The following is a 144,179-nucleotide window of genomic DNA, read 5'->3' on the forward strand; positions in this document are numbered from 1 at the left end:
CATCTTCAGCTTAGCAAGTTGCATGATCTCGAAGTACGGTAGAGTTTTGAAGTGACTTGGACGTGCCATATAATCTACTCCTCCTTCCCTCTTGATCGCAAAACAGTTGATCTCCTTGAAATAGCCCCAACTCAAAATTTTACCCTTGGAGTACTTCTTAGTTCTTTTACCTTTCTCATAGAAGCTAACAAACTTCGGCTCGAGCACTGGCTTATCTACTTGATCAGGGTTAACAACGTTCTGTCTCCACCAACTCTGACGATCTTCGTCTTCCTTAACGTTTCTATTCACTTTAACCCTATCACGTTTGAACCATTTATTAATCTCATTCCATGTCTCGGCTTTAGCTTGTTCGGCTCGGAGTTTCTTATCTTTCAATTCAGTTTCTTTTCTTTCTTTCTCAACGAGCAGTTTCTCATGTCGGATCTTCTTGTTCCTTTCTAACATAACATCCACTTCTTTCACTTGTTGTTTGTATACGTTCCTCGCCTTTTCTAACTCAATTAAGTTCTTTCTTTTCTCCTCACAACTCAGATTGAAGAAGTCACTTAAGGTGTTGAGTGACGGATGAGAGTATGGCTCAAGTGAAGGCATAACAATCTCAACTTCTTCTTCTTCTTCTTCTTCTTCTTCTTCTTCTTCTTCTTCTTCTTCTTCTTCTTCTTCTTCTTCTTCTTCTTCTTCTTCTTCTTCTTCTTCTTCTTCTTCTTCTTCTTCTTCTTCTTCTTCTTCTTCTTCTTCTTCTTCTTCATCATCATCAAATTCTATCACAAGTTCGTCCTTGGACTCAATAATCACATCCTCTTTCAAACTATCTTTACCAACAGAATCTTCACTCTTCTCATCAGCAAACAAATTATCGAAATCACTTAAGTTGATATTTTGGATTGATTCGGGAGGGATACTTGACAATGACTCTTCTTGTGGAGCCTTGTTTTCAGCTTCAACTGACTCTGCATTCTCCGTATCATTTTTGCTGTCATATGCTAGAGCAGCAAGCTGTTCCATCAGAAACTCACTTGGTGGAACGTCCCCCTTTTCTGCATCATTAAAAACATTTGAATAATTCATATAATATTCAGCAGTAAATACCTCACCATATTCATTAAAGCTTCGAATAGGTATTACTAACGATATATCAAAAGAGGGTCCTCCAGTTCCAGCATCTTCTTCATCATCTTTTTCATCACCTTCTCCCAAATCAGAAAAATACTCTTCTTCTCTCTCCTTAATCAACTTTATTTTACCAGAGGTAATCTGTTCAATCTTTTCATTCAACTTCTTCATCTTCTCCCTGTTCGCACTCTTAATCGCCAAAAACTTCTTCTTCAACTTATCTGTTCTTTCTTTCTGACGGTCCAACTTATCAGATAACCTCTTGTTCTCTTCAACCAATGATTCAATCTTATCATTACTAATCTTCTTCTCCTCAGTAGCTTGATTCTCAAGATTGGTTATTTTCGTGACCAAAGACATCAATAGATTTTACTGAGTCTTATATTCATCTGACGTGACCTGAGGTGTTATTGTGGCAGGTTTTGGTGAGGTAACAGCAGCCCTTGCATCCTTCGTGAAACTGGATGGCTTTCTCTGAGCTTGTTGCCTTGAACCTCCCTGTGATGATTTCTGAGGTTACTCATAAGAATACTTCGTTCTTTTCTCCTTCTTCTTGAGTTGTTCTGCGGTCATAGGATCCTTTCCTTTCCTTTTTCTTTGAATTAAGCTGGCATCCTCCTCTGCCGCTTCATCATCACCCTCGATAATCTCATCATCAACATTACCTCCTCCTTGAACATTACCAGTAGCTTTCTGATTATCACCCTCACCTTCCTCATCTGTAACTTCATAGTTAGAGTCTGAATCCTCATTCCTCCAAGCATTACCTGCTGGACATCGATAGTTCTCCTTGATAAGATGACAAATGAGCTTTCTATTAAAGTCAGGCTTTAAATCCTCATTCCTTGTCTCTTCCATTCTACGGAAAGTAATCGGATTCATCGGCTTCAGGTGGATAATATCCTCTTCAAGCTTAGGTAAATCAGGTGCAGCATCATTAATGATTAATTGAAGAAAATGGGCATAGATCAGGTATCTCTGGGAAGAACTGAAGTGGTTTGCCTTGAAATAGTAGAAAAAAAAACCCGAAAAATCGTAAGGAGCCTTGAGAACAAGTGCCACAAACATACTCTGCACTTTCTCGTTCAGCTTGTCAAAACCAGATTTGCATCCACTTAAACAATGCATGATTAATTGAGCAAGATATCTAAACTGTGGTGGCAGACATGTCTTCACCAGCTCAGATTTGCCAACAAGGTAACCAGAATAAGCACATCTTCTGAAACAACCATGGATTCGTTCTCTACTGATAGTCATATGGGAGCAGTTCTCGTCATTGAAACTCAAAATCCTTCCGATCACATCCTTAGAAACGGTAATATCATGACCTTGAATCTTACTAACAAGCTTATCTTCATCAACATCCAACACAACATTTCTCCAGAACTCTCTCTGATGACTGTAGTATGCAGTGCATTCAGTAGAAATAGCAGTGTGTATCCTTGATCTCTTAAGAAATTCGATAATCTCCTTAAAGTGAGAACCTCTCTCTAAAGTAGTGTCATAGAGAGCGACTTGATTGTTCAGTTCACCCTTTTCTAGAGGAATCTCTTGCTGAGCAGGTGGGATGACTGGATTCACTTGAGGATTAGCTTGTGGATTAACTTGTTGCTCCCCCTGCCCTTCAATGTTATCAATCGGAATGTTTACTTGTTGTTCTGCCATCTGATGATATCTAAACAGAAACTCAGACATTAACAGAGATGTTAGATATATAAATCAATCAACATAAAGCATTAAAGCATTTGCATCAAAGTGTCATAAATATGTTAAGCAGGATGAAACGTACAAGTGACAGTGTCACACGTGTGGCTGAGAGATCAACCGTGCGAGTGATATAGTCACTTGTGTCACTGTTGACACGTTTGAGCAGTAATATGGTTTCAGACAGGGTACACGGCTGATGCAAAAATTTTAAACGAGTGAGTCAACCGTGTGGTGACTCGTACGGTTAATCACACGTGTCAGCTCTTGCAGACGAGTGATCAATAAAATCAAGACAAATGAGTGAGTTCAAAGGTCCACACGGTTGATCATCAACCGTGCACTGACTCGTGCGAGTCATGTCTCACGCGTGCGAGTGACGTCACTCGTGCATGTCTGATGAAACCGAATATTAAATGCCTTTTTCAAATCAACAAAATCACATAATTGTGCATTTTATGGACCGATTTACATCACGATAGCATAATAAGGTATCGTTAAACACAAAACAATTACAGATACACATCAAAACAACCTTCAATTTCATGAAATTCGAGTTGTACACACTTAGGGTTTTGACTCATTAAAACAACAAATTAAAGTACTAAAACTCGATGAAATCATACCTAATAGGTGGCGCTGGATTCGTCTAAGTATGCTTAACATTCGTTGCAAAGGAATGCTTGATCGGTGTTGATCGAATTTAGAGAGAGAAAAAGTGTTAGGTGCACAAGTGTGAGCTGCTGAGCTCATCACCCCTATTTATACTCTCGTGATCAACTGTCAGGTTGATCACACGATCCACCATCAAATGCGCATCTCACCTAGATCACACGTGCGTGTGACCCAATTGTCTTAGGACAAGTTTGATCAGGGTCATCCGTACGGTTAACCTCAAACATGTGGTCAGTCGTACGGTTCACACATCAAGCGTGCGAGTGAGCACTTAGGCAGTTTCAAAACTTCAAAGTTTTACAACCTTAGGATTTTGACTCGTTCGGCAATCTTAGATCTAACAAGCACTTTAAACTTGAGTCGAAAATTACTAAACCTTCAAGAAATGACCATTAATACTTAGGCAGATAAAATCCTAACCTAAACAAGGTTATTACTCTAATCATTCCGTGATCCAAGAGTAAATCCTACAGTGTAATGTCAACTTAAGTTCATTAGCAATCTAAATCATCAATGTCCTTCAAACAGTCACAAACTCTATGAAATTCTATCTCATGTATTTGGTGGCCTAATATCTTGATCTCAACAAAGTTCTTTCAGATGTCGTTATGCACTCAGAGGATAATCAGAAAAACAAGGAAAAGATAAAATCTTTATGAATTTTCTGATGTAAGAAGTCATGTAACTAAAATTATGCAAATGAAAGGCATTCTATCATGAAATGCAATAACATGCAAACCAAAATCTTTTTTGTTGTTATATAGTTTTCAATGCAAACAAAATAACAGTACAGATATATAAGACATACAAATCCACATTCTTTTTGTTTGCAAGATGATTAACTAATTTAAAAATGGATCAGAACTGGCATATTGAATCAATTTCTGCCGTTCATTCCTAATTATCCAGTCTATGTCTATTATCATGCAATTACTGATATAAATCCTCATTAAACATGAACATATTCATTCCGGACACTTCGACAATTATGTTGGCATTAATTACTTGAACACTATAAAGCAGTGATTTTTGAGATCACGCTAAGTTCATTAATCCTTGATTCTTCCATCACTTATGATTGTGCATTTTTATTAGGTTGTCAATTCATTACAAGTAACTTTCTGTTATCTCTTTCCATGTACTTCATTCAAATTGAATAGGATGGTTCTCACGGCATTTTGAATAACCCTGCCAGCCTTTGGCTTCTACCAATGTGTTGACAATATTCAATCTAGTTGGCTCGGCTGATCTCAGAGTATATTAGATTATCCGAATAGGCGCACTATTTACCGCGGGGATTGGTCTACATTTAAAGCAGACTTTCCTGATGATCAGTCGTCACACGAAATAAATCTTGAGGCCCTTAACTTCTTTATGTTCAAGTTGTCATAGAAAACGGAATCGAAAGTTAAACTTTCATATATATATTTAATTAGAGTATATCTAGGTAAGTATCTTTCCAGCTTACAGTCTTAATGGATATAACTCTATATTGTAGACGACAAGAATCTTGATAGTTCAGTGTGAACGTCGTGATTAAACAATTCAAGCTGCGCGGGGGTGTCACACTAAGAATGATCTGAGTTCTTTATGAGCACATCATGAATCAGCATTCTTCATACTTTTCAGAACTTTGCCATCTTGATACGCCAATTTTATTGACATTGATTTTCTTATAATATTTTATTTTTCAGCATATCACTGTCTTTTGATATATTGATTTTGAACGCCATCATGAATGGATTTTCCATTTTTATGCATGAACTCGTGTTTCTTTGTTGTGTGCTCAGATCACTCGAAGGTGTTCTCCCTTAAATGCTTGAACGGTCCGCAATAAGGAATTATACTTTTCGACCTTAAGCGAGAAGGGACACTTACTTTCGACATAAACTAATTTTCTCTGTATTTTCAGGGTTTAGTTTCGATTATTAAGTCTCAGGCCTGTGACAACGTGGTATGCACCAGCCAAACAGATAATCCTCAACCCCTTAAATGAACTATTGAATGTCCCATTCATAGATGTGAAGCAGAATTGATAGAGCAGCGTAGACTATTGCTTGGGGACATCCAACACCAACTTTCTCTAACGATTATCAATTATGATAGGGGATACCCTCAACCGACTGTTGAGTTCCTCAACAACTATCATTTCATACAGTTTCGGAGATAATTAGGTGATTACCTTCAAACGCTACAGATCGTCCATGACTTCTGAATCTTAGATGGTCGTTATTCTTATTATGATTTTCTAATGCCAAGAATTCATAAGTCACATCTATCAGTACATCACACAACAGATAGACATAAACGTTCAAATCAGTCCTTACTAATCAAATATATATCAATTCTCAGTACAGTAATTTCTTCATCTCCACATATTAATCAAAACAAGCTCATTTTCGGATTTTTCAACTTTTTAAGATTTTCTGGTGAGGCATTTTTCACTTTTTAGGTATTTTCTGCTGATAACATATTCACTTTTTAGGTATTTTCTGCTGATAACATATACTCCCCCTAAAATGCTGAAATATAAAATCTTTTTGTGTTTTAGCATTTTAACCAAACAGAAAATAACTACAGACTAGCATGCAAACATAAAATAAATCATGCAAAGGAATGCAGACAGAAAGTAAAAATATGCAATACAGATAATTAACAACCAAAAATCTACATGTCATGCATTCTACATGCAAGGTCTAAAAGCTTGACTAACCCTCACATACAACATCCGAAATTACTTTGTCTCGATCAACAATGCCATTCATCTCTAGTAGGAGTAAGAACCTAGGTTTATCAAAAGCCTTAGTGAATAGGTCAGCCCTTTGGTCTTTAGTACCTATTCTCTTAACCTCAATAATCTTTTTCTCATGGCAATCCCTAAGAAAATGATATTTAACACCTATGTATTTAGTCTTAGAATGTTGCACAATATTCTTAGTAATTACTATAGCAGCAGTATTATCAATATAAAGAGGAGAGAAAGAGATTCATAGCCCGTAATCGCGAAGTTATTGTTGGATCCAAACAACTTGCGAACAACAACTAGCAGCAGCTATATATTCAGCTTCACACGTGAAAAGAGCAACTGCAGTTTGTTTCTTGCATTGCCAGGTCACCAGCCTTTCACCTAGAAATTGACATCCTCCTGATGTAGACTTGTTGTTGATTTTTCAACCAGCATAATCTGAATCGCTATAAGCTACAAGATCAAACTTCTCATCGTTCGAATACCAGATGCCGAGATTTGGCGAATGCAACAGATAACGTAGAATTCTTTTGGCAGCTGTAAGATGAACTGTATTCAGATTAACTTGATAACGAGCACACAGACATGTTGCGAACATAATATCTGGTCTAGACGCAGTGAGATACATAAGCGATCCGATGATTGCTCGATAGTATGTAGGATCAACAGGTTCTCCTTCACACTCTAGTGAAATACCATGATTCACAGCTAACGGAGTTGACACATGACATTCTTGAGTCATACCAAATCGTTCGAGTATATCATTTACATACTTTGTTTGATGAAGAAAAATACCATTACTAGTCTGTTCGACTTGTAAACCAAGAAAGTAGTGTAAGAGACCCAATTTACTCATTTCGAACTCGTCCTTCATCACCTATTCGAACTCATCAACGAGTTCCTGCTTAGTAGCACCGAAGATAATATCGTCAACATAAATCTGGACTAAAATAATGTCGTCATATTGAACTTTTGTGAACAGAGTACAGTCTACCGTGCCCATTTGATATCCTTTTTCAATCAGATAACTCGATAACCGTTTTACCAAGCTCTAGGAGCTTGATGTAAACCATAAAGGGCTCGACGTATTCGGTAAACTTTGTCAGGATGAAGATGATCTTCAAAACCTGGAGGTTGACTGACATATACTCTCTCATTTAGCTTGCCATAAAGAAATGCACTCTTAACATCCATTTGATAAACTTTAAACTTCATAAAAGACGAGAAAGTCAAGAAAATTCGAATCGCTTTCAATCTGGCAACAGGAGCGAAAACTTCATCGTAATCAAATTCAGGATCTTGCTGATAACCTTTAGCAACTAATCTTGCTTTGTTACGGGTAACATTGCCATCTTCGTAGAATTTGCACTTCCAAACCCATTTGAGGTCGATTACTTTCGCACCATGCGGCTTAGTAACTAAATTCCAAATATCTAGACGATGGAATTGCTGAATCTCTTCTTGCATAACCATCACCCAATTAACATACTTCAAAGCTTCTTTTGTTGTCTTTGGCTCTATTCTAGAAATATGACATGAGTACTCGTAATATGCAGCAGCGACTGTCATATGAGAATCAACTTGACCATCAAACTGAAATTGTCTTCTTGTCCTAACGCATGCATTAGGATCTCCAATTATATTTTCTCGAGGATGAGCAGCTGTAGTTCTAGGAACTGGGTATGCGGGAACAGGTATTTCTCGATGTAGATTCGTGGTATCTCCATCTTCAGGATTATCAGAATTGTCACTAGAAATATTAGATCCGTAGGTATCGTACACTGGATCAACATCTTGATCTGAATCTTGTGCTGGTTCAACGACAGTAGGTAATGGAGTTGGAGTAGGTGCAGACACTTCTGGCTCGTTCTGTAAATCAAACAGCATTTGTAACTCTACTTCATTCTCCATCTGATCTGGAGCAAGATTAAATGAATCAATCAGCTCATCATAGTTGTAGATCCAAGGATGACTTTTGGTAGCAGTCTTTGTGTAATTTCGTTGGACGTCAACTTCAGACCATTCTTCAACACATCTCATCTCATTGTTGAAAACTCTCTTGTTAGGAGAACTGTAATCGAGAAACACTCCAGTAACCACTTTTGAATCAAACTTACTTCCTGGTTTTCTCTTCAAAATGGTACACGGGGCACCAAATGGTTCTAGATGCTTCAGTGATGGTTTTCTCCCATGCAATAACTCATAGCATGTTTTACCCAATCGTTTAACAGTTAATACTCGATTCATAGTGTAACAAGCATTTGCAACAGCTTCACCCCAAAAATGAACAGGTAAAGATGAATCAGGTAGCATAGTTCTAGTCATCTCAATCAAAACCCTATTATTTCTTTCAGCAACACCATTCATCTGTGGAGCATATGCAGAACTGAACTGCATATTGATACCTTTTTCAATACAGAAACCTGCAAGAAACTGATTCTTGAATTCAGTACCGTTGTCGCAACGAATCTTTCTAACTTTCAAATTAAAACCTGTCTCTAATCGATTTATTAGCACTTTCAAGTTCTCGAACGTATCAGACTTCTCTTTCAAGAACATTACCCATGAGAACCTTGAATAATCATCAGTTACCACCAGACAATACTTACTTCCATCAATGCTTTCAAAGCGGATTAGACCAAAAAGATCCATATGTAACAATTCAAGTGGAGCAGAGATAGGATTGTACTTCACCAACTTATGAGCTTTCTTGCTCTGCTTACCCTTTACACGGAACACATGTTCCTGGAATCTTAAAAGATCGAAGATCAACACCTTCTACAAGATTGTTGTGAACCAAATGGTTCATCTTCCGAATACTTAAATGACCCATGCGTTTGTGCCATGTAATAGAATCTTATTCAGTCGCTTTAGAAACAAAAGCTTGATGATGTTCAGCTGTTGAAGTAGCAACATTCATATCTAGCATGTATAAATCAGCTTGTCTAGGAGCCTTCACCAAAATCATTTCTGGAGGAATCACAAACTCTGGTTTCAAAATGTAGCAAAATTCGTCATCAAATGCAACTTTGAAGGATTTTTCACAGATTTGTGAAACCGACAATAAATTGTTTGCAAGCTCTTGATAGTAGTTTACTTTGTCGAAACTAACTTTATCATTCTTCAATAAACCTTGAGCTGAAATGTGACCTCCTTTATCTCCAGCAAATGCAACATAACCTCCCTTAATTGGGTGTACATCTGAGAGAAGAGATAGATGTCCAGTCATATGTCCCGAAACACCGCTATCCACTATCCAGGTGTTGTTTGTAGGTAGCCTGGTTCCCTGCATATCACATTAAAAGAATTAATTGATAATGGGAACCCACGCCCGGACGGCAGTAGGTTGTCCATTAACACCCATAGCTTGAACTTCCATCCATTTCCCATTTAAGTCAGGTGGAATCTCATCGTCTAAAACCATAAACTTAGACAGTTTAGAAGAAGCAACATTTCTCTTCTGGTTTTTCACATTTTGCTCATCTTCAGAGCGATTCACTCGTGGTCTGGTACGGGAAAAGTATTTCCTACGACTAGCTTTTTGCGAAGGTGATCGTGCCTTCAATTCATATGCTTTACCTCGATCACTTGATTCGGCAACTCTTGCCTCGGTATCCTTCTTAGGAACCTTAATCTTCACAGGTGAAATTGACCTATTGAAGTTCTTTCTCTTATAGTCTCCATAGACAACATTTGTCGTATGTCTTCTAGTGCGAACTTCATCACGAACAGGTGAACCTGTTCTGTGAGCATGTAGTGATCGGTGATCATCATATGTGAGGTCAATATTACGTCTTGGTGTTCTATACCTTGTAGGACAGTTAGCAGCAATGTGTCCAAACATACCACAACTAAAACATTGTCGAAATTCTCTATATCCTCTAGATTGATATTGATTATTAGAGTTAGAGGAAGAGGGATCTTGTGTTTTTGCAGACACAGGAGAAATGTTCGACCTCTTTTTAGGAACAGATTTAGATACAGGTTTAGGTGTAACCGGTGGAACCACTCTATTAGCGAACTTTGGATTTTTCATAATCCGAATTGGCTCATCAGGTGTTATCACCTTCCTTTTCTCCGACTTATCTCCTAGGCCAGTTTTATTATCTTCCTCATGATCTAAAGATCCTTCAGTGGTATCATCAGAAGGTGCATTCTCAGTTGAGCTACACTTTTTGTTCTTCTCAACATAGTCCTCATAACTAGGTGGAATACAGTCTTCTGGTCGTCCATCAACAACATTTGCATTAACAAATTTGTTCTGAAACGGTGGAGCTGCTACCTTTAAACCAATACCCTTTCCCTTGGTGCCATTCAATTCTACCATTAATGCATTCCATTGTGACGCACTTGCCCAACATTTCATCTTAATTGACATAGCTTCTAAATCAGCTTTAACACATTCATTTTCTTTCTTTAATTCATTTATTGTGTCAACACGTTTAACTAAAGCTTGATTTATATCAAAGTTATAACATTTCAGATCGTGAAGTTGTTTTTTATAAACTTTGATTTGCTCTTTCAACTCATTTTCAACCTTAGTGGTCACATGGTCAGCATGCCATTTTTCTTTCATTTCCTCATATGCCTTAGTTAAATTATCTATTGTCACCTTAGATTCAGCACATTTAACACATTCAATAATAGTAGATGGATCGGAAGATACCTGTTGAGCATTATTTGATGAGGAAGTCTCAGCCATAAATGCAAAGAAATCTATCTTTTTCCATCATTGAGCTCATCTTCTGATTCTGACGAGTCTGTAAGAAACTCTGAAGTATCAGCATCTTTACCTAAATGAATCTGCTCAAGTTTATCCCATATATTCTTAGCTCTTGTCAAACCGGAAACCTTTTCAAGATCACTAGCTGATAAGCACATCTTCAATAAGTCAACTGCTTGATTGTTCAATGCTTCAAAATCAGTTTTATCTACTCCAGTATGATCAACTTTATCTTCAACCTCTGATTCTGACGTCTTGTCCGAATCATCATCATCTGAACTTACACTCTCGAGATCTGAACCTTCACCCAAAAGAACTAACATCTCCAATTCAACAGCAATCATTCTACCGCATTCGGCTAATTCCTTATCAGCATCAACAAATGTTTCTTCACTATGATCTGCTTCTAGGCTGTCTTCAAACACTAAGGTATCACCATACTTATCCTTCCAACTGTTGAAGTAGTATTCCTCTGATGATGTCGGTGAAACACTTCCAGATTCAGGTGTACGAGGAACTGAATCACGTACCCTTTTGAATTTGCTCATAACTTGCTTCTGAACCTTCTCTCTTCGAATGGTTCTTGACAATTCTTCAGCTCTTTCAGTACGAGCAGTCAGCTTCTCAATTATGTTTTAAATAGTGACGCAGTCTTCTTCTACTTCGGTGATCTTTGCCATGTTGGCTTTAGGTTGCTGGTCAGCCACATTTAACTTCATAGACCAATCATCATCGTCTCCATGAATAACAACCAAAGATTTGTTTGGACTTTCAGTTGCATTAGCTTCATTTACTTTATCAGTAATGTAAATCTCATGTTTAGTTGAATGACTCTGAGAACTGTAGTTCTGATTCTTGAACGGATTACAATTACCCTGCTTCTTCTGTCTTGTGCACTGTCTTGAAAAATGACCTAATTCTCCACAGTTGTAACAAGTAACAGAATTCATGTCAAAACCCAGTTTTGTATCTTTGGTCAGACTGATCGGTTTCCCAGTTCGCTCTTCATAATCTCCAGCACGTCTCACAAGATTTGCCATACCCCACATAATATCCATCTTCTCAGCTTCGTTCTTATCAAGTTGATGATAATCTTCAGTTGTTAGATGAATATTACCTACGCAACCATCAAGATAACTATCATAAGAATTAACAAGGCTTGACAGCAAAGCTATATCTTCACTAATCTTTTCTTTCCCGGCTTTCCTCATGTTTTCGATCTTAAGTGCAGAAAGAACATCTGATGCAGTCGGCGTAGATGACTCAGTAGTATTCGAGGTAGGCTGTGATTGATTATTGAGTGAACATGGTGAAACTTGTGGTGGATACGAAGTTTGTTGAATAGGTGCACTGCTAACATTCAAACCATACATATTCTGATTGTTCGTAGCAAAAGCTGTTTGAAATGGTGCATGAGCCGACTTAGGCGGTGTGTAACCATTTGGACAGTACATTTTGGTGTCTTGAACTTGTTTAGACCTCTTGATTTTGTTTAACAACTCTTGTTCTTCTTCCTGAAGTCTTGTAATAAACGAGTTCACTGTAGCAGTAGCTAATTCTCCACTAGTTTTCATAGTTAATACAAAACCATTCCATTCTAATGGTAATGCTCCAGCTAGACATGTCACTTTGTCTTTCTCTTCAATAGTTACATCATGCTTATGTATTTCAGCTAGCAAATGACGATATATTTCAACCAATTCTGTAATAGACTCTCCAACTTGCCAGTGAAAACGATCAAACTCAGCTTTCAGCTCTAAACCTTTTCTCGTTATGTAAGATGAATTTCCTTCATTGAAAGTACGAAGTGCTTCCCATATCTTGAATGAATTATCATGACACAGAAATTGATGGAAAATCGAACCATCAAGAGCACTTGTCAAATTACAGTACATCTTTTTCTCCAAGTTATACTCCTCACGTTCTTCAGAAGGCATGTTGTGTAATGTATACAACTCATTCGTAACTGGTGAACGTGGCCATTGAAATTCGGTTTCAATGTACTTCCAAAGCTTCGTGTCCTGACCATCAGACCAAATCTTAAACCTCGACTTCCAAGTAGAATAATTATCCATATTCAGTAACCTCGGACATTTCGTACCACTTCCTGATTCACTCTCAACAAGGAGTAATCGTTGAGTCATATTCGTAATGCTCTGAACTAACGGTGCGGCCAACGCGTAATCATTTGTATTAAACATCTTGAAAACTTTACCAAAGGGTAAACCGTGCGGTTCAGGTTATCAATCGTACGTGTGATAGTATCAACCGTACGTGTGAAAGTATCAACCGTACGTGTCACAGAATCAAGCGTACGTGTTACTACTTAACCAACAAACCAAACACTAAGTATCAACCGTGCGAGTGACAATCACCCGTGTGATTACTCGTACGTGTCACAATCAACCGTTTGATCACCCGTGTGATCAGACTGTAGTCACTTAACCTCAAAAGGTTATGCTAACCCCTGCGTGTGAGTTCACGAGTGACGATCAACCGTGTGGTCAACCGTGCATGTGATCAAAAAATTTGACCCACTCGTGTGAACTTATGTTCAGCTCAAATCACCTAAAAACCCTAAAAATTGATGTTAAACCTCAATTTCTTCGTCCAAAAGCTGGATTAGCACTAAACAAACATAAACACACTCTCTAATTACAATTACACACGTAAAAATGATTCCTTTTTAATTAAAATCACTTTTATCTCAAAAACCCAAATAATAAACCCTATTAATCACCAAAAATCACTTGATGATGTTGAAATCACAACCAACCCTCTGATATCAATGATGAAACATGACTAGGAACTTCGAGATCAACAGGTTTAATTCACACAAAGGCGGAATTAGTGAATCAAACCAATCAAAGTGAATATGGGTAGCTTTTTGGGATTAAATTAGTCAAACCACAACAAGGATTGTGATTAAATTAATGCCTAGAGCTATTATTCACTACCAGGAGTGATTTGGGTTGAGAGAGAATTGGATCTGGTGAACCAGATCTGAGTGATTGTGTGTGAGAGAGGTTTAACCTAAAATGAAGAACATAAGACTTTATATACCCCTGCTGTTGACTCACCCGTACGAGTCATCCATCACATGTACGAGTTGGCTTCATCAGCCATACGGGTGATCACTCACTCGTGTCTTCTCATTCAGGTTATAATTATGACTTAGCTCAGCATCAACCGTGCGTATGAGCCTGTCAGCCGTACGAGTGATGCTTCACTCGTACGTCTGACTAAGTCTAACATAGTCAAACATTCATATCGCGTTCCTGCAGTACCTGTAACCACATACAAACACAGATAGGATAATAACGAGCGATCATGGTATCCCATAAACTGAAGTACTAATCACAAACGTAGGCAAGATGTCTAGGGACTTACAGAACATGCATCAACATTAAGATATTGATACACTATGTTTAATCATGATAAATGAAAAGTAAACATGTCATTAAGTGTATTAACAATGAACTACATATGTAAAAACAAGACTACTAACTTAATGATTTCGAAACGAGACATATATGTAACGATTATCGTTGTAACAACATTTAACTGTATATATATCATACTAAGATATATTAATATATCATAATATCATGATAATGTAATAATTTAACATTTCTTTAGATATAATAAACAATGGGTTAACAACATTTAACAAGATCGTTAACCTAAAGTTTCAAAACAACATTTACATGTAACGACTAACGATGACTTAACGACTCAGTTAAAATGTATATACATGTAGTGTTTTAATATGTATTCATACACTTTTGAAAGACTTCAAGACACTTATCAAAATACTTCTACTTAACAAAAATGCTTACCATTACATCCTCGTTCAGTTTCATCAACAATTCTACTCGTATGCACCCGTATTCGTACTAGTACAATACACAGCTTTTAGACGTATGTACTATTGGTATATACACTCCAATGATCAGATCTTAACAGCCCATGTGAGTCACCTAACACATTTGGGAATCATCATTTGGCAACTAGCATGAAATATCTCATAAAATTACAAAAATATTAGTAATCATTCATGACTTATTTACATGTAAACAAAATTACACATCATTTATATCTAATCCATATACCAACGACCAAAAACACCTACAAACACTTTCATTCTTTAATTTTCTTCATCTAATTGATCTCTCTCAAGTTCTATCTTCAAGTTCTAAGTGTTCTTCATAAATTCTATAAGTTCTAGTTTCATAAAATCAAGAATACTTCCAAGTTTGCTAGCTTATTTCCAATCTTGTAAAGTGATCATCCAACCTCAAGAAATCTTTCTTATTTACAGTAATATATCTTTCTAATACAAGTTAATACTCATATTTAAACTTTGATTCAATTTCTATAACTATAACAATCTTATTTCGAGTGAAAATCTTACTTGAACTTGTTTTCGTGTCATGATTCTGCTTCAAGAACTTTCAAGCCATCCAAGGATCCTTTGAAGCTAGATCTATTTCTCTCATTTCCAGTAGGTTTATCCACAAAACCTGAGGTAGTAATGATGTTCATAACATCATTCGATTCATATATATAAAACTACCTTATTCGAAGGTTTAAACTTGAAATCACTAGAACATAGTTTAGTTAATTCTAAACTTGTTCGCAAACAAAAGTTAATCCTTCTAACTTGACTTTTAAAATCAACTAAACACATGTTCTATATCTATATTATATGCTAACTTAATGATTTAAAACCTGGAAACACGAAAAACACCGTAAAACCGAACATACGCCGTCGTAGTAACACCGCGGGCTGTTTTGGGTTTGATAATTAAAAACTATGATAAACTTTGATTTAAAAGTTGTTCTTCTGGTAAAATGATTTTTCTTATGAACATGAAACTATATCCAAAAATCATGCTTATACTCAAAGTGGAAGTATGTTTTTCAAAATGGTCATCAAGACGTCGTTCTTTCGACTGAAATGACTACCTCTTACAAAAATGACTTGTAACTTATATTTCCGACTATAAACCTATACTTTTTCTGTTTAGATTCATAAAATAGAGTTCAATATGAAACCATAGCAATTTGATTCACTCAAAACGGATTTAAAACGAAGAAGTTATGGGTAAAACAAGATTGGATATTTTTTGATTGTTGTAGCTACGGGAAATATTGTAACAATTCTATACAAATCATATCCTAGCTAACTTATATTGTATTATACATGTATTCTAATATATTATGTAATCTTGGGATACCATAGACACGTATGCAAATGTTTTGACATATCATATCGACCCATGTATATATAATATTTGGAACAACCATAGACACTCTATATGCAGTAATGTTTGAGTTAGCTATACAGGGTTGAGGTTGATTCCAAAAATATATATATTTTGAGTTGTGATCTAGCCTGAGACGTGTATACACTGGGTCGTGGATTGATTCAAGATAATATATATCAATTTATTTCTGTACATCTAACTATGGACAGCTAGTGGTAGGTTACTAATGAGGACAGCTGACTTAATAAACTTAAAACATCAAAATGTATTAAAAATGTTGTAAATATATTTTGAACATACTTTGATATATATATATATGTATATATTTGTTATAGGTTCGTGAATCGACCAGTGGCCAAGTCTTACTCCCGACGAAGTAAAAATCTGTGAAAGTGAGTTATAGTCCCACTTTTAAAATCTAATATTTTGGGATGAGAATACATGCAGTTTTATAAATGTTTTACGAAATAGACACAAGTAAATGAAACTACATTATATGGGTGAATGATCGAAGCCGAATATGCCCCTTTTGCTTGGTAGCCTAAGAATTAGTAAACCGATCTACTAATTGGCGCGAATCCTAAAGATAGATCTATTGGGCCTAACGAACCCCATCCAAAGTATCGGATGCTTTAGTACTTCGAATTCGTTTTTATCATGTTCGGAGGATTTCCCTGAATGATAGGGGATATTCTTATATGCATCTTATTAATGTTGGTTACCAGGTGTTCACCATATGAATGATTTTTATCTCTATGTATGGGATGTATATTGAAATATGAAATCTTGTGGTCTATTATTATGATTTGATAATATATAGGTTAAACCTATAACTCACCAGCATTTATGTTGACGTTTTAAGCATGTTTATTCTCAGGTGATTATTAAGAGCTTCTGCTGTTGCATACTAAAATAAGGACAAGATTTGGAGTCCATGCTTGTATGATATTATGTAAAAACTGCATTCAAGAAACTTATTTTTGATGTAATATATTCTTATTGTAAACCATTATGTAATGGTCGTGTGTAAACGGTATATTTTAGATTATCATTATTTGATAATCTACGTAATGCTTTTTAAACCTTTATAGATAAAATAAAGGTTATGGTTGTTTTAAAAATGAATGCAGTCTTTGAAAAACGTCTCATATAGAGGTCAAAACCTCGCGGCGAAATCAATTAATATGGAACGTTTATAATCAATATGAACGGGACATTTCAAACACGCCCTTAGCCTTGTAGCGTTGTGCCACCCTCGCCCCAACACCAGTAGTAAGAGATGCAATAGGTTGGTCATCCTGAGTATCAACATCGATGGGAGCTTCAACTTGCTTCGTTATCTCCTTAGTTTTTGCCTTGGATGAACTCACTTCACCATGATCAGCCTTCGGTTTGCTAGATATCTCCATAAAACCAGAACACATATGACAACCAAGATCCTTCACAATGTTTGACCTAGCTTGAACAGCAACAGTATACTCTTTCAACCCTTGAGCCTTGACAACATTCCTCAAAGACATCTCTGCAAAAAATACAACAAATAAATGTAAGAAGTTAGAAAAACAAACACCCATAACAACAAAACCCAATACAATGCAACATACCCTGTTCCCCACACAAGAACACAGGATTAGCAGTACCCTCCTCCCATCTAAGTGCCATCCCTAACTTAAAAAGTATAGCATCGGGGTACGTAGAAGGAATGATGGGATGTTTACAAATTCGCTTAAATAAAGCATCTTCATCAGAAATGAAAGGAACAAGATTTTTATACTCCTTGGGGACAAATGCCCTTGTGGGATCAGAGACAAAAGGGTGCTCCTTTGGAAACAAGAAAGACTTTTTCAAAAAGATAAAGGAGCATTTCCAGTTTCGAATATCAGGAAATTGAGGAGCAAAACAGTAAACAAGAGGAGGAGCCCCTTTTTGGCTCTTTCGTTTCTGAACAGTAACTCAATCACCGGTATCGCCGGTGCGAAAGAAGCGGCGAAACAACTCAACAGTAGGCTCTCCACCGTAGGCCCTACACATTACTTCAAAAGACATAACCTTCTTCGAGGCCAAGGGATGAAAAACAGAGATATTCACCTTAAAATAATCTAGGACACTAAGGAAAAAAGAAGAAATAGGAACCCTAACGTTACACTCCGTAAACAGCTGGTATACATACCAACATAACCCTTAGGATGTTTTAAGATATGCTTGTTACTAACAGGAATAAGCATATCACCAGGTTTTAAACAAAGTATCTCAAGCAGATATGATAGCAAAGGAGGCTTAACCTCGCTAAAAGAAGCCTCAATGCCACGTTTTGACATGATAAAAATAAACAAAAAGACGAAGAAAGAAAAGCGTGAGAGAAATCTGTAAGTACCTTAGTATGCGAAGATGGAAGAATTCCGGAAAAATGGAGTTTTTGAAAAGAGATGAAGAAAAAATAGAGGGAGAGAATGCAGTGTTTTACCCTTAAGAAAGGTGAAGGTGTAGCCGTCAAATCAAACTGCAGGAAACCCTTGGTAACCGTAATCTAATGGACGATCGTACCCCTGGCAGCAAAGCATAAAAGATTCCTTCATTAAGGGTATAATAGTAATATCGGGGACAAGGACTTTAACCAGTGCAGTTAAACGTCAAATCACAGCAGCAGAAATGATTACTACTAAGTTTAACTTTATGGCTTATATATCGGTAGTAACGCTTCGTAAAATTAAACTGGGGGCTTGATAATGTACCCCACCTCCTGTTCGTTTACCAGCTTTGCAGTTTACTTCGGAGGATTTTGCTACAACGCATAGTACGAAGAAAACATCAGCTACAATTAACGAGGTTCAGAAATCAGAGCAAGAATAGTGATCTTGGAGCCCATAAACCTCGGTCAATTACAAAGACAAGCTAGCCAAACTATTTCTAGCTCGGCTGCACGCTCGTACAACAAAGGAAAGGGACAAGGTTGCTTTCCTTTGCAGGCTTACGAAAAGGGAAAGGTCAACTAATATTTCAAAACCATTGGGAACTAGCGAGCTGGAATAGGAAGCCACTCCAATCCACTTATAAATAGAATAGAATGCATGATACATTCCACATTCAACATACACACTCATATTAACACCATATGTCATACTACTTACTTCGGTGGCGTAAAACAATTACCTGATTGTTACCTTCGGGGAATCGCCAGCAAATGAAGCTAACCCATAATCACCCAATCTCATATTTCAATGACTAGGATATCCCCATATCAATACTAGACCGCCGGTTATTGTACAAACAACCCCTTTTCTAACTATGAAGAGGAAGATATTACTTCAAGTCTGTAAGATCTAAACCAACTATTTTTTTATCACATTAACTTAAGACAAAAAGAATCCAGCATCATTGACAATGGCAATCCAAAACATTTTAAGAAAGCCTTTGCACCAATCAACTTAGCTTTGTGAATTGTGATTAAGGATTTTAGGAAAGCTTTTACACAATTTAAATCACTATTGCATCTCGCCAACGCAAGTAGGATATGCAATCAACTTTAGAGCACTTGATATGTTAGGTTATCTATAAATCATATGTAACTAATTAACACGATTTATTGTTCTATTGTTCTATTGTTCTATTTCATTTTGAGATTTCCCAAATTAATTGTCTACTTCTATGAATGAATAAGAATAATGTGATAAAAATCTTTTGTGTCCCTACTTTATTCATATAGGACAAAAAGATAGGTAAAAAGTAAGGGTAAGACTGAAAAGTTGACAAAAATATACATGTGACATGTACTTTTTCTTAAATTATATGTTTTGTCTGTAACAATAGATTTGAGACGAAAAAGTAATGCATGTAGGTTGATTATTAACGGAATACATACTACTTTCAATGAACGCATGCACTAACTGATAGGGATACCCTAGTCCATTACAAGAGGAGCATGTTGGGTAATCTTGAAGCTCAAAGCCTGGTCTGTTATCGAAAATAGAATTCTATTATTGGGCCACTAAGATAGTAAGAAGTCCAATTAGTAAATATGGCAGATGGATAAACATCGCATTTGTTTAGTAGCTATTGGTATATGTTTAATTTAATTAAATGTGAGTAAGGTCATGTTGACCGAGTTCCATGTTGCACGTCATGTTAAATTAGGAGTATGCGATTTTATTTAAGAGTCATGGGTAGTAGTAGCAAGAAAATAGGAATTAGTTGTTTTGTACTATGGCTATTTAATAGTCTTGATCAAGTAAATATAAATAGGCACGAGAGGTTGGGGTTCGACATGTTGGGGTTTCTGAGTTAACTGCTTTCAGGGGTTTACTTGGTGGGCCAATCATCGGGGGTTTGTCTATGGGTTTCTGGTTGATGCGGTCTCGAGGCGAATGATCTGGGTTTACCTGATGAACGATTTGGTACCGTTTCTGAGTTCAGGGGCGATGCATTTGGCGTGGGACTTGTGGATTGAGGTTTGTAGTTGTTTTCTTCGATTCGAGATCCGTGGGATGCATGGATTGTTGGTTGCAGTTGCTATCTTCAGTTCAGGTGAGGTCTTTTTTCAGGGTTCGGTGATCTAGGCGGCGGTTACTTCAAAGAAGCAGCACCTTCGTGTTCTATTTCTTGTTTGTGTAGGGGTTCTCCCGAGTTTGTTTGTGTTTCGATTTCGTTGTATTCAATTCTAGTGTAGGAGGTCTAGCATTTTCAATTAAGCCATTTATCAATTCATGTAACGCCCTAGATCATCGGATCTATTTTTTCTTTATTCATAGTATATCGTTTTTTCGCCAAAAAATAAAATAAAATAGGCACAAGAGATTTTAAAAATTTATTCTATGATGCATTTTGTTCTTCATTGTTATTTTGCATAGTAAATTTATTTAATAATAGAGGCAGTGAATACACAATATATATATATGTGTATATTATGAGCATGTTTCAATAATTGGTATCCAGCGCATGTAGTAGATCCTAGTTCGCAAGAAGGTCGACAGAAGGCAATAGCAGAAAAGTGTAGCAGAAAGCAGTTGAAGTAGCAGGGATGATCACAAATGATTTGATCACCGAAAAAGCAATAGAAAATTAAGTAGCAATCTGATCGAAGCAGGAAGATCAGATGAAGTAGCAGTAATAGTAGTGGATACAAAGGAAGCAGTTTAGCAGAGCAGATCAGCAGATAATGGTACCAGCAGTTAACGCATCGATGCAGCATGTGATCACAATAAGTGATCATAAGCAGTCAACAGAATAGCAGAAAATCATCACCAGTAGAAAGATGCAGCAGGTGATCACAATCGGTGATTAAAAGCAAGTAGCATGTAGCTTGCGGCAGTAATGATCATAATTGTTTTGATCTGAAAAAATAAGCAGTAGTAGTAAGCATGTCAACAGTAGAATGACAGTCGCAGCAAATAGAAAGCAAACGCAGGTTTCAGCAGCAGGAAATTTCTCGTAGCATGTAGCGAGAAACTAGTCAGCAAGATGTAGCAAGTCGAAAGAGGCTTGGTTCAAGATTATAGGGGTGAATATTTGGTAATCTTGAAGCTCAAGGTCTGATCCGTTATTGAAAATAGAATTCTTAATATTATTGGGCCACTAGCATAGTAAGAAGTCCAATTAGTAAATATGGAAGATAGATAAACATCGCATTTGCTTGGTAATTATTGGTATATGTTTAATTTAATTAAATGTCAGTAGGTCATGTTGACTTAGGAGTAGGTGATTTTACTTAGGAGTCATGGGTAGTAGTAGCAGCTAGAAAATAGGAATTAGTTGTTTTGTACTATGACTATTTAAAAGTCTTGATCAAGTAAATAAAAAGAGGCATGGTAAATATTAAAATGTAGTCTTTTGGTGCATTTTGTTCTTCATTTTATTTTGCATAGTAAATTCATTTAATAATAGAGGCAGTGAATACCCAATATATATGTGTATATTACGAGCATGTTCCAACAGAGCCCACTAACAAGGTTAGGCCCAAGAGACAAATAATAAGCCAAGTGGAAATCAAATGCAACATGCAAAGTAAGAAATGCAAAGTAACAAGTCAGTTAGTGTTAAGTTGTTAGGACTGTTATAGTTGTTAGGGCAAACAATTATAATATATAGAGGGCTCAGTTGCTGTAATTCATATCGAATACATCTGAATTGAAGTCAAATTTCTATTTTCCCTCTATTTGATTCTTGGAGACTAGACCATCTCGAATAGGTATATAAGTAATCCAAAGAAATTACATAGACATGCTCATAAGAAATCTATTTCCCTTGTATACTATTAGCCACCCAATATTTGATCTTTCCCTTCACAACTCCGTTCATTACCGGTACGCTTATTTAAAAAAAAAAAAAAAAAAAAAAAAAAATACCTTCGTCACTCCCTCTCTCCTTCTCCTTCTATTACCCCGTATTTGTTTTTACTCTGCAATTCATCTTCCTAACCTATTTCTTCTCACCCATTAATTAGTGAATCGATGATGTTGGCCCAATTTATGATATTTCTTTGATTCATTATAATCCATTGGAGATGTGGCTACAAATTAGGGTTTCGGTACACAACTTATCTATCTTCGTTTAGTGCAACTGAACAACAATTTATTTTCTATGAATCTTTATAATCGAGTGATGATGTTGGCCGATTTTAGGGTTTTTATCCGATTCATTATAATCGACTGAAGATGTAGGCAGAAATTATGGTTTCACCCTCGCCAGCACTGTTGGAGCCAACATTGCCACTGTCGTCCTTGCAAGCGTTTGGTGGTATCACTTCGGTAACATTATCTACTTCATTGCATTTTTTACAATTTGCCTTTTCTTCGTAACAAATTACGGTGTTAAGTTTTTACGAATTTATACATGCATTTTTTGGCTAGGTTTTATGCGATTTTAATGGTTAAAATAAAGTGTTTTAGTGGGTTTTCATATATATATTAAGTGTGGAAGAAGATTGCGAGAAAAGATGATAAAAGATGCTGAAAATGCTAAAAAAATCGACTCTTGCGAGCTGTTACGAAATTGGCCATAACTTGAGCATACGACCTCCGATTGAGGTGATTTAAAAACCCATATGTTCGTATTTCAGAGGACTACAACTTTGATTTTTTATGGATTGGTGTAATTTACGCCACTCTTGGCGTAAAGTACAACATTGATAGTTGGAAGATAGTGAAAAAATGTCACTTGGGGGGGCTTTTTCATCAGATTTTGAGTAGAGAGCATAAACTCTAAACACCAAAATTCATCTATTTTCAAGAATCAAAAGCAAGATCTTCACGAATCATCAACAATCCATCATGTTCTTCATCATCATTATGCTCGACTAAGTTCCTTTATTTATTCCTTCCAGTGAACTTTTAGTGTATTATTTATTCATTCAAGTATGTGTGTGGTTTATGATTTTGTAAGGATTATGTCATTTGAATTATAATTTTGTAAACTGTTCAAGTGATTGTTTAATGCAAGTTTGTTGATTTTGATTGTTGCAAGACGTAATATTGTGATTTAACAATTGTGCTTATTTCACTTAGTGTTTACTTAGATTAAGGACAAAGAAAAGTGTTTATGTTACATAATCGTTTCCAAGAGAAATGCTTTAATGACTTTAAGAATTCATGTCTATGTGATTTAGATAATAACTTGATAAGCACACATGTTTGTTGAATGAATGATACCTAATTGGGATTTGGGAGGGATAAAGGTTTTTATCCATTAATAACAATTTTTACAATTTTAATCTTTTGCTTATGCTTTTTTCTTTAAACCATTAAAGCTTAATTTTCTTGTTTAATATTCTTAATTAGTAAAGGTGCTTTAGTTTAATCAAAACAACTCCTGAAAATTGCTTGCTTTTAACCACAAGCTCCCGTGGAACGAACCTTACTTGCCCTAACTAGTTTAAGGTAATTAAGTTATTTTTGACGTGTACTTCGACACCCATAAGATCTATCTGATATATGTTTCGCGTTTTGACTTTTGAGGGGTTTGTGGGTTTGTTCGCATTGTTAAAGCACTTGTGATGTTCATGCTTGTTTATTGTTGTTTATTGTTGTTTGCGTCTTTGCTAGCATTTCTATGTTTATTGTTGTTTGCGTCTTTGCTAGCTTTTCTAGTTGACGTGCTTGTATAGATTTTATTTTGTTTGCCTAATTTTGGTAGCTAGGTTGTTGGTTGTTGTTCCGTCAAGCTAGTTATTCATTCTCGTTTAGTTTGTTGTTATTTAGTTGCGAGACATTTTATGGGGTTGGTTTTGGTGTATTTACTTTTGAAAGGTCATTCATTCTTGATGAAAGGTCCCAGTATCTATGAAAGTTTTATCGTTTTTAACCAAAAAATAGAAAATAACACAACATGTACGATCGTCGACCATATCTTTAATTTTCATCGATACACATCAAACAAATCACCTACAAACATATATTAGAATTGATGGACTAAACTTTCTCTGAATAAGACACTTGAAACTATGATTATGATTTAATGGACTACACAATTGGGCCTGTTCAGACGGAGTTTCAAAATACAATTAAACACTACTTCAAGGGAACTGGGATAACGCAAAGAGGACTCGCTTTTTGTAACGTGAGTCCAAACTTTTCTTTCAAGTCTAGAGTCTCGGTTTGAGTTTGAGAATCAAGAATCCAATCAAAATTATTGAGTAAAGATCCCAACATCACATGACTGACACGATTACCCAGTGGCAAACCGGGACATAGTCTTCGTCCAGCTCCAAATGGAATTAACTTAAAATCCATACCTCGAACATCAAGTCCAGATGTTAAGAACCTCTCTGACTTAAACTCCAATGGTTCGTCCCAAATGTTCGGGTCTCGCCCTATGTCCCAAACATTGTCAAGAACTTGTATATTCTCGTGACGACCCGGAAATTTCCGACTAAATTTAAACTTAATTTTATATGGTTTCGACATGATAAGCAAGTCTATTTAATTGAATCTAAAAATTTTGAACTGTTTTCATACAATCATTTAATTTCGACCATTTCCGACGATTCACGAACTATTACATATATATATATATATATATATATATATATATATATATATATATATATATATATATATATATATATATATATATATATATATATATATATATATATATATATATATATATATAGTGGTAGGATCAAGAGGGAAGTAACCAATCGGGGGGAAGCGAGGGGAAGCAAAAACTTTTTTTTTTCGTTTTTTGAAAAAACTTTGTTCACGAACATTATAGATGGGATGAAAATATGAACATTTAGTAGAGACACTTTGTGATAAATGTTTTTATTTTGGCGAGAAAACGCTCGAAGAAGTAATATATAACAATTATCGTATTTTTCGAGCTATGTTGAGGTTTTAGCTATTGGGGTTTAGATATTAGGGTTTATAGGGTTTAGATATTAGGGTTTAGAAATTTAGGGTTTAGGGTTTAGATTTAGGATTTAGATTGAGTTTTTAACACGAACGGTTTAGAGTTTAGGATTTAGGGTTTAGGGTTTGGTGTTTTGGGTTTATGGAATAAACCCAAAACACCAAACTCTAAACCCTAAACCCTAAACCCTAAACCCTAAACCTAAACTCTAAATCGGGCTAAAATTTACTTCACAAAACATGAAGAAAAAAAAACGTTCATATTTTTCACGAACAATATTATCTTGAATGTTATTTTTATTGATCGTTTTCCCGTCTAAATAATAACATTCATCACGAAGTGTCTCTTCTAAATGTTCATATTTTCGTGTGATCTTGATGCCGGAAAAAAAATTCCAAAAAAAACAAAAAAAATAAAAATTTGCTTTCCCTCCGCTTCCCCCCGATTGGTTACTTCTCCATTGATCCTGCCCCTATATATATATATATATATATATATATATATATATATATATATATATATATATATATATATATATATATATATATATATATATATATATATATATATATATATATATATATATATATATATATATATATATATATATATATTACTTTGAAATATAGTTTGATATAATATATGATTTAAATTATAAAATGATATAGGAGATAATAAAATTTATTATTAAAATAAATCTATATATATACATAAAAAGTATATTAAATATATATTTTGTGATTTTGAAGTTATTTAGTAAAAAACGATAACGCTCAATTGTCATATTGATTGATAATAAACGAGTTAAAAAGAAACTTATGTAATTTTAAAATAAACAGTGATCCGAAAATGAGTTCTATAAATTTTAGGCATACTAAAATTGTATTTAGGATCTAGTTATTTAATTTTAACACTTTTTATATTTTACCCATAAATGAGAGGGATAGTTGATGCAATTTTTATTTAATAAATTAATGATCGAATTTTATACCATAATGACCAAAATAAATAAAACTATTTAAATTAAAAATATGAGATTTTTCTGAACACTTTTATCCGCCACTGATTTCGCATGATACACAGTCCGTGAAAACTGTCGGTAGATGAAGTTAAAATCTTAGGATGCTTTCTATTTCAATTCACACGTTTATTAGACCACTCCCTATAGTTCATTACCCGCTTATTACCCGCTCATTACCCGTCATTACCCGTAATTAACCATAGGCACGAGCTTGTTACCCGCTTTAGTTACCTGCATCCACCATCAATTTAACAGAAGTTTTAAGTTTAGTTATAAGAATTGTGGGTCCAGTGGCTTTTTATTGTTGGACTTGATGCTTTATTGCTTGTACGTTGTATATTAAGAGGAGTATTGTTTTAGCCATTGTAGGCAGTGTTTAATTATGAGTTAGTTATAGGATATTGGTGTTGATGTGGCACTGATGTGGAAGATTAAGAGAATGAATAGTTTAGTTACGATAGGGAGTGGCCTTAAATTTATATTATTAATTATGTGCCACTTGATAAATATGATAGCTACATAGATATTATATATACTGCATATGCATATAGTATGCATAAGCAAACCACTAATCATCTATCTATCTCCTACCTAGTCTTTAATCAAATCAAAAATGAACACCAATCTAATTTCCTATTTCATTTTGGCCGTACCATTCCTTGCCACACAGTTTTCTTCCCAAAACTACAACTCATTTTTTTTTATGAATTATATCATCAAGTCTTAGCTTAAACAAAGGAAACAAGATATATTTTGTCTACCCATTAAGTCCTGCAAATGTTAAGAAGGGCAGAGGAGTTTATGTACACTTTTTTTTTTATTTCTTTCTTTATATCACTACATCAATTTGATATATTTGTATATATATAAAAGTGTGTTCTATGGATTCATGTAAAACCATTATCACTTCCATCCACCCTTAGCCGAAACAACACCACTAACCCACCTCTCTTACACACACACACTCTAACCATCATCATGAACAACCCATAACCGCCATGGGAAAACACCACCTCCGGCCACTGTTCAGGTATGATAAACCACCATAATCCACTACAAAAATTGGCACCACCCTTGTTATGTTCTCTCCTGTTTACTACTACATACTACTACTACACTATCGGTTTCTTTTGAACAATCACCTTGAAGAACCTTAACAACCACCACACCCTCACCCTTATTCTTCGTGAAAATCACCTCATCACCACCGGGAACCACCACACCACCACCACCTACGCCACCCGTTTCATTTTTCTTCTTGTTTCGTTTGCTACAAACAACCAAACCACCAACACCACGACTACTACTATGCTTTGTTTACTGTTGGTTTCGATTCATTTAATAAGAAACCACCACTACAAATACTTGAACGTTTCTTTTTACTCTTCAATCACGAAACCCATTTAAAGATGAACAGTAACAAGGGTGATGAAATTCGTTGTTACTGTTGCTGGTGCAGTATGTGGCTGTTTCTATTGCTACTAAAACAAGGATGATGCGAAGAAGATGATGAGGAGGTAGGATAAAGATGATGAAAGACGTGATGATAAACGAAATAAGATAATTATGGTAGAGCATAAAATGATGATGAGGTTGATCATGATAAAGATGATGCTATGTATGATGATGATCCACGAATGATGAACCTGTGTTGTTATCTTCTTGTTCGAACAAACCACAAACCCAAAACATCACCTATCTGCTACTACTACAGCTTGTAAACTACTTGGGCCGTTTATTTGATAAAAGGCTAACCAAGGTTATTTGGGCTTATCTTACTACTTGGGCTTTTAAGGAAACTTGGGCCACTAGCTGCTAACTCATCGATTTTTCTGTTTCTGGTTCTTATTCGATGACAAAACAAACACACACACATTATTTAAGTTATTATTATTACATAATAGCATTATTATTAAGATAGGATGATGATAATTAAATGAGGATATACGGTGTATGTATAAGATGATGATTAGGATATTATAATGATAACTAAGATAATGATGATGGTGGTAACAAAGAGAATGATTTGGATGTGATGATGATGATAAAGAACCGAATGTGATGATGATGATAAACACGTTTATAATGATGATGATTATAATGTTATAATAACAATGGTGAGATGAAAAAGAAGATAAAGAATGCTGAGGCGGTAGGTTAAAATAATCAGTGAGAACTAAATCAAGAATGTTACGATTGGTTCATGGTTAGGTGTGTTTGGTTTAAGCGAGAGGTCGTGGGTTCGAGCCCGGGCAAGGGCAGTTATTTTTTTAGGCTTGTTACATTAAGGTAGCCTTTCTACTATCTTTATTATTATTATTATTATTATTATTATTATTATTATTATTATTATTATTATTATTATTATTATTATTATTATTATTATTATTATTATTATTATTATTATTATTATTATTATTATTATTATTATTATTATTATTATTATCATAAATATTAGTATTATTATTAGTAATATTATTATCATATTAGTTATTAATATAAATATTAGTATTATTATTAGTAAAACCATTAGTTTTATAGTTATTATTATCAGTATTCATTATTATTAAAATTATCATTTTCAATAAAGTTATCATTTTTATTATTATTATTAAAAGTATTATTAAGATTATCATTATTTCTATCATTATTATTAAAAGTACCATTTTTATAAAAAATTATCATTTTTATTATTATAAATATTATTATTATTATAGGATGAAACAACTTTTTATTTATTATTATCAATATTATTTTGTCAAGTAACTATTAGTTATATAAAACCATATTTACTACATATAACTTAACTATATTAATATTTTTATAATAAATATTAATAAATGTAATTAATTAGGTTATTAATGAAACACATAATTAAAATAACAATTAATTCACTAATAATATATAAATTTATTCGATTACAATTATGTGTGTTAATATATATACAAATGATATAGGTTCATGAATCCGAGGCCAACCCTACATTTGTTCAATGACGTCAAATGTATTTTTACTACAAAATACAATATAGTGAGTTTCATTACTCCCTTTTTAAATGCTTTTGCAATATACATTTTTGGGACTGAGAATACATGCGTTTTTTTAAATGTTTTACGAAATAGACACAAGTAATCGAAACTACATTATATGGTTGAATGATCGAAGCCGAATATGTCCCTTTTTGCTTGGTAGCCTAAGAATTAGGGAACATCACTAATTTTGAGAATTAGTGCACCCCTAATTGACGCGAATCCTAAAGATAGATCTATTGGGCCTAACAAACCCCATTCAAAGTACCGGATGCTTTAGTACTTCGAGTTTTTATATCATGTCCGATGGATGTCCCGAAATGATGGGGATATTCTTATATGCATCTTGTTAATGTCGGTTACCAGGTGTTCAATCCATATGAATGATTTTTGTCTCTATGCATGGGACGTATATTTATGAGAAATTAAAATGAAAATCTTATGGTCTATTAAAATGATGGAAATGATTATTTATGTTAAACTAATGAACTCACCAACCTTTTGGTTTACACTTGAAAGCATGTTTATTCTCATGTATGAAAGAAATCTTCCGCTGTGTATTTGCTCATATTAGAGATATTACTTGGAGTCATTCATGACATATTTCAAAAGACGTTGCATTCGAGTCGTCGAGTTCATCAAGATTATTATTAAGTCAATTATAGTTGGATATATTATGAAATGGTATGCATGCCGTCAACTTTCGATGTAATGAAAGTTTGTCTTTTAAAAACGAATGCAATGTTTGTAAAATGTATCATATAGAGGTCAAGTACCTCGAGATGTAACCAAGTGTAATGTACTCGTCCTGATGGATTAGGACGGGTTATGAAAATTCTTAGGCACGGTGTAACGATTTAAGTTGACTTATTTCAATTTTTCTGGGTATCAAGAAGGGGGCTGGTGGGTGAATCCTTAGTGTTTCCTTCACAACGCAACATAGGTAGGGTAGTTTAGATATGTCACTCTCATGTATGATATTTCCTTTACCAATAACTTCTTTTAGTTCCTCTTTAACTTTTACTAGTGTGTGCGTGTTGCGTAGTACATCTGTCATTGCCCATACTACTGAGTTTGAAGTCGTATCAGTGCCAGCAACAAACAATCCTACACTAGTCGTAGAACAAAACATTACTATGATTATATTAGATGATGTAAAATAGAATTATTAGATATAGTTGTTGGATGTGAAGGATATCAAAAACGAGTCGAAGGAATCGGTTCAAAGGAGGAGGTGTGTCGCGACCTTTAATGGCGCGACGCGGCCGAACACAAGAATAGAGCATCAGATTGAAGAAAAATATGTCCGAGGTTTTGCCTTAAAGGCGTGCCGCGGCTCCCTATAGGCGCGGCGCGGCTCGTCTGACGGGAGTTTCCATATTGACGATTTTCTTATTCTCCAAGTAGTTTCTTTGTTGTTTTTTGGCCTATATAAGCATACCATTGTAACCCCTAACATGTATCACGAATTATATCAATAAAATCTCCTTTGTTGGTCCGTGGATTAAAGTAATCGACATTCGATTACATATAACCACGTTAAATCTCGCATTTTTTAATTCTTTCATTATTGTTCTTTCGTTTGTCGATTGTGAAAGAGTAATTCTCTGGAATTACTCTATTGTTTGGGTCCTATAATCCTTACAATTGGTATCAGAGCTCAAGGTTCGTGTTGGGATCGATGGAGGAATACGGTAAATTGAAGATTGAGCAGTTTGATGGCAAATACTTCGCCTTTTGGAAGATGCAAATAGAATACTACTTCTATTAAAAGAAACTTCAGCAACCTTTGTTGGAGACCAAACCCGAAGGCATGAATGATGCAGATTGGATGCTTTTGAATCGTCAAGCTTTGGGTGTAGTTCGTCTTGTACACGCCAAGAACGTTGTTGGTAATATTATGAACGAAAAGACAACGTTTAATTGTTTGAAGGCACTCTCCAACATGTATGAGAAACCTACGGCGGCGAATAAGGTTTTTCTCATGCGACAATTGTTCAATATGAAGATGAAGTAAGGTATGAGTGCAACGGATCATATCAGCAAATTCAACAATCTTGTTTCAAGATTAGAGTCGGTTGAAATCAAATTTGATGAACTAAAAGCACTAATCTTGCTTTCATCATTACTAGAAAGTTGGTCGAGTACGGTTACAGTGGTTAGTAGCTCTACCGGTACTACTAAGCTTGCGTATGAAGGAATTAGGGATTTAATTCTCGGTGAAGACACTCGTAGGAGAAGTTCGGGGGAATTGTTATCCGGTTCTTTGTTAAGTACCGACAACCGTGGTATAAAAATTGATCACGGTGTGAAGAATAGTAAAGGGAAGTTCAAGAAGAGGTATCCAACGAAAGACCGAATTGATGTTATTTTTTTGGGGTTGCAATCAAAAGGGGAATTACAAAGATATTGTAAGAATGCTCCGGTTAAAGATGTTAACTTGAACGCGGAAGATACGGAGGATGCATTATTGTGTAGTATTGAAAGTTCGGTGGAGTCTTGGGTCTTGGATTCGGGAGCTTCGTTTCACGCTACACCCACTAAGTGCGTGATGAAGAATTTTCGGTCGTATCAAGGTAAAGTTAGATTGGCAAACAACAAAGGTCTCGAGATTAAAGGTATATGAGATGTTGTATTGAAGACTACTCTTGGTTCTAATTGGACGTTGAAAAACGTGAGGTTTGTTCTTAAGTTAAAAAGGAAGCTAATCTCATTTGGTCAATTAGATGAAAAAGGTAATGAGGTTACTTTCAAGAATCGCCAATGGGAGGTGATTAAGGGTATTAGTGTCATGGCACGTGGACATAAAAGGGGAACTCTTTATATGGTTGAGGTGTTTAAAGAAGACACGATGATTGCTACAGTTGACGTTGGGGCTAGTTTTATTCTATGGCACCGAACACTCGGCCATATGGGTGAGAAGGGTATGAAGGTTCTTAGTTCGAGTGGGAGGATTCCGGATTTGAAAAAGATAGAGCTAGGGTTTTGCAAACCATGCACTTATGGGAAGCAAAAGAAGGTAACTTTTGTTAAATCGGGGAATTCACCAAAGTTAAAGAAATTGGAGCTAGTTCATACAGATGTTTTTGGGCCAACGAATGTAGAATCAAACAGAGGTTCTCGTTATTATGTCACCTTCATTAACGACTCCACTCGAAAGGTATGGGTTTACTTTCTCAAAGCTAAGTCCGAAGTTTTTCGTACTTTTGTGAAGTGGAAAGCTATGGTTGAGAATGAGACAAATTTAAAGGTCAAGTGCTTAAGGTCGGACAATGGTGGAGAATACGGTAGTCTTTTGTTTAAAGACCATTGTGCAAAGCTCGATATTAGAATGTTGAAACCGGTACCGGAAACACCGCAACACAATGGGGTCGCCGAACGTATGAATCGTACGTTGAATGAAAGGGCTAGGAGTATGAGACTACATGCCCGTTTGCCTAAGATGTTTTGAGCGGATGCGGTTAATACAGAAGCTTATTTGATTAATAGGGGACCCTCAACACCATTGGGTTTCTGAATTCCTGAACAAGAATGGCTAGGTAAAAAGGTTAGTTATGATCATCTTAGAATCTTTGGGTGTAATGTTTATGTTAAAACCAAAGATATTGATAAAGATAAACTTGAAGCTAAGTCAAAGAAGTGTACGTTCATTGGTTATGGTTCAGATGAGATGGGCTATCGTTGTTGGGATGATGAAGCTAGAAAAGTTTTTCGATCGCGTGATGTTACCTTTGATGAAGATTCGGTCTATGGCAAACCGGAAACGGGGAGTCAAAAACTGGATCAAGTTATTCTTGACGATGTTTCTCTTGACGATCTTGCGGGTTCTAGTGGGAGTTCGGGGAATAATGAATTGCCGATTAATGGTGATGGGTCGGATCTTGACAATAATGGGGATGGTTCGGATAGCGGTGATAATTCCGAACGTAGTGCGAGTTCTAGTAATGAGGAGGCTACTAATGAAACCGGTCAAACCATACCGGTTGCTCCTATACTTAGACGATCGACTAGAGTGCCGAAACCTAATCCTAGGTATTCTCCATCAACAGACTACTGCTTTATACTGAGAATGGTGAACCCGAAAACTACTTTGAAGCAAGAAAGTCCAAAGAATCTATACAATGGGAGCTTGCTATGAAAAAAGAGATGGGTCACTTGAGAAGAACAAGACTTGGTCATTAGTGAAATTACCTCATGATAAAAAGGCGTTGCAAGAAAAATGGGTGTATAGAATAAAGAATGAGGTAGATGGCAAGAAGAGGTACAATGCACGGTTAGTGATTAAAGGGTTTCAACAAAGGAAAGAGGTTGATTACCAAGAGATATTTTCACCGGTAGTGAAGATGACTACTATTCATTTGGTGCTTTCGTTGGTCACATCTGAGGACTTACATCTACAATAACTAGATGTGAAGACCGCATTCTTACACAGGGATCCTGATGAGGAGATCTATATGAGGCAACCTGAGGGCTTTGAGGTAAAGGGTAAAGAGAAGTGGGTTTGTATGTTAAAGAAAAGTTTGTATGGATTGAAGCAAGCACCTCGGCAATGGTACTTGAGATTTGATGAGTTTATGAAGAAGGTTGGTTTTGTAAAATGTGAAGCGGACCATTGTTGTTACTTGAAGAAATTCAAGTCTTCTTACATAATCTTATTGTTATATGTTGATGACATGTTGCTCGCAGGTTTCGACATGTCTGAGATCAATAAGTTGAAAGATATGCTTTCAAAAGAGTTCGAGATGAAGGATCTTGGTAGTGCTAAGCCAATACTTGGAATGAGTATTGTGCGTCGTGCTAAAGGTGTTCTATACTTTTCTCAATCCAAGTATATTGAGAAAGTAGTAGAAAAGTTTAATGTTGATAAAGCAAAGGCTCGTTCTATGCCTATGGGAAGCGCGATGAAATTATCGAAGAATCAATCACCTAAAACGGAAGAAGACAAAGCGAAGATGGAAAAGGTTCCGTATAGATCGGCCTTGGGAAGTATTATGTATGCCATGGTTTGTACGAGACCGGATATAGCTAATGCATTGGGAGTTGTAAGCCGTTATATGTCTAATCCGGGGAAAGAGCATTGGGAAGCGGTCAAATGGTTGCTTCATTATTTAAAAGGTACTTCTAGTATGGGATTGTGTTTCACTAAGGGCAATGTTGTACTTAGAGGTTATGCGGATGCAAATTTGGGTGGATTTGGTGATTTAGGTAAGAGTACTACGGGATATGTGTTCATGGTTGGTAAGACGGCGGTTAGTTGGATGTCTAGACTACAAAGGAGTGTTGCTTTGTCGACCACCGAGGCCGAGTATATGGCTATTGCGGAAGCATCTAAAGAGCTTGTTTGGTTGAAGAACTTCTTGTGTGAGTTGGGTAAAAGACAAGACAATTGCGTCTTATACTGTAACAACCAAAGTGCGATCAATCTCGCAAAGAATCCGGTGTTTCATAATCGTACAAAACACATTGATTTGAGGTATCATTTTATTCGAAAACGTATTGAGAATGGTACTTTAATATTGGAGAAAGTCCTTGGTATGAAGAATCCCGCAAATATGTTTACTAAGGTGGTGTCAATGGACAAGTTGAGGTTTTGCATAGCATCAACGGGTCATCTCATGAACTAATGAGAAGGTGGTGACCGACTAGGTAGATAGAGAGATGATGATTCGATTCTAACAAGAAGTGTTGAAGACCTTGTATCGAAAGTCTGCTTATCCGGCGTATGTGATAGGAGTGTGCGTGTCCCAAATGTAGTTTGGCGGTAAAGGGTGCTTTGGCGATCTTGGTTAGTTTGATGATATGATGGGTTGACAAAATGTGAGTCATGTTTTTGACTATCTTCAAGTGGAAGATTGTTGGATGTGAAGGATATCAAAAACGAGTCGACGGAATCGGTTCAAAGGAGGAGGCGCGCCGCGGCCTTGAATGGTGCGACGCGGCCGAACACAAGAACAGAGCATCAGATTGAAGAAAACGTCTGTTTGAGGTTTTGCCTTGGAGGCGCGGCGCGGCCCCATATAGGCGCGGCGCGGCTCGTCTAACGGGGAGTTTCCATATTGACGATTTTCTTGTTCTCCAAGTAGTTTTCTTGTTGTTTTTTTGCCTATATAAGCATTACATTGTAACCCCTAACATGTATCACGAATTATATCAATAAAATCTCCTTAGTTGGTCCGTGGATTAAAGTAATTGACATTCGATTACATATAACCACGTTAAATCTCACGTTTTTTAATTCTTTCATTATTGTTCTTTCGTTTGTCGATTGTGGAAGAGTAATTCTCTAGAATTACTCTATTGTTTGGGTCCTATAATCCTTACAATAGTGTGATTTTAGTCTCTTCAAATTATAAAATCTTTAAGGAAAAAGAAACTTATAAACATAATGTAATAAGAATAATTATTAGACATCTTAATAGATAATACAATAAATGGAAAATATAACACAGTGTCTTGTTAGATATATTCATATGACACCATCAAACCCTAAGTATTAGATGTGAAGATTAAACTAGTGAAAGAGAAACCCAGTTTTTTGTTTCTCAACAACTAATTTCTCTTTTGCTAGTTTAATCTTATCTAATAGTTTACCCCTTGAAGACTTAACTACACCTATTTTCATAATTAACCTATTCAAACAACACCCTTAAGCAACACATGGTCTATCTCATCCAACTACCGTCAAAAAACATTTGGGATGCGCTGCTCGAGCATGCCGAGTGAAAATACTTTCGATATCATAAGCTAACTAAAATTGAGACCTATCTCTGGTTATCTGCACCACAATCTTCTAATCCAAGAAGAACACATTGAAGTGTGCAAAAACTTCAACAGCAAAAGTTCTATTAAGAAATAACAATCGCTTTGAATTGTTGATTACAACCAGTCTGTTCTGCCACCGACATGTCAACGACCACGTCTATAGTGTTTCGTCTATCAGGATTTACCTTCTCATCGTAGAAAATTACGTAAATCACCATCAAGGTTTACATATATGTGAGAGCACAATCACAACCTTTGAAGATACTTCATCGCCTTTCGTTATCCCACTGGTTCACTAACTCCAAACCATGTTATGATTTCGTTTAATGCATCTTATCACTCTCAACATGCTTCTACTATAAAATTTCAAATAATAATTGTGACTCACTCGAGAGGACTCTGGGTCATAAGACATGATCGGTCGCAAATTTCTTTGTTCTTGGCAAGTAATATCCAAGTACTTGAGTGCTCGAGTGTTATCTAAAATATGTGCACTAAACCTGTAAAACTTAGACTACCACTAGACTCTCACTATCCTCGATACTTCCATTGGTTATCAAACTTTCAATAGTTCCCAACGCTCAACCTAGAGCTCATATATATAATAGTTATTAGGAATTAGGAATTGCACGCGGAAGCAACAACCAACAATTTATTTTTGCTGATCACTCGAATTCTTATCGCTATTTATTAACCAATCCTAAGCAACGCACATATAGTTTAGTTACACCCACAAACAATAAACGGATAATAATTATTAATCTAGCGATTCAATTCAAGCAAAAAAACATATAATAAAACACCAACAAAACAAGGGTTTATTAGGATTAAACCAAAGATTTTCTATTATTAATTTTATTTATTGTCTGTGGTTGTTGCCATATATTACACCTCTGTTGTGGACTTGGGTAATTACTAGCGATTAGTATTAGAGTGAGCTTGTTGATTGTTGTTTCAGCTTGTAATTTGTACGATGAAAAGGTCGCAAAAATAATTAATAAATTTGCGTTATTATAATTAAATATATAAGTAAACAATCTATAAACAATCCGTAAACCAACAGATGTGTAATATATGGCCCAAATGTTTCTGTTAGTTCACAGTAATAGAACTATGAACACCAGACTCTCACTTTATACAATAAATAAGAATTAAAGTGCAGAAGATGAGAGAACACGATGAATAGAATAAAAGATAGATAATTGATCGTGCAAAAGTACAAGTTCATAAGAAAACATACGCTCCTATTTATACAGGTAAAAACCAAATCTGGAGATTTGGTTTCCATAACTACTTACCAATAAAAGTAGAAAAGATAAACTAAAATACATCATCAAATTAACTATTAATTAGGAAGTCAACTCTGGAGATAAAATCAAATCTTCAAAACAAATCTTCTTAAATAACAAGCATATCTCCAGAATATTTTATAGCTTTTGCTTAAAGAAATCTTCATACGTTTACTCCAGTAATTTCAGAGTCTGCAACTTCAGACTCTAAATCTTCAGACTCTAAAATCTACAAAACACTTTTGACTCATCGGATTATTATTTCTATTTTTCCTAACAATCCCCCCTATCTGATGATGTCAAAACAACTTGTACTCCTAAACAAACATCTTTGCATACTCCCTTTCAATTAGCTTGCACTTGTTCTTCATATGAGAAATTTTCTTCAACATGCTCAGCTTACTATGCAAGTGTTTTAACAACTGCATCCTAAAAGGAGTTGTTTGTTGTGTTTCACATCTGGACAGTAAACTAATCAACATTTCAATGCCAGCCCCTTCAAACTGATCACACCTAATTAACATCCTTTGATTTCCAGTGGTCTTAATCATTAAGCCATCCAAATATTCAACATACACATTATCCACAAACTCCATATGCTCAGGAACAGCATACCTTTCAACATTACCCTTAAATCTTCTTTCTTTCATCTCCAGATTAAAAGCTCCACAAAATACTTCATAATCTTTAGTGCTTATAAACCCCTCTTCAAACACTAAGAGAATCAATATAAACACCCTTTTTAAAACTTCATCCAAAATAACCTGATCCCCTGCACACTCCTTAATACAAAAAGCTATGCCTCTCCATTCACAAAAACCCAAACGAACTATTTGATTTATTTTCACCCTCAATCTTCTGTCTGTCATATGAGTCATTGTTAGCAAGAGAATCATACCTTCAAACTCAGACCTTTCAACCTCAACTTTCACAATGTCACCATGATATCTTCTGAATCTGAACCTTTTGTTCATTTGAGCCCTAAGATCACCATCTGTTCTTTGTGTAGCAGCAACCAAAACACCACTAGAACTACCTTGTTTATCACCAGCACCCTTATCAGTAATATCCTCCCCCTCAATTTGAGTCTTCTTGGATTGCTCCCCCTCAATTTGAATCTTCTTAGATTGCTCCCCCTCAATACCTGCATCATTTGATCTTTTTCTTTTTTTCCCCCTTTTTGACATCATCCAAAGGAAGAGAAGATAAGAACTTCCAAATTTCAGTCTGTTCAGCTTTGAGGGAAGAAATGTCAGATGCAAACCCAGTAAAACATTCTTTTAGTTCATCAACACCAGCCATTCTTTTCTCTAGTTCTGTCAACCTTTGATTAATATCTGTTACAGACTCTGAACCACTTGGACCAGTCAACCCCTTCATATCCCCAATCAACCTCCTCACCTCCATCAACTCAACTTTAGAAACAAAATTATTATTAAAGTGAAGATTAAGATTATTAAATTTAGACTGCACAACAGAAAGCTTGTCATCAAACTCCTTAATCAACCTGGTCAAAGCCTGATGCAGGCCAACCATGGTGACTTGTGTCTCAGTTCGGGAAGTCATGCCAATGGATGTGGGTAGGGTTGGTATGTCCTCACAGCCTTCCTGTTGAAAAGAAAGGTGATCTTTGGACATAGAAGGATTTGAGGCCTGTATCACACCCTGTGACATGAGTGTGACATTGGCAGCCTGTGCAAGAATGTGTAAGGATGGAACATTTTGGGTGGGTAATGACAGACTTAAGTCTGGGGTAAAAGTAGGCTTGGTCATTTCAGCTGGTTTTTAGATTTGGTTATTGGAGTCCAGGATTGGGACTTCTTCATGTAAGTCAACTGAGTGGATTTCTTCAGTGACTGTAATGTGGGTATCCAAGTTTACTATCCTACCAAGTTTAGGTTGGGTCAAAGCACTGCTCTCACCAACCTCTAGCAGAGGTGATGGAGTAGTACTAGAAGCACCTTGCTTAGTGAATTTTAGAGGGGAATCCACATGTGCTGTATCATCTAAGGTTTCAAATATGGTGGTATTCTCTGTATGAACTGGTGAGTTCATAAGGTGGTTTGAGTAGGAAATTTGCTCAGTAGCAGTGGGTGAGGATGGGTTAGACTGAGGTGGGATTTCCTCATTCATGTCCTCAGCCTGCTCTGTAAGTGTAACATCATGGGGTGGAGAATGTGTGGGGGTAGAATCTGATTGCTCAGATTCTAAAGAGTGATTTTGACCATCGTCATTCCCTGATTGCTCAGAGTCAAAGGAGTTGTTGTGATCCTCTTCAGACTCTGATTGCTCAGAATTTGATGAAGATGCCCCTTCAGACTCTGATTGCTCAGAATCTGCAGGTTGGTTTGCACGGCCAACATTGACCCAATGCATCATAGAAGGAGCAAGAGCAACTTTTTGATCATCCACAATGTGCATGTGAAACATTCTGACACTACATTCTGGCATATATGTATACTCATACACACCAAATACTTTAAGCCCATCATACAAAACAGGAGTCATAGCTTGTTCAAACATAAGACTTAAAACTCTGATAAATGGAACATTATGGTCCCTTTGAGGTTTTTCAGTGAGCACCAATAGTTCATTGAAATATAAACGTGAAAAATTTATATTCCTCCCTGTGACCATAGCATGAAACAGATATGCCTCAAAATCGTTGACTTCAGTCAAACTTCCACACTTGAAACTCAGACTCCTAGTGATATTTGACAACAAAAAAATCCATCTTGGAGAAAACATACTGATTTTAACAGTTGAATCAGTTAAGGGTTGACCAACCAAAGGAAAACTAGATCTTGCAGCAGTTTTTGATACAGTTCAAACAAAATTATCTTGAACAGGAAGATTTAAAGCAACCCTTAAATGATTTTCAGTAAGTGTTGAGGAATTGTTACCATCTCTGTAAGTGCCAGTAATAGTCCTAGCTTCTCTATTCCCAATGCAAGTATAATAAAACTCTGCTAACATCTCTGGAAACATGATTGTAGTCTTGAAGAAAGCATCTTTCAAAGGATGATTTCTCATATACAGTATCAGATCCTCATACCCTTCATTAACGAAACTCTCAGGCACAGTACTACAAGCAACCTTATTATTAATCAAAACCTGTACATCCTTTCCTCCTCTGATTTCTTTAGCCCTAATCATGTTATCGGTGGGTTCAAGAACAAAAGGGATGAACTTCGTGTTAGCCATTAGATACACAATTTTGAATCGAGAGAATTTTCAAGAAGATGATGATTGAATGAGAGAGTTTAGCAAGATACACAATTTTGAAGATTAAAAATAGGAGAGAGAAAAACAAATAAATACTCCTGAAACAAAGATTTTCCAAAAATTTACCATTAACCCCCTTCATTGATAACAAATTTGACCCTTTTATATTAGAAAATAGAATAAATAAAAATAAAATAAACCTAAAAATGACATTTTAAAGAAAAACTTTATTTGACTAAAGAAGGAAACAATTTTATACACAAAAATACACCGTAGTAAACTTTCCCAGACTCTGAATAATATTACGTCACCCAGACTCTAAGAAAATAATTCAGACTCAAGGAATGTCATTACTGGACAATATTTCAATAGATGGATTTAACATTCCAAGTTGTTCAAGAAGATAGAAATGCCTTTCCTCAGTAAGTGCCTTAGTGAAAATATCTGCCAATTGATCCTTAGTACCAATATGCTTTAAAAAGACTTTGCCCTTTTCAACACAATCCCTTATAAAGTGGTGCATGATTTCAATATGCTCGGTTCTTGAGTGAAACACTGGATTCCCAGTAATAGCAACTGCATTCTCATTGTCACACATGATTGGAGTGTTGATCAATGTTAACCCAAAATCCAGAAGTTGATGTTGCATCCAAAGTAACTGAGCACAACAACTTCCTACAGCAACATACTCAGCTTCTGCTGTGGAAGTAGCCACAGAGTTCTGCTTTTTTACTAGATCAACTAACCAACTTTCCACCTAGTAATTGACATCCACCAGAAGTGCTTTTCCTGTCTAACTTGCACCCTGCATAGTCTGCATCTGTGTAACCAATTAGATCAAACTCCGAGTCTTTAAAATACCAAAGACCCAGGTTAGGGGTACCTTTTAAGTACCTAAAAATTCTTTTCACAGCTTTATAATGAGACTCCCTAGGATCAGATTGGTAACATGCACAAAGATATGTAGCAAACATTATATCAGGTCTACTTGCAGTTAAGTATAGCAAAGAACCAATCATACCTCTATAGGTTGATTGACAAGTAGGTTTCCCAGACTCATCTTTATTAAGATTTTCAAAAACACTCATTGGAGTTTTTAAAGAGGAATAATTTTTAAAACCATATTTAGTTAACATATCAGAAATATAGTTACTCTGGTTAATGAAAATACCCTTAAAACTCTGTTTTATTTGCAGCCCAAGAAAATAGTTTAAAGTACATAAATTACGCATTTTATACTTCTCAGACATAATGCTAGAAAACCATTTTATCAAGTGTGGATTAGTAGACCCCAAGATAATGTCATCAACATAAATTTGTACAAGTAACACATCACCTTTATCCTTTTTGATAAACAAAGTCTTGTCAATAGCTCCTCTGAAAAAATTCTTTTCTAAAAGAAATGATGACAAGGTATCATACCAGGCTCTGGGAGCTTGCTTCAGACCATACAATGCTTTCTTCAATCTGTAAACATGCTTAGGAAATTTCTTACTTTTAAAACCCGTCAAAGTACACTTGACGACAATCGTTATCTTGGTCCCACAGCTTGATCATAACTCTAAATAAATTTAATAAATAACCTTGCATTCTTTATTTAAAAATAATTTCCTATAAAGGAAACCTACCATAAAATGTAAGTTTAGAAAAACCATAAATAAATACTTAATCAAAAGTTGACCAAAACAAAGTCAACAAACACCCACATTTAATGTATCAAAATAGAATGCAAGTTAATGTTTAACAAAAGCTGCCATCATAGATATGCAGACTCTCTAAGCACAGCGGAAGCAATCAATCATGAACCTGAGAATAAAACATGCGAGTGATGTTAAAGCGAAAGGGTACAAAATAGTTATATTTTTACAAGGAAATACTATTAAATACGATACAATTTTACACAAGTTATTTATTTATTTATAGAGTGGATATATCTAAACCTTGCTACAACACTTATAGGCAGTGTACCTAATCGTACAGTAGTGTAGTTTTTAGTAAGTCCCGTTCGTTCCACAGGGATCTTAGCCAAGTTCAATATGTCCGTCTGGTTTTTGTCCATAACAGTCCATCAGTCATAAATATAAAGTGCGAGTGTCCTCGTCAAATTATCCTTATATCCGAAGTCAAATATTCCAACTAATTGGGGACTTAAACTATAATTACACCAAGTGTCCTTGTATATAATTCACCCCTGTTTTAATAAGTCCATTGACTATTAATCCATTCCCGTGTCCGGTTAAATGAACGATTATTAGTACTTATAAATATCCCGCCCATCGTGTCCGATCGAGTGTATATGGTTATTTATAGGTACGTCCAATTGTAAATCTTTATATTAAATTAACAAACTATCATTTAACTAAACAAATATAAAGCCCATTAATAGCCCATAGTCTAACTTCCACAAGTGTCATTCTTTTGTCCAAACCCCAATTATGGTACAAAGCCCAATTACCCCGTCTTAAATATTTAGCCCAACATCACGATTACTTTGGCTTAAATAAGCATAATACTAACTTAGCTACGAGACATTAATTTAAAAAGGTTGAACATAACTTACAATGATTAATAATAGCGTAGCGTTACACGGACAGAATTTCGACTTACACCCTTACAACATTTGCTAACATACCAGTATTATTAAAATTAAAATTATAATATATATTTATTTATTTATACGTTGAGAGAAAGATAGATAAAGATGTGTTTTTGTTCAACCAAAACTGCTAAATTTATAGGACCTGACCCTCAAATTGGGGCCATGCGATCGCATTGAAATTGCACTTCCAGGCCATGCGATCGCATGGCCTGCTTTTCCGGATCACACAGGTTTGTTTGCTTTCTTGCCGACGGTTTTATATAATAATATAATATATATATAATTTTAGTAATTAATTATATATTATATTATATTCATGTGCATAGTTGACTTGTAATTTTTAGTCCGTTGCGTCGAGCGTTGAGAGTTGACTCTAGTCCCGGTTCTGGATTTTCGAACGTCCTTGCGTACAATTTAATATCTTGTATTTTGCGTTTTGCGTCTTGTATTCTTGTAATTTTGAGACGTTTCTCATCAATAATTTGAACCACTTTGATTGTACTTTGTACTTTTGAGCTTTTTGGTCGTTTGCGTCTTTAATTCGTCGAATCTATCTTTTGTCTTCACCTTTTATTATTTAAACGAATATCACTTGTAAATAGAACAATTGCAACTAAAAGCTTGTCTTTCTTGAGGGATAATGCTATGAAATATATGTTCGTTTTTAGCATTATCAAATATTTCTACACTTGAGCATTGCTTGTCCTCAAGCAATATAGTCTTGAAATAAAAATACTAGAATCACTTCTTTATTCTTCACACTTTGTACATCAGTGATTTCTATACCGCGGTATAAACAATGATAGTAACGTTGTGGTTTACAGTCTCACATGACTATGAAAATTTAGATCCTTTAGGAAATTGGATCTTTATGAAAATATTTGATCTTTTGTAAATTCAATCTAGCTTTTACCCTAGATAAGTTTTCCGGAATAACCCTTCACCGGTGTTTGTAAATTGTTTTTGTGGGTTTTGTGGGTTTCAGATTTGAAAATTTTAGCTCAAAACTTATGGTTTTGTGTCACCCACTTGCTAACCTTGTATTGGGAAAGCAACACGTCCAGTATACTTGCTCTGTATATTACCTTTCGGTAAACTACCGTCCGGTTGTAAAGGAAAGCGTTGAACAAGTAACTATTAAGGCAATGTCTCATGACATGCTTTTAATTATGGTCTATAACGTGTCGGATGCAATTACTATCCTTTGTAGGAGCAATAGTAAAGATCACCCTATAGTTTTTAGGTTTGTCACAAGGTACTGTCTTTGACCATGCTATGCAACCACCGTTCTTACGGTTGACACCCGATTTGGTTCAGGTGACCTAATGAATTCCAGGTGAATTCCTAGGATTTTACGTTTAATGGTAATGAACGCATTAAAAATGGGTTTTCAGAAATCAAATTGGTTTGTAATTTTGATCAAAATATTTTCTCGTTCAAGCTCGAGTTTAGATATCATCGAATTCCATGAGTTTGTAATTCTCAATTTTTAAAGTCAATCTCAAGGATTGGGTAATATGAGTCTTAAAAGCTGATTTTTGATCTTTTAATGAGATTATCCTTTCTGGGGATCTGATTCATTAGTCTTATCAAGCTAATTTGCACGGCGCCCTCCCCATTTTATGAGACAGATCTTCTCATGGTTAGGATAAGTCTGACCACTTGGCGACCCTGTTTGATGCTGAGGTCCGTGGATTTCCAGCTGATTTTTGAGAAAACTTTTCAAGGTTTTTCGTAGACTCTACAACTGGTCTGGACGACAACTTCCTGACCTAAATCAAGAAGCGCGTGTCTTTTTCGGAAGACTTTACTTCTTTTTAATGATGGAATTGATTCATCGTGTAGATCCATCTTTCTTTCAAATATATTATAAGAAATTTGGGTAAAACTGATAAAATTGTCCAAAACAAAAGTATCTTCAGTTATTTGTACAAAAATATGTGATATATGTTTTAAATAACTTGGTAAATTTTCCCACACTTGGCTTTTATTTTCCTTTCTTTGCCTTTTTATTGTCCTCTATTCCATTTTAAATTAATTCTAACATTTTGGGTTGTTTCTCAATTTATGTCCTTTCCGAGGTAACAATAATTTCGGTGTTAACACCTAGTTTTACCGTTCATAAATATGTATAAACATGATTTTGAATTCATTTATTTGAAAATTTTGAAAAATTTTACTAGAATTGGGTAGTCAGTATATAAGACTAGGGCTGTTCTTTATTGTCAGAAAGCACTAGATTCTAATACAACTACTGCGTTACTAGTATTTTTAATGGTAACTAAGTGTATAAGTTAAAATTTTAAAAATCCGAAAGAATTTAATCCCTTCTCACATTTAAGATCTTGCAATGCCCTCATTTGCAAGAAATCAGTAACAATTTAAATTATTGAGGGTGATTAGCGTAGAAAAATGATTAAATTTTACCAAAGTTTCCAAACATATTGGCGTTTGTTTGCGGAATGATAAATGGTGCACATCATTTGTTCATTCCGTCTTGTTGTTACATCACATTTGTTTTTCGTTTTGTCGTCAAAATTAGTAGCTTTTGCTGAACTTAATGTCAGTCTTTGAAAATGCGCTGTTTTACCCTGTTGTGTACAATTGACAATATACATATATACAAATAATAACATGCATGGTAATTTGAAATGGGACTTAACATCCCACTTTCAAATCAAATATGAAATATTAGTACAACATAATAAAAATATTAAACATTACAATAAAAGTATCACAATATCATAGGTTTAAACATAAATAAAATATAAATAATAAAAAATAAAAATCATAGAAATCACCAACGGGAACTATATCAATCTGGATAGGGGTTCCAGTTCATGTCGTCGTTCGGGTTCTATGGTTGGTGATAGGTGTACTGGTAGGCCTGGTTAGGGTCGTAGAGAGTAAATGGTGGTCTCATCTCGGGCTGGTGTGGAGGATAGTAAGCGGGTCGGGTCGGTACGTAGTGATCCTGAGGTGATAGTCGGCTCATGATCTGACGCTGATGATAGTCCCATCTATCATGCTGTCGTTGCCTAGAATGCTCGTACTCATTCCGGGCTTGCCACTGCTCGTATCGATTATGTCTATCCTGGTTTGTCATTTCTACCTCATCTATACGCTGGTAGATGTCAGTCATAGCCTCCCTAATGACATCCCTAATGTCATCTGCTTTCTCCATTTCCTCATCTGAACCTCTCTCTACCTGTGGATGACGACCAACATAGGGTACTGCCTGATTGCGTCTGCTCTTCAATACCTTAGCACCCTGATAGACCTTCAATCCTAAAGTATCATCCTGTTCCCTACAAACCAAGAGTGGACCCCCTTGATCCCTATCTACACCCAAATACTCTCCAATGAGAGTAACAAAAATACCTCCTCATATTATTCCCCCTTCCTGTATTCCTTCCACTATCTTAGACAAATAAAAACCAACACAGTAGGGGATATTAACAAAGCCTCTTGGGTCTCGAATACACTTAAGGTAGAATAAATCATGTAAGGTCATTTTCTCCTTGTTGTGACCTCTCTGTGTAATCGAGTTAGCCAGAAATCTATGAATTATACGAAGCTCGGCTCTGTGAATATGTAAGTAGGTGTGTGTTCCTGCCCGCCCAAAAACATTATAATCTGACATACGCCTCCAGACGGCGTTAGCATCAAAATTCCTATCTACCCTTTCACCATGATAAATCAAATTCATACAATTGGGTAGTAGTAATTCAGCGGACCTATATATCTGTAAAGCCCTGGCCATGTCCAGCATGGACATCCTGTACATCCTACGGCCAAGTATAAATCTAAGAAAACTTCTATCATCTAACCTAACTACATCCGCATTAAGTGAAATAGTACTCATAAGCTCAATGCACCATTCCTTATATACAGGCCTACGAATGGTGAATAAACGTTCCCAATCGGGAAAAGAAGAGCTGCCATACCTTTGGATCAGATGTTGTCTAACCGAGTTAGCAAGTTGGACCCTTTCCAAAGGCTCCCAATCGATTACCCTTGGCACTTCTACATTTTTCGTTACCAGTTTGAATTTGTTACTTTGATATGTCGGGTAATCTCTCCAACTTCGATCAAACCTCAGATTAGGATGCAACTGTTCTTCATGAATCGTTGGATGTTGTACTATCGGATGCATCGAAAATACTACGTAGGCATCAATATATTCTAGTTGCAGATCATAATATGGAACGTGTTGATCAGGTAGTTGTTGTTGTTCCTATTGTTGCTCCGGTTCAGGTTCATATTGCATTTCTGGTTCAGGTTCTGGAGCCAAGGTTGTCTAGATGATGATGATGCACCATCAGTATTAGTAAATCTCTGCAAAAAACATTAAACACAAATTTTTTTTTATCCAAATATGCATTAGTGTTAGCAAAATAACAACTTGAAACAATTACAATAACATGTTTAATCAAAATTAAACTTATACACATTTTCACAATTTTAACAATTCTACACTTTTTCAAATAAGCATATATGAAAATGTTTACAAAGTTCATAAGCATTCAACTCAAATAACATGTTAAAACAACCATTACTAGCAATTAAACAAGTTTCAAATGACATTTATATCAATTTAATCAAGTTCATGAATTTTAGACCTAAAAAGTCCACTTTAATTCTCAAAAATCATGTTTAGGATCAAAGTTTGGATCATTTAGCTACCTAAACATGTTACACTACTTAATTTAGCAATAATTCATGACAAAAATCGGCCATAACCTGTTTATATCAAAAAGCCCCAAATTGCTCAAGAACACAAACCCTAAATTCCTAAAATTTTTGAAGTTTTTGGCTTCAAATCATGTTAAATAGCATCAATCTAGGTTATACATGCATAATATACTAACAATTTAACTTTAATTACACTAGAAATTAACAAAATCAAATTAGAAAAAATATAGCTCAAGAACACTAAAAATCAAATTTAAAGAGGTTTAGGGGTGAAATTGTTACCCTTCTTGATAAATTTCTTATCAAATTCATAATTAGAGCGGATTATAGCGAGAAATTTGGTTGATTTTGGTGAAAAATTGATGAAAATTGAGAGAGTTTGGGAGGTATTTACGTATTTGTGTGTGTGTTTGTAAAAGAGCAGCAGCTCGATGAGCTTTGTAACCTGACCAGAAATTGGCCTCCATGCGATCGCATGGATATACAGGCCAAACCCCATGCGATCGCATGGGGTCCTGGTTTTTTTTTAATTTATTTATAAAACCTTATACTTATTAAAACAAATAATTAATTAAATTTTAAAAATTTTGTTTCTTTTTAGGATGAGGGCGTTTCGGATCGTTTTCCTAGTCCGTCCCTCGACAAAATTTTAAAATTTGTCACTTTTTAAGCGTTGTTTTAAAAGTAAAGATTTTTGGGTTTTTTTTTTAATGTTTTTGGCATACTTTAATTCAACAAGATTAAAAATAATGATAATAAAAGTTCTCGTCCCTCCCTCGGGTAAAGCAATTTCGGTTCAACGACCTAGTTTTCAACTTACGACGAATTTTAAAAATCATATTTTTAACTTAGTGAAATAAAGTAAATTTTTTTTTTAAATTCACACCAAACTTAAATTTAAAATGCATAAAATTAAAAATTCATATAAATATCATTTTTATACATACAAACTTATATTAATTTTTCAAATATTTACAAACTTAAATATATTGATTTTAAAAAGTTTACAATATTAATTTAATATTTATATATTAATTTTAAAAACATGGTAAAAATTAAAAATTAAAAATCTTTTTGGTGTTTTATCCCACTTTAATCAATCAAATATTATCAAAAATATACGCCCCTCTTTTCGGTAAAGTAATTTCGGTTCAACGACCTAGTTTTACTCCTGACGAATTTCTGAAATATTTTAGGTTGATTGATTAAAGATATTTATACCTTAAGAATAAACGGTAAATTTCGCAGTGATGTAATAAATTTTTGTATGATATCAATAATTTCGGTTATGCATACCTAATTTTATTGAATACCAATTTAATACTTTATAGCGAACGATTCAGCGTTTATTATCAAAAGGTTAAAAGCCATAAAAATAAAAATAAAAACTGTACATACTTACCTGTGAGAAAGAATTCTCAGAGACCTGCTTTAGCCGACTCATAGGAGAGTGGTGTGATTTGGTTCTCCATAGCTACGTAAGCATAACCTCGAATCTTCAAAATCTTTTCTTCTAAACATATAAACGGTCCTTCTCTGCATAGAGTAACAAATTTGGTATTTGAATATGTTTGATTATTTGAACATTTACCTTCATGTGACTATTTTTCGCATTTATAACATCTTTTAAGGTGTCGTGCTCTTCTTTTTGTTGCGGATTTTGATTTTTCTTTACCAAAATGTATCTTATGATGATCTTTTCTGAGTTCTTTTCTTACTCCGTCCATTTTTTCTCTTATGAATGATACCAGTTCACTCGGAAGTGTGTTATTATTACGTTTAGTAATCATAGCGTGTAGCATTAGACCATGGTTCGGATCAAAGGAATTCTTCATCTCGTAAAACCTAAAAAAAATAAAAATTTAGAATGAGGGGAGAAGACTAGTTCTTTAGGGTCTGCTAGGGAAAGACCATTCGGATTCCATTCTCGGAAACTACACGAAAACAAAATATCTAACTCTAACAGAAATAACTATTACCCTAAAAAGATTCGAACCTTCCCACACTTAGTTAGTTGTGGTGTCGAAATTGTGATTAACTTCATCTTCAACTTCCATTAGATTATCTACGTAATGTTTAACTCTGTGACCATTAACCTTAAATTCAATCTGTAATGACCCAGAATTTTCTGACCAAATTATACTTATGAGATTAATATTTACATAAATTAAACCATACCAACATGATAAGCAATCTAAATTGTTGAGACTTGTATTTTTGAAAAGAGTTTTACACAACGTTTGACCGTCCAATATGACCGATGATATCACGAACTATATAACATACGATAATTATACGTTTGTGTATATATATGTATTTATATATATTTTACATGATCTAAGGATGGTTTAACATCTCATTGTGTACTAATGACAATGAGTTATAAGTATATTTTGAAACTACTAACTTAAGTTTTCAAAACGATAACTATACGTAACATTCTTTGATATATATACTTATAATCTATAATGCTTATACATGTATCGTATATATAATGTATTTAATCACTTTTAAGGACTTAAATACATAAAACAATATAAGTATATTCACAAAATATAGCTATATTTGAATTCACATTCCGTTTCCTCAAGATTTCTATACGTATATCTAGGCTATATGTACCCGTATCATACCCAGCTTCTATACGTATTTACTATTGGTATATACACATCAAATCAACATCCTAATCAACATTATTACTGCCCTAGATATGAGGTAACTAGAATTTGTCAAGTAGTATGAATTATTAGTAAGAAAACAAAATTAGGAATCCTTTTCTTTCTTTATAAACTAAAAACGTTTTTATAAATGAACACCATTTCTTCACTCCATTTTCTCATACCTACACCCTCATTTCTCTCTCAAAATACTCCTAACTTCATACTTGATCATCTTCAAGCATTTTTCCCATCATTTAGCTTCAATTACAAGCCTTAAACACCATAAGAAAACTCTTTCAAGAACATATCAAAATAACCACCCATTTGAAGAAGTTTACTTCCAACCTTTTGATCTAACTCCACCACTCTTTGATTCCAAGATTATTTCTTATCTTTTGCAGTAACTTTATCCAAGTAACTTGAGGTAGTAACCTTGTTCATAATCTTATTCAATTCATATTCACATAGCTATCTTATTTTGTGGTATAAAATTTTAACAACAAGAACATAGTTTGAATGATTTCAAACTTGTTCGCAAACTAAATAGATCCTTCTAACTTGACTTTTAAAACACTTCAAGACCTGTAATATATCATAATGATATGCTAACCTAACAAGATATAACTTGGTTTTACAAAGAACATCTTAAAAACTGAATCTACGTCGTCGGAGTACAATCGGGGGCTGTTTTGGGTTGGATAATTAAAAACTATCTTGAACTTTGAATTGGAAGTTCATGTTCTCGAAAAATGATATTTCTTATGAATATGTTAACACATAAAAATTTTATGGTTTAACTCGAAGTGTAAGTATTTTTAGAAAAATGATCATTAAATGTTGTTTTTATGATGGAAAATGATCACTTTCATAAGTTTCACCAAAGTTTGACCTATAATCTATAATTTTGAATACAAATTAAGGTATTTTCAGTTCATATTCTTAAAATTTGACTCGATCCAAGGAAGTGGCAAGTTGAACCAACTAAAACGGAGTTGTAATGAAGAAACTACGACTAAAACAAGATTGGGTATCCGAAGCTAGTTTAGCTACGAAAATATTTGGAGAAAAAGTAAATTAATCATATCTTTTCTAATTAATATGATATTTTATATATAATTACTTATGATTTGATTTTATATATTTCAGGACCACCCGTAAACAACACGAGAAGATTAATCATAAGACCTCATGATTGTACGCAACACGTCATTTGACAACACGGTACTTTATGTACGCAACACGTCATTTGACAACATGGTACCATGGGTCGAGATTATTCTGATCAATATGAATACGATGGGGTCTTTATTTATTTTATTTAAGCAACTAATTGTGGACCACTAACATCGGACTGCTAACTACGGACTAAGAAAATATTAAAAGTATTAAAAGTATATATATATGTAACGATTACTTAAAAAGAAAATATGTTAATATATGGTTAGGTTCGTGATATCTATCGGGGACCAAGTCGAATTAAATACCTTCAAGGCAAAAGTGAGTTTCATTTGCTCCCTTTTTAATTGCTTTTGCAATATATATTTTTGGGCTGAGAATACATGCGCTGCTTTTATAAATGTTTACAAAATAGACACAAGTACTTAAAAATATATTCTACGTTGAGTTGTACCACTGGCATATTTCCCTGTAGCTTAGTAACTACTATTTACATGGGTATTGTAAACGCGAATCCTGTTGATAGATCTATCGGGCCTGACAACCCCAACCGGAGTGGACGACCAGTATTCAACAGTTGCACAGTACTTCGTTTTGGTGACTACACTTGGTACGGTGTAGTGAGATTTCATAATAAAGGGAATATGCGACGTTGATCAAATGTTAAGTATGGTTACCAATTGCTCAACCACTTAGAATGCTTTACATACACTTGCGAGTGTATTATGTTTATGATTATGAAATCTTGTGGTCTATTAACATATTGAAATGATTGTTATGATAAACCTATGAACTCACCAACCTTTTGGTTGACACTTTAAAGCATGTTTATTCTCAGGTACGAATTAAGTCTTCCGCTGTGCATTTGCTCAATATAAGGACATTACTTGGAGCCGATCATCGCAATGGGACCAAATGTTGATGACTTCGTCCAGGTGGATTAGGACGGGTCCTTTCAGTTGGTATCAGAGCGGTGGTCATAGCGAACCAGGTCTTGCATTAGTGTGTCTAACTAGTAGTTGTTAGGATGCATTAATGAGTCTGGACTTCGACCGTGTCTACATGTCAAAAGTTTTGCTTATAATTTCTAGTCGGAAATCATCTGCTTATCATCCTTAGGAAATTACCTGCTTATCATTCATAAGTCTAGACACGTTTTACTGTATTTACTGCATTGATAATGTATAGACGAATTCTTATCTTAGCATATCTGTTATTGCGAACTTTGACTGATATCTTTTCAAAGATTCTCCGTAATTTACGGGATTTTGGTATTATATATACATATGTAAATTATGTATTGAAGAGTACCAAATCTAACTCCTATAATCTATTCTATACCAAAAATTCATTTTCCCCATTATACAAGATGGATTCCTCATCTAGTTCGAATTCTTCAGATTCCGACAGTTATGCCGATATGGATTTCCATTCGGGCTCCGAAAGTAGCGTCACCGGAATGGATCAACCAATTTCCCATCATCTATTCTGGATGAATTGGGGATGGGTTTGTAATGTACTAAATCATTGGAGACAAGAAGAAGGTGATCCATTCCATCCACCAAATTGCCCTCTTGGCGACGAACCTGAAGCACTTACCGGCGAACCTATTCGAAACACCATTTTCTCTCTCATTTCTAGAGTATCTCGTCACAATTATATACTATCCTATATTACAAATCTTGTTCATTCGCTCGCTCCAACCGCCAATCATCCCAGGTGTACTAGCAGAAGTTAACGAACTTTGCGCTCGCGTGACGGCTTTGGAGAACATGGTGCGAAGGTTGCAAACACCAGCAGCAGCACCAGCAGCATAATCAGCACCACCATCAATAACATCAACAATACCATCATCACCACTAACAAAAAACTTCCGCATCACACGTCTCGACATCATAATCTGTCCCACAAACATCAACATCATACGCACCATAGATACCAAGGAGTACCAACAATAATGAACGATGAAGTATTGATCCATAACTTCATTGATCTTCTGCGAAGAATATGTGGTTTCAAAATTTTTTAGAGATTTCTTATTCTAGCTCAAACCGAAAAGCAAATGAGATTAATATCATATTAACTCATTAAATTCATGATTTCATCTGAAGAAAATATATATGTATATATATTTTCATAAAGATTGTAATTAAAAGTTCTTTTGTACAAAATATTAATGGTGAAATTTTTTTTAACGGGTAGGTAATACCCGAGGAATAATTAGATTTCATCTTAATAAGTTACATTGTACATTCGTCGAAGCTGATTCAACAGTCATTTACTATCCTACTTACAACCACCGATATACGTATCTGTTCACCACAGAATAACCATTTTTATTCAATTTCATATTTGGATTTTGACTTCCCAGAATCCAACAAGTGGCATATGAAGAAAACATATGACAAAATAAAATCTGTTAAAAACAAATAAATTAACTATGAAAAATTTTGTTAAGAATCCACGCTAACTGTTCCTAGCTAACTGATTACATTTTATTTATCGCAGTTTATTTATCGCAATTTAATTATCGCACTTTTATTTATCGTCATTTAATTTCTGTAATTATTTTATGCACTTTAAATATCGGGACACGTATACAATGTTTTAACATATCATATCGACGCATCTATATATATTATTTGGAATCACCATAGACACTCTATATGCAGTAATGATCGAGTTCTCTATACAGGGTTGAGGTTGATTCTACAATAATATATATAGTTTGAGTTGTGATCGAGTCTGAGAGGTATACGGGTCATGACACGTATTTATTAATTCGTATATTATATATTAAACTATATATGAATTATTGGACTGTTACTATGGACTATCGACTGTGGACTAATGACATTGGACAATTAAAATGAATTAAAATATTGATTATAACATGTGAAACTAAACATTTCTTCAAGATTGCCACTTGATTTCATCTTAAACCTCATTGTATCACGATGATTACAATCAGCGTTCAAATCTATCATGATTCTTAAAAACACCTCAATCGAGAGGATAAACCAACCGCACTTCATCTACGAAAGAAAAGATTGATGCATATAGTTATGCACCTGAAAAACCCTCTAAAACTGAGTAAACGTGTGACACGTATCTGTTCTAGTTCCTTTGACATTGTTATTACCGAAGATCATTTTGCAATCCCTTTCCAAAGTAGATAATTTTGTCACAGCTCCAGCAAGTCAACTCTGACTTTTCATCCGAAACAACTTTATTATAACCGCGATATATATGTGTACTCTTTATTGTTACTGGGGAACCTTTTATATTCTACAATATTACCATCAGCGATTAATCATTCTAAAAACACAATTCTCCTGAAACTACCTCGGTTTTATAACCGATGACCCATATCAGTTAACTTTGAAAATGCTGACGAAGCAGCATGTTGTAGATGATCTTAATGGCCAAAAGTTTGATGATAAAGAAAGGAGTGTTAGGAACGCTCGATAGAAAATTTAGTACCGAAAAGTGGATTATGTGAAACTGTGAAGAAAGCCGTGGACAAATCACAAAGAATAAGTTTGCCTTCAAAGAATCCAAATGATTCTGTGCCTGCTAAAATCGTTAGCAAACATCTTATTTCTCATTCTAAACCTTCACAGACAAATCTTCTTCATCATCCATTGATATTAGAAATTCTAAGATATTCTCGTATGTTCTATTATAAATATCCTCCATATTTCTGGCGATATTTTCACAACTATTCTTATCTGAGATCATTTATCTCTCCGTAATATCTGCAACATAAAAGAAACTGTGTTAGTTTCTAAATTCTGAAACCTTCGAGTTTAAAATATGAATGTTTTGAAGTAGTGTTGGGAACTGAAGCATGGATTAGTATAATATAATGACACTTGATCAACATCATTATATTACAGTAAGTCATGCTGAGTTTCTAATGAAGCATGATGATTCACAGTACCGTCATCATGTACCATTTACACGACTCTTACATTCTATCTAATCTCTAAACATATCAAGAGAATATTTTTCTGGATGACTCGGTCTTCTCCAGGGTATTCTGGTAATTTAACAAATCAAAATCGTTCTATTACCATTTTCTTCTTAGAGCATTAGCTATGTTCATTCTGAATTTCATATCTACGAATTCTGGACCATTACTCGCTTGACTCGAAGTCGGGAAAAGAAAACGAAAGCATGAAGCTCCAAAAAATAATGAAGAATATAAACTTCGATAATAACCCCGAAATTACAAACCGTGTATATCGATGCAGATAGCAATATAGAGACACGGGAGAATTAGAAACACTATAAACACAAGAGTATAGTAGAAGTAAATAGATTCTTCTGGTGGTAGATGAAAAAGAAGAATGACAGATATAAAAGTTAGGAGTATATCAAGAATCAGGACTGGATGGAGCATATTGATGAATGCTTTAAAGTAAGAATCAAGGGAGAAAGAATAGAAGGTGTGAGTCATGGAAAATAAGGAAACGAAGGGGTGAATTTATAGTGAAATATCCGACAGAGCAATTGAAACAGATTATTGCATATAATCAAAGAAGATCCTGATTTCCTTAATCACCAAAGAACCAAATCTTATTATGTAAGATTCTCTTTAAATCCCTTAAATCCCGGAAATCAATCATAACTACGTCATCGGTTAAGACGAATATATTTTACTCATCTCACCCTTTTACGATAGTCTCATTTATATTCTTCGCATAATCGAATCGTTTTATCTACATTACTCAATGATGATAAAACTCCATTATCACCTTATATTTGTCATGAAAACCTTCTTATTGTTATCCATAACAACCTCTATCAAATTTCGGGGACAAAATTTCTTTAACGAGTAGGTACTGTAATGACCCAGAATTTTCTGACCAAATTATACTTATGAGATTAATATTTACATAAATTAAACCATACCAACATGATAAGCAATCTAAATTGTTGAGACTTGTATTTTTGAAAAGAGTTTTACACAACGTTTGACCGTCCAATATGACCGATGATATCACGAACTATATAACATACGATAATTATACGTTTGTGTATATATATGTATTTATATATATTTTACATGATCTAAGGATGGTTTAACATCTCATTGTGTACTAATGACAATGAGTTATAAGTATATTTTGAAACTACTAACTTAAGTTTTCAAAACGATAACTATACGTAACATTCTTTGATATATATACTTATAATCTATAATGCTTATACATGTATCGTATATATAATGTATTTAATCACTTTTAAGGACTTAAATACATAAAACAATATAAGTATATTCACAAAATATAGCTATATTTGAATTCACATTCCGTTTCCTCAAGATTTCTATACGTATATCTAGGCTATATGTACCCGTATCATACCCAGCTTCTATACGTATTTACTATTGGTATATACACATCAAATCAACATCCTAATCAACATTATTACTGCCCTAGATATGAGGTAACTAGAATTTGTCAAGTAGTATGAATTATTAGTAAGAAAACAAAATTAGGAATCCTTTTCTTTCTTTATAAACTAAAAACGTTTTTATAAATGAACACCATTTCTTCACTCTATTTTCTCATACCTACACCCTCATTTCTCTCTCAAAATACTCCTAACTTCATACTTGATCATCTTCAAGCATTTTTCCCATCATTTAGCTTCAATTACAAGCCTTAAACACCATAAGAAAACTCTTTCAAGAACATATCAAAATAACCACCCATTTGAAGAAGTTTACTTCCAATCTTTTGATCTAACTCCACCCCTCTTTGATTCCAAGATTATTTCTTATCTTTTGCAGTAACTTTGTCCAAGTAACTTGAGGTAGTAACCTTGTTCATAATCTTATTCAATTCATATTCACATAGCTATCTTATTTTGTGGTATAAAATTTTAACAACATGAACATAGTTTGAATGATTTCAAACTTGTTCGCAAACTAAATAGATCCTTCTAACTTAACTTTTAAAACACTTTAAGACCTGTAATATATCATAATGATATGCTAACCTAACAAGATATAACTTGGTTTTACAAAGAACATCTTAAAAACTGAATCTACGTCGTCGGAGTACAATCGGGGGCTGTTTTGGGTTGGATAATTAAAAACTATCTTGAACTTTGAATTGGAAGTTCATGTTCTCGAAAAATGATATTTATTATGAATATGTTAACACATAAAAATTTTATGGTTTAACTCGAAGTGTAAGTATTTTTAGAAAAATGATCATTAAATGTTGTTTTTATGATGGAAAATGATCACTTTCATAAGTTTCACCAAAGTTTGACCTATAATCTATAATTTCGAATACAAATTAAGGTATTTTCAGTTCATATTCTTAAAATTTGACTCGATCCAAGGAAGTGGCAAGTTGAACCAACTAAAACGGAGTTGTAATGAAGAAACTACGACTAAAACAAGATTGGGTATCCGAAGCTAGTTTAGCTACGAAAATATTTGGAGAAAAAGTAAATTAATCATATCTTTTCTAATTAATATGATATTTTATATATATATACTTATGATTTGATTTTATATATTTCAGGACCACCCGTAAACAACACGAGAAGATTAATCATAAGACCTCATGATTGTACGCAACACGTCATTTGACAACACGGTACTTTATGTACGCAACACGTCATTTGACAACATGGTACCATGGGTCGAGATTAATTCTGATCAATATGAATACGATGGGGTCTTTATTTATTTTATTTAAGCAACTAATTGTGGACCACTAACATTGGACTGCTAACTACGGACTAAGAAAATATTAAAAGTATTAAAAGTATATATATATGTAACGATTACTTAAAAAGAAAATATGTTGATATATTATATATATTGTGATGACCCAGAAATTTCGACTAAATTTAAACTTAATCTTTGTATGATTAACATTTCCGACACGATAAGCAAAGTCTGTAAAACTGAATCTCAAAATTTTTGAATTACTTTTATATATTTAAATACCCTTCGGTTGTTTTCGACGATTCGCGAACAATTATATGTAAATAGATACATATATACTATAACATGAAAAGGTAACAATGTATTAATTGTTTGATACCGTACATTAAACTTATTGGTTTAAATATCTATTCGAATGTATATGATAAGTTGAAATATTTATTATTAAAATTTATTTATAAATAACTTCCAATGTGTATTTAAAAACTGATTTATGTATATTAAAAAGATATATACATATATATAATAAACGATAGTAACATTCGTTTATTGATTCAATTGATATTTAGTTAAGTTAACTAAAGCGTTTAAGATGAACCAGTTAAACACTAATTTGTTACAGTGTTTTCAAATTGCCACATTACTCAAAATGCTACAGTGTTTTCGAAAATCACTATTTGCTACAGTGAAATTGACTTTGCTACAGTAACTTTGCTACAGTAAACACTATTATAAAAATGTGTTTTAACAAATAGCGAGACGATGATTTATAGAAGTAAATGACCAAAACACTCGAAAGTTTAAGATACACTTTGAGTGATATAATTAAGGGATAATTTAAGGCTATATTTTGACAAAGGTACGTGTCACGAAATGTAAAATGCAAGTTTTCTAAGCGTACGAAAATGCGTTCGAGAAACCGGAACCGGGACATAAGTCGAGTGATGACGTACGACTTATCGGACCAAAAATATCTAGTCTACTATGCACAAGAATAAAATATAATATATAAATAATTATATTAATTATTTATATATTTATATTTATTTTATATTATGTCGACAAGCTAGGAGCCAAAACAATGTGAGCTGTCCCTGGTCCTCATGCGAGTCGCATGGCCAGAAGGCCATTTCCATGCGAGTCGCATGACTCCAGATTCCAGGCCAGGTACTATAAATTCAGGTGTTTTGCTCGAATGAAAAATCAAACACACATACACAAATATATATTACTCCGTATAATATTTATTATTATTATTATTATTATTATTATTATTATTATTATTATTATTATTAAGATTATTATTAATCTTATTAATCTTATTATTAGTATTATTATTTTTGCGATACAAAAATAATAATGTACATCAAATATTACGACGGAGTGCTGTCCAAGTAATTTTCAAAATGAGTTTTCGAGCAAGCTAGAGCTAAGGAAATTATGGGTTATTGCCAAGGAGGTTATGGGTAATGTTCGGGGGTATTTTTTTTCTGAATCAAACCTTGTGTTTATCATCTCCGATGCGTCTACGTGCTTTCCTGCAATATTGTATATCAATATTAAACAGTGAGTTCATTTGATTCCCTTTTACTCTCTACATTTTTGGGCTGAGAATACATGCAAATGCTTTATTAACCGATATACAATATTTATATGCGTGAGTTTCATTGATCCCTTTTTAATTGCTTTTGCAATATATTTTTGGGCTGAGAATACATGCACTTTATTTTAAACGCAATGGATACAAGTACATACTAAATTCTACACTGAGTTTGAACCGAAAATCCCTTAACTTTGGTAACTAGTAACTGCCAGTTATAAGAACTGGTGGGCGCGAGTAGTAGTATATGGATCCATAGGGCTTGACATCCCCGTTCGAGCTAGAGCGCTAGCCTTTTAACGGACGTATGCTATTTGAGAAGCGTACACGTTGGTTTGCGTGTATTATTAAGATGATTATACAGAGGGTACAAATTATATAAACGTTAAAGTTTAGTTACCAGGGTGCTCAATTTTGTAGAACCGATTGATAAACGTTTCGGATGAAACAACTGAAATCTTGTGGTCCACCTTTTATTTAAAACATAATGATAAACGTTTTGAATGAAACAACTGAACTTTTGTAATCCACATTGATATACGGATTATGTGTAATATTAAAACTATGAACTCACCAACCTTTGTGTTGACACTTGAAGCATGTTTATTCTCAGGTTTCTAGAAGTCTTCCGCTGTTTGCTCATACGTGATACAAGTTATGTGCTTGGAGTCATACATGCTATATACAAGAAACTTGCATTCATCAAACCATTACCATGTATCTTATTTTGACTGTATTGTCAACAGATGTATTATTATAAACCATTTAAATGGTGATTGTCTATACGTAGGAATCATCAGATGTAAAAAAACCTGGAATTTATATATTCATTTATGAAATACCTTTTCAAACGAATGCAATGTTACAAAACGTATCACATAGAGGTCAAATACCTCGCAATGAAATCAATGAATGACGTGTTTGTCCATATGGATTTGGAGCGATCGTCACATATATGGTTAGGTTCGTGATATCTATCGGGGACCAAGTCGAATTAAATACCTTCAAGGCAAAAGTGAGTTTCATTTGCTCCCTTTTTAATTGCTTTTGCAATATATATTTTTGGGCTGAGAATACATGCGCTGCTTTTATAAATGTTTACAAAATAGACACAAGTACTTAAAAATATATTCTACGTTGAGTTGTACCACTGGCATATTTCCCTGTAGCTTAGTAACTACTATTTACATGTGTATTGTAAATGCGAATCCTGTTGATAGATCTATCGGGCCTGACAACCCCAACCGGAGTGGACGACCAGTATTCAACAGTTGCACAGTACTTCGTTTTGGTGACTACACTTGGTACGGTGTAGTGAGATTTCATAATAAAGGGAATATGCGACGTTGATCAAATGTTAAGTATGGTTACCAATTGCTCAACCACTTAGAATGCTTTACATACACTTGTGAGTGTATTATGTTTATGATTATGAAATCTTGTGGCCTATTAACATATTGAAATGATTGTTATGATAAACCTATGAACTCACCAACCTTTTGGTTGACACTTTAAAGCATGTTTATTCTCAGGTACGAATTAAGTCTTCCGCTGTGCATTTGCTCAATATAAGGACATTACTTGGAGCCGATCATCGCAATGGGACCAAATGTTGATGACTTCGTCCAGGTGGATTAGGACGGGTCCTTTCAGTTGGCATCAGAGCAGTGGTCATAGCGAACCAGGTCTTGCATTAGTGTGTCTAACTAGTAGTTGTTAGGATGCATTAATGAGTCTGGACTTCGACCGTGTCTACATGTCAAAAGTTTTGCTTATAATTTCTAGTCGGAAATCATCTGCTTATCATCCTTAGGAAATTACCTGCTTATCATTCATAAGTCTAGACACGTTTTACTGTATTTACTGCATTGATAATGTATAGATGAATTCTTATCTTAGCATATCTGTTATTGCGAACTTTGACTGATATCTTTTCAAAGATTCTCCGTAATTTACGGGATTTTGGTATTATATATACATATGTAAATTATGTATTGAAGAGTACCAAATCTAACTCCTATAATCTATTCCATACCAAAAATTCATTTTCCCCATTATACAAGATGGATTCCGCATCTAGTTCGAATTCTTCAGATTCCGACAGTTATGCCGATATGGATTTCCATTCGGGCTCCGAAAGTAGCGTCACCGGAATGGATCAACCAATTTCCCATCATCTATTCTGGATGAATTGGGGATGGGTTCGTAATGTACTAAATCATTGGAGACAAGAAGAAGGTGATCCATTCCATCCACCAAATTGCCGTCTTGGCGACGAACCTGAAGCACTTACCGGCGAACCTATTCGAAACACCATTTTCTCTCTCATTTCTAGAGTATCTCGTCACAATTATATACTATCCTATATTACAAATCTTGTTCATTCGCTCGCTCCAACCGCCAATCATCCCAGGTGTACTAGCAGAAGTTAACGAACTTCGCGCTCGCGTGACGGCTTTGGAGAACATGGTGCGAAGGTTGCAAACACCAGCAGCAGCACCAGCAACATAATCAGCACCACCATCAATAACATCAACTATACCATCATCACCACTAACAAACAACTTCCGCATCACACGTCTCGACATCATAATCTGTCCCACAAACATCAACATCATACGCACCATAGATACCAAGGAGTGCCAACAATAATGAACGATGAAGTATTGATCCATAACTTCATTGATCTTCTGCGAAGAATATGTGGTTTCAAAATTTTTTAGAGATTTCTTATTCTAGCTCAAACCGAAAAGCAAATGAGATTAATATCATATTAACTCATTAAATTCATGATTTCATCTGAAGAAAATATATATGTATATATATTTTCATAAAGATTGTAATTAAAAGTTCTTTTGTACAAAATATTAATGGTGAAATTTTTTTTAACGGGTAGGTAATACCCGAGGAATAATTAGATTTCATCTTAATAAGTTACATTGTACATTCGTCGAAGCTGATTCAACAGTCATTTACTATCCTACTTACAACCACTGATATACGTATCCGTTCACCGCAGAATAACCATTTTTATTCAATTTCATATTTGGATTTTGACTTCCCAGAATCCAACAAGTGGCATATGAAGAAAACATATGACAAAATAAAATCTGTTAAAAACAAATAAATTAACTATGAAAAATTTTGTTAAGAATCCACGCTAACTGTTCCTAGCTAACTGATTACATTTTATTTATCGCAGTTTATTTATCGCAATTTAATTATCGCACTTTTATTTATCGTCATTTAATTTCTGTAATTATTTTATGCACTTTAAATATCGGGACACGTATACAATGTTTTAACATATCATATCGACGCATCTATATATATTATTTGGAATCACCATAGACACTCTATATGCAGTAATGATCGAGTTCTCTATACAGGGTTGAGGTTGATTCTACAATAATATATATAGTTTGAGTTGTGATCGAGTCTGAGAGGTATACGGGTCATGACACGTATTAATTAATTCGTATATTATATATTAAACTATATATGAATTATTGGACTGTTACTATGGACTATCGACTGTGGACTAATGACATTGGACAATTAAAATGAATTAAAATATTGATTATAACATGTGAAACTAAACATTTCTTCAAGATTGCCACTTGATTTCATCTTAAACCTCATTGTATCACGATGATTACAATCAGCGTTCAAATCTATCATGATTCTTAAAAACACCTCAATCGAGAGGATAAACCAACCGCACTTCATCTACGAAAGAAAAGATTGATGCATATAGTTATGCACCTGAAAAACCCTCTAAAACTGAGTAAACGTTTGACACGTATCTGTTCTAGTTCCTTTGACATTGTTATTACCGAAGATCATTTTGCAATCCCTTTCCAAAGTAGATAATTTTGTCACAGCTCCAGCAAGTCAACTCCGACTTTTCATCCGAAACAACTTTATTATAACCGCGATATATATGTGTACTCTTTATTGTTACTGGGGAACCTTTTATATTCCACAATATTACAATCAGCGATTAATCATTCTAAAAACACAATTCTCCTGAAACTACCTCGGTTTTATAACCGATGACCCAGATCAGTTAACTTTGAAAATGTTGACGAAGCAGCATGTTGTAGATGATCTTAATGGCCAAAAGTTTGATGATAAAGAAAGGAGTGTTAGGAACGCTCGATAGAAAATTTAGTACCGAAAAGCGGATTATGTGAAACTGTGAAGAAAGCCGTGGACAAATCACAAAGAATAAGTTTGCCTTCAAAGAATCCAAATGATTCTGTGCCTGCTAAAATCGTTAGCAAACATCTTATTTCTCATTCCAAACCTTCACAGACAAATCTTCTTCATCATCCATTGATATTAGAAATTCTAAGATATTCTCGTATATTCTATTATAAATATCCTCCATATTTCTGGCGATATTTTCACAACTATTCTTATCTGAGATCATTTATCTCTCCGTAATATCTGCAACATAAAAGAAACTGTGTTAGTTTCTAAATTCTGAAACCTTCGAGTTTAAAATATGAATGTTTTGAAGTAGTGTTGGGAACTGAAGCATGGATTAGTATAATATAATGACACTTGATCAACATCATTAAAGGGTGTGGTTCCAATTGGAGTTTTGTAGGCTGTTCTAAAAGCCCAGAGTGCATCCTCCAATTTCATGGACCATTCCTTCGGATTTGATCCTACGGTTTTCTCTAAAATATGTTTTAATGCTCGGTTGGTATTTTCAACTTGTCCACTTGGTTGTGGATGATAAGCAGTTGAGATTTTATGAGTTACTCCATATCTTTTGAGAACTTTCTCAAGTTGATTGTTACAAAAATGAGTACCCCGATCACTTATTAAAGCTTTCGGTGTTCCGAACCTAGATAAAAGGCGTTTTAAAAAGTTGACTACAACTCGTGCATCGTTAGTCGGGAGAGCTTGTGCTTCCGCCTATTTAGATACATAATCAGTGGCAACGAGAATGTAGAGATTATTATGAGATTTTGGAAATGGACCCATAAAGTCAATACCCCAAATGTCAAATACTTTACATACTTGAATGACATTTTGTGGCATTTCATCACGTTGACTTATTTTTCCAGCCCATTGACAAGCATCACAGGATTTGCAAAGAAGGTGTGTATCTTTGAATATTGTAGGCCAATTGAATCCAGCATCGTAAACTTTTCTTGCTGTAAGTTGAGGCCCATAATGCCCTCCTGTTGGTCCTGTGTGACAATGGTTTAAGATTTGACTATCTTCATCTCCGAATACACATCGGCGTATTATTCCATCGGGACAACTTTTAAACAAATGTGGATCTTCCCAGAAATAGTGTTTTATATCACTAAAGAATTTATTTCGTTTTTGGTACGATAATCCTTTTTTAAGGAATCCACATACTAAGTAGTTTACATAGTCTGCAAACCATGAAATTTCACTATAATCTATCTTCAATAGATATTCATCAGGAAAGTTGTCTTGTATGGCCGATTCATTTAGAACTTCTAATTCGGGATTTTCAAGACGAGAAAGATGATCAGCGGCGAGATTTTCTGCTCCCTTTTTATCTCGGATTTTAATATCGAACTCTTGTAAGAGTAAGATCCAACGGATTAATCATGGTTTGACATCTTGTTTCAAAAATAGGTATCTAAGAGCAGAATGGTCAGTATAGACCACCGTTTTAGCTAGAACGAGATATGAATGAAATTTGTCAAAAGCAAAGACAATAGCAAGGAGTTCTTTTTCAGTAGTTGTATAATTCATTTTTGCTCCTTGTAACGTCTTACTAGCATAATAAATAGGTTGAAATCATTTTTCAATCCTTTGTCCTAAAACGGCTCCCATTGCAAAATCACTTGCATCGCACATAAGTTCAAACGGTAGATTCCAATTTGGAGTTATCATGATCGGAGCATTAGTGAGTTTTTCTTTAAGAATATTAAAAGATTTGATGCATTCATCTGAAAAGATGAATGGAGCATCCTTTTCTAGGAGTTTATTCATAGGAGTGGCAATTTTAGAAAAATCTTTTATGAAAGTCGGTAAAAACCGGCATGCCCTAGAAAACTCCTAACTCCTCTAACATTGGTGGGATGTGGAAGTTTAGCAATTACATCTACTTTAGCTCTATCCACTTCAATTCCTTCTTTTGAAATTTTATGACCAAGAACGATGCCTTCTCTAACCATGAAATGGCATTTCTCCCAATTAAGTACTAGATTTGATTGTTCGCATCTAATAAGCATTCGTTCAAGATTAACTAGACATAATTCAAATGTATCACCGAAAACTGAAAAGTCATCCATAAAAACTTCCATGCATTCTTCTATCATGTCGTGAAAAATCGCCATCATGCACCTTTGAAAGGTTGCAGGGGTGTTGCAAAGTCCAAATGGCATGCGTTTATAAGCAAAAGTACCATAAGGGCACGTGAAAGTGGTTTTCTCTTGATCTTCGGGTGCGATTGGAATTTGAAAATATCCGGAAAAACTGTCAAGAAAACAATAGTAACTATTTCCGGCTAATCTTTCCAACATTTGATCAATGAAAGGTAAGGGAAAGTGATCTTTTCTGGTGGCGTCATTTAATTTTCAATAATCAATACAAACGCGCCATCATGTTACAGTCCTAGTAGGAATAAGCTCATTTTTCTCATTTGTGATGACAGTCATGCCACCCTTCTTAGGTATGCATTGAACTGGGCTTACCCATGGACTATCAGAAATTTGATAAATTAAACCTGCATCTAGCAGTTTAATAATTTCTTTCTTAACAACATCTTGCATATTTGGATTTAGTCTTCGTTGGCATTGCACATACGTTTTATGACCTTCTTCCATAAGGATTTTATGTGTACAATACGAAGGACTTATTCCTTTAATGTCATGAATCTTCCATGCAATAGCTGGTTTATGAGCTTTTAGCACAGAAATGAGTTGAGATTTTTTATTTTCCGTAAGAGAAGACGATATTATTATAGGTAATTCAGATTCACCATGTAAATAAGCATATTCCAAATGGTTTGGAAGTGGCTTTAACTCTAATGTCGGTGGTTCTTCTATCGATGATTTATATCGATATCTGTCTTCTTCTTTTAGCATTTGAATTTCTTCTGTTGTTGGTTCATATCCATTAGCCATAAGTGTAGCTAACATTTCAGTTTCATCAATTGGTTCTGTTCCTTCTCCTAAAGAACATTCTCCTGTCCCTTGTAATTCTGAAAATTCTTCTAACAATTCTGCATGTGAATCTATAGTTTGAATATAATAACATGTATCATCTGCAGATTGCGGTTGTTGCATGGCTCTATCAACAGAAAAGGTAACACTCTCGTCTTCTATACTTAGGGTCAGTTTCTTACCAAACACGTCTATTATTGCTTTAGCCGTGTTTAAGAATGGTCTTCCTAATATGAGAGGAACTCGAGAATCTTCTTCCATGTCCAGAATAACAAAATCTACTGGAAATACTAAAGTACCAACTTTAACTAGCATGTTTTCCATTCTCCCTCTAGGATATTTTACTGATCGATCGGCTAGTTGTATGCTTATTCGTGTTGGTTTCAATTCTCTAAGGTCTAGTTTAGCGTATAGTGAATATGGCATTAAATTTATACTAGCACCTAAGTCTGCCAATGCTTCTATTGAACTAAGACTACCCAGAAAACATGGAATTGTGAAACTTCCTGGATCAGATAATTTTTCTGGTATCTTATTCAACAACACTGCAGAACAATTAGCATTCATAGTAACAGCCGAGAGTTCTTCCATTTTCTTTCTATTTGTGATTAGATCTTTCAGAAATTTAGCATATCTTGGCATTCCTGAAATTACATCAATGAAAGGAAGATTAACATTTATTTGTTTAAACATATCCAAGAATTTGAATTGCTCGGCTTCAAGTCTCTCTTTTCTCATTTTACTTGGGTAAGGAAGTGGTGGTTAGTATGGTTTAACATAAGGTTTAGCCTTAACTATGTTATCTTCATTAACGTTTTCAACTACCGGTTCTGTTTCCTTATCTTGCTTATTTTGTGGTTCTTGTGGAGTAGGAATAGCGTCATCAGAGATTACAGGCATTTCAGGTGGTTTAAGTGTAATACCACTTCTTGTGGTAATGACTTTAGCTGTTTCATTCCGGGGGTTAGCATTTTTATCACTAGGTAGACTTCTAGGTTTTCTTTCACCTATCAAACTTGCTAGGTTGCTTACTTCTTGTTTCAAATTTTGAATAGAAGCTTGTTGATTTCTAAATGCTTGAGCATTTTGTTCATTGGTTTGTTTCTGAGATGTGAAAAACTGAGTTTGAGATTCAACTAGCTTCGACATCATATCTTCTAAATTTGGCTTTTTATCATCGGTTTGTGGTGGTTTGTTTTGAAAAATAGGTCTTTGCTGATTGTAAGTATTATTTGATAATTGTTGATTGCTAGGACCTTGTTGATTGTTGTATGGAACATTTCAGTTATAATTCTGATTTTGATTGTAGATCGGTCTTGGTGGTTGATAATTATTCTGATAATTATTTCCAGGCCTTTGGTTCATGTACGAAACATTCTCTCTTTGTTCCATTATTTGTTCAATACTGAGACAATATTTTATTAAATGTGGTCCTCCACACTGCTCACAACTAATTCTTATTGAGTGAATATCCTTAGTCATCTTTTCATTGTCTCTCGACAGCATCTATCTTTGCAGAAATGGAATCAAAGTCATGGCTAGAATCGGCTCTAGCTGCTTTAGATGATCTAACGATATCTTTTTCTTGATGCCACTCATGTGAGTGGGAAGCAGTGTTATCAATAATTTTGTAAGCGTCAGTTGCGGTTTTCTTCATAATGGAACCACCAGCTGCTATATCTATGTCTTTTCTTGTAGTGATGTCGCATCCTTGGTAGAATATTTGTACTATTTGACAAGTGTCTAAACCATGTTGCGGACATCCTCTCAATAACTTTCCAAATCTTGTCCACGCCTCATATAGAGTTTCATTTGGATTTTGTGTGAACGTAACAATTTCTCCTTAAAGTCTCACGGCTTTAGATGCCGGAAAGAATTGTTTAAGAAATTTTTCAACTAAAACATCCCGTGTATCAATCGCCCCTTCAGGTAACGATTCTAACCGATCTTTGGCTTCTCCCTTTAAAGTCCAGGGAAATAACATGAGATATATCTGTTCATCCTCCACTTCTCTTATTTTAAATAGAGTACAGATCCTATTAAAGGTACGAAGATGTTCGTTTGGATCTTCCTTCGGTGCACCACTAAATTGGCATTGATTAGTTACCATGTGTAAGATTTGTCCTTTGATTTCATAATCTGGCGCATTAATGTCAGGTTGAGTAATTGCGTGACCTTGGCCAGTGCGTTTAGCTCGCATTCGGTCTTCCATACTTAGAGGTTCCAGATTCTCCATTATTGAATTTGTTGAATCTGAATCAATTAAGGATTCTGATTTAATGGATTGTTCCTCGACAATATCTGTTTGAATGATTGGTGGTTCCGGAGGAAAGATTAATGGTTCAGGATCTCTGAATTGTCCCTGAATATCTTCCGGATTCTCAATTGTGAGGTCGGGTTCAAAAAATGGATTATCGGAAATTTGAATTGGAGTACTTGGTCGACTTGATGACGATTCTAAAGAAAAATCAACGGCGACAATATTGGCTAGATGTCTTGATCGAGTTACAGGTGGTGAACGTACGAAAGGTGGTGAACGTTTTGCTCGGTGCATTCACTGAATATCTTATTAGTTATAAAAATAAAAATTATATAAGTTATCAAATTAATAGACTTTTCTGATTTTGCCCACGTTTCGAATAGCCAATAGAGGTAGCAGGTAGCCAGGACCATTTAAATCGGAAGCCCACAACTCGCCACTAACAAATCCAACAATTACTATGAACCAGAAAATTTTGGATGTCTATCAATTTAACCACTTAAAATAATTTTTCGTTGAAGTTTAAAGAAATTTTTAGAGAAGAAATAGAAAATTCTATATCCTAAAAATCTAGAGCGTCGAGAAATAAGAAAGAAAAAGAGCGCGTCGAAAAACGTCGAAAAATAAAAGGTCGAAAAATAATAAAAAGAACGTAGCGCGTCGAAACTTAAAAGTCTAAAAACTAAGAATTAAAAGTTTCGTCTAAAGGTATTAAAGCTTAAAGAAATTCTATATTCAAAACGGCAATAACTTAAAAAGTACTTAAAATTTATAAAACGGCGTCGCAAAATTCTAAAGCACCTAAATCTTAGTCTAAAGAAAAAGCACTTAAGGGATTTTACGGCAAAGCCTTAAAAATCTAGAAATAAAAATAACTATGGCAAAAACTATGACTTAAAACTAAATACGAACAAAAAATACAAATATTACGCTAAAACAAATAAAAAGATACAAAATATAAAAATAAACTTAAAGTTGTAAAAAGTACAATTTTTATAAAAATATTATTTTTATATTATTTATAATATAAAAGTATTAATTTTATAATTTATTAAAACTAATTTAAAATAAAAATACAAATTAAATAAATCTAAAATTAATTAATATAATATACTAACCCTAATTAGGGTTTAATATTAATAATAATTAATAATAAACCGTAATTAATGCTGTCTGCAGGTTTAGACCAGCGTGTCAGGGCTGCTCATGTGGTCGCATGAGTTTTGTTCATACAAGCCATGCGATCGCATGACTCTTGGATCCCGGCCACAAGTCTGGGCTGCAACAGTGTCAGGCCCGCAAACTTTTACTTATTATTTTTTTTTTGTTTTTAATTTTCTGTTTTATAAATATATAAAGTATTTATATAAGATAAATAAAAAAAACTTATATTTTTACAAAAAAAAATACCTATTAGTTTTTTGTAACTAAAAGAAAATACAAACTATTTAATTTTTTTTTATATTTTGAACAACTCTTAAAAATAAATATATTTTGTTTATTTTTTTTATAGCGTTTCGCTTCCGGCGTTTAAGCAAGTTCCTCGGCAGCGGCGCCAAAAATACTTGATGTTAAAGCGAAGGGGTACAAAATAGTTATATTTTTACAAGGAAATACTATTAAATACGGTACAATTTTACACAAGTTATTTATTTTTTTATAGAGTGGATATACCTAAACCTTGATACAACACTTATAGGCAGTGTACCTAATCGTACAGTAGTGTAGTTTTTAGAAAGTCCGGTTCGTTCCACAGGGATCTTAGCCAAGTTTAACGCTATATTTTTAAAAACTATATTTGTAAAAATATAAATATATATATAAGTAGTATTATTATAAAAAGGGGGTTTTTACCGTTTAATGACCGGTTTGTCGATTTTAAAACTTAAGTCGCAGTTAAAACCTAATGTAAAATATTAAAAATAAATATAACTTAATTTTAAGCGTAAAGTAAATAACGATAATGAAATTGCGATAAATAAAAATGCGATAAATAAAATGACGATAAATAAAATTGCGATAATTAAAAAGTACGATAATTAAAAGTGCATTTAAATAAAATGACAGTAAATAAAAGTGAGATAATTAAAAGTGCAATTAAATATGAAATAAAGGAATTATGCTTATTTAAACTTTCGTAATCATGATGTTTGACGTGTTGATTTTAGTTTATTACCATGGGTTAATTGTCCTTTATCCTGGATTATTCAATATGTCCGTCTGGTTTTTGTCCATAACAGTCCATCAGTCATAAATATAAAGTGCGAGTGTCCTCGTCAAATTATCCTTATATCCGAAGTCAAATATTCCAACTAATTGGGGACTTAAACTATAATTACATCAAGTGTCCTTGTATATAATTCACCCAAGTTTTAATAAGTCCATTGACTATTAATCCATTCCCGTGTCCGGTTAAATGAACGATTATTAGTACTTATAAATATTCCGCCCATCGTGTCCGATCGAGTGTATATGGTTATTTATAGGTACGTCTAATTGTAAATCTTTATATTAAATTAACAAACTATCATTTAATTAAACAAATATAAAGCCCATTAATAGCCCATAGTCTAATTTTCACAAGTGTCGTTCTTTTGTCCAAACCCCAATTATGGTACAAAGTCCAATTACCCCGCCTTAAATATTTAGCCCAACATCACGATTACTTCGGCTTAAATAAGCATAATAATAACTTAGCTACGAGACATTAATTTAAAAAGGTTGAACATAACTTACAATAATTAATAATAGCGTAGTGTTACACGGACAGAATTTCGACTTACACCCTTACAACATTTGCTAACATACCCTTATTATTAAAATTAAAATTATAATATATATATATATATATATATATATATATATATATATATATATATATATATATATATACGTTGAGAGAGAGATAGATAAAGATGTGTTTTTGTTCAACCAAAATTGGGAAATTTATAGGACCTGACCCTCAAATTGGGGCCATGCAATCGCATGGAAATTGCACTTCCAGGCCATGCGATCGCATGACCTGCTTTTCCAGCTCACACAGATTTGTTTGCTTTCTTGCCGACGGTTTTATATAATAATATAATATATATATAATTTTAAGAATTAATTATATATTATATTATATTCATGTGCATAGTTGACTTGTAATTTTTAGTCCGTTGCGTCGAGCGTTGAGAGTTGACTCTAGTCCCGGTTCCGGATTTTCGAACGTCCTTGGGTACAATTTAATATCTTGTATTTTGCATTTTGCGTCTTGTATTCTTGTAATTTTGAGACGTTTCTCATCAATAATTTGAACCACTTTGATTGTACTTTGTACTTTTGAGCTTTTTGGTCATTTGCGTCTTCAATTCGTTGAATCTGTCTTTTGTCTTCACCTTTTATTATTTAAACGAATATCACTTGTAAATAGAACAATTGCAACTAAAAGCTTGTCTTTCTTGAGGGATAATGCTATGAAATATATGTTCGTTTTTAGCATTATCAGTGAGTAACTGTCAACAAAAATGTTGAGTGAATTATAGGTTTAATATTGCAAACAATATTTAATTTAAACCGTAAAAATTTATGTTTGAAAACATAAAGCCTTATTTTGGAGCACAAAAATTATATGCTCAAAAACATATAAAACATTATTCCATTAACCCGTGAGCCACCTGGTAACCACTTAACCAATTCCACCCTTACCAAACACAATATACACTGAACAGGTGTATCTTCAAATAATTATGAAGTACTAATACATTCCGTCTTCAGAAATTGCTAGCGCGACTAGCACGAAATGTGGTTGTCAAAACCGATAGATCTATCCATAGGATTCGCGTTCACTAGTAGAAACCAGTGATTACAATTACCAGGCTAGGGAATATTTTCGTTCAACTCACAATGAATAACTTAAACCAACTTCCACTTGTGTCCAATAAAAAAAATTGCATGTATTCTCATCCCAAAAGATATAAAATAGAAAAATGGGACTATAGCTCACCTTAACGTAAATGAAGTAATATCACAGAACGTGAACCGCAGAAAGTAAAGTGATCAAGAATGATCACAACGCCGACCGATAAATAAAGCAGGTCGATATAAATAACTAACTTAGGTCAAGTCTTAGTATGATAGCTATAATACTAGTTGCAAGTAAACATAGAACATCACTCGATATGTTTCGGTATGATCAGGACTGTGTATAACACGTACTTTCAATTTTTAGAAAGTTTCTATTTTTAGCAGGTTTCCATTTTTGGAATGTTTCTATTTTTGGAAAGTATCTATTTTAGAAAAGTTTCTATTTTTAGAAAGTTTCTATCTTTGGAAAGTTTCCTTAATTAGAAAAGTCAATAAAAGTCAACCGAAAGTCAAAGTCAACTGAAAGTCAACTCAAAAGTCAACCTTGGTCAAACTTAGTCAACATTGAAATTTAAAGTGTAACTTATATTAATAATATAAGTTATAATATTATTTAAAGTAATATCTGTATAATCATGTCATATCATAAGTTTAATTGAATTAAATCAAATTATAAAGTTAATATAAGTTTAAATGATATAATAGATAATACATAAGTATTTAATTAATTAATTAAATATTAATCATATCGTAAGTATTATTAATTAATAATGAATTATTAATCATAAAATAAGTATCTTGAATTAATTATGAAATGTTACACATATCATAAGTATTTTAATATAACTATTAAACCATAAGTATTTAATAATAAAATTGTATTATAATTAAATAATAACTAAGTCTTATAATAAATAAATAAATAATTAACCTTTATTATAAGTCTTGATATAATAATCTCATAACATAAGTTTTATACTTATCATAAGTATTCCATTAATAAATGTATTATTAATCATAAGTTTAATTATAAGAATAATTAAATCATAATGTAATTATTAAATGATATAATAAATATATATCACAAGTATTAATTAAAAATAATTACTTTTATATCATAAGTAATTTAATTATAATGAAAATCATTATTTATATAACCTAAGTTAAAATTTATAACCATAAGTTTTATTAATAGTCGTCGGGTCATAACTTGAGCCTCGGGTGTCGATTTTTGACGAATCTTATATATATATCCTCGTCCAACAAACCATCCCGAAACCTTATAACACTCAAGAACACCCTAAAACTAGTTCATGGGGTCGTGATGATCAGCCATGAACCAAACCATTCGTTAATCCGTTTCAAAACAAGTTTTAATCATTTCGGGTGATCCGTGGCTCGGATATTGATGACCCGAACATGAAAGTTTATTCAATCATCAACTCTAACACAATGGAACACCCTAAAATCTCAGATTATGACCCCAAAGTCGGACAACAACTTGATTTTAAAAGTTATCAATTTCAATCTTTACAAAACCTTAAATCAAGCGTAGATTTTGATCCGTAACTCAAAACAAGACGAATCCAAAGTCTAAAATTATGTACTAAATGAGAAGAACACATTGAGACACTTAAATTAATCAAAAACATTAGCCAAAGTTACTGATTTAATTGATATAGCTGCTGTCCCAATTTTGATCAACCGAAAACATACGAAATCGAGCATTTCTAAGCAAACTAACAACACAACAATCAAATACAAGTACTATAACATTAACATACATGTAAGATCAGTAAAAATAAATTAAAATTGAAAAGCTAAGGTTTGTGTTCATACCCAAATCAAAAATCAAGAAAAAGAACGAAGCCCGATTCTAGAAAACACTGCTACGAGATTAATTTTTTGAAAAGAACACACACACGCGAGAAAAATGAATTATAAAAATATTTTACAACTCATATGATATAGAAATATCATAAATAAAATAATTTGGATTTGAAAATCACAAAAGTCTAATCGTTGGTTTGAAAACAGAAATGATTCGCAGGATAGAAATCCACGACATGTAGAAACGTACAATTTTAAATACGAATACAAATATTCATATAACACATAATAAATAATATATTATTACTAAAATAATAATAGAAGTCATAGAAATAACGTGGCATGAATAACAATTAACGGGCATTAAATACAAACGGTAAAAGATAACGGAGAAAGTAGGGTCGTGACAGTACCTTCCCGTTACGGAAATTTCGTCCCGAAATTTAAGCAGGTGCATGGGTTGACTCGCCATTTGAGAACAAAACTGGATATTTCTGCCTCATTTGATATTCACGTTCCCAAGTGAACTCGGGTCCGTGTCTGGCATTCCATCTAACTCGGACGATAGGAATCTTACTCTGCTTGAGCTTTTTAACTTCTCGATACATAATTTCAATAGGTTTCTTAACAAAATGGTGTTGTTTATCAACATGAAGTTCATAGAGAGGAATGGTTTCATCGGCCTCAGCCAAACACTTCTTCAAATTAGATACATGAAAAACGTCATGAACAACGCTAAGCTCTTGTGGCAATTTCAAACGATAAGCCATGGGTCCAATTCTTTCGGTAATATCAAATGGACCAACATAACAAGGATTCAACTTTCCCCTCTTACTAAAACGTACCACACCTTTCCAAGGTGATACCTTTAACATAACACGATCATCAACTTGAAACTCTAAAGGTTTCCTTCTAATATCGGTATAACTCTTTTGCCGACTCCTGACGGTTTTCAACCTTTTATTAATCTGCACAATCTTCTCGGTAGTCTCATGAATAATTTCTGGGCCTGTGAGTTGAGCATCCCCAACCTCATTCCAACAGATAGGAGACCTACACTTTCTGCCATATAGTACCTCAAACGGTGCGGCTTTAATACTTGTATGATAAATGTTATTATAAGAAAATTCAGCCAACGGCCATTATCTATCCCAACCATTACTAAAATCAATAACGCACGCTCGGAACATGTCTTCTAACGTTTGAATGGTCCTTTCACTATGACCATCTGACTATGGATGATAAGCAGTGCTCATATCCAATTTTGTTCCCAAAGCTTCCTGTAAGGATTGCCAAAACCTCGATGTAAATCGACTGTCTCTATCGGAAATGATAGATACATGGACACCATGTCTTGAAACAATTTCCTTCAAGTACAAATGAGTAAGCTTCTCCATCGAATCAGTTTCCTTAATTGGCCAGAAATGAGTTGACTTTGTGAGTCGGTCAACAATCACCCAAATGGTATCATAACCACCCAAAACTCTCGGTAATTTCGTAATAAAATCCATAGCAATACCTTCCTACTTCCACTCGGGAATCTCAGGTTGCACTAAAAGTCCGGACGGTTTTTGATGTTCAGCTTTAACCTTAGCACAGGTCAAACACTTAGCCACATAAGTGGCCACATCAGCTTTCAAGTTAGGCCACCAATATAGCTCCTTAAGATCATGATACATCTTTCCTTAACCAGGATGAATAGAGTACCTAGACTTATGAGCTTCATCCAAAACAAGTTGTCGCAAATCACAAAATTTCGGAACCCAAAGACATCCCGCAAAATACCGAGTACCATATGCTCGTACCTAAAATTGCTTACCCAAGCCTCTGACCTTCTCATTCGCAAGATTCTCCTCCTTCAAGGCTACTTGTTGAGCCGCAAGAATCTACCTTGCGAGGTTTGTTCGAATGGTCATATTCAAGGCTCTAAACCTACGAGGTTCAACTCTCTTTTTTCGACTTAACGCATCGGCCACAACATTGGCCCTTCCCGGATGATAAAGGAGTTCGCAATCATAATCGTTCAACAACTCAGTCCATCTTCGATGTCTCATATTTAACTGTTTTTTATCAAAGATATGTTGAAGACTTTTGTGATCAGTGTACACTGTACATTTGATCCCATATAAGTAATGTCTCCAAATCTTGAGGGCGAACATAATAGCTCCCAATTCTAAATCATGGGTTGTATAATTTTGTTCATGATTCTTCAACTGACGTGACGCGTAAGTAATGACTTTCTTTCGCTGCATCAAAACACAACCAAAGCCCTAACACGAAGCCTCACAATAGATAACAAAATCATCATTACCCTCAGGTAGTGATAATATCGGAGCGGAAGTTAACTTCTTCTTCAGAATTTGGAAAGCAGACTCTTGTTCACTCTTCCACCCGTACTTCTTCCCCTTATGCATTAAAGCAGTCAGAGGTTTCGCTACTCGTGAAAAATCTTGAATGAACCTTCTATAATAGCCTGCTAAACCTAGGAACTGACAAAACTGAGTAGGAGTCTTCGAAGTTTCCCACTTCTCAATTGTCTCAATCTTGGCAGGATCAACTTGAATTCCCTGTTTACTAACAACGTGCCTAAGGAATTGAACTTCTTTCAACCAGAACGCACACTTAGAAAAATTTAGCATACAACTCTTCTTTTCTTAGCAAATCAAGCACTAATCTCAAATGCTCTTCGTGCTCTTGATCACTCTTGGAATAGATAAGAATATCATCGATGAAAACGATAACGAACTTGTCCAGATAAGGTCTACACACACGGTTCATGAGGTCCATGAACACTGCAGGTGCGTTAGTCAATCGAACGGCATAACTAGAAATTCGTAGTGAGCATAACGGGTACGGAAAGCGGTTTTCGGAATATCAGTTTCTTTAACGCGCAATTGGTGATAACCAGAACGAAGATCAATCTTAGAAAAATGGAGGAACCTTGAAGCTGATCGAACAGATCATTAATTCTCGCAAGAGGGTAACGATTCTTATCAGTAAGCTTGTTCAACTTGCAATAATCAATACACAATCAGAACGAACCATCTTTCTTCTTAACAAACAAAACATGGGCTTTCCAAGGGGACGAACTAGGACGAATGAGATACAGTTGCAACCAACGAAGGAAGAAATATATAGAGTAGTCATATCAGTGGTATAGATGTTTAAGGCAATTCCTTCAAAGGGAATAACGAGGATCATGGACTTCAAAGTAAAGTTTCATTACATTTCCGAAAGGATGACGTACGAAAGGTGCGATCTTTCAACGAGAGTGAACTTCCTCGCACAATGAGCGAGTCAATCTAGGATTATCCTTCTTCTTAAATTTATGTGCGGATGAAAGGAAACGTGAATCATGGGTTATAAAGAATAGTCGACTCCAGGTGAGATGAATCTCCAAAAATGATTTCATGCACCTCAAAGTATTTAATCATAGAATTGATGTTTACGAGGGCGTTGCGATTAGCCTACAATATCGAGAGTAGAAACTTCTCAAACAGTCTAGTGCAATATCCATCCATGATACCAACTATAACAACAGTTAGGGTAGAAACCCACCCAGTGCGTTTCCTAATATAGGGCGACTACCGAGTGTACCTCAGAAACCAGATTTATATGTCCGCGTTTCGGCCATGTCCCACCATAAGAAAAAAAAAAATTTACGAGCGCAAAGACCTCCCAACAAATTTTATAAAACCGCCATCCAAAGTGGAGTAAGAGTTTTTATCAATGAACTTAATGGTAAGTTTCATCCTTAAACACAGGACGAGAAGAACTGTGACCCAAACACATTGTAGAGTAATTACGAAAATTTTAATATAATCAATCAATGAAGTTTTGAAAAAAACTCTAAACGTTTGATGTGTTAACATAAACGGAACGAAGTCCTTAGTAAATTTAGAAGTATGTACAACGTGTACCATTTTATATAAAACAACTTGACTTAATTAAACAACTCAATAAACGAGTGGTTTCAAAATAATTTGAAGGTATAATTTATTATGTACTAATCAAAATAGGTAAGTTTAAATTTATTCTTTTGACTTTATACGTACATACATGATTTTATAAATTGCATACATGACAAAAAATCTTACTACTTCTATTTGTCCATAAATCTCATGAGGACCGCCCAATTAAACAAGTGTGTAAAAATTCTGATGATAAGCAGGGTATTTGTATTTCAGAGGTTACGAGTTGAAGTAAAATCATTGAAGATCGAGTGAAGGACTTGAATCTTCGTGCGACATTTGACCAACAAATGTTACGAGGTCATGAAAACCAATTAGTTAAATGTTGTTTTGACTATTATCAGGACATAAGTCCTTGGGCCAAAACTGTTCACGTGCGAAGCTGTTGCTAACAAGTGAGGTATGAAGGATAAAGCATGAGATAGGTAGTTTGGTTAAAACTAGTTTCACGTATATCAACAAATAAGATAATAAGTATTTTCCCTACCCATGTAATACATCAGAATTTCTGAATGAGTAGTGTAAAAAATTTCTTTGACTCGCTTTCTATTCCTCATGTCACAATATTGGAACTTCTTTAAGAATTACCGTAATATAATCATGTTGGCCTGACGCCATTATATTTCACTAATTCATAGTTCCATTCCAATAGCACTACATGAGGTCAGGACACGCGATCAACCTCGAATTTCCACACAATTTCTCTAAAACGATTTCTTAAACAATGTGCTAAGGATAGCATAAGAGACAAAACATCAAAAGTAATGAATAAGAGTAACGATGACATAAAAATGTCTTGGAAGTATCAAGAATCTTTAAATGTCAAGAATGACATTTTCGATTCGCAACCCAAAGCACAAAGGCACAACGACACAAAGGCACGTAATATAACAAGAATGTTATATACCTAAACATAATAGCTGACATTGAAATGCCGAGCCTTTAGAAGTCAAGAATGACATCTCGCGTAATATAACTCAAACGTTATATACATAACCATAACAGATGACATAGAAATGTCGAAAATTTCAGAAGTCAAGAATGACATCCCTCGGTTTCACTAACCGAGGTGTTCTTATAAAAGACAAACCCTCATAAGAGTTGTAAAATACGTTTAATCGGAATGGGAGTTCCTCCCAGAATCAGAAGATAGAAGAGATGTATGTATATTAACGATATACATACTTATAGGATACAAATAACCACACATAATAATACGCTATAGGTCGGGTTGTAGACTAGACTCACTAATATACCCTATTGACTCGGGTAACGACATCAATGCAGCCTAATTCCCTACAACCAGGGCTCTGATACCAACTTTAACGACTCGTCAAAGTACACTTGACGACCATCGTTATCTTGGTCCCACAGCTTGATCATAACTGTAAATGAATTTAATAAATAACCTTGCATTCTTTATTTAAAAATGAATTCCTATAAAGGAAACCTACCAGAAAATGTAAGTTTAGAAAAACCATACATAAATACTTAATCAAAAGTTGACCAAAATAAAGTCAACAAACACCCACATTTAATGTATCAAAATAGAATGCAAGTTAATGTTTAACAAAAGCTTCCATCATAAATATGCAGACACTCTAAGCACAGCGGAAGCAATCAATCATGAACCTGAGAATAAAACATGCTAGTAACTGTCAACAAAAATGTTGAGTGAATTATAGATTTAATATTGCAAACAATATTTAATTTAAACCGTAAACATTTATGTTTGAAAACATAAAGCCTAATTTTGGACCACAAAAATTATATGCTCAAAAACATATAAAACATTATTCCATTAACCCGTGAGCCACCTGGTAACCACTTAACCAATTCCACCCTTACCAAACACAATATATGAAATGTCACGTTCATATTGATTATAAACGTTCCATATTAATTGATTTCGTCACGAGGTTTTGACCTCTATATAAGACGTTTTTCAAAGACTGCATTCATTTTTAAAACAACCATAACCTTTACTTTATCGATAAAGGTTTTAAAAAAAACATTACGTAGATTATCAAATAATGATAATTTAAAATATACCGTTTACACACGACCATTACATAATGGTTTACAATAAAAATATATTACATCGAAATAAGTTTCTTGAATGCAGTTTTTACACAATATCATACAATCATGGACTCCAAATCTTGTCCTTATTTTAGTATGCAACAGCGGAAGCTCTTAATAATCACCTGAGAATAAACATGCTTAAAACGTCAACAAAAAATGTTGGTGAGTTATAGGTTTAACCTATATATTATCAAATTAATATAATAGACCACAAGATTTCATTTATTCAATAATCTTACACTCGCAAGTGTATAAAAATCATTCTATGATGAACACCTGGTAACCAACATTAACATAATGCATATAGAATATTCCCCGCATACTCGCAAGTATGTCCTAAATTGGCAATCACAATCACCATATAAATCGAAGTATTAAAGCATTCAAAATTCCAGAATGGGGTTTGTTAGGCCCATAGATCTATCTTTAGGATTCGCGTCAATTAGGGGTCATTTTCCTAATTCTTAGGCCACCAGACTTAAAGGGGAAATATTCGGTTTAATAATCCAACCATAGAATGTAGTTTCGTATACTTGTGTCTATTTTGTAAAACATTTATAAAGCTGCATGTATTCTCATCTCAAAAATATTAGATTTTAAAAGTGGGACTATAACTCACTTTCACAGATTTTTCCTTAATGGGAAATAAGACTTGGCCACTGGTCGATTCACGAACCTATAACAAATATGTACATATATATATCAAAGTATGATTTAAATATATTCACAATATTTTTTATTACATTTTTATGATTTAAGTTTGTTAAGTTATCAGTCCTCGTTAGTAACCTATAACTAGTTGTCCACAGTTAGATGTATTGAAATAAATCAATATATATTATCTCGAATTACTCCACGACCCAGTGTATACAAGTCTCAGGCTAGATCACAACTCAAAGTATATATATTATTTTGGAATCAACCTCAACCCTGTATAGCTAACTCAAACATTACTGCATATAGAGTGTCTGTGGTTGTTCCGAATATATATATATATATATATATATATATATATATATATATATATATATATATATATATATATATATATATATATATATATATATATATATATATATATATATATATATATATATGGGTCGATATGATATGTCAAAACATTGTATACGTGTCTATGGTATCTCAAGATTACATAATATGTATAATACAATATAAATTAGTTAGGATATGTTTAGTCTAAATTTGTTACAAAATTTTCGTAGCTAAAACTAGCAAATTTGTCCAATTTTGTTTTACCCTTCATTTCTTCGTTTCAAATCCGTTTTGAGTTATTCAAGTTGCTATGGTTTCATAATGAACTGAAATTTATGAAACTAAACAGAAAAAGTATAAGTTTATAGTCGGAAATACAGGTTACAAGTCATTTTTTAAAGAGGTAGTCATTTCCGTCGAAAGAACGACATCTTGATGACCATTTTGAAAAATATACTTCCACTATGAGTTTAACCATGATTTTTGGATATAGTTTCATGTTCATAAGAAAAATCATTTTCCCAGAAGAATAACTTTTAAATCAAAGGTTATCATAGTCTTTAATTATCAAACCCAAAACAGCCCGCGGTGTTACTACAACGGCGTATGTCCGGTTTACGGTGTTTTTTGTGTTTCCAGGTTTTAAATCATTAATTTAGCATATCATATAGATATATAACATGTGTTTAGTTGATTTTAAAAGTCAAGTTAGAAGGATTAACTTTATTTGCGAACAAGTTTAGAATTAACTAAACTATGTTCTAGTGATTACATGTTCAAATCTTCGAATAAGATAGTTTTATATATATGAATCGAATGATGTTATGAACATCATTACTACCTCAATTTTAATAGGTAAACCTACTGGAAGTGATAAAAATTGATCTAGCTTCAAAGGATTCTTGGATGGCTTGAAAGTTCTTGAAGTAGAATTATGACACGAAAACAAGTTCAAGTAAGATTATCACTCGAAATAAGATTGTTATAGTTATAGAAATTGAACCAAAGTTTGAATATGAGTGTTACCTTGAATTAGAAAGATATCTTACTGTAAATAAGAAAAATTTCTTGAGATTGGATGATCACTTGAAATGGATTAGAAAGCTTGGAAGTAGACTTGTAAACTTGAGAGTATTCTTGATTTTATGAAACTAGAACTTATAAAATTTATGAAGAACACTTAGAACTTGAAGATAGAACTTGAGAGAGATCAATTAGATGAAGAAAATTGAAGAATGAAAGTGTTTGTAGGTGTTTTTGGTCATTGGTAGATGGATTAGATATAAAGGATGTGTAAGTTTGTTTTCATGTAAATAATTCATGAATGATTTATAATATTTTTCGTAATTTTGTGAGATATTTCATGCTAGTTGCCAAATGATGGTTCCCACATGTTTAATGACTCACATGGGCTGCTAAGGAGCTGATCATTGAAGTGTATATACTAATAGTATATACATCTAGAAGCTGTGTATTGTACGAGTACGAATACGGGTGCATACGAGTAGAATTATTGATGAAAATGAATGAGGATGTAATTGTAAGCATTTTTGTTAAGTAGAAGTACTTTGATACGTGTCTTGAAGTCTTTCAAAAGTGTACAAATACATCTTAATACACTACATGTATATACATTTTAACTGAGTCGTTAAGTCATCGTTAGTCGTTACATGTAAGTGTTGTTTTGAAACCTTTAAGTTAACGATCTCATTTAATGTTGTTAACCCATTGTTTATTATATCTAATGAGATGTTAAATTATTACATTATAATGATATTATGATGTATGAATATATCTTAATATGATATATATACATTAAAATGTCGTTACAACGATAATTGTTACATATATGTCTCGTTTCGAAATCCTTAAGTTAGTAGTCTTGTTTTTACATATGTAGTTCATTGTTAACACACTTAATGATATACTCAATTATCATTTTATCATGTTAAACATAGTGTATCTATATCTTAATATGATTCATATGTATTTAGTACGACGTTGTTATAACGATAATCATTATATATATCGTTTCGAGTTTCTTAATTCAATAATCTCATTTTTATGTATATCACTCATTGTTAATACACTTAGTAAGATACTTACTTATCATAATCTCATGTTAACCATATATATATATATATATATATATATATATATATATATATATATATATATATATATATATATATATATATATATATATATATATCATGTAGTTTTTACAAGTTTTTAACGTTCGTGAATCGCCGGTCAACTTGGGTGGTCAATTGTCTACATGAAACTCATTTCAATTAAACAAGTCTTAACAAGTTTGATTGCTTAACATGTTGGAAACATTTAATCATGAAAATATAGTTTTCATTTAATATATAATCATGGAAAAGTTCGGGTCACTACAATATACACTGAACAGGTGTATCTTCAAATAATTACGAAGTACTAATACATTCCGTCTTCAAAAATTGCTAGCGCGACTAGCACGAAATGAGGTTGTCAAACCCGATAGCTCTGTCCATAGGATTCGCGTTCACCAGTAGAAATCAGTGATTACAATTACCAGGCTTGGGAATATTTTCGTTCAACTCACAATGAATAACTTAAACCAACTTCCACTTGTGTCTAATATAAAAAAATAAAATGCATGTATTCTCATCCCAAAAGATATAAAATAGAAAAATGAGACTATAACTCACCTTAACGTAAACGAAGTAATATCACAGAATGTGAACCGCAGAAAGTAAAGTGATCAAGAATGATCACAACGCCGACCTATAAATAAAGCGGGTCGATATAAATAACTAACTTAGGTCAAGTCTTAGTATGATAGCTATAGTACTTGTTGCAAATAAACATAGAACATCACTCGATATGTTTCGGTATGATCAGGACAGTGTATAACACGTACTTTCTATTTTTAGAAAGTTTCTATTTTTAGCTGATTTCCATTTTTGGAAAGTTTCTATTTTTGGAAAGTTTCTATTTTAGGAAAGTTTCTATTTTTAGAAAGTTTCTATCTTTGGAAATTTTCCTTAATTAGAAAAGTCAACGAAAGTCAACTAAAAGTCAAAGTCAACCGAAAATCAACTCAAAAGTCAACCTTGGTCAAACTTAGTCAACATTAAAATTTAAAGTGTAAATTATATTAATAATATAATTTATAATATTATTTAAAGTAATATTTGTATAATCATGTCATATCATAAGTTTAATTGAATTAAATCAAATTATAAATTTAATATAAGTTTAAATGATATAATAGATAATACATAAGTATTTAATTAATTAATTAAATATTAATCATATCGTAAGTATTGTTAATTAATAAAGAATTATTAATCATAATATAAGTATCTTGAATTAATTATGAAATGTTACACATATCATTAGTATTTTAATATAACTATTGAACCATAAGTATTTAATAATAAAATTGTATTATAATTAAATAATAACTAAGTCTTATAATAAATAAATTAATAATTAACCTTTATTATAAGTCTTGATATAATAATCTCATAACATAAGTTTTATACTTATCATAAGTATTCCATTAATAAATGTATTATTAATCATAAGTTTATTATAAGAATAATTAAATCATAATGTAATTATTAAATGATATAATAAATATATATCACAAGTATTAATTAAAAATAATTACTTTTATATCATAAGTAATTTAATTATAATGAAAATCATTATTTATATAACCTAAGTTAAAATTTATAACCATAAGTTTTATTAATAATCGTCGGGTCATAACTTGAGCCTCGTGTGTCGGTTTTTGACGAATCTTATATATATCCTCATCCAACAAACCATCCCAAAACCTTATAACACTCAAGAACACCCTAAAATCAGTTCATGGGGTCGTGATGATCAGCCATGAACCAAACCATTCGTTAATCCGTTTCAAAACAAGTTTTAATCATTTCGGGAGATCCGTGGCTCGGATATTGATGACCCGAACATGAAAGTTCATTCAATCATCAACTATAACACAATGGAACACCCTAAAATCTTAGATTATGACACCAAAGTTAGACCAAAACCCAATTTCAAAAGTTATCAATTTCAATCTTTACAAAACCTTAAATCAAGCGTAGATTTTGATCCGTAACTCGAAACAAGACGAATCCAAAGTCTAAAATTATGTACTAAATGATAAGAACACATTGAGACACTTAAATTAATCAAAAACATTAGCCAAAGTTACTGATTTAATCAATATAGCTGCTGTCCCAATTTTGATCAACCGAAAACATACGAAATCGAGCATTTCTAAGCTAACTAACAACACCACAATCAAATAAAAGTACTATAACATTAACATACTTGTAAGATCAGTAAAAATAAATTAAAATTGAAAAGCTAGGGTTTGTATTCATACATAAATCAAAAATCAAGAAGAAGAGGCTTAAAGATTGTGAGATAAGACACCCGATTATGCCAATGATCTTGATAAATGATGAAGATTCATATGGTTGATGATGTTGGCTGATTTTTGGCGTATGGATGAGTAAAGTTTTGGCCTAGGGTGAGGGAGAAGAGAGGAGGTGAAGTGATTTAGGGTTTAGGAAAAATAAAGTGTGTAAATGAAAGTGTAAAATGGACCTTATGAAAAATAATCCACAAATGAATGAGGGGAGGCCCATTTCGGCTGAAATGTACATGGGGATGGGCCTCAGTTAGCCTAAACTTGATTCCATGAATTAGCTTTTGGCCCAAAAGCGCGAACGAAGCCCGATTCTCGAAAACACTGCTACGCGATTAATTTTTTGAAAAGAACACACACACGCGGGAAAAATAAATTATAAAAATATTTTACAACTCATATGATATAGAAATATCATAAATAAAATAATTTGGATTTGAAAATCACAAAAGTCTAATCGTTGGTTTGAAAACCGAAATGATTCGCCGGATAGAAATCCACGACATGTAGAAACGTACAATTTTAAATACGAATACAAATATTTATATAACACATAATAAATAATATATTATTACTAAAATAATAATAGAAGTCATAGAAATGACGTGGCACGAATAACAATTAACGGGCGTTAAATACAAACGGTAAAAGATAACGGAGAAAGTAGGGTCGTGACATGTCAATAGCTCCTCTGGAAAAATTCTTTTCTAGAAGAAATGTTGACATGGTATCATGCCAGGCTCTGGGAGCTTGCTCCAGACCATACAATGCTTTCTTCAATCTGTAAACATGCTTAGGAAATTTCTTACTTTTAAAACCAGGAGGTTGTTTCACATAAACCTCTTCTTGCAATTTACCATTCAGGAAAGCACTCTTCACATCCATTTGAGACACCTTGAAATCTTTGTATGCAGCATATGCCAGAAACAATCTAATAGCTTCAATTCTAGCCACAGGAGCAAAAGTCTCATCATAGTCTATTCCTTCTTCTCGTCTATACCCTTGAGCAACCAATCTTGCTTTATTTCTGATCACAACACCATCTTTATCAACTTTGTTTCTGTAAACCCATTTTATGCTAATAGCAGTTTTGCCAGCAGGCTTTGGATCCAATTCCCATACATCATTCCTTTCAAATTCTGTCAATTCTTCAGTCATAGCCTCAATCCAGTCATTATCAACCAATGCCTCATCTACTTCTTTAGGCTCAATCAATGAGAGAAAACTTGAAAAGAAGCAGAAATTTACTGTAGCAAAGTTAGACACAGGTGTCTGAGAAGAAGAACTAGGCTTAGGCAAACCTTTAGAATCCACAACATAGTCCTCAAGATGCTTTGGAGGAACTATATTTCTAGATGATTTTCTAGTAGGAACAATGAGATCCAAAATGGTATTTGATGACTGATCACTTTCTTGATTGGCAACAGATTCATCTTGCTGTGGAGGTTCTTCTGTATGAGTATTATCTGCAATTTCATTTCTCAATCCAGACAAGTTTGATTCATCTGACTCAGACTCTGAATCCTGAGTCTGAACACCATTTCCTGAAATTAAATTTGACAATTCACCAAGTGCAGATAGCTCAGTACTACATGACTGATCCATTTCTAAAGAACTTTCATCAAAGGAAACATTAGATTCTTCAATCTTCATTCTCCTCTGATTATATGCTCTGTAAGCTTTAGATACAGAAGAGTATCCCATAAAAATACCTTTATCAGACTTTGGCCTCATCTTATCAAGCTGATCTCTTTGATTTAATATATAGCACTTACACCCAAATATATGGAAGTAATGAATAGTAGGCACCGTTTTATGATATAACTCATAAGGAGTTTTGCTATGTTTCTTCACAATCAAGGACCTATTTTGAGTGTAACATGCTGTATTGACAGCTTCAGTCCAGAACCTTAGGGCAACATTTGATTGGCATAGCATGGTTCTGACTACTTCAATAAGTTTCCTATTTCTTCTTTCAGCAACTCCATTTTGTTGTGGAGTTCTAACATCAGAGAAATTTTGACCATTTCCAGACTCTACACAAAAATCAATTAATGTGACATTTTTGAACTAAGTACCATGATCACTTCTCAACTGTTTGACAAGAACACCCTTTTACACCTGCTCTCTCTTGAACAAATTGATGATTTCTTCAGGAGCATCACCTTTTGAAGCTAAGAAAAATAACCCAAGTAAATCTAGAATACTCATCAACAATCACCAAGGTATATCTTTTTCCACCCAGACTACTAGTGTTCATTGGACCAAACAGATCCATGTGAAGCATGTGAAGCATTTGAAGTGGATCACTGATGGTAGCCAGGGTTTTTGAGGGAAACTTTGTTTTGGTCTGTTTACCCATAATACAAGCAGAACAAGGTTTATCTTTCTTAAAAGGTTGTTGTGGAAGACCTCTTACAAGCTTCTTTTTGGAAAGCTCATTAATGTTTTTAAAATTAAGATGAGAAAGCCTTTTGTGCCAAAGCCAATTGAGCTCTGGGACAGTCTGAGAGTACAGACATGTCTCAATTCCAGTATCAACAGATTCTAGATCCAACATATACACATTTTGAAATCTCCAGGCCACAAGTGTTGGCCTTCCTTTAGGATCATAAATAATACCAGCTTTCTTCCTAATTCTGATTTCACAGTCTTCATCAGCAATTTGGCTCACACTCAGCAGATTATGCATCTGTAGTGACTCGAAATTTTCCATGATTATATATTATATGAGATTAATATTACATGAATAAATGTTTCCAACATGTTAAGCAATCAAACTTTTTAAGACTTGATTATTTGAAATGAGTTTCATGTAGACAATTGACCACCCAAGTTGACCAGTGATTCACGAACGTTAAAACTTGTAAAAACTACATGATGGTATATATATGGATATATATATATATATATATATATATATATATATATATATATATATATATATATATATATATATATATATATATATATATATATATATATATATATATATAGTTAACATGAAATTATGATAAGTAAGTATCTCATTAAGTATATTAACAATGAGTTATATACATGAGAATGAAACTGTTGAATTAAGAAACTCGAAACGGTATATATAACGATTATCGTTATAACAACGTCTTACTAAATACATATGTATCATATTAAGATATTGATACACTATATTTAACATGATAAAATGATAACTTTTTCAATTCATGATCTGCTCTACGAAGGGATTATATATATCATTAAGTATGTTAACAATGAACTACATATGTAAAACAAGACTACTAACTTAAGAATTGCGAAACAAGACATATATGTAACGATTATCGTTGTAACGACATTTTAATGTGTATATATATATATATATATATATATATATATATATATATATATATATATATATATATATATATATCATATTAAGATATATTCATACATTATAATATCATGATAATGTAATAATTTAACATCTCATTAGATATAATAAACAATGGGTTAACAACATTAAATGAGATCGTTAACTTAAAGGTTTCAAAACAACACTTACATATAACGACTAACAATGACTTAACGACCCAGTTAATATGTATATACATGTAGTGTATTAAGATGTATTTGTACACTTTTGAAAGACTTCAAGACACATATCAAAGTACTTCTATTTAACAAAAATTCTTACAATTACATCCTCATTCATTTTCATCAAAAATTCTACTCGTATGCAACCGTATTCGTACTCGTACAATACACAGCTCCTAGATGTACATACTATTGGTATATACACTAAATAATCAGCTTCTTAGCGTCCCTCATTTAGTCAACAAACATGTGGAACCACCATTTGGCAACTAGCATGAATGATTACACAAAATTACAATATAATGTGACCTTATAATGGACATGCTAGATCACGTTTTCATCACCATCATTAACACTTTCATTTTTCAATTTCCAAGCATCAAACTACTCTCTCTCAAGTTCCCTCATATTATTCTAAGTGTTCTTCATCATCTTCAACAAAATCTAGCTCAATCTAGTTCATAAATCCTAACTTAGATCAACTTTCAAAATAACTACTCAAGTAAACTTCAAGAACACTTTCAAGATTACAAGTCTACTTCCAAGCATTCTAATCCATTCCAATCAATCATCTGAGATCAAGAAACTTTTGTTATTTACAGTAGGTTATCTTTCTAATTTAAGGTAATACTCATATTCAAACTTTGATTCAATTTCTATAACTATAAACTATCTTAATTCGAGTAAAAATCTTACTTGAACTTGTTTTCGTGTCATGATTCTACTTCAAGAACTTTCAAGCCATCCAAGATCCTTTGAAGCTAGATCATTTCATGTCACTTCCAGTAGGTTTACCTACTAAACTTGAGGTAGTAATGATGTTCATAGCATCATTTGATTCATATATATATATATAACTATCTTATTCGAAGATTTAAACTTGTAATCACTAGAACATAGTTTAGTTAATTCTAAACTTGTTCGCAAACAAAGTTAATCCTTCTAACTTTACTTTTAAAATCAACTAAACACATGTTCTATATTTATGTGATATGCTAACATAATGATTTAAAACCTGGAAATACGAAGAACACCGTAAAACCGGACATACGCCGTCGTAGTGAAACCGGGGGCTGTTTTGGGTTAGATAATTAAAAACTATGATAAACTTTGATTTAAAAGTTGATCTTCTGGGAAAATGATTTTTCTTATGAACATGAAACTATATCCAAAAATCATGATTAAACTCAAAATGAAAGTATGTTTTTCAAAATGGTCATCAAGACGTCGTTCTTTCGACTAAAATGACTACCTCTTACAAAATTGACTTGTAACCTGTATTTCTGACTATAAACTTATACTTTTTCTATTTAGTTTCATAAATTTCAGTTCATTATGAAACCATAGCAACTTGAATCACTCAAAATGGATTTAAAACGAAGAAGTTATGGGTAAAACAAAATTAGATAATTTTTCTTGTTGTAACTACGTGAAATTTGTAACAAATCTATACTAACCATAACTTAACTAACTTATATTGTATTATACATGTACTCTAACATATTATGTAACCTTGATAGACCATAGACACGTATACAATGTTTTGACATATCATATCGACGTCATCTATATATATTATTTGGAACAACCATAGACACTCTATATGCGGTAATGATCGAGTTAGCTATACAGGGTTGAGGTTGATTCCAAAATAATATATATACTTTGAGTTGTGATCAAGTCTGAGACTTGTATGCACTGGGTCGTGAATTGATTCGAGATAATATATATTGATTTATTTCTGTACTACTAACTGTGGACAATTATTTGTGGACTACAAACGTTGGACTATCAACTTAACAAACAAATCGTTAAAACATAATAAAATATGGTATAATTATATTTCGATCATACTTTGATATATATATATATATATATATATATATATATATATATATATATATATATATATATATATATATATATATATATATATATATATATATATATATATATATATATATATATATATATATACATATTTTTTATAGGTTCGTGAATCGACCAGTGGCAAAGTGTTATTTTCCGACGAATGATAATCTGTGAAAGTGAGTTATAGTCTCATTTTTACTATCTAATATTTTGGGATTAGAATACATGCAGTTTTGTAAATATTTTACAAAATAGACACAAGTACTTGAAATTACATTCTATGTTAGATTATGAATACCGAATATCACCCTTTTAGCTTGGTAACCTAAGAATTGGGGAACAGACACCCTAATTGACGCAAATCCTAAAGGAAGATCTACGGGCACTAACTCCCCCCATACTGAAAAATGGTATGCTTTAGTACTTCGAGTTATTAATACAGATGGATTTCTATTTTGGGGATATTCTATATGCATTTTGTTAATGTCAGTTACTAGGTGTTCAACATATGAATGGTTTTTATGCAGTTCGCATGTTATTGAAAAATGGAAATGGAAATCTTGTGGTCTATTATTACAATTTGATAAATATATAGGTTAAACCTATAACTCACCAACATTTTTGTTGACTTTTAAGCATGTTTATTCTCAGGTGATTATTAAGAGCTTCCGCCGTTGCATGCTAATTTAAGGACAAGAATTGAAGTCAGCATGCTTGTAATATATTGTTTAAAAACTGCATTTGGAGATTTAAATCGATGTATAATATTGTTGTAAACCAATATGTAATATTCGTGTGTAAAACGTTATCTTTTAGATTATCATTACTTGATAATCTACGTTATGGTTCTTGAACCTTTATTGATAAAATAAAGGTTATGGTTTGCTTTTAAATAAAACGAATGCAGTCTTTGAAAAACGTCTCATATAGAGGTCAAACCTCGCAACGAAATCAATTAATATGAAACGTTTATAATCGATATGAACGGGACATTACAGTTGGTATCAGAGCGTTGGTCTTAGAGAACCAGAAATTTGCATTAGTGTGTCTAACCGAGTTTGTTAAGATGCATTAGTGAGTCTGAACTTCGACCGTGTTTACTTGAAAAACGATTGTTTAACACTTTTGTTGGAAACTACATATTTTTTATACATGTAAATATTATGTGATATATTAATCTCTTAACGTGTTTGATATTGTGTGATAGATGTCTACCTCTAGTATAAATCCCATCGACTCACCTAATAATAATGAAGAGTCGGACGTATTTTGGGAAGATTCACAAATTTCCGAAGAGGAACCGGAAGAAGAGGAACCGGAAGAAGAGGAACCCGAAGAGGAGGAACCGGAAGAGGAGGAACTGAAAGAAGAAAAGGTTCTGGAGGAAGAAATATTAATAACTACAGAAAAATGGTTAAATAAAAGAAAATCCTCAACCAATGGACCAAAGTTAAAAATGGTCAATGGTGTTTCCGCCGAGGAAGAAAAATATTGGAAAAATTACCAATTTTCCGATGAATCGAATCCCGACGAGGATTCCGATGATGTTATAGAAATTACCCCGGCTCAATTTAATAAGGCAAAAGAAAATAATAAAGGAAAAGCTATCAAAATAGAAAAACTCGAGTCCAAAACAGAGGAACTCTATGTTAACATGAAATATCTCGATGGGATATATCGTAAACACATATATTTCTTAAACTTTCACTATAACCCGGGAACATCTAAGCCACCAGGTTTTTCTAGACCATCTGTGAAAAGGACGGCTCGTATTAGAGGAGCACCATCTATCCCTAGAAAATTAGCAAAACGAAATGAGTCTGAAGAAGAAGAAACAAGTGAGTCGGAATGAAGAGTAGTAACCATGATGTGTAATATATGTATTGAAGTGTGCTTGTACTTTTATGTTATATGTAAAAATTGCTTGTATTGTGTGTTAATTATCTTTTATGAATCTAATCCTCATCTATTTTACAGTATAAAAACACAACGGACGTTAAGGATAGACAACCAAATATTTTAGAAGAGTTACCAGGGGATATGATTGATGAAATCTTGTCTAAAGTCGGTCAGAATTCATCGGCACAATTATTTATGGTGAAATTAGTTTGTAGGACATTTGAAAGACGTTCCAGGCATGCCTTGGTTTATAAAAGGCATTCCTTTAATAGATGGTGTGTATCACATTGGGGAGAACCTAAGTTACGCCGTGTTTTCTTTAAGGCATTAAGTGCGGGAAACCCTACTGCAACTTTACGCTACGGGTTGAGAGCCTATTTTGACTCCACATATCCCAACATAGGACTTCGTTCTTTAGAAAGAGCTTCAAAGATGCAACATAAAGAAGCATGTTATGTTTATGGGTTAGTGATGTTCGCTTCTCACCAAATCGAGAAAAAGAACATCGGGTTGCAACTTCTAAATAAAACATTTCCACAAGTGACGGATTCAGTAGTTGAAGTGAGAAATAAGGTTTTTAAATTGTTACGAGGCTGTTGGGCATTACGTAACCCTCGTCCTTTTGATGATGTTACAACATGCTGCCTAGCCAACGGCCATAATGGTTATTTTCCACAAGACCAAGGATGGGAAATAGTATTAGTAAAACCCGAATGCATGACTTGCTTCTGGACCTATGAATTACGTATCTTTATTGCCTTCGCGGAACGACCTGCGTTAAACTAGAATTGTCTTCGCAATTGCCTTGTATCAAAGTTATTGTGTGCTATATTTCATGCTATATGTAAAATAGCGGTATTGTACATTTGTAAATTATTGTATTTAAGTTTGAACGTGAAATTTATTGTAATCAGTTTTTCATATAGAATTGTAGTAGTTGAATTGTATGTTAGCTACTAAGTATGAACTTAACGGGTAGGTACTACCCGAATTAAAACTTATAAAACGCTAATATGAAGAAAAAGCTTTTATAAATAAGTTCATATTATGCTACGAAATACTATTGACTACTCTTAATATTCTATATGATTAACTCAATTCTTTTGGCTATTTTTGAAGGAAATGGCACCGACGACTCGTCAGAACTTAAACATGAACAAGGAAGACTTCCGTGCTTTTCTTGCTGCGAACATAGCCGCAGTGCAGGCCGTAATGCAAAATAACAACAATAACTCCGGATCTAGCAGTGGAATTAATTCCACAAGGAATCGTGTAGGATGCTCCTACAAAGAATTCACTGCCTGTAAACCTCTAGAATTCGATGGAACCAAAGGACCAATCGGATTGAAGCGGTGGACCGAGAAGGTCGAATCGGTGTTTGCCATAAGTAAGAGCACTGAAGAAGACAAAGTAAAGTACGCTACGCATACCTTCACAGGTACTGCGTTAACATGGTGGAACACCTATCTCGAGCAGGTGGGACAAGATGCTGCTTACGCACTACCTTGGTCAGCATTCAAGCACTTGATGAACGAGCAGTATCGTCCCAGAAACGAGGTCAATAAGCTCAAGGTAGAGCTTAGAGAATTACGAACGCAAGGTTTCGACATCACCACGTACGAACGATGATTCACAGAGTTGTGCCTATTGTGTAGCGACCCGACTAAATCGTCATTGACGGCGCCGTCTACTTAGGTCCCGTTACGTGTTCATAAGTCTTTAAAACAACGTTTGACCAAAATATGTCGCATTCATTTCAATTATAAAGATGTTTCAAATTTTACAAAGTAGTTCGACGACCAAACATGTTACAATGTTTTAAGTACAATTGAAACCTATGCGACACAAATTAAGTTAAGTCAAAAGATGCTCCACGTATGCATGTATACTTGACATCCAAGCACGTATCAAAAATAATGTGCGGAAGCATGTATCACCTAGCGTTCAAGGACCTGAGAAAACATATAGAAAACTGTCAACGAAAAACGTTGGTGAAATCATAGGTGTATTAGTAAAGTTGTTTTTGAACCACAAGATTTAATATAGTTGATTATCCAAATCATTTGTATTCCAAAAGTATGTTCGCGAGCTCCCAATTATCAAGACTTAACTATTTTGTACCCTGTTACGTAGTGTTAGAACATACACTACACTCGAAAATATATTTCATCCGCTAACGGTAGCGAACCGTCCGAATGAGGGCTCGTCAAGCCCATGTGATCACATAACATAAGTTCACGTTTACACCCTGCAAGTGTAACTAATGATAATTGAATTGAGGCTTTCTGTTCTAACTCGCTGTGGAATGTTTGTTTTCGTACTTGTGTTCAAAGCATAAAAGTATGATACGTATATGTTTCTCATCCCATAGTTTAAAAGTAAAAGTTGTTGAAAAAGGTGGGACTATGATCTCACCTCGAGTGCATGAGTAAATAAGGTACTTCACAAAGTAGCGTGTGCAAGAACGAATGCTAGTCTTGACCTAAACAAATAGGTTGTATCAATATCGGTAAACACGGTCGGTCAAAGTGTTCAATTAGTCCTATGGCTCGTTACGACTCGATTAATGTAGCATGTGAATCAAATTGTCAAGTTTTATGCAAGATTCAAGTTTAAATGCATGTTAGAACGATTGCATAAGTATTCGGTTAAGTTTGAATAAAAGTCAACTTTGGTCAAGTCAAAGTCAACAAAAAAAGTCAACACATTCGGGTCGAGTCTCGGACAATTTTTCTGAGTTTTAAAATCATATATGAGCATGTTAGAACAAGTTACATGTTAATTGGAGGTGCGTAGCATAGTTGGAATTAAATGTAAGTTGCAAATTTGGACAGCCATTTTTCAAAGCTTTAAGCCTGCCCACGGCTGGAATCCGCGCCGCGGGTTAAAACTTGTTTTGGGGGTCGAGGCTTTTGATGGTCCTAGACCATCTGGGTTAGTCTTAAGCCGCACCGCGGCTTGGAGGCCCGCGCCGCGGTTGGCACCTGATCAAAATTCTGGCAATTTTTCAAGTGTCATAACGAGCCAAACTTCAAACAAACATAATTAATGACCCGTAAACATTTAAAACACGCACCCTATATCGTTTGAAAGGTAATTTAACGAAGAACACAACTAAACATATTTCATTGACCAAAAACGTCATTTACAATAATCAAAACCAAATTGAAGGTTCAATTAATGCTCATCATAAATGCTTTCAAGTTCATAAATACATTTGGTGATTCGGGAATTAAATGTACACATATAATACGCCGTTTCGTAGGTAATTACGCATACAATACAACTAAATACTTACAAACAACATTGTGTTTCATTTAATGCATCCAAAGTTCATTTTACTTCTATCAAACCCTAACTTATAATCATAAATTTAGCAATTATGTTTATGGAGTCTTTCTAAGTCAACCTACACATCAAATTGAAGCTAGTGATGCTAGTAACACATTTAATACATGAACTTTTAACATTTAACAACATTTAAGCAACCAAATCTCAAGATCAAACACACCAAGTTTCAAGTTCATGCTAGTTACTTAAAATAACAAGATCGAGCATATAATTCACATATTCGTGTTAGACTTGAGCCATAGACACTAATTAATACTTTTATAAGTTAAAAACATCAAGAACACAATATCTAGTATTTTTAGAAAGTTACCCAAATGAGATGTAATCGGTATGGATTCGAAGAGGAAGATGCAAGGATTTCAAATATGTAATTTGTTTGAGTTGGTGCTTGCTCGATTTGAAATAGATGATGATTCTTTGCTTGGGGTGTTGAGAGAAAAAGGGAGGAAGTATCAAAAGGTGGAGGATGAAAGAATGGAGGAGATGGGTTGACTCTTTGATCTAGTTGGTCAAGTTTGGCCATTTGACACAAAGAGTCCCTCGAGTTTGAAGCGGGTGCGTGAATTACCTAAACGAAATATTTTAAAACGCGTATTAACGGAGGATGTTATAATTATATAACGGACTTTAAAATAGTATGACGGAAGGTAAACGGAAAAAGGCGAGATGTTACATATTGTGTCCTAGAGCGTTCGAAGATGAAGAAGAGAAGATCGACGCATTTGTAAAAGGGTTACCAGAAAGAATTCAAGAAGATGTGAGTTCGCACGAACCCGCCTCCATACAAAAGGCAAGTCGAATGGCTCACAAACTCATAAATCAGATTGAAGGAAGGATTAAAGAACAGGCAGCCGAAGAGACCAACAAGAAACAAGTCAAGAGAAAGTGGGAAGAAACCAGTGACAAGGGTCACCAATACAACAACGACAACAATCACAATCACAATCGCAACAACTATCCCAACAACCATAACATCAACCGCAACAACAAAAATCGCAACCCCAACAACAACTATAACAACTGATTCAACAACAACAACAACAACAACCACAACAACAAACATCCCAACAATAATAACAAAAGACAGAAGCCATGCCAGAGGTGTGAAGGATACCATCCGACTGGGTTCTGCCTGACAACATGTACTAAGTGTAAAAGAAGTGGTCATGGCGCGACGAAGTGTGAAGTCTACGGACCGGTGATTAACAAAAATAATGCAACAAATAATGTCGGGACAAATAATGCCGCATTTATTTGTTATGGATGTGGGAAACCGGGCCACGTCAAGAGTAAATGCCCAAACCAAGGGAATACAAATGGGCAAAGTCGTGGAAGAGTCTTCAACATCAATGCGGCAGAAGCGCAGGAAGACCCGGAGCTTGTTACGGGTACGTTTCTTATTGATGAAAAACCTGCTTATATTTTATTTGATTCGGGTGTGGATAGACGCTATATGAGAAGAGATTTTTGTGTTAAATTAAGTTGTCCACTGACACCTTTGGATAATAAATTTTTACTCGAATTAGCAAACGGTAAATTAATTACAGCAGATAATATATGACGGAATTGAGAAATTAAACTGGTTAGCGAAACGTTTAAGATTGATTTGATACCAGTAGAGTTAGGGAGTTTTGATGTGATAATTGGCATGGACTGGTTGAAAGAGGTGAAAGTAGAGATCGTTTGTTACAAAAATGCGATTCGTATTGTACGCGAAAAAGGAAAACCTTTAATGGTGTACGGAGAAAAGAGCAACGCGAAGTTAAATCTTATTAGTAGTTTGAAGGCGCAAAAACTAATTAGAAAAGGTTGCTATGTCATTCTAGCACACATCGAGGAATTCAACCCGAAGAAAAGAACATCAGTGATATTCCCGTCACAAAAGAATTTTCCGATGTATTTTCGAAAGAATTACCGGGACTACCTCCACACCGATCCGTTGAATTTTAAATAGATCTTGTACCGGGAGCTGCACCAATAGCTCGTGCTCCATACAGACTCGAACCCAGCAAAATGAAGGAACTCCATAGTCAATTACAAGAAATTTTAGAGCTTGGTTTCATACGACCAAGCACATCACCATGGGGAGCTCCTATTTTGTTTGTCAAAAAGAAAGATGGTACATTCAGGTTGTGTATCGACTACCGAGAGTTGAACAAACTTACCATCAAGAACCGTTATCTACTACCAAGAATCGATGACTTATTTGATCAACTACAAGGCTCGTCAGTTTATTCAAAGATTGATTTACGTTCTGGGTATCATCAAATGCGGGTGAAGGAGGATGATATTCCGAAGACTGCTTTCACAACGCGTTACGGTCATTATGAGTTTATGGTTATGCCGTTTGGGTTGACTAACGCACCAACTGTGTTCATGGACCTCATGAACCGAGTGTGTGGACCATATCTTGACAAGTTTGTTATTGTATTCATCGATGACATCCTTATCTACTCAAAGAATGAGCAAGAGCACGAAGAACATTTAAGAAAAGTGCTAGAATTGTTGAGGAATGAGAAACTGTATGCTAAATTTTCAAAGTGTGCATTTTGGTTAAAAGAAGTTCAATTCCTCGGTCATATAGTGAGCAAAGAAGGTATTCAAGTTGATCCGACAAAGATTGAAACCGTTGAGAAATGGGAAACCCCGAAAACTCTGACGCAGATACGCCAATTTTTAGGATTGGCTGGTTACTACAGAAGATTCATCCAAAATTTTTCCAAAATAGCAAAACCCTTGACTGCATTAACGCATAAAGGGAAGAAATTTGAGTGGAAGGATGAGCAGGAGAAAGCGTTTCAATTGTTGAAGAAAAAGTTAACTACGGCACCTATATTGTCATTGCCTGAAGGGAATGATGATTTTGTGATTTATTGTGACGCTTTAAAGCAAGGTCTCGGTTGTGTATTAATGCAACGAACGAAAGTAATTGCCTATGCGTCCAGACAATTGAAGATTCACGAGCAAAATTATACGACTCACGATTTGGAATTGGGCGCTGTTATTTTTGCATTAAAGAGTTGGAGGCACTACTTATATGGGGTCAAAAGTATTATATATATCGACCACAAAAGTCTCCACCATATATTTAATCAGAAACAACTGAACATGAGACAGCGTAGGTGGATTAAGTTGTTGAACGATTACGAATTTGAGATTCGTTACCACCCGGGGAAGGCAAATGTGGTAGCCGATGCTTTGAGTAGAAAGGACAGAGAACCTATGCGAGTAAAAGCTATGAATATAATTATTCATAATAACCTTACTACTCAAATAAAGGAGGCGCAACAAGGAGTTTTGAAAGAGGGAAATTTGAAGAATGAAATACCCAAAGGATCGGAGAAATATCTTAATATTCGGGAAGACGGAACCCGGTATAGAGCTGAAAGAATTTGGGTACCAAAGTTTGGAGATGTGAGAGAATTGGTACTTAGGAAAGCGCATAAAACCAGATACTCAATACATCCCGAAGCTGGAAAGATGTACAAAGATCTCAAGAAACATTTTTGGTGGCCGGGTATGAAAGCCGACATTGCTACATACGTAGGAGAATGTTTGACGTGTTCTAAGGTCAAAGCTGAACATCAAAAACCATCAGGTCTACTTCAACAATCCGAAATCCCGGAATGGAAATGGGAAAACATTACCATGGATTTCATTACTAAATTGCCAAGGACTGCAAGTGGTTATGATACTATCTGGGTAATAGTCGATCGTCTCACCTAATCAGCATACTTTTTGCCAATAAGAGAAGATGATAAAATGGAGAAGTTGGCACGGTTATACTTGAAGGAAGTTGTCTCCAGACACGGAATACCAATCTCTATTCTCTCTTATAGGGACGGTAGATTTGTTTCAAGGTTTTGGCAAACGTTACAACAAGCGTTGGGAATTCATCTAGATATGAGTACTGCCTATCATCCACAAACTGATGGGCAGAGTGAAAGGACGATACAAACTCTCAAATACATGCTACGAACATGTGTTATTAATTTTGAAAACAGTTGGGATCGACATCTACCGTTAGCAGAATTTTCCTACAACAACAGTTACCACTCGAGTATTGAGATGGCACCGTTTGAGGCACTTTATGGCAGAAACTACAGGTCTCCAATTTGTTGGAATGAAGTGGGGGATAAACAAATTACGGGTCCAGAAATTATCCAAGAAACTACCGAGAAAATCATTCAAATTCAACAACGGTTGAAAATCGCCCAAAGTCGATAAATGAGCTATGCGGACAGTAAAAGAAGAGATATAGAATTTGAAATTGGTGACATGGTCATGCTTAAGGTATCACCTTGGAAAGGTGTTGTTTGATTTGGTAAACGGGGGAAACTGAATCCAAGGTACATTGGACCATTCAAGATTATAGATCGTGTCTGACCAGTACCTTACCGACTTGAATTACCTCAACAACTCGCCGGCGTACATGATACTTTTCACATATCGAATCTGAAGAAATGTTTAGCCAAAGAAGATCTCACTATTCCTTTAGACGAAATACAAATCAATGAAAAACTTCAATTCATTGAAGAACCTGTCGAGATAATGGATCGTGAGGTTAAAGGACTTAAGCAAAACAAAATACCAATCGTTAAGGTTCGATGGAATGCTCGTAGAGGACTCGAGTTCACCTGGGAGTGTGAAGATCAGATGAAGAAGAAATACCCACACTTATTTCCAGATGATGCGTCAACACCTCCAACTGCGTAAAATTTCGGGATGAAATTTATTTAACGGGTAGGTACTGTAGTGACCCAAACTTTTCCATGATTATATATTATATGAGATTAATATTTACATGAATAAATGTTTCCAACATGTTAAGCAATCAAACTTTTTAAGACGTGATTATTTGAAATGAGTTTCATGTAGACAATTGACCACCCAAGTTGACCGGCGATTCACGAACGTTAAAACTTGTAAAAACTACATGATGGTATATATATGGATATATATATATATATATATATATATATATACATATATATATATATATACATATATATATATATACATATATATATATATATAACATGAAATTATGATAAGTAAGTATCACATTAAGTATATTAACAATGAGTTATATACATGAGAATGAAACTGTTGAATTAAGAAACTCGTAACGGTATATATAACGATTATCGTTATAACAATGTCTTACTAAATACGTATGTATCATATTAAGATATTGATACACTATATTTAACATGATAAAATGATAATTATATATATCATTAAGTATGTTGACAATGAACTACATATGTAAAACAAGACTACTAACTTAAGAATTGCGAAACAAGACATATATGTAACGATTATCATTGTAACGACATTTTAATGTATATATATCATATTAAGATATATTCATACATTATAATATCATGATAATGTAATAATTTAACATATCATTAGATATACTAAACAATGGGTTAACAACAGTAAATGAGATCGTTAACTTAAAGGTTTCAAAACAACACTTACATATAACGACTAACGATGACTTAACGACTCAGTTAATATGTATATACATGTAGTGTATTAAGATATATTTGTACACTTTTGAAAGACTTCAAGACACATATCAAATTACTTCTACTTAACAAAAGTGCTTACAATTACATCCTCATTCATTTTCATCAACAATTCTACTCGTATGCAATCGTATTCGTACTCGTACAATACACAGCTCCTAGATGTACATAATATTGGTATATACACTCAATAATCAGCTTTTTAGCAGCCCTCATTTAGTCAACAAACATGTGGAACCACCATTTGGCAACTAGCATGAATGATTACACAAAATTACAAACTAATGTGACCTTATAATGGACATGCTAGATCACGTTTTCATCACCATCATTAACACTTTAATTTTTCAATTTCCATGCATCAAACTACTCTCTCTCAAGTTCCCTCATATTGTTCTAAGTGTTATTCATCGTCTTCAACAAAATCTAGCTCAATCTAGTTCATAAATTCTAACTTAGATCAACTTTCAAAACAACTACTCAAGTAAACTTCAAGAACCCTTTCAAGATTACAAGTCTATTTCCAAGCTTTCAAATCCATTCCAATCAATCATCTAAGATCAAGAAACTTTTATTATTTACAGTAGGTTATATTTCTAATTTAAGGTAATACTCATATTCAAACTTTGATTCAATTTCTATAACTATAAACTATCTTAATTCGAGTAAAAATCTTACTTGAACTTGTTTTCGTGTCATGATTCTACTTCAAGAACTTTTAAGCCATCCAAGATCCTTTGAAACTAGATCATTTCTTGTCACTTCCAGTAGGTTTACCTACTAAACTTGAGATAGTAATGATTTTCATAACATCATTCGATTCATATATATATAACTATCTTATTCGAAGATTTAAACTTGTAATAACTATAACATAGTTTAGTTAATTCTAAACTTGTTCGCAAACAAAGTTAATCCTTCTAACTTGACTTTTAAAATCAACTAAACACATGTTCTATATCTATGTTATATGCTAACTTAATGATTTAAAACCTAGAAACACGAAGAACACCGTAAAACAGGACATACGCCGTCGTAGTGAAACCGGGGGCTGTTTTGAGTTAGATAATTAAAAACTATGATAAACTTTGATTTAAAAGTTGATCTTCTGGAAAAATGATTTTTCTTATGAACATGAAACTATATCCAATAATCATGGTTAAACTCAAAATGAAAGTATGTTTTTCAAAATGGTCATCAAGACGTCGTTCTTTCGACTGAAATGACTACCTCTTACAAAATTGACTTGTAACCTGTATTTCTGACTATAAACATATAATTTTTCTGTTTAGTTTCATAAATTTCAGTTCATTATGAAACCATAGCAACATTAATCACTCAAAACGGATTTAAAACGAAGAAGTTATGGGTAAAACAAAATTGGATAATTTTTCTTGTTGTAGCTACGTGAAATTTGTAACAAATCTATACTAACCATAACTTAACTAACTTATATTGTATTATACATGTACTCTAACATAATATGTAACCTTGATAGACCATAGACACGTATACAATGTTTTGAAATATCATATCAACGTCATCTATATATATTATTTGGAACAACCATAGACACTCTATATGCGGTAATGATCGAGTTAGCTATACAGGGTTGAGGTTGATTCCAAAATAATATATATACTTTGAGTTGTGATCGAGTCTGAGACTTGTATGCACTGGGTCGTGAATTGATTCGAGATAATATATATTGATTTATTTCTGTACTACTAAATGTGGACAATTATTTGTGGACTACAAACATTGGACTATCAACTTAACAAACTTAAATCGTTAAAACATAATAAAATATGGTATAATTATATTTCGATCATACTTTGATATATATATATATATACATATTTGTTATAGGTTCGTGAATCGACCAGTGGCCAAGTGTTATTTTTCGACAAAGTGATAATCTGTGAAAGTGAGTTATAGTCCCATTTTTACTATCTAATATTTTGGGATGAGAATACATGCAGTTTTGTAAATGTTTTACAAAATAGACACAAGTACTTGAAATTTCATTCTATGTTGGATTATGAATACCGAATATCACCCTTTTAGCTTGGTAACCTAAGAATTAGGGAACATACACCCTAATTGACGCGAATCCTAAAGGTAGATCTACGAGCACTAACTCCCCCCATACTGAAAAATGGTATGCTTTAGTACTTTGAGTTATTAATACAGATGGATTTCTATTTTGGGGATATTCTATATGCATTTTGTTAATGTCGGTTACCAGGTGTTCAACATATGAATGGTTTTTATGCAGTTCGCATGTTATTGAAAAATGGAAATGGAAATCTTGTGGTCTATTATTACGATTTGATAAATATATAGGTTAAACCTATAACTCACCAACATTTTTGTTGACTTTTAAGCATGTTTATTCTCAGGTGATTATTAAGAGCTTCCGCTGTTGCATGCTAATTTAAAAACAAGAATTGGAGTCGGCATGCTTGTAATATATTGTTTAAAAACTGCATTCGGAGATTTAAATCGATGTGTAATATTGTTGTAAACCAATATGTAATATTTGTGTGTAAAACGTTATCTTTTAGATTATCATTACTTGATAATCTACGTTATGGTTCTTGAACCTTTATTGATAAAATAAAGGTTATGGTTTGTTTTTAAATAAAACGAATGTAGTTTTTGAAAAACGTCTCATATAGAGGTCAAACCTCGCAACGAAATCAATTAACATGAAACGTTTATAATCGATATGAACGGGACATTTCATCATCAACCCTTCAACTAAAGCAACTTTCTTTAATGTGACACTTTCAGCTTTAACAGAATCATAACCAATAGTCTTTGCAACAAAATTATCCCCATATCTTACAGAAGGACCCTTTTCTTCAACAAACCCTACTAGTTGCTCTTTGCATCCAGTCATGTGTCTTGAACAGCCACTATCCAGATACCACATACTACCCTGCTACACAAGACACAAACAAAAGAGGATGATTAGTTTTTAAGGGGAACTCACTTTTTCAGTGGGTTCAACTGGAGTATGCTTTACTCTCCAGACGAAAGCTTTGTTCCCAATCCAGATCAACTTGTCCTTAACAGATTTCAAGACACTTTTATTTTCACAAACTTTGGGTTTCCATTCCTTCTCAATTTTCTTGGGAAAACAAAATGTTCTCTTAACTGAAGGTTTTTCTTGACTCTTGATTTTTTCATTGAGTTTTGAAATTTTCTTTTTGAGTTTATGAATAGTCTTAGCTGGTTTTGACTTTGACTTTCTTTTAGTTGACCTTTTTGAATCTGAACAAATGCAAGCATCAGAGGATGATTCAGAGTTGTCCTTGCAACTTGACTCATGAGTGTCAGACTTCGGGTCAGAACACACAATATCATTTTGGGAATCTAAATTGTCAGAGTCTGAAGGTTTCAAAAGTTCAGACTCTAATGGATTTTTACTTTCAAGTATTATCAACTCAGAAGGTTCGACAGGATCTAATGATCTTACAAAAGCATTGGTTAAAATCTTTTTGTCACCATCAAATTTTACAAATGTGTTTGGTAGAATGTCAGGTTTGAATACACTTTGATCAACTTCCACATTATTATTTAATATGTAGTTTTCACCTAGTATAGCTTTGACATCATTTGAAATTTGTTTGGCAATAGCATCAGAATTCTTTTTGGAAGATACACACCAAGATTTACAAATTGATTCATAGTGTTTTAACCTTTTCATTGATATTCCTAATTCAATATTTAATCTTTTAGTTTCTTATGTGTATGCCATTTTATAGGTGTCAAGTTCAACCTCACATTTTTTTAAGTCTTTAATTTCAGCATCTTTGTCTTTGATGATATTTTTAAGATCAAAAATTTGTGTTCTTAACCTATCAATATCATCTAAACACCACTCAAATTCAAGCAGCAAGTACTGAAACATTCTCACTTTTTCATTATCAAGATAGTTTACAAAGTTTTGTACCTTATAGGCAGAAGCTTTATTACAAGTAGTGTCCTTATCCATCTTCTCAACAGTTTTCAGATCTTCCTCAAACTTTCTAGAACCACCATCCTTTTCAATTATAGCCATAAGACACTTGTCCTCCTCCTCACCAGATGATGAATCTTCATCTTCCCATGTCTCAGTGTACAAAGCTTTCTCTTGTTCTTTGTTCTTAGACTTTTCTGCTTCACTTTTTAACTTCATGTACTTCAGCTTGTACTTTCTTGCTTTGTCAACAGACTTGTTGGAGTCTGAACCTCCTTCAACCCTAGACCAGCAGTCAGCAGCTATGTGACCTAATTTGCCACACTTGAAACATTTAGCTTTCTTTGGATCAAAAGTACCCTTGCCTTTACCCTTCTTGAAACTAAATTTTTTTTGCTCAATCCTTTGAGTCAAAAGAGCCATCTGGACTTCCAGATCTTTAATCTCCTCATCATCATCAGATTCACTATCATCATCAGAGGTTTCATCACTCTCAGATTCAACCTTGCTAGAGTAACTAGAGAATAGCTGCTTATTTTTCTTTGTGGTAGCCACCAATGCAGCTTCTGGATCTTTAGCAGTTTTCTTAGCATTGATATTGTTCTTCAGTTGTGTTTCCTCAAAGTTTGATAGTATACCAAACAACTCACTTAGCTTATAATCATCTATCTTCTCACTGATTATCATAGAGGTAATCACTGACTCAAAGTTTGAAGGTAGCAGTTCAATAAACTTCTGACACAACACTTGTTGTGTTTTCTCTATACCAACACTTTCAAGATCATTTATCAGAACCTGAAATCTTGAATGAAGATCACTTAAAGATTCTTTAGGCTCAGCAGCAAAATTTTCATAGCATCTGATCAGATTCTTCTTCTTTTGAGTCTTAACAACAGTGACTCCTTCATAGTCATTAAGCAAAAGATCCCACATAGCTTTAGGAATCTTGGCATGACTGATCTTCCTGAGAATTGGAATAGTAACAGCATTTCCAATAATACTCCTTATCTTACTATCTAGTTTGAACTTTGTTGCTTCTTCTTCAGTCCACCTTTCTCTTGGTGTTTCACGAAAATAGGTAGGTTGTGCAGCAACAGTATATGAGGCAGGAACAGTAGCAACCATTGAACCAGGAATAATGGGTCCTGTTGTAAGAACTTGTTCAGCCTCTTCATGTATAGATCTTAAAAACTATAGGACTTTCAATTTCCAAGTTGCAAAATCTGTGCCATCAAATATTGGCATGCCTTTTCCAGCCATAACTGGGGTAGTAATCGTACTGATAGACATTTTGATAAAAAAAAATATGGATCGTTTTAAAGATCACCGAGATAGGATTTACACCTTTCCCGCTCTGATACCAGTTGTTAGTTCACAGTAATAGGACTATAAACACCAGACTCTCACTTTATACAATAAATAAGAATTAAAGTGCAGAAGATGAGAGAACACGATGAATAGAATAAAAGATAGATAATTGATCGTGCAAAAGTACAAGTTCATAAGAAAACATACGCCCCTATTTATAAAGGTAAAAACCAAATCTGGAGATTTGGTTTCCATAACTACTTACCAATAAAAGTGGAAAAGATCAACTAAAATACATCAAATTAACTATTAATTAGGAAGTCAACTCTGGAGATAAAATCAAATCTTCAAAACAAATCTTCTTAAATAACAAGCATATCTCCAGAATATTCTATAGCTTTTGCTTAAAGAAATCTTCATACGTTTACTCCAGTAATTCCAGAGTCTGCAACTTCAGACTCTAAATCTTCAGACTCTAAAATCTGCAAAACACTTTTGACTCATCAGATTATTATTTCTATTTTTCCCAACAGTTTCTAATGATGGACCTGGATTTAACGATGGGCCTGGAATTGGGACTGATTTGGACATTGGGAGCGGGATTGATGCATATGCTGATCTCGGGAATATTTCGACGAATAGGTCAACATCTAATGCGGTATCTCGTTTTCGTGGTAAGATGAGGAAATTTCAACCGTTAATAAAAAGTCATTTCCTTAAATATGTTTGGGGAAGAACAAAGTTGAAGCGTAGTAGATGTCGGGATAAAGATCGATGGCACGAAAGATAATATTGATAATGTGATGAGAAATTCGGAGAACGTCGATGATGAAGTCGATTGCTGCTCGTGTTGCTCGTGTTCCTCATCGTGCTCAGCCTCGGATTCAGAAGCATAGTTTTCTTTGTTTAATGTGATGTCTAATGTTCGGGTTTGTTTTTGTTTGTGAATTTCGTGTATGGTCCTTGGTTGGATCTTTCGTAGCTGGTTAGGGGCTTGAGGGCGTAGTTTTCCCCGTATGATTTTGGTTTGTTCGTGTGTTTGGTTGTTGGTGTGTTTGGGCATGTCCCTGTGTGTTGTCTAGCTTCTTGCTAGTTTTGTTTCTTTGATTTTTAGTATACTTGCCTTTCAAAAAAAAAAAAAAAAAATCGATCTGGAGGGTTTTTTTAAACAAACTTATTTAGAGATTGCACACTGATAATTAGCTATCAAGACATTTAGCATGGCCAAAACAATCAATTTAATCGTTTTAGTGAAATGCAACTAACCTACGTACACCAGTTCAATTCAATTAACTCAAAAGTGTTTTTTTGTGTAAGACAGATTTGATTTGATTTGATTTGATTTGATATGATATGATTCTATTTATCTGCTCAATTAATTAAAATTCCTCTCACCCTAAAATCTAACGACCACAATTTATTTTTTTCTAAAATAACGATTACTATTACGCAATAAAATAAAAGAAACATTCATCAATAGATGAAACGTTCCTAAACCGATACAAGAAAAGGATATAAACCTTCATCAATAGTGTTTCAAAACGGTACATTTTCTTTTAATAATTCTAACAAGTCCTGTAAACCAAAGTCGCGAATGTCAATTTCTTCGAATGAAGCTTTCGAGCACCCATATAATCGTAAATTTATTTTTATTACGGAATTTACTTCTGTAATACACGTCTAATGAGACAATATCAGCGGAATGGTTAACATTTTTAAGTTGAGAAGTAACTTCACTTAGAAAGTTCAAATGAAAATATCTTAGGAATGTTAATGATAATGATGTGGTTGAGGTTAATAATGGTGATTAAATAGGCAGAAACATCAGATGAAAAATCGTCCCAGAATCTATTTCTGGACGACCATTCGTCCGCAAAAGTTACCCGAGAAATTTTTATTTATTGGACTCAAAAATTATTTTGACAAATAAAATAAAAAACGAAAATTAGAAAAAAAATCATGGGACGACATTCAGGGACGACATGTCATCAAAGAAAAACGCGCTCAAATCTTTGCTTCTTGGAGCCAAATTTTTTTCAAAAAATAAAAAATTAAATAGGATATTTTTTCGGAATGCCATGGTGTCGTTCGGAAAAATTTGGTCAACATTTCAGACAAAAGCTAGACAGAAAAGCTGAAATTTTTGTCATGTAGCATCTTTTTCCGAATTGGTCGTCCGGAAAATGCCGTGCCGAATTGTCGTGTTTCTTGTAGTGACAATCAATCTAAGCTAACCTAATTATACGCTAATGATATGAGCCTAACAATGTCAACAAACAAAAAAGCCCCAACAATCCTACCAAAGCAAGAATTGAGACTAGCTAAATAAATCACATTGCCAAAAACACAAATATTTCAAACTCAAAAGCTAAACAAACACATCAAACAAGAAACAATAACCAATCAACCCGTATTAAGTATGTTACTGTATTTATCTCCAAGTTTAACCAAGATATTAAATATTAAATATTATATATGTTAATAAATAAAACTATATTACATTAGATAAATTTACTTACCAAAAACATGCATTTGATGTCTGCATGATTGAGCTCATCTGGTTTCTCTTGACAAATTTTTAAGCACACATTTAACATATCATCTCGTTCATTTATTCCCATTTCCACCCTCTCTTTTATCAATACCTCAATTATATCATAAATCTTTCCCAAGTATTCTCTCGACCTCCTCATAATTCCTTGCGGATCAATTTTTTTCAAAACCGGAAAAAAGTCGATAAAACTTGGCTTCCCAGCCTCCACCATGATGTTTTCGACAAGTTCCTTAAACTCTTTACCCGAATCCTCGTACAGGTCGATTAAATCACTGGAAAACATAGTATTCGATAATATGTTCATTGATGTGTTAAACACAGCTCGACCAATATCCACAGAGTCACCAGATTGACTCGCTTTTCGAAAGTATGCTATAAGATCTTTCACTTTGCGGCTTCTTAAATGTTGGTTGGCATCAAGAGAGTTCACAGAGAAGATGTTGGAGTTAATTAAGGATCTTTCGAAGTGTCCGCCATTTGTTTCCAATTGGGAGCCAAATGACCGAGTTTTGTGAATGTTTGTGGGCTGTGACGGCTTCGGGTATATGTCGTGATGCTGAGAAAGTAAGATCTTGGTTTTTGAGTACTTCTTTGGCTGCAGTGGAAGAAGATATGATGAGTGTTGTGATTTGACCGAGTTTTAAGATCATGATCAGGCCATGCGTTCTGGCTAGTTTGGCTAGGGACTGATGTGGTTGGTCACCGAGCAAGTGAAGGTTACCGATAATCGGCAATGGGTTTGGACCAGGTGGTAAGTTTTTGGGTTTGGCGAGCCCGAAAGTTGAACAAATGGTTCGGAGAAGTGCGTAGGATAAGATTAAAGCAAGAAAAATGGTCATAAATTCCATTAGTGGATAAATGGATTTGCTTGCTACGTTTGAGTTTGTGTTTGGGTTGTATACTACATGCAAATTGTGAAACATATATAAAGCAAAAAAAATGGAACATTATTTAGACCACTTTTAACTATAACATTTTTCCTCACCTCGCTACCCCAACAGTGTCACATCAGCTCTCTCTCTCATTTTCCACCCGACTTCCTCTTATAACATTCTCATAACAAACCACTACTAACCATTACATCCTTCCTCATATTTTATTATTATTATTATTATTATTATTATTATTATTATTATTATTATTATTATTATTATTATTAATTATTATTATTATTATTATTATTATTATAAACTTAAAAGTATTAAAACTTACAAAAAATTAGTGGGAAGCCTAGAGACAATCTGGGCCCCCACACCTCTAGCAATAGCAAAACCTATCCTAGTAAAAATATGAGCAGCAGCACCGGCACCAATATCTTGCGCCATCGAACTCTTCTGAACCCACTTTAACAAAGAAACAGCATCATTTTCTAATTCCCCAAGGGAAGAAAATGAGAAAGGAATGAAACCATAACCAATCGCCTGACAGCTAGATTCGTACTTGACCCGCTTCCGACGAGCCGCATCAACCACAGCACGTCCAGGGACAAAGTCAGAAAGCCCAGACTGTGTCAAAGGAGAAGTCCCTGTCAAGTCAACACAAACATCGCGACCACAATCCCAGGAATAAAGTAACACATCTGCAGGTCTGAGGGCCCTGTCGTTCCCTCCAGACAACCCAATGTCAACCTCCTTTCTCGCTGAAATCCCAGATCGATAACAAACATCAACAAGGGAATCCCGAACAACATTATGTCGATGCTTAATACCCACCATACCAGCACAAGACACCGCGTGATCCCCGAAAATATCCCCAGTAAAAACTCTTGAACAGACAGAGCATGCCGTCGAGATAGAGAACAATGGAACACCCAACCGGTAGCACAACACACATCGGTAAGTCTTTGCGTTCATCGTCTGACTCAACCCCAAAATAGGGACTGCCCTTAGCCAAGCAGAGGTGTGATCGCCCTTATTAATTATTATTATTATTATTATTATTATTATTATTATTATTATTATTATTATTATTATTATTATTATTATTATTATTATTATTATATTAACACTAGCAAATTTGGATTATGCAATGAATTTTGTTTTAATTGAGCAACAGTATAATTAAGAAATTATTTTACATGGATGAAATGGAATTATTATCTTTAAAAGAAAGGATAGAATCACAAACTGATAAACCAAAACATTTTGTAAATAGACGCTATATACCAAAATTTACCTTTTGTAAATGATGTATACCAAAAATTTAAAACGTATAACCTAAGTCATGTGTTCATTTGCCTCTGTGTTGGAAATTGATGTGTGAATCTATGTCTCTTAAAAACACACCAATTTTCAAATTAAATGACAAAGAAATAACGATTTTACTAACAATTTTACTTACTAAATTAAAAATTGTGCTTGAAACAAAGTCAAAATGAAAAGAAAATAATATAACGAAATGAACATTTTTGTTCAGTATGTAGTTTTTAAACTATTATAAGCAAACTATTTTTTATTCGCAGGAGGGTCAATTCGGGTGAAAGGTTACTCAGACTAAAGTATTATTTCTTGGCATTCTTCACATATCTTTTCGTTTCCTTGATAACTTGAAGTTCTACAAAAGTATAAAAATGATACAATAAGTCAATGATTGAGACATGTTAATAGATATAATCCTTTTTCATCTTTAATATTTAAATTAGCACATGACAATATTGAAAATTCTAAAACGATGACTAACCAACTAAATAACAGATATAGTGATATACTAACTCATATTCAATTGTATAGTATCTCAATAAAAAAAACTAATATCAATTAAAAAATGAGATGCACAATTAAGTAAAGTGTTAAAAGAATGCACTTCTGTAGACGTCGATTGTAGGGATCTTAGGTCACTTGTGATCAGTTCTAGAGGCGAAAAACACTAGAACCTAGTTAAACCGCGAATTGATTCGTGTCGGGATCGATTGGGTCAAACCTAGAGTTGAAACCAGATTAGATTGACACCTAAACATGTTAATTCGGTGGTATTAGGTATTAGGATTGATAGAGACGAAAAGAAAACGATTAGGGTTGTAGGAGATAAGTAACCTCGTAAAGGAGGCTAAGTCCCGTATATATACTGCAGCCCAGACACACTCGGTCGAGTGTGTCACACAGTCGGTCGTGTGTGTGGACACACACGGTCGACTGTGTCCGCAGTTTAACTTATTGATTTGAATAAATATTCAATCACACACACACACATATATATAACCAATAATCACAAAGCAACGTTATTACATGACCAAATGTCTTAAACGATAGTTCATCTACAGCTAGGGATTACATGCACCAACAAACTACCCCTAAGACCTAGCCTGTAGAAAAAAAAAATAGCCATTAATCAACGTAAGGATTGGTCACCCAGTTCCTGAGATAATAGAGCTTGACAACTCTATTATACTGTTCAGCTTGCACATGGTTCTCTGGGCGATACAGCATCCTGTTATAGTATAGGGTAAACATGTCTTCTTCACAACAGTTTCTGAGCCAGATTGGATCCAGCACCCTGATACTATCATTTTCATCAATTCCATCCTTATCTAATACAATGACCGCTTCCTCCGAGCGTTCATCATAATACCGCCAACGAAAACGTGGGCTGAAGTTCTGCGGCATTTTCCTTACCAGAACCTTTCTCATATACTTCACGGGTTCATATTTGACTATCTTTCTCCGTACGCCCGTTTTCTTGTTCGTCCTGTAAGAGATCTTTGGAAATTGTGGTCGAAAACCTTCAAAATTAGATGACCTGAATGATCGTCTTACCTTACGAACCAAAATGTCAGGAATACCAGCAAAATCCTGATACAACATCTTGAGCCTGACAATCTGCATAAATTTAAAATAAGGTAATGAAGTGAACTGATACGCATACTTGATGTAGTCCACCCCATACTCCTTCTTTATCGCATAGATATCAAACTCTTTAATGTATGCCCAAGCCAAGATCTTCCCTTTAGCATTCAAACTCGTATTGTGCTCAATAAATTTCAAAAACTGTGGCTCAACCTCCGGTTTCATCAAATACTTGCGAATTCGCATTGAGATCTTCCACTCTTCCTCCAAAACTTCCACTTTCTCCTTGTTTAACTTCACTAGAAAAAACCCTTCTGGCATAACTTCTTCCTTTTCTATCTGCTCTTTCTCTTGACACTTTCTATTCAAAACCTCATCATTCATCTTAAAATAGTCAGCAAACGTTGGAAGATCATCATCCTCATGGGCCTCATATCGAGGATAAGGTTCCGTTGGCTCCTCTTTAATAATAACCTCATCAAAACTGTTATCGCTCTCATCAACTGCTTCAGACTAGCTCACTCAAATCATCATCAAGTTTATATGCTCTTGACGACGATGCTCCTGGTTCGGCGTCAGCAGATTCCTTAGCTTCTCGCTCTAGACGCACCATCATTTCTAATTCAGTCTCGGAGAGGTCCTGAGGAATCTCCCCCTCTTCTAAATCATCATAAACAACAGTATGATTAAGGCGATCCTGCATAGCTAAATATTCAGAAACAGTTATTACTTGAAGTGGAGTAACGTACAGTGGGTTATCCTCAATGTAACCTTTTGGTACTTCAAGATTCAAATCTTCTTCTTCATGATCAGAATGGCCGAAAGGATCTGGACCATCCTCAAGTTCCTCAACAACTACCTTCTTCTCCCACTCATTCAACCGTTCAGTCAGATCGCTCGTGTCAGTTCGAAGAGTCACAATAGTTTCAGCCCGACTCTCAACAGTCTTCTCAAGTTCATCGATTTTATGTTGTTGTTTCTCAACCAATTCTCTCATTTGAGACATCTCAGCATCTCGCTTTGAAATGACCCAACCCGTCGTATTCCGGCCGATAAATTTTTTTCCTTATAATACATTAATATTATTAACATTTAGGTCCCAATTATGTTTTCAAAAACATCTTCATTACAATAGTAAGTTTAATCGACTTTAAAACGTACATGACATAAGTTAAATTATAAAACGGTCATACAACCCAAGACCCATTTTGTAGTGACCCGAACTTTTCCATGTTTATATATATTAATTGAGATTGATATTTACATGATTAAATGTTTCCAGCATGTTAAGCAATCAAACTTGTTAAGACTTGATTAATTGAAATATGTTTCATATAGACAATTGACCACCCAAGTTGACCGGTGATTCACGAACGTTAAAACTTGTAAAAACTATATGATGACATATATATGGATATATATATATATAGTTAACATGATACTATGATAAGTAAACATATCATTAAGTATATTAACAATGAACTACATATGTAAAGACAAGACTACTAACTTAATGATTTTTAAACGAGACATATATGTAACGATTATCGTTGTAAAGACATTTAATGTATATATATCATATTAAGAGAAATTCATACATGATAATATCATGATAATATAATAATTTAAAATCTCATTTGATATTATAAACATTGGGTTAACAACATTTAACAAGATCGTTAACCTAAAGGTTTCAAAACAACACTTACATGTAACGACTAACGATGACTTAACGACTCAGTTAAAATGTATATACATGTAGTGTTTTAATATGTATTTATACACTTTTTAAAGACTTCAATACACTTATCAAAATACTTCTACTTAACAAAAATGCTTACAATTACATCCTCATTCAGTTTCATCAACAATTCTACTCGTATGCACCCGTATTCGTACTCGTACAATACACAGCTTTTAGATGTATGTACTATTGGTATATACACTCTAATGATCAGCTCTTAGCAGCCCATGTGAGTCATCTAACACATGTGGGAACCATCATTTGGCAACTAGCATGAAATATCTCATAAAATTACAAAAATATGAGTAATCATTCATGACTTATTTACATGAAAACAAAATTACATATCCTTTATATCTAATCCATACACCAACGACCAAAAACACCTACAAACACTTTCATTCTTCAATTTTCTTCATCTAATTGATCTCTCTCAAGTTCTATCTTCAAGTTCTAAGCGTTCTTCATAAATTCCAAAAGTTCTAGTTTCATAAAATCAAGAATACTTTCAAGTTTGCTAGCTCACTTCCAATCTTATAAGGTGATCATCCAACCTCAAGAAATCTTTGTTTCTTAAAGTAGGTTATTATTCTAATACAAGGTAATAATCATATTCAAACTTTGGTTCAATTTCTATAACTATAACAATCTTATTTCAAGTGATGATCTTACTTGAACTTGTTTTCGTGTCATGATTCTACTTCAAGAACTTCGAGCCATCCAAGGATCCATTGAAGCTAGATCCATTTTTCTCTTTTCCAGTAGGTTTATCCAAGGAACTTAAGGTAGTAATGATGTTCATAACATCATTCGATTCATACATATAAAGCTATCTTATTCGAAGGTTTAAACTTGTAATCACTAGAACATAGTTTAGTTGATTCTAAACTTGTTCGCAAACAAAAATTAATCCTTCTAACTTGACTTTTAAAATCAACTAAACACATGTTCTATATCTATATGATATGCTAACTTAATGATTTAAAACCTGGAAACACGAAAAACACCGTAAAACCGGATTTACGCCGTAGTAGTAACACCGCGGGCTGTTTTGGGTTAGTTAATTAAAAACTATGATAAACTTTGATTTAAAAGTTGTTATTCTGAGAAAATGATTTTTATTATGAACATGAAACTATATCCAAAAATTATGGTTAAACTCAAAGTGGAAGTATGTTTTCTAAAATGGTCATCTAGACGTCGTTCTTTCGACTGAAATGACTACCTTTACAAAAATGACTTGTAACTTATTTTTCCGACTATAAACCTATACTTTTTCTGTTTAGATTCATAAAATAGAGTTCAATATGAAACCATAGCAATTTGATTCACTCAAAACGGATTTAAAATGAAGAAGTTATGGGTAAAACAAGATTGGATAATTTTTCTCATTTTAGCTACGTGAAAATTGGTAACAAATCTATTCCAACCATAACTTAATCAACTTGTATTGTATATTATGTAATCTTGAGATACCATAGACACGTATACAATGTTTCGACCTATCATGTCGACACATCTATATATATTTCGGAACAACCATAGACACTCTATATGTGAATGTTGGAGTTAGCTATACAGGGTTGAGGTTGATTCCAAAATATATATAGTTTGAGTTGTGATCAATACTGAGATACGTATACACTGGGTCGTGGATTGATTCAAGATAATATTTATCGATTTATTTCTGTACATCTAACTGTAGACAACTAGTTGTAGGTTACTAACGAGGACAGCTGACTTAATAAACTTAAAACATCAAAATATATTAAAAGTGTTGTAAATATATTTTGATCATACTTTGATATACATGTATATATTGTTATAGGTTCGTGAATCAACCAGTGGCCAAGTCTTACTTCCCGACGAAGTAAAAATCTGTGAAAGTGAGTTATAGTCCCACTTTTAAAATCTAATATTTTTGGGATGAGAATACATGCAGGTTTTATAAATGATTTACAAAATAGACACAAGTACGTGAAACTACATTCTATGGTTGAATTATCGAAATCGAATATGCCCCTTTTTATTAAGTCTGGTAATCTAAGAATTAGGGAACAGACACCCTAATTGACGCGAATCCTAAAGATAGATCTATTGGGCTTAACAAACCCCATCCAAAGTACCGGATGCTTTAGTACTTCGAAATTTATATCATATCCGAAGGGTGTCCCGGAATGATGGGGATATTCTTATATATGCATCTTGTTAATGTCGGTTACCAGGTGTTCACCATATGAATGATTTTTATCTCTATGTATGGGATGTGTATTGAAATATGAAATCTTGTGGTCTATTATTATGATTTGATATATATAGGTTAAACCTATAACTCACCAACATTTTTGTTGACGTTTTAAGCATGTTTATTCTCAGGTGATTATTAAGAGCTTCCGCTGTCGCATACTTAAATAAGGACGAGATTTGGAGTCCATGCTTGTATGATATTGTGTAAAAACTGCATTCAAGAAACTTATTTTGTTGTAACATATTTGTATTGTAAACCATTATGTAATGGTCGTGTGTAAACAGGATATTTTAGGTTATCATTATTTGATAATCTACGTAAAGCTTTTTAAAACCTTTATCTATGAAATAAAGGTTATGGTTTGTTTTAAAAATGAATGCAGTCTTTGAAAAACGTCTCATATAGAGGTCAAAACCTCGCAACGAAATCAATTAATATGGAACGTTTTTAATCAATAAGAACGGGACATTTCAGTTGGTATCCGAGCGTTGGTCTTAGAGAACCAGAATTTTGCATTAGTGTGTCTTATCGAGTTTGTTAGGATGCATTAGTGAGTCTGGACTTCGACCGTGTTTACTTGAAAAATGATTGCTTAACAAATTTTGTTGGAAACTATATATTTTTAACATGTGAATATTATGTGATATATTAATCTCTTAACGCGTTTGATATTATGTGATAGATGTCTACCTCTAGAACAAGTCCCATTGACTCACCTAATAATAATGAAGAGTCAAATGTAAATTGGAATGATTCGTGGACTGATTCACAAGTTCCCGAAGAGGAACCGGAAGAAGAGTCGGAACCGGAAGAAGAATCGGAACCGGAAGAAGAATCGGAACCGGATGAAGAAATAGAACCGGTGGGGGAAATATTAAAACGGTTAAGTAAAAGAAAATCCTCAACCAACCGACCAAGGTTAATTATGGTCAATGGTGTTTCCGCCAAGGAAGCAAAATATTGGGAGGATTACCAATTCTCCGATGAATCGGATTCCGACGAGAATTCCGATGATGTTATAGAAATTACCCCAACTGAATTTAAAAAGGCAAAAGAAAATAATAAGGGAAAGGGCATAAAAATAGAGAAATCTAATTCTAACCCTGATGAACTTTATATGTATCGTCAACCCCCGAAGTCCTTAAGTTGTAACAATGACCCGGGAACCTCTAAACCACCAGGTTTTTCTAAACCAATGTGGAAAATTACGGCTCGTATTAGGGGAACATCATATATCCCTAGAAACTTGGCAAAACGAACCAAAACCGAAGAAGAAGAAACAAGCGAGTCGGAATAAGATAGTTGTATTCGTGTGGTGTAATATATGTAATATAGTGTGCTTATGCTTTATGATATATGTAAAAATTGCTTGTATTAATAAGTATTTTTTTTTATGAATCTAACTCTTGTCTATTTTACAGTATAAAAACACAAAATGGATAGACAACCCAATATTTTAAGAGACCTACCCGAAGACATGATTGATGAAATCTTGTCTAGAGTCGGTCAGAATTCTTCGGCACAACTACTTAAGGCGAGATCAGTTTGTAAGACATTCGAAGAACGTTCCAAGAATCCCTTGGTTTATAAAAGGCTTTCGTTCGAAAGATGGGGGATATCACATTGGGAAATCCATAAGTTACGATGTGTTTACTTTGACGCATATATTGCGGGGAACCCAAATGCTATTTTACGCAATGGGTTAAGAAATTATTTTGACTCAATATATCCGAATATTGGACTTCGTGATTTAGAAAAAGCGGCTAACATGCAACATAAAGAAGCATGTTATGCTTACGGATTAGTAATGTTCGCTTCTCACCAAAGTGAGAACAAGAACATCGGGCTACAACTATTAAACAAAACGTTCCCACAAGTGACGGAGTCGGTAATTGGGGTAAGAAATGAGGTTTTTAGATTGTTACGGGATTGTTGGACATTACGTAACCCTCGTCCCTTTGACGACGTTACAACACGCTGTCTTATCAACGGCCATAACGGTTATGTTCCACAAGACCAAGGATGGGAAGTAATCCTAGTAAAACCAGAATGCATGACTTGTTTTTGGACGTATGAATTACGTGTCTTTATTGCCTTTGCTGAACGACTTGTGTACTAGCTAGAATTATCTTCACAACCATCTTGTATCAAATTTACTGTGTGCTATATTTCATGCTATATGTAAAATAAGCGGTATTGTAAGTTTGTAAAATATTGTGTAAAAGTTTGAACGCGAAATATTATTATAATCAGTTTTTCATATAGAATTGTAGTAGTTGAATTGTATATTAGCTACTAAGTATGAACTTAACAGGTAGGTACTACCCGAATTTAAACTTATAAAACGCTAATATGAAGAAAAAGCTTTTATAAATGAGTTCATATTATGCTACGAAATACTATTAACTACTCTTAATATTCTGTATGATTAACTTGTTCCATTTAACTATTTTGAAGGAAATGGCACCGACTACTCGACACACCGTGAATATGAATGAAGAGGAATTCCGTACTTTTCTAGCTTCAAACATAGCCGCAGTACAGGCTGCGCTACATACCAACAATAACCTTGGATCTAGCAGTACAGGAAATCGTGTAGGATGCACCTACAAAGAATTCACTGCCTGCAAACCTTTGGAATTTGATGGAACCGAAGGACCGATCGGATTGAAACGGTGGACCGAGAAGGTCGAATCGGTGTTTGCCATAAGTAAGTGTACTGAAGAGGACAAAGTAAAGTACGCTACGCATACCTTCACAGGTTCTGCGTTAACATGGTGGAATACCTATCTAGAGCAAGTGGGACAAGACGATGCGTACGCACTACTGTGGTCAGCATTCAAGCACTTGATGAACGAGAAGTACCGTCCCAGAATCGAGGTCAATAAGCTCAAGACAGAACTTAGAGGGTTACGAACCCAAGGATTTGATATTACCACGTACGAAAGACGATTCACAGAATTGTGCCTATTGTGTCCGGGAGCATTCGAAGATGAGGAAGAGAAGATCGACGCGTTTGTGAAAGGATTACCGGAAAGAATCCAAGAAGATATAAGTTCACACGAGCCCGCCTCCATACAATAGGCATGTAGAATGGCTCACAAACTCGTGAACCAGATTGAAGAAAGAATTAAAGAACAGACTGCTGAAGAGGCCAATGTGAAGCAAGTCAAAAGAAAGTGGGAGGAAAACGGTGATAAGAATCACCAATACAACAACAACAGCAATTACAACAATAATCGCAACAATTATCCCAACAATCGCAACATCAATCGCAACTACAACAAACGGCCCAACAACAACAACAACAACAACAACAACAACAGCAACTACAACAATCATCCCAACAACAATAATAACCGCAACAACAACAACAATCAGAAGCAGCTATGCCAAAGGTGTGAAAAGAATCACTCGGGGTTCTGCACAATATTTTGCAACAAGTGTAAAAGAAATGGTCATAGCGCGGCGAAGTGTGAGGTCTACGGACCAGGGGTTAATAGAACGAAAGGAACAAATGGTGTCGGAACGAGTAATGGCGGAGCAAGTAGTGTCGGAGCAAGTTATGCCAATGTAGTTTGTTATAAATGTGGAAAAACCGGGCCACATTATTAGAAATTGCCCGAACCAGGAGAACACGAATGGACAAGGCCGTGGAAGAGTTTTCAATATTAATGCGGCAGAGGCACAGGAAGACCCGGAGCTTGTTACGGGTACGTTTCTTATTGACAATAAATCTGCTTACGTTTTATTTGATTCGGGTGCGGATAGAAGCTATATGAGTAGAGATTTTTGTGCTAAATTAAGTTGTCCATTGACGCCTTTGGATAGTAAATTTTTACTCGAATTAGCAAATGGTAAATTAATTTCAGCAGATAATATATGTCGGAATCGAGAAATTAAACTGGTTAGCGAAACATTTAAGATTGATTTGATACCAGTAGAGTTAGGGAGTTTTGATGTGATAATCGGTATGGACTGGTTGAAAAAAGTGAAAGCGGAGATCGTTTGTTACAAAAAATGCAATTCGCATTATACGAGAAAAAGGAAAACCCTTAATGGTGTACGGAGAAAAGGGCAACACGAAGCTACATCTTATTAGTAATTTGAAGGCACAAAAACTAATAAGAAAAGGTTGCTATGCTGTTCTAGCACACGTCGAGAAAGTACAAACTGAAGAAAAGAGCATCAATGATGTTCCCGTCGCAAAAGAATTTCCTGATGTATTTTCGAAAGAATTACCGGGATTACCCCCACATCGATCCGTTGATTTTCAAATAGATCTTGTACCAGGAGCTGCACCAATAGATCGTGCTCCTTACAGACTCGCACCCAGCGAGATGAAAGAACTACAAAGCCAATTACAAGAACTTTTAGAGCGTGGTTTCATTCGACCAAGCACATCACCGTGGGGAGCTCCTGTTTTATTTGTCAAGAAGAAAGATGGTACATTCAGGTTGTGTATCGACTACCGAGAGTTGAACAAACTTACCATCAAGAACCGCTACCCACTACCGAGAATCGATGACTTATTTGATCAACTACAAGGCTCGTCTGTTTATTCAAAGATTGACTTACGTTCCGGGTATCATCAAATGCGGGTGAAAGAAGATGATATTCCAAAGACTGCTTTCAGAACACGTTACGGTCATTACGAGTTTATGGTCATGCCGTTTGGTTTAACTAATGCACCAGCTGTGTTCATGGACCTTATGAACCGAGTGTGTGGACCATACCTTGACAAGTTTGTCATTGTTTTCATTGATGACATACTTATTTACTCAAAGAATGACCAAGAACACGGTGAACATTTGAGAAAGGTGTTAGAAGTATTGAGGAAGGAAGAATTGTACGCTAAGTTTTCAAAGTGTGCATTTTGGTTGGAAGAAGTTCAATTCCTCGGTCACATAGTGAACAAAGAAGGTATTAAGGTGGATCCGACAAAGATAGAAACTGTTGAAAAGTGGGAAACCCCGAAAACTCCGAAACACATACGCCAGTTTTTAGGACTAGCTGGTTACTACAGAAGGTTCATCCAAGACTTTTCCAGAATAGCAAAACCCTTGACTGCATTAACGCATAAAGGGAAGAAATTTGAATGGAATGATGAACAAGAGAAAGCGTTTCAGTTATTGAAGAAAAAGCTAACTACGGCACCTATATTGTCATTGCCTGAAGGGAATGATGATTTTGTGATTTATTGTGATGCATCAAAGCAAGGTCTCGGTTGTGTATTAATGCAACGAACGAAGGTGATTGCTTATGCGTCTAGACAATTGAAGATTCACGAACAAAATTATACGACGCATGATTTGGAATTAGGCGCGGTTGTTTTTGCATTAAAGACTTGGAGGCACTACTTATATGGGGTCAAAAGTATTATATATACCGACCACAAAAGTCTTCAACACATATTTAATCAGAAACAACTGAATATGAGGCAGCGTAGGTGGATTGAATTATTAAATGATTACGACTTTGAGATTCGTTACCACCCGGGGAAGGCAAATGTGGTAGCCGATGCCTTGAGCAAGAAGGACAGAGAACCCATTCGAGTAAAATCTATGAATATAATGATTCATAATAACATTACTACTCAAATAAAGGAGGCGCAACAAGGAGTTTTAAAAGAGGGAAATTTAAAGGATGAAATATCCAAAGGATCGGAGAAGCATCTTAATATTCGGGAAGACGGAACCCGGTATAGGGCTGAAAGGATTTGGGTACCAAAATTTGGAGATATGAGAGAAATGGTACTTAGAGAAGCTCATAAAACTAGATACTCAATACATCCTGGAACGGGGAAGATGTACAAGGATCTCAAGAAACATTTTTGGTGGCCGGGTATGAAAGCCGATGTTGCTAAATACGTAGGAGAATGTTTGACGTGTTCTAAGGTCAAAGCTGAGCATCAGAAACCATCAGGTCTACTTCAACAACCCGAAATCCCGGAATGGAAATGGGAAAACATTACCATGGATTTCATCACTAAATTGCCAAGGACTACAAGTGGTTTTGATACTATTTGGGTAATAGTTGATCGTCTCATCAAATCAGCACACTTCCTGCCAATAAGAGAAGATGACAAGATGGAGAAGTTAGCACGACTGTATTTGAAGGAAGTCGTCTCCAGACATGGAATACCAATCTCTATTATCTCTGATAGGGATGGCAGATTTATTTCAAGATTCTGGCAGACATTACAGCAAGCATTAGGAACTCATCTAGACATGAGTACTGCCTATCATCCACAAACTGATGGGCAGAGCGAAAGGACGATACAAACGCTTGAAGACATGCTACAAGCATGTGTTATTGATTTTGGAAACAGTTGGGATCGACATCTACTGTTAGCAGAATTTTCCTACAACAACAGCTACCATTCAAGCATTGAGATGGCGCCGTTTGAAGCACTTTATGGTAGAAAGTGTAGGTCTCCAATTTGTTGGAGTGAAGTGGGGGATAGACAGATTACGGGTCCGGAGATTATACAAGAAACTACCGAGAAGATCATCCAAATTCAACAACGGTTGAAAACCGCCCAAAGTCGACAAAAGAGCTACGCTGACATTAAAAGAAAAGATATAGAATTTGAAATTGGAGAGATGGTCATGCTTAAAGTTGCACCTTGGAAAGGCGTTGTTCGATTTGGTAAATGAGGGAAATTAAATCCAAGGTATATTGGACCATTCAAGATTATTGATCGTGTCGGACCAGTAGCTTACCGACTAGAGTTACCTCAACAACTCGCGGCTGTACATAACACTTTCCACGTCTCGAATTTGAAGAAATGTTTTGCTAAAGAAGATCTCACTATTCCGTTAGATGAAATCCAAATCAACGAAAAACTTCAATTCATCGAAGAACCCGTCGAAATAATGGATCGTGAGGTTAAAAGACTTAAGCAAAACAAGATACCAATTGTTAAGGTTCGATGGAATGCTCGTAGAGGACCTGAGTTCACCTGGGAGCGTGAAGATCAGATGAAGAAGAAATACCCGCATCTATTTCCAGAAGATTCGTCAACACCTTCAACAGCTTAAAATTTCGGGACGAAATTTATTTAACGGGTAGGTACTGTAGTGACCCGAACTTTTCCATGTTTATATATATTAATTGAGATTGATATTTACATGATTAAATGTTTCCAACATGTTAAGCAATCAAACTTGTTAAGACTTGATTAATTGAAATATGTTTCATATAGACAATTGACCACCCAAGTTGACCGGTGATTCACGAACGTTAAAACTTGTAAAAACTATATGATGACATATATATGGATATATATATAGTTAACATGATACTATGATAAGTAAACATATCATTAAGTATATTAACAATGAACTACATATGTAAAAACAAGACTACTAACTTAATGATTTTTAAACGAGACATATATGTAACGATTATCGTTGTAAAGACATTTAATGTATATATATCATATTAAGAGAAATTCATACATGATAATATCATGATAATATAATAATTTAAAATCTCATTTGATATTATAAACATTGGGTTAACAACATTTAACAAGATCGTTAACCTAAAGGTTTCAAAACAACACTTACATGTAACGACTAACGATGACTTAACGACTCAGTTAAAATGTATATACATGTAGTGTTTTAATATGTATTTATACACTTTTTAAAGACTTCAATACACTTATCAAAATACTTCTACTTAACAAAAATGCTTACAATTACATCCTCATTCAGTTTCATCAACAATTCTACTCGTATGCACCCGTATTCGTACTCGTACAATACACAGCTTTTAGATGTATGTACTATTGGTATATACACTCTAATGATCAGCTCTTAGCAGCCCATGTGAGTCACCTAACACATGTGGGAACCATCATTTGGCAACTAGCATGAAATATCTCATAAAATTACAAAAATATGAGTAATCATTCATGACTTATTTACATGAAAACAAAATTACATATCCTTTATATCTAATCCATACACCAACGACCAAAAACACCTACAAACACTTTCATTCTTCAATTTTCTTCATCTAATTTATCTCTCTCAAGTTCTATCTTCAAGTTCTAAGCGTTCTTCATAAATTCCAAAAGTTCTAGTTTCATAAAATCAAAAATACTTTCAAGTTTGCTAGCTCACTTCCAATCTTGTAAGGTGATCATCCAACCTCAAGAAATCTTTGTTTCTTACAGTAGGTTATCGTTCTAATACAAGGTAATAATCATATTCAAACTTTGGTTCAATTTCTATAACTATAACAATCTTATTTCAAGTGATGATCTTACTTGAACTTGTTTTCGTGTCATGATTCTACTTCAAGAACTTTGAGCCATCCAAGGATCCATTGAAGCTAGATCCATTTTTCTCTTTTCCAGTAGGTTTATCCAAGGAACTTAAGGTAGTAATGATGTTCATAACATCATTCGATTCATACATATAAAGCTATCTTATTCGAAGGTTTAAACTTGTAATCACTAGAACATAGTTTAGTTAATTCTAAACTTGTTCGCAAACAAAAATTAATCCTTCTAACTTGACTTTTAAAATCAACTAAACACATGTTCTATATCTATATGATATGCTAACTTAATGATTTAAAACCTGGAAACACGAAAAACACCGTAAAACCGGATTTACGCCGTCGTAGTAACACCGCGGGCTGTTTTGGGTTAGTTAATTAAAAACTATGATAAACTTTGATTTAAAAGTTGTTATTCTGAGAAAATGATTTTTATTATGAACATGAAACTATATCCAAAAATTATGGTTAAACTCAAAGTGGAAGTATGTTTTCTAAAATGGTCATCTAGACGTCGTTCTTTCGACTGAAATGACTACCTTTACAAAAACGACTTGTAACTTATTTTTCCGACTATAAACCTATACTTTTTCTGTTTAGATTCATAAAATAGAGTTCAATATGAAACCATAGCAATTTGATTCACTCAAAACGGATTTAAAATGAAGAAGTTATGGGTAAAACAAGATTGGATAATTTTTCTCATTTTAGCTACGTGAAAATTGGTAACAAATCTATTCCAACCATAACTTAATCAACTTGTATTGTATATTATGTAATCTTGAGATACCATAGACACGTATACAATGTTTCGACCTATCATGTCGACACATCTATATATATTTCGGAACAACCATAGACACTCTATATGTGAATGTTGGAGTTAGCTATACAGGGTTGAGGTTGATTCCAAAATATATATAGTTTGAGTTGTGATCAATACTGAGATACGTATACACTGGGTCGTGGATTGATTCAAGATAATATTTATCGATTTATTTCTGTACATCTAACTGTGGACAACTAGTTGTAGGTTACTAACGAGGACAGCTGACTTAATAAACTTAAAACATCAAAATATATTAAAAGTGTTGTAAATATATTTTGAACATACTTTGATATACATGTATATATTGTTATAGGTTCGTGAATCAACCAGTGGCCAAGTCTTACTTCCCGACGAAGTAAAAATCTGTGAAAGTGAGTTATAGTCCCACTTTTAAAATCTAATATTTTTGGGATGAGAATACATGCAGGTTTTATAAATGATTTACAAAATAGACACAAGTACGTGAAACTACATTCTATGGTTGAATTATCGAAATCGAATATGCCCCTTTTTATTAAGTCTGGTAATCTAAGAATTAGGGAACAGACACCCTAATTGACGCGAATCCTAAAGATAGATCTATTGGGCTTAACAAACCCCATCCAAAGTACCGGATGCTTTAGTACTTCAAAATTTATATCATATCCGAAGGGTGTCCCGGAATGATGGGGATATTCTTATATATGCATCTTGTTAATGTCGGTTACCAGGTGTTCACCATATGAATGATTTTTATCTCTATGTATGGGATGTGTATTGAAATATGAAATCTTGTGGTCTATTATTATGATTTGATATATATAGGTTAAACCTATAACTCACCAACATTTTTGTTGACGTTTTAAGCATGTTTATTCTCAGGTGATTATTAAGAGCTTCCGCTGTCGCATACTTAAATAAGGACGAGATTTGGAGTCCATGCTTGTATGATATTGTGTAAAAACTGCATTCAAGAAACTTATTTTGTTGTAACATATTTGTATTGTAAACCATTATGTAATGGTCGTGTGTAAACAGGATATTTTAGGTTATCATTATTTGATAATCTACGTAAAGCTTTTTAAAACCTTTATCTATGAAATAAAGGTTATGGTTTGTTTTAAAAATGAATGCAGTCTTTGAAAAACGTCTCATATTGTCATAACCCGTCCTTAACCATAAGAACATGTTAGATAACGTATGATTTCATTGCGAGGTATTGACCTCTATATGCGACATTTTTAAAAGAACAACTGCATATATTTTACATTACAAACCATAATTCTTATTTTGATACAAGCTTTAGACAAAATAAAGATGATTATCGTTTAGCGATAATCTTAGACTTACAAACTTTACATGTGATGATAACAATACGATTTCTAGCATATTTTACATTACAAATCCTCCGATATGCAGTTTTATTTTTGACACAAATATGCATACTCAAGATCTTGTTTAAATTCAACATGTTGCAGCGGAAGCTTCTAATTATCACCTGAGAATAGACATGTTTAAAACGTCAACATAAAGTTGGTGAGATATAGGTTTAATGCCGGCAGCGATATAAATATAGACCACAAGATTTCATATATAAACATTTTAATAAAAATATTCTAAGTGGTTGAGCACTTGGTAACCATACTTAACATTTAATCACGTCGCATATTCCCTTTATTATGAAATCTTACTACACCGTACCAAGTGTAGTCACAAAACGAAGTACTGTGCAACCGTTGAATACTGGTCGTCCAGTCCGGTTGGGGTTGTCAGGCCCGATAGATCTATCAACAGGATTCGCGTTTACAATACCGCTGTAAATAACAGTTACCAAGCTACAGGGAAGTATGCCAGTGGTACAACTCAACGTAGAATATATTTTTCAGTTACTTGTGTCCATAACGTAAAACATAAAATACATGTATTCTCATCCCGAAATACTTAGAGTTTAAAAGTGGGACTATATACTCACTTTCGTCTTGAAGATATGTAATTTTGACTTGGTCTCCGATTGATATCACAAACCTAACCATATATAATATATCAATACCTTTTCTTTTTAAACAATCGTCACATATATATACTTATAATACTTTTAATAATTCCTTAGTCCGTAGTTAGCAGTTCGATGTTAGTAACTCAATTTTGAATGGTTCATTTTTAGGTGTTTAATAAACCCCCAACGAAATAAATAAAACCCCCATCGTATATGTATTGGTCGAGATTAATCTTGACCCACGGTACCGGTGTTGTCAAATGACGTGTTGCGTACATAAAGTACCGGTGTTGTCAAATGACGTGTTGCGTACAATCATGGGATCTTATGATTAATCTTCTCGTATTGTTTACGGGTGATCCTGAACCATATAAAATTAAATTATGAGTACATATATATAAAATATCATGTTATTTTAAAAAGATGTGATTTATTTAATTTTCTCCAATTATTTTCGTAGCTAAACTAGTCTTAGATATCCGATCTCGTTTTGGTCATAGTTTCTTCGTTACAACTCCGTTTTCGTTGATTCAACTTGCCACTTCCTTGGATCGAGTCCCTCTTTAAGACTATGAACTGTAAATACCTTAGTTTGTATTCGAAATCACAGGTCATAGGTCAAACTTTAGTGAAACTTATGAAGTTAATCATTTTCCATCATGTAAACAACCTTAAATGATTATTTTTCTAAAAATATTTATACTTTGAGTTAAATCATGAAATTTTTATGTGTTATCATATTCATAGTAAAAATCATTTTTCCAGAAAATAAACCTCCAATTCAAAGTTTAAGATGGTTTTTAATTATCCAACCCAAAACAGCCCCCGGTTGCACTCCGACGTCGTAAAAACAGTTTTTAAGGTGTTCTTTGAAAAACCAAGTTATACCTTGTTAAATTAGCATATATTTAAGTTATATTACAGGTCTTGAAGTATTTTAAAAGTTAAGTTATAAGGATCTATTTAGTTTGCAAACAAGTTTGAAAACATTCAAACTATGTTCTTGTTGTTAAAATTTTATACCACAAAATAAGATAGCTATATATATATGAATCGAATAAGGTTATGAACAAAGTTACTACCTCAAGTTACTTGGACAAGATTGCTGTAAAAGAGGAGTAAGAACCTAGAACCAAAAGGGTGATGGAATTGGGTGAAAGATTGGAAGTAAGTTTGTGTTCTTGGAAGGATTCTTGAAGTGTTGTTGTAAGAGTTTTCTTATGGTGATTAAGTAAGGTTTTTATGGCTAGATCTTCTTGGTAACTTGCTGGATTGTTATGGAGTTTAAGGTTCTTGAAAGAGTGTGTGTTTTTAGCTAGAAAATGGAAGTTAAAATGAATCAAAATGATGATCCATGGTACTCTTATAAAAACGTGATTAAGGGGGGTATGAAGACAAAATTTTTAGCTTGTAATGTTGTGTATTTGTCAAACAATCATACAAAAGCAATTATCTCTACCTTAGGGCAGTAACAAGGGCTAGTTAGGTGGTGATTTGATGTGTATATACCAATAGTAAATACGTATAGAAGTTAGGTATGATACGAGTACATATACTCTAGATATACGTATAGAAATCTTGTGAAAACGGAACGAGGATTCAAATATAGTTATCTTTTGTGAATATACTTATATTGTTTTATGTATTTAAGTCCTTAAAAAGTGATTAAATACATTACATATACGATATATGTATAAACATTATAGGTTATAAGTATTTATATCAAAAACGTTACTTAAAGTTATCGTTTTGAAAACTTAAGTTAGTAGTTTCAAAATATACTTATAACTTATTGTTATTAATACAAAATGAGATATTAAAACATCCTTAGATTATGTTAAATATGTATATATACATATATATACACAAACGTATAATTATCATATGTTATATATTTCGTGATATCATCGGTCAAACTAGACGGTCAAACGTTGTGTAAAACTCTTTTCAAAAACATAAATCTCAACAATTTGGATTGCTTATCATGTTGGTAAAGTTTAATTTATGTAAATATTAATCTTATAAGTATGGAATGATCGAAAAAGTGCGGGTCATTACAGTACCTACCCGTTAAATAAATTTCGTCCCGAAATTTTAAAATTGTACCTATTTTGCGTCATCGGGAAACAAGTGTGGATACTTTTGTTTCATTTGATCCTATCGTTCCCAAGTAAACTCGGGACCCCTTCGAGCATTCCAACGAACCTTAACGATCGGTATGTTGCTCTGCTTGAGCCGTTTAACTTCACGATCCATGATTTCGATTGGTTCTTCGATGAATTGTAGTTTCTCGTCGACATGGATTTCTTCAAGAGGAATGGTGAGGTCTTCCTCTGCAAGACACTTCTTAAGGTTTGAGACGTGAAAGGTATTATATACTCCGGCGAGTTGTTGCGGTAACTCGAGTCGATAAGCTACCGGTCCAATGCGTTCGATGATCTTGAACGGGCCTACATACCTTGGGTTTAGTTTACCCCTTTTTCCAAAACGTATTACACCTTTCCAAGGTGACACCTTTAACATAACCATGTCACCGATCTGAAACTCTAATGGTTTCCTTCGAACATCGGCGTAGCTCTTTTGGCGACTACGGGCTGTTTTCAATCTCTCCTTGATTTGTACTATCTTCTCAGTCGTTTCGTGTATGATCTCGGGACCAGTTAATTGTCGATCTCCTACTTCATTCCAACAGATAGGAGATCTACACTTCCTTCCATACAGTGCTTCGAATGGCGCAGCTTTAATGCTCGCATGATAACTATTATTATACGAGAATTCTGCTAACGGTAAATACTTATCCCATCCGTTTCCAAAATCGATCACACATGCCCTGAGCATGTCTTCAAGAGTTTGAATCGTTCTTTCACTCTGCCCATCGGTTTGCGGATGATATGCGGTGCTCATATCCAAACGAGTTCCTAGGGCCTCCTGTAGTGATTGCCAGAACTTTGAGGTAAATCTACTATCACGATCGAATATAATGGAAATAGGTATTCCATGCCTTGAAACAATTTCCTTTATATACAATCGTAATAGTTTCTCCATTTTATCCGTTTCCTTTATAGGCAAGAAATGTGCAGACTTGGTGAGACGATCAACAATCACCCAAATGGTGTCGTATCCCCAGGCAGTCTTTGGTAACTTCGTGATGAAATCCATGGTAATACCATCCCATTTCCATTCTGGGATTTCTGGTTGTTGAAGTAACCCTGACGGCTTTTGGTGTTCTGCTTTGACCTTGGAACAAGTTAAACACTCCCCAACATATGTTGCAACGTCTGTCTTTAAATTAGGCCACCAATAATGTGTCTTAAGATCTTGATACATCTTTCCAACTCCAGGATGTATCGAGTATCTTGTCTTATGTGCCTCGTTCAATATCAACTTCCTTAATCCACCCAACTTCGGTACCCAAATACGATTTGCAAAATATCGAATTCCATCTTCCCGCATAACGAGTTGCTTCTCATACTTCTTCATTATTTCATTTCCTATATTTTCTTTAGTAAGTGCTTCTCGTTGAACTTCTTTGATTTGTGAGTTGAGATTCATGCGAATTTTTATGTTCATCGCTCGTACTCGAATTGGTTCTCGTTCCTTTCTGCTTAGAGCGTCGGCCACCACGTTTGCTTTCCCAGGATGATAACGAATTTCACAATCATAGTCATTTATTAACTCAACCCACCTACGTTGCCTCATGTTCAGCTGTTTTTGATCGAAAATATGTTGAAGGCTTTTATGATCAGTAAACACAGTGCCTTTAACCCCATACAAGTAGTGTCTCCATATCTTCAATGCAAACACGACTGCTCCCAGTTCTAGATCATGCGTCGTATAATTCCGCTCGTGAATCTTTAATTGTCGGGATGCGTATGCAATAACTTTCTTTCGTTGCATAAGAACACAACCAAAACCTTGTCGCGAAGCGTCACAATATATTTCAAAATCATCGTTCCCTTCAGGTAACAATAAAATAGGCGCCGTAGTTAACTTCTTCTTCAGTAATTGAAATGCGTTCTCCTGCTCCGAGGTCCATTCGTATTTCTTCCCTTTTTGCGTTAATGCTGTCAACGGCTTAGCTATTCGGGAAAAATCTTGAATAAACCTTCTATAATAACCGGCTAAACCCAAAAATTGGCGTATCTGCATTGGTGTTTTAGGAGTCTCCCATTTTTCAATGGCTTCAATTTTTGCTGGATCAACCTGAATTCCTTTGCTACTAACAACGTGGCCAAGAAATTGCACTTCTTTCAACCAGAAAGCACACTTAGAAAATTTAGCGTATAGCTGTTCTTTTCTCAACAACTCTAATATCAACCTTAAATGCTGCTCATGCTCTTGCTCACTCTTGGAATAGATAAGAATGTCATCAATGAAAACGATAACAAACTTATCTAAATACGGACTACAAACTCGATTCATGAGGTCCATGAATACAGCTGGCGCATTCGTCAATCCAAACGGCATGACCAAAAATTCGTAATGACCATAACGTGTCCGAAAAGCAGTTTTCGGAATGTCCTCTTCTTTGACACGTAGTTGATGATAGCCCGATCTTAGGTCGATTTTCGAATAAACACATGATCCTTGGAGTTGATCAAATAAGTCGTCAATTCTCGGTAGTGGATACTGATTTTTGATAGTTAACTTATTTAATTCACGATAATCTATACACATCCTATAAGATCCATCTTTCTTTTTAACAAATAGAATCGGAGCTCCCCACGGTGAAGTACTTGGTCGTATGAATCCACGGTCCAGTAATTCTTTTAACTGATCTTGAAGTTCTTTTAATTCGGACGGTGCAAGTCTATATGGAGCACGAGCCACTGGTGCAGCTCCTGGTACTAAATCTATTTGAAATTCTACAGATCTAAATGGAGGTAATCCCGGCAACTCTTCCGGAAAGACTTCAGGAAAATCTCTTGCCACAGGCACGTCATTTATGCTCTTCACTTTTTCCTTCGTTTCGACTTTATTAACATGTGCTAAGATAGCATAGCACCCTTTCTTCAAGCACTTTTGAGCTTTCAAATAACTAATGAGTTTTAGCTTTGAGTTACCCTTCTCTCCATAAATCATTACTGGCGTTTTATCCTTACGAGGAATGCGAATTGCCTTCTTGGCGCACACAACTTCAGCTCCTATTTTGGACATCCAGTCCATGCCGACTATTACATCAAAACTTCCTAATTCTACGGGTATCAAGTCAATTTTAAACGTTTCTCCGGCTAAATTTATTTTGCAATCACGGCAAATTTTATCGGCTTTAATTAGTTTACCATTAGCTAACTCAATCATGTACTTAGCATCTAGAGGTAATGATGAACAATTCAATTTAGCGTAAAAGCCTCTACTCACGTAACTTCTATCGGCACCAGTATCAAATATAATAGATGCGGATAAGTTATTAATGGTAAACGTACCCGTAACAAGCTCCGGGTCTTCACACGCCTCTCTAGCATTAATAACAAATGCTCTTCCACGTGCAGATCCATTATTCTTCTCTGGATTCGGACACTGGCTCTTATAGTGACCTTGTTTTCCACACCCAAAACAAGTAATGGTAGCCAAAGCAGTTCTATTTGCATTAGTGGCAGGAGTCTTGGTACCATTTGTATTTGTAACGAGAGCCCTACAATCTTCAGCAAGATGACCCTTTCGATTACATTTGTTGCATACCACATTACAGTAACCAGAGTGATGTTTGTGGCATCGGTTGCATAAAGGATTTTGTCCTTTATAACCAAAGCTTAAACCACTACCCGCACCTTGCGTGATTTCTTGTTTCTTAAAAGATTGTTGTTGGTTACCTCGATCATAATTTCCATTCCACTTTCTTTTGTTACCTGATACCTTCACATCAGTATTGGATACTTTCTTATCCATGATGACCTGATCCATTAGCTCGTTTGCCATGGTTATAGCTTCATGAATTGTATTAGGTTTCGATGCTGTAACATTTGCCTTGACCTTTTTGGGCAAACCATCTTTGTACATTTCAATCTTCCGTTCTTCGGTTGGAACCAATTCAGGACATAGCAAAACTAATTCCATGAATCGCTGATTGTAGTTGGTGATTTCAGTACCAACAACCTTCAGGCTTCGTAATTCATCTTCCAACTTCCTAACCTCGTTCCTTGGACAATACTCGTTGATTAACATTGTTTTGAATTCTTCCCAAGGAGTATCATAAGCTACATCTCCTCCTACAGCCTTCACATAATTTTTCCACCACGTGAGTGCACTATCTTGTAAAGTGCACGATGCATACTTGGTCATGTCCTTTTCAACACAACCACTTATTTTAAACACAGTCTCCATCTTTTCAATCCACCGGGTTAAACCGATCGGTCCTTCTGTTCCACTGAATGATGAGGGCTTGCAAGCTTGAAAAGTTTTGTAGGTGCATCCTACACGAGGATTTGGGTTAACTGCAGCACCTCTTGCAGCCTCGACCCATAACATTCTGTCGTTCACTCGCTGATTGATGAGTTCCTGGATTTCTTGTTCCGTCATTCGGTTCAATCGCGCCATATTCTTCTATAAGAATGAAAAGAAAATAATTATTCACATGGAATATTATAGATGTAGTGTATATTTACAGTACATTATAGCTTATTAATAATATGAACCAGGTATTATTATAAAAGCCTTTTCTTCTTATTAGCGTTTTATAATTATATCTAGGGTAGTACCTACCCGTTAATGTCCATACTTAATAGCTTAGTACAGAATCAATTACTACCATCTAAGTAATACTTAACCATGGAAAATTATTGCATTTCACACTTCACTATTTTACATATGCTTATCTTACATCGAACATTAAGCAAACCACACTAATAATATTATACAAAACATTATATGATCCCATGGTTTAATACGGCAGCGCATCGTTTGGTCTATTTTCTAGGACGTTTAGGTTCAAAGAATCGCTTAACGCTTATCCTGGCTGTCTGCCTATATTTTGGCTGTGGGGCTGAAGAACTGGATTCCGGGATAGAACGAATAGGAATAGCGGGAATAGGGGTGGTAGTGTCTAGTGGAGTTGGTGCCACATCATTCTCACTAAACTCGGGATTTGAATTTTCTAATTCATTAGCCTTTCGTTTCTTTCCTAGTTCGAACTCGTCTTTTGTAATTTCCTGTATTTCTTCCTCGGGTTCACTTTCCTCCTCGGGTTCACTTTCCTCCTCGGGTTCACTTTCCTCCTCGGGTTCACTTTCCTCCTCGGGTTCACTTTCCGGGTTCTCTATAGTTGGTTCATCCGGAATTTGTGAGTCTTCCCCAAAGATATCATTTTCGTCATCTGATAGGTTAATGACTGGAACACCATCTGAAGATTCTGGTTCGGAGTCGCTGAATGTGATAACAAGTTTTGAGCCCGACATCTATCATACAACAACTAACCCATTAGTACTACATAATATTTACATATAAATTTTAACCAACAATGATAAGCAATGGTTTTTAAATCAGACCCGGTCAAAGTCCAGACTTACTAATGTATCCTAACGACTTATCGGTTAGACACACTAATGCAAACCTGGTTCGCTAAGACCACCGCTCTGATACCACATGTCATAACCCGTCCTTAACCATAAGAACGTGTTAGATAACGTATGATTTCATTGCGAGGTATTGACCTCTATATGCGACATTTTTAAAAGAACAACTGCATATATTTTACATTACAAACCATAATTCTTATTTTGATACAAGCTTTAGACAAAATAAAGATGATTATCGTTTAGCGATAATCTTAGACTTACAAACTTTACATGTGATGATAACAATACTATTTCTAGCATATTTTACATTACAAATCCTCCGATATGCAGTTTTATTTTTGACACAAATATGCATACTCAAGATCTTGTTTAAATTCAACATGTTGCAGCGGAAGCTTCTAATTATCACCTGAGAATAGACATGTTTAAAACGTCAACATAAAGTTGGTGAGATATAGGTTTAATGCCGGCAGCGATATAAATATAGACCACAAGATTTCATATATAAACATTTTAATAAAAATATTCTAAGTGGTTGAGCACTTGGTAACCATACTTAACATTTAATCACGTCGCATATTCCCTTTATTATGAAATCTTACTACACCGTACCAAGTGTAGTCACAAAACGAAGTACTGTGCAACCGTTGAATACTGGTCGTCCAGTCCGGTTGGGGTTGTCAGGCCCGATAGATCTATCAACAGGATTCGCGTTTACAATACCGCTGTAAATAACAGTTACCAAGCTACAGGGAAGTATGCCAGTGGTACAACTCAACGTAGAATATATTTTTCAGTTACTTGTGTCCATAACGTAAAACATAAAATACATGTATTCTCATCCCGAAATACTTAGAGTTTAAAAGTGGGACTATATACTCACTTTCGTCTTGAAGATATGTAATTTTGACTTGGTCTCCGATTGATATCACAAACCTAACCATATATAATATATCAATACCTTTTCTTTTTAAACAATCGTCACATATATATACTTATAATACTTTTAATAATTCCTTAGTCCGTAGTTAGCAGTTCGATGTTAGTAACTCAATTTTAAATGGTTCATTTTTAGGTGTTTAATAAACCCCCAACGAAATAAATAAAACCCCCATCGTATATGTATTGGTCGAGATTAATCTTGACCCACGGTACCGGTGTTGTCAAATGACGTGTTGCGTACATAAAGTACCGGTGTTGTCAAATGACGTGTTGCGTACAATCATGGGATCTTATGATTGATCTTCTCGTATTGTTTACGGGTGATCCTGAACCATATAAAATTAAATTATGAGTACATATATATAAAATATCATGTTATTTTAAAAAGATGTGATTTATTTAATTTTCTCCAATTATTTTCGTAGCTAAACTAGTCTTAGATATCCGATCTCGTTTTGGTCATAGTTTCTTCGTTACAACTCCGTTTTCTTTGATTCAACTTGCCACTTCCTTGGATCGAGTCCCTCTTTAAGACTATGAACTGTAAATACCTTAGTTTGTATTCGAAATCACAGGTCATAGGTCAAACTTTAGTGAAACTTATGAAGTTAATCATTTTCCATCATGTAAACAACCTTAAATGATTATTTTTCTAAAAATATTTATACTTTGAGTTAAATCATGAAATTTTTATGTGTTATCATATTCATAGTAAAAATCATTTTTCCAGAAAATAAACCTCCAATTCAAAGTTTAAGATGGTTTTTAATTATCCAACCCAAAACAGCCCCCGGTTGCGCTCCGACGTCGTAAAAACAGTTTTTAAGGTGTTCTTTGAAAAACCAAGTTATACCTTGTTAAATTAGCATATATTTAAGTTATATTACAGGTCTTAAAGTATTTTAAAAGTTAAGTTATAAGGATCTCTTTAGTTTGCAAACAAGTTTGAAAACATTCAAACTATGTTCTTGTTGTTAAAATTTTATACCACAAAATAAGATAGCTATATATATATGAATCGAATAAGGTTATGAACAAAGTTACTACCTCAAGTTACTTGGACAAGATTGCTGTAAAAGCGGAGTAAGAACCTAGAACCAAAAGGGTGATGGAATTGGGTGAAAGATTGGAAGTAAGTTTGTGTTCTTGGAAGGATTCTTGAAGTGTTGTTGTAAGAGTTTTCTTATGGTGATTAAGTAAGGTTTTTATGGCTAGATCTTCTTGGTAACTTGCTGGATTGTTATGGAGTTTAAGGTTCTTGAAAGAGTGTGTGTTTTTAGCTAGAAAATGGAAGTTAAAATGAATCAAAATGATGATCCATGGTACTCTTATAAAAACGTGATTAAGGGGGGTATGAAGACAAAATTTTTAGCTTGTAATCTTGTGTATTTGTCAAACAATCATACAAAAGCAATTACCTCTACCTTAGGGCAGTAACAAGGGCTAGTTAGGTGGTGATTTGATGTGTATATACCAATAGTAAATACGTATAGAAGTTAGGTATGATACGAGTACATATACTCTAGATATACGTATAGAAATCTTGTGAAAACGGAACGAGGATTCAAATATAGTTATCTTTTGTGAATATACTTATATTGTTTTATGTATTTAAGTCCTTAAAAAGTGATTAAATACATTACATATACGATATATGTATAAAGATTATAGGTTATAAGTATTTATATCAAAAACGTTACTTAAAGTTATCGTTTTGAAAACTTAAGTTAGTAGTTTCAAAATATACTTATAACTTATTGTTATTAATACAAAATGAGATATTAAAACATCCTTAGATCATGTTAAATATGTATATATACATATATATACACAAACGTATAATTATCATATGTTATATAGTTCGTGATATCATCGGTCAAACGTTGTGTAAAACTCTTTTCAAAAACATAAATCTCAACAATTTGGATTGCTTATCATGTTGGTAAAGTTTAATTTATGTAAATATTAATCTTATAAGTATAGAATGATAGAAAAAGTGCGGGTCATTACACATATAGAGGTCAAAACCTCGCAACGAAATCAATTAATATGGAACGTTTTTAATCAATAAGAACGGGACATTTCACATTTGACATAACCAAAAGGTAAACCTAGACTCGACTAGTTAACTTCTCAACTAAACCGAGCATGGTGATTGGGAAACGATCTACCCAATCCTATGTAATCCAAAAGCCAAGTCTTCTAAGCATCACACGCTAACTTACTAGTTCTAGTACTTACCCTTGCCACCATCATGCGAACCTATAAAAATAAAGTCAACGAGAGGGTAAGCTAACCCTTAGTGAGTGAGAATATACTACATACATATATATGCATAAAATGGACACGCCACGCAATAATAATCAAGTAGCACATACCGGAGTATCCAAACATAAAGGCAAGCTAATCTAAGTATACCGTACGATCGCTATACAAAAAGCTAATAATATCAACAACGTAAGTACACCAACAACGATACGTACAACGCCATCGAGCTACACTCGTAAGGTTAGCTACATCACGACAAAACGAAAAATATATATATATAACAAAGCGTAAACCGCCCAAGGTTTACCCCTTAACCCAATACCAAAAGCCAAATACCAAATACCAAAATGTAGATTGGCCGAAACTACACGAGCCTTAGTAAATCCGCACCACACGAGACTACTATCTACAATACCATTACAACATCGAGGTTGGCCAAAACTACACGAGCCTTAGTGAATCCGCACCACACGAGACCACTACCTCAATAAGATGACCGAATCTACACTCGTCATCGTGAATCCGCACCACACGTGATTCACCTCCAAAATCAAAACCCACATCATCGGGGTTACTCAACCGCAACACAACACCAACCCTTCGCCATCGGGGTTATATAAATTACAACTCAATACCAACCCTTCACCATCGGGGTTATATACATTACAACTCAATACCAATCCTTCACCATCGGGGTTATATATAATCCACATCACAAGCCCATGTGATAATGTACACACGAAGTGTGCACCTCGCCAACGGTGGTCAACCAAAATGCACAACCGTGCCAATTGGACCTATTACACAAGTCCATCAAGTTCACCTATATGTGAAATGAGCTCTATAGCCGAGGATCACTTCACCCAACCTAAAATGTCCCGTTCATATTGATTATAAACGTTCCATATTAATTGATTTTGTCGCGAGGTTTTAACCTCTATATGAGATGTTTTTCAAAGACTGCATTCATTTTTAAAATAACCACAACCTTTATTTTATCTATAAAGGTTTAAAAAGCATTACGTAGATTATCAAATAATGATAATCTAAAATATACCGTTTACACACGACCATTACATAATGGTTTACAATAAGAATATATTACATCAAAAATAAGTTTCTTGAATGCAGTTTTTACATAATATCATACAAGCATGGACTCCAAATCTTGTCCTTATTTTAGTATGCAACAGCGGAAGCTTTTAAACAATCACCTGAGAATAAACATGCTTAAAACGTCAATAAAAATGTTGGTGAGTTATAGGTTTAACCTATATATTATCAAATCATAATAATAGACCACAAGATTTCATATTTCAATATACATCCCATATATAGAGATAAAAATCATTCATATGGTGAACACCTGGTAACCGACATTAACAAGATGCATATAAGAATATCCCCTATCATTCCGGGAAATCTTTCGGACATGATAAAAACAACATCGAAGTACTAAAGCATCCGGTACTTTGGATGGGGTTCGTTAGGCCCAATAGATCTATCTTTAGGATTCGCGTCAATTAGTAGATCAGTTTACTAATTCTTAGGTTACCAAGCAAAAGGGGCATATTCGGCTTCGATCATTCACCCATATAATGTAGTTTCAATTACTTGTGTCTATTTCGTAAAACATTTATAAAACTGCATGTATTCTCATCCCAAAATATTAGATTTTAAAAGTGGGACTATAACTCACTTTCACAGATTTTTACTTCATCGGGAAGTAAGACTTGGCCACTGGTCGATTCACGAACCTATAACAAATATGTACATATATATCAAAGTATGTTCAAAATATATTTACAACATTTTTAATACGTTTTAATGTTTTAAGTTTATTAAGTCAGCTGTCCTCGTTAGTAACCTACAACTAGTTGTCCACAATTAGATGTACAGAAATAAATCAATATAAATTATCTTGGATCAATCCACGACCCAGTGTATACAAGCCTCAGGCTAGATCACAACTCAAACTATATATATTATTTTGGAATCAACCTCAACCCTGTATAGCTAAGTCCAACATTACTGCATATAGAGTGTCTATGGTTGTTCCAAAATATATTATATAGATGGGTCGATATGATATGTCAAAACATTGTATACGTGTATATGGTATCCCAAGATTACATAATATATATTAGAATACATGAATAATACAATATAAGTTTGTTAAGTTATGATTTGTATAGAATTGTTACAATATTTTCCGTAGCTACAACAATCAAAAAAAAAATATCCAATCATGTTTTACCCATAACTTCTTCGTTTTAAATCCATTTTGAGTTAATCAAATTGCTATGGTTTTATATTGAACTCTATTTTATTAATCTAAACAGAAAAAGTATAGGTTTATAGTCGGAAATAAAAGTTACAAGTCATTTTTGTAAGAGGTAGTCATTTCAGTCAAAAGAACGACGTCTTGATGACCATTTTGAAAAACATACTTCCACTTTGAGTTTAACCATGATTTTTGGATATAGTTTCATGTTCATAAGAAAAATCATTTTCCCAGAAGAACAACTTTTAAATCAAAGTTTATCATAGTTTTTAATTATCAAACCCAAAACAGCCCGCGGTGTTACTACGACGGCGTATGTCCGGTTTTACGGTGTTTTTCGTGTTTCCAGGTTTTAAATCATTAAGTTAGCATATCATATAGATATAGAACATGTGTTTAGTTGATTTTAAAAGTCAAGTTAGAAGGATTATCTTTATTTGCGAACAAGTTTAGAATTAACTAAACTATGTTCTAGTGATTACAAGTTTAAATCTTCGAATAAGATAGTTTTATATGTATGAATCGAATGATGTTATGAACATCATTACTACCTCAAATTTAGTAGGTAAACCTACTGAAAGTGACAAGAAATGATCTAGCTTCAAAGGATTTTGGATGGCTTGAAAGTTCTTGAAGTAGGATCATGACACAAAAACAAGTTCAAGTAAGATTTTTACTCGAATTAAGATAGTTTATAGTTATAGAAATTGAATCAAAGTTTGAATATGATTATTACCTTAAATAAGAAAGATAACCTACTGTAAATAACAAAGGTTTCTTGATCTTAGATGATTACTTGGAATGGATTAGAAAGCTTGGATGTAAACTAGTAAACTTGAAAGGATTTTCGAAGTGTTCTTGGAGTGTTCTTCCTAAGATGATTATAGCTTGATACTTGAAGTAATTTTTGATGAAGATGATGATTAGCTACTGGAAAAATTCATTCATAAGTGTGTGTGTGTGTGTGTGTGTGTGTTGAGAGAGAATTAGAAAGAGAATTGGAAGTGAAATGGAGTGAATGATGAGTGGTAAGTGGTGAGTGGTGAGTGGGGTTAAAAGGAATTCTAGTTAGTTGACTAGTTCATGGTAGAAGTTAAAATTGATTAGTCATACATGACATAATCAAGAGTGGAATCCCATGCTAGTTCCTATTAGTATATTCCCACAGTAAGTACGTCTAGTAGCTGTGTATAATACGGGTATGAATACGACTAGAATTCTTGATGAAAAAAAAGAATGGGAATGTAACTGTACCCATTTTTGTTAAGTATGAGTATTTTGATATATGTCTTGAAGTCTTCCAAAAGTATATTAATACATCT

At 34.2% G+C, this 144,179-nt stretch overlaps 1 pseudogene; it reads right to left on the reverse strand.

Moving 5' to 3' along the window:
• Window positions 1-24,732: 24,732 nt before the first annotated feature.
• On the reverse strand, window positions 24,733-111,824 carry LOC139848972 (7-ethoxycoumarin O-deethylase-like; annotated as a pseudogene).
• Window positions 111,825-144,179: the final 32,355 nt, after the last annotated feature.

The sequence above is a fragment of the Rutidosis leptorrhynchoides genome, chromosome 5 (genome assembly GCF_046630445.1).
Source record: "Rutidosis leptorrhynchoides isolate AG116_Rl617_1_P2 chromosome 5, CSIRO_AGI_Rlap_v1, whole genome shotgun sequence".
NCBI lineage: Eukaryota > Viridiplantae > Streptophyta > Magnoliopsida > Asterales > Asteraceae > Rutidosis > Rutidosis leptorrhynchoides.